We start from the raw sequence: 143,507 nt of genomic DNA, 5'->3' as shown, positions 1-143,507 counted from the left end.
GATTCAGAACCCCTGCAGTTCATACTAATTAGAACTCAACAATGCTCCTGAGTCCTGAGCACTACACTGAGCACACGTTTAGCTGGGCTCTGACTTTGTTCAGCATGACTTGTTGTTGCATTTGAGCTCAGAGCTGGAGATGATCTCCATATTCTACCGCACTAACTAGTCCGAAACATAGTACACAGTACACACTTTTTAAGTGAAGTCAGGTTGTTAAAAAATTAAACCAACGCCCTGTCACAGAATCATACCCCGGTCTCCCGCGCAACAAGCGGGGGTACTCAGCACTGTACTAACGAGGAGCGCTTGTCTGCAGCTCAGCGTGAGCTCTGTTTACTGTCAGCAGACATTTCCTCATTTCAAAAGACGTTTTCACCTGCTCTCAGCTTTTTATAGACGGTCATAAACGCTCAAGAAGTAATTCATTTCAGTTTGAAGTCTGTTTCTGTTGTCTCCGCTCTTGATGAAGAAAAGCTGTGCGTGTGAGACTCCCTCTCTGAAGACGTTTGCCGTCACCCTGCAAGAGAGAAGATCCATCAATCACCGAGGCAACCACTGAGACAATTAACATTAAACACGTGAAATGAGAGATGTTTTCTACCTAGGGATTTTATCGTTTCTACTCTAACTTCTTTGTCAGAAGTGGAATTTGAACAAACACCTCAAGGAGAAACTGCAACCTGAATGCAACGCCTTAGACCACCAACCATCCTGCCTGGGGCTTTTATATGGAATTATGTTTTATTTCTTTCTACTTGTTGAAAAGAAAAAAGTGAAATCATGTAATTAGGGAAATGTCTTTTGTTCATAGGGAAAACTAGTACGAGCAAATGTAAAGTTTAGAGCAGCGCTCAATAAAAACGATCAGAAACCGAAAGCGCTTCTTATGCGGATCAATATATTCCGATACCGCTGGTTCTGCAGAAGAAATAAGAATAGCCGAACTCCAAGCACTGTGTTGCCATTACGGCTACTCTGGCTGCAGCTGCTGTAAGACCTAGTCAGCCGGCACAGAAAGTTGTAGGAGGTCAGACTGGTTGGCACTGTCTAAATAACAGTGTGCGAATTTAAGCTTATGTATTACTATATACAATGTAATACATGCTCTAAAAGCGTTAATCCTGCACTGGCTGCTATTTGAAACGCCTTCATCAAAGACACGAATTAGAGATTTATGCAGCTGGCTTTTATGCTTCACAATACATTGCAATCAGGAAAATAAACCAATTAGAATAATGCAAAACAATGTCTGTTCTTAAAAATGATAGCTGTTTTACACTGACGTTGCTCTTTATGAGATAATCCAGATTGTGAAGACAACTGCACCCTAGCAGATCAAAATATTACACAAAGGCTGTAAAGCACACTCTGAATCGATCCGAAAATTTGATTTCCGCGAACCGTTTAGGCTCCAACAGGGAACTTGGCGCTTCTCCTGCAAAGCATTTACTTTACTGGTGCTTTTAACAGACCGTTTTATTTAGCTCGTCAGGATGGCTGAGTGGTCTAAGGTGCCAAATTTAAGAACTTTTGTCTTTCCTTGCTTGGGTGTCCCGGTCCTCTGAATAGACGGGTGGGTTCATATCCCACTCCTTACAGCTACTATCTTGCATGTTTTCCGACTGTTGTGCTCGCTAACACGGAAAAAATGGAGAAACCAGTTTGCGGGCACATGATAGGCAGGGAAATGCTTCGTGAACTCTTCAACGTGATCAGCAGAAAGTCAAATAGGCTTCGAATTCTGCCTTAAGAACTGTTTGGGCTGCCTGTAATCTGGAAAGATTTACTGCAAGGTATGCATTCAAATGTGAGAGACCATAATAAAAAAAAAAACAGAAGAAGATTTATTAAAACATTGTTTTCCTTGCAGTTTCTCCTGTATTTCACTAAATGTGGCATTGTGAAATCAACCTGTAGCCCTACGGAATGCAGTCACTCTCCCAGTGACAGCGGCAAGAGCCGAGATGATAACAGTATATCAGAGCTCGAACAGAGTAGAACATTTATATTAAACTTTCCTATGTGCCTGGCCTTACTGAAGTATTTGTAGCTGTATTTCAGCTTCTGTCTATTTCTATATTTTACAGTAGATAGTGTTTAGCCAGAGAAGAGAGATACAAGCGCTATACCCCCACAGTAACCCTCGATTCCAATAACCTTAACTAAAGCAGGAAGATCAGTTTCTGCTCGACACAGCTGTTTTCTGAACTGCAAATCTCCAACACTGACTGGAGGGGCTGTGTGTCCAGGCTGAGCGGTTATACAGTGCCTTGCGAAAGTATTCGACCCCCTTGAACTTTTCAACCTTTTGCCACATTTCAGGCTTCAAACAAAAAGATATACATTTTTTATTTTATGTGAAGAATCACCAACAAGTGGGACACAATTGTGAAGTGGAACGAAATCTATGGGATTTTTGAAACTTTTTTAACTAATAAAAAAATGAAAAGTGGGGCGTGCAAAATTATTCGGCCCCCTTGCGTTAATACTTTGTAGAGCCACCTTTTGCTGCGATTACAGCTGCAAGTCGCTTGGGGTATGTCTCTATCAGTTTTGCACATCGAGAGACTGAAATTCTTGCCCATTCTTCCTTGCAAAACAGCTCGAGCTCAGTGAGGTTGGATGGAGAGCGTTTGTGAACAGCAGTTTTCAGCTCTTTCCACAGATTCTCGATTGGATTCAGGTCTGGACTTTGACTTGGCCATTCAAACACCTGGATACGTTTATTTGTGAACCATTCCTTTGTAGATTTTGCTGTATGTTTGGGATCATCGTCTTGTTGGAAGATAAATCACCGTCCCAGTTTCAGGTCTTTTGCAGACTCCAACAGGTTTTCATCCAGAATGGTCCTGTATTTGGCTGCATCCATCTTCCCCTCAATTTTAACCATCTTCCCTGTCCCTGCTGAAGAAAAGCAGGCCCAAACCATGATGCTGCCACCACCATGTTTGACAGTGGGGATGGTGTGTTGAGGGTGATGAGCTGTGTTGCTTTTACGCCAAACATATCGTTTTGCATTGTGGCCAAAAAGTTCGATTTTGGTTTCATCTGACCAGAGCACCTTCTTCCACATGTTTGGGGTGTCTCCCAGGTGGCTTGTGGCAAACTTTAGACGAGACTTTTTATGGATATCTTTGAGAAATGGCTTTCTTCTTGCCACTCTTCCATAAAGGCCAGATTTGTGCAGTGTAAGACTGATTGTTGTCCTATGGACAGACTCTCCCACCTCAGCTGTAGTTCTCTGCAGTTCATCCAGAGTGATCATGGGCCTCTTGGCTGCATCTCTGATCAGTCTTCTCCTTGTCTGAGCTGAAAGTTTAGAGGGACGGCCAGGTCTTGGTAGATTTGCAGTGGTCTGATACTCCTTCCATTTCAAGATGATCGCTTGCACAGTGCTCCTTGGGATGTTTGAAGCTTGGGAAATCTTTTTGTATCCAAATCCGGCTTTAAACTTCTCCACAACAGTATTACGGACCTGCCTGGTGTGTTCCTTGGTCTTCATGATGCTCTCTGCGCTTTCAACAGAACCTTGAGACTATCACAGAGCAGGTGCATTTATACAGAGACTTGATTACACACAGGTGGATTCTATTTATCACCATCAGTCATTTAGGACAACATTGGATCATTCAGAGATCCTCGCTGAACTTCTGGAGTGAGTTTGCTGCACTGAAAGTAAAGGGGCCGAATAATTTTGCACGCCCCACTTTCAATTTTTTATTTGTTAAAAAAGTTTCAAAAATCCAATAGATTTCGTTCCACTTCACAATTGTGTCCCACTTGTTGGTGATTCTTCACATAAAATAAAAAATTTATATCTTTATGTTTGAAGCCTGAAATGTGGCAAAAGGTTGAAAAGTTCAAGGGGGCCGAATACTTTCGCAAGGCACTGTATGAGAAAAGACTCAGCGAGCTGCAGGTGCGGCTCATTACTCTGCGCTCCCCATGCGGAATGCGCGCATCCTCCCTCCTTTATTACCTTCATACACTCCTCTCAAACCACAGCAAACTCGGTGAACATTTACTGGGTCTTTCTTTCCGAGATCACAGGCAGAAACAATAAACACGCGAAAAACAGGAAGGTATTCCTGATCGTAGGCGAAGATGCGCAAAAAAAAAATAGTTATGGCAATGTTGTTACAAAAAAGAGACAAATGAACTTTTTTATTTCATTCGAGCTGTAAATTTGAAAATGTTTTATTTTCAATTATCTAAATAATACAAAACACAATCACTCATCGTAAGCGTCTGACCATTGATATTCCGGAATTATAAGCCCGTACACAGGCATTGCGAAATCAAACGCTCACAAGCAATTCAACGAATATGATGCCTTTCAGGGGCCGAATACGAGTCATCGTGCGGAGCTTTTTCCTCCTCTACCGCAGTATTTGCTTCGGACCGCCCCTTTGCCGCATGTGCGCTTTATTTTCGATTTTCGAATATCTTGAAGAAGTCTGGCAAGCGAGGACTGCTGGATTATTGACGTGTAAACATTGGTTCAAAATCAACATCCTCTGCTATTGCCGTTGCTTCTTTGATAGTATCTTCAAATTCCTCATCTGACTTTCAATATCGAGGGATATTGTGCATAATACCATACTATCTGTAGCTTTCTTTTGATCACCTGTTTTATTAAAATGCCAGCCTCTTTTACAGTTATTTTAGATGTTTGGCAAGGTGTAATATCCTCCCTCGCATCCTCAGCTAAAATATTTTAAAAGTACAACAAGATTACATTATATTGAACAGCACTAGGTTAACATTTAGAATTCAAATTAAGGTAAATATACGAAAATATTAAAATATAACTCCGGCGATCTGTCGTTTTTGCTTGTCAAGTTCTCAGATAATTTTGCATTGTATTTTTAATTATTTTAGCTGAGGATGCAACAGGAGTATAAGTGAATTTTCCCGCCACACATTGGGACATAAATTTCCATGGGTAAATACTATCTGCTTGAAAGTTTCCCTTGTCGGTAATTATTGGAAATTCCCGGTAATGTTGACTCTACCGCAGTCTTTACCTCTGACCAACCCTCAATTGTTTACTACTGCAAATATCAAAATAGTTAAGGTTTTGCGGACAAATTAAATATCTGTGGTGATGATGTTCACTATGGGAGGAAGTGCGTCCCTGGGTGGGCTCAAAACACCCAACGTTGGGTAAGAGCCGAACACGCCAAACAAATGCTTACCTGCCGCTTTTTGCCATTTACATACTTTTGGTGAACACAAAATTCGCTCACATTTCATCTTTCGTAAGATATAAAATTTTAAAAAGTTCCACAAAGGAAATGAATACATGCATTAAACCAAATCAAGCCCTCTGTGAGTGTCCCAAATGATCTGTTCTGTAAAACAAGACAGGAAGAAAGGTTTCGCTAGAATTTGAACGCACGATATCCTCTTTATTAAACAGGTGCTTTTACCAGCTAAACCACAGCTCCTGCAGAGCACTATTCTTACAGCCATGTGGACAGACAGTATGAGGTCCTGAGTTCAGTCCCCGGCATCTCCACGTGCTTTATATTACTCTGCTCATATCACAATCTTCTGTTGAGTGAGAACTCTTTGCTCGTGTTCATGGAGAGCCAGGTTTACACAATCAATTAAATTAAGACACATTCGAAGTGCTACAGTGTTTCTCTGCTTTTTCAATTATACCTCCAAAACATTTAGTTCTGTTAAATACTAAATGATTTGAACTAATTTAACGTCATATTCGGGAAATCCAGAGAACGTCTTCATACTTGTCGTGGCTGCTGCAGAAAACACCTGTTGAATCTCACTCGGGATTTCTTGAGAGATCATTCAGCGAGCGAGTCGTAATTAGGAGATAATTTGGTAGAACTCAGGATTTTTTTCCTTGGTGGCAATGCGCTTCCGCAATAAATCATAGACTCTGCTTTCAACATAGCTGCACCAGGCACTCGGACACAGATAAACACAGGGATTTAAAATTCAGGAATATGAATGGTCAGCTGCTTCCATTTGGGGTTTTTACATTTCGTATTTAGTGATTTTTGTATCAATCTTTTAAAAATGCATTAAAATGCTAATAATATGTAAAATAAAAACAACAGCACCGACAAATGCTGGGGAGACGGGTAGTTTTTTTTGTAATCAGATTCCAATGTCGAATACTGTGTGTGAGAGCTTACTGAACGTAACTTTCCTTTTCTTATATTTTCTGACGACTATTCCAAAGGCACCCTGTCAACTCCTAATACTCCTACACTGACCAGACTAATTGAAATGGTCTGATTCAGAGCCTCTGCAGTTCGTGCTAATTAGTACAATGCCAGTACCGTACTGACTACTACGCACAAGTTCAGCTGTTCTCCATCTTTGTAACGCGCAGTATTTGCATTGCTATGGAGCTCAAAGCAGGAGGTGATCTCCAGACAGTAGTGTTAAATTGTCTGCAGCCTCATGCAAATTTCGACAATTTATCCAACGCGTTTTCTATAGCTTCAGGGGCAGTTCATTTATATAAAGGAAGATAAACCGTTATAACGCAATCTGAACCAGGCAGGAGTTGAACCTACAATCTCTTGGTGAAAAGGTTTTACATCACTGGCCCTGGTCTTATTACTCCATTGTGAGCTCAGCGACACTATTAGTAATACATTGCCCCCAGTCCAAAATTTCTAAGTAAAAAAAAACATGTTTTCTACACTTTTGTCTGTTTAAAAATATGAAGACAAAGGGTTTGTGTGTGGGGCTAAAATTCTGCTTCATTTTGAATGCAAATAAAAACAATTTTCTTCCAATAAATCATACATTTTGTTCCATCCTTCTTACTATACTTCTCTCTTGTAGTAGTAAAACATTTTGATTGAAACCGAACAATACATTAAAGTTTTCATCTATATACTTATGCTGCTACACGTCCGGACCCCCGCTGAACGATCACCAATCAATAACATTTGAACTCTGCGATATAGGCTCCTGCGCTCCGGATCATGTGTGAGAGAAGACACTGAAATAGTCGTGTTGAAGTGGATTTTGCACCTGCGCCAATGCTGTAGTGGTATCATACAGACGCCCATACAAATCCACCACATGTTGGAAGCTCTGGAAGGCAACGTAAAATATTGTTCTGCCCGTTGGTTGATGAGGTATGCACGCTATATTTCAATTTAAATATACATTGAACCTATCAAAAAATCGATTTTGAGTCAATGTAAAAACTGATAAAGGTAATGCTTTTTTCAGGGCTATAGCTACTGTTTTTAAGAAGTCTATCGCGATTATGAAAATTAGATAAGGTGTACCAGCGGGTCTTCATATCGCCAGCTTCAGTCTTGCCTGTAGCTTGCCTGTAGCTGCGAGAAGGTTAGAAGCGCACGTGTGAGCTGTCTTTCGTCAAAATAATTGCTGGAGCAGCAGGACGTAGAGCACCATCCAGCAGCTGTAGACGGTGCTCGTGGAAGAGCTAATTCCGTTTTCAGCACAGGGAGTGAGAATGAGCTCAGTTCGGCTCCCAGCAGAATCCGTTCTGGTTTGGTCACTGTCAGACTGTTTGGATCGCAATGTGAAAAAACAATCGTTCTCATCGTGTGACTTCAACTAGAGGAAGGGAAGATCTCATGTTTAAAAAAAATCAGGACTGAAGATAACGGGAACTGAATCCGGGGCTTCACACTTATCAAATTATAAAATAATAATTATTAAAATATCAGGTTGTTTTATGCGGCATTTTGTGCAAAGTACGTCGTATTTATCTAACAAAAGAACAACAGCCTACCTCAAGGAGGGCTTTACACACAGTCTGGGGTATTTTCCCCTTTTACATTTTTGCGATTTTATATCGAACCTGTTATACTCCCAAAAGTGCACAGTAGCTTGTACTGTGTGTCCTGTTTGCCTTTGCAAGCATTTGTTTAAAAAATAAGTTCACAATACGATAAAAATAGAGAAAGCACAAACTTAATAATATAACGATTCAAAATCAAAACCAAATCATAAAGTCAATTAAGTACCTAACTTTTGAAAACACTTTTTATCTACAAAAAACTTGACATTTGCATCTATTTTTGAATTACAAAGCAGACAGAGCAGTCCCTGAATTCAAAGAACAGATTTGTTAAAATCCTTTGTACCACTTTAGATTGATCTCAGTCAGAACAAGACCATCAGACGTGAGGGGAATTCGGAACAGGAGCCTCTGCTTCGTCGTTTATTGAGCTTCTGATCAACGTCTGAGTGAACATTATTTATTGTCTTTGATTAAAGTACACAAAAGGCACCTTCCTACAAGCCGGAGTCAAACCAGCAACCTAAGGATTCAACACTGTTTCCACAACAGTTCTCCGCTCTATCAACTGAGCTATCGAAGGGATGACAGGAGTTGTTTCCTCACACATACTGCCCAATGTAGTGTTATGTTCCGGGTGATTTAAATCCCACTTTAACATCAAGTTTCCAACTTGTTTCCTTAGTCTTGTTTACCTTGAATTTAAGACACGAACCAGGATTCTACTGTATAAACGTCCAGGAATATTACACAATGTTTGATGGGGCATCAATCACTCCAGCCGGAAATTGACTTATTTTTTTCAAAAGGGATCATATTAAACCTTTCATTTGGATCGAGAAGAGGATCACCATGAGACACAAAACATACCTGTCTTTTTTCAAAATCGAAGAATTCTTGAATTTAAGACTACAACGAACTCAGCCCGCAGCTCCTTAATTAACCTGTTCTTAACTTCAAGGAACCCAATCCTGCGCCCTCTAGAGGTTACTGAAATAGAGGACTGACTGAAATGAAGAAATTCAGAAGCAAACTAAGCAGAACACTGGATCAAATTCGAATATTACCCTTTATAGTGGGAATAAAACTGTCATGACATAATTAATTTACGCATCAGTTGCTTGGAATATCATTGTAATATTTAATATTGTAATATTTTCCTGTCACACCACTTTTATTAATTATGAAGTTTATCAATACACATTTATTTAAAACAATGTCATTTATTATTAATACAGTTTCATTCCGTCTTTATTAGAAGCTGTATCACAGATAATGTACGTAAAGCCTTCAGTATGCGATTGTGAGTTCAGTTATCCCAGGGAGTGAAGAGAACTGAAATTAAGTAAAATGACATTTAAATAGAGTGTAAATCTTCAAAGTTATCTCTCACTTCAAAATACTTACAAGACCCGATCAGGAGTGGGGCTTGAACCCACGTGAAGATTTGTCCATTGGATCTTGTCCAACGCCTTAACTACTCGGCCATCCTGGTCAGCACCTTTGTCTCCGTTGTTTAACATTTCAATATGATTCAACTATTCTAAAAAATAAACCAGGGCCCTGTAACAAAAACGTACCCCGTTCTGCCGCACAACAAACAGGGGTACTTAGCACTGTTCTAAAGAGGAGCTGTGTTTAATGTCAGCAGACATTTCCTCATTTCGAAAGACATTTTGCCTTCTCTCAGCATTTTAAAGATGCTCATAAATGATCAAGAAGTAATTAATTTCAGTTTGAAGTCTTTTTCTTTTGTCTCCGCTTTTGATGAAGAAAAGCTGTGCGTGGGAGACTCCCTCTCTGAAGAAGATTGCCTTGCTGGTCACATTCCTAGGCTCATGACAGCATTTACAAACACTCACCACTGTGTTGGCAGGGAAATGAACCCGGGTCAACTGCTTGGAAGGAAGCTATACTCACCACTATACCACCCACCGTCACCCTGCAAGAGAGAAGATCCATCATTCACCGAGGCAACCACTGAGGCAATTAACAGTAATTAACGTGAAATGCAAGATGCTTTCTACCTAGGGATTTTATCATTTCTACTTTGTCAGAAGTGGGATTTAAACAAAGGTCTCCAGGAAAAGCTGCAACCTAAACGCAACGCCTTAGACCACCAACCATCCATCCTGTGTTTCTTATATGGAATTATATTTTATTTCTTTCTACTTGTTGAAAAGAAAAAAAAGTGAAATCATGTAACGAGGGAAATGTCTTTTTTCATGGGAAAAACTAGTACGAGCAAATGTAAAGTTTAGAGCAGCGCTCAATAAAAACGATCAGAAACCGAAAGCGCTTCTTATGCGGATCAGTATATTCCGATACCAGTGGTTCTGCAGAAGAAATAAGAATAGCTGGACTTCAAGCACTGTGTTGCCATTACGGCTACTCTGGCTGCAGCTGTTTTAAGATTTACTCAGCGGGCACAGAAAGTTGTAGGAGGTCAGACTGGTTGCGCTCTCTGAATAACAGTATGCGAATTTAAGCTTATTTAAATAAGAGTATTAACAATATAGTACATGCTCCAAAACCGTTAATCCTACAACGGTGGAATTTGTCAGGATGGCCGAGTGGTCTAAGGCACCACATGCAAAGACTCATACTCCCTGTTGCTTGGGTGTTCTGGTCTCTGAATAGAGGTGTGTTTTCAAATCCCACTCCTGACAGCTAATAGCTTTTCTCTGTCTTTCATTTTCCCGTCTTGTTGTGCTCGCTGACAATGACAGGAGAGGAAAACGGATAAACCGGTTTGCTGGCACATGATGGGCAGGGAAATGCTTCGTGAACACTTCAATGTGATTAGCAGAAAGTCAAATAGGCTTTGATTCTGCCTTAAGTTTGGGTTGCCTGTAATCGAGGAAAGATTTACTGCAAAGTATGTATTCAAATGTGAAAGACCGAAATATAAAACCAGAAGAAGATTTATTAAAACATATCTGTTGTCCCTGCGGTTTCTCCTTTATTTAATTAAACGTGGCATTGTGAAATCAACCTGTAGCTCTACAGAATGCAGTCACTCTCCCAGTGACAGCGGCAGGAGCAGAGAGATTATATCAGAGCTCGAACAGAGAGTTCGGAAATCGAGGGAAATTGATTTACAGAACATTTTATAAACTTTCCCATCTGCTAGGCCTTCCTGAAGTATTTTAGCTTTTTTGTCTATTTCTATACTTTACAGTAGAAAACTTAAACTTCTCTGTTTAGCCAGAGAAGAGAGATATAAGCGCTAAACCCCACAGTAACCTTTGATTCCAATAACCTTAACTGAAGCAGGGAGATCAGTTTCTGCTCGAGACAGCCGTTTTCTGAACTGTTAATCTCCAGCAAAGGCTGGGGACGCTGTATGTCCGAGTTCAGCGGTTATACAATTCGCGTGTCCTCCCTCCTTTATTACCTTCATACACTCCTCTTAAACCACAGCAAACTCCAGGAATATTTCGGTGAACAGGTAGTGGGTCTTTCTTTCCGAGATCACAGGCAGAAAAAATAAACACGCTGAAATAAATTTCCTAAAATCCAAAGAAGTCAAGCCACATTCAGGTACGATTCTGATGTATCTCAATTAGATTAGTAATGTTATCTTTATCTAGCACTAAATGTAGCTCTAAATAAATGCAAATGTTAAAATACAATTAAAAATAAATGCTATTCCATATATTGTAACTTTGTGGTATTTAGAATTTTTATCTGAGGATGCAGGGGAAAATATTATACAACTGTGAAAGAGGCTCAAATTTTAATACAATTTCGATCAAAAGAAAACCAAAATCAGTAAGATTTTACCGTTAATATCCCTCGATATCGACGTTCAGTTGAAAGATTTGAAGAAACTCTCAAAGAAGCAACTGCAGTATCAGAGAGTCTTGATTTGAACCGTGTATATGTATATTTATTGTCTTAACTGTGCACGTTTAAGTATTGAATATTCATATCTAATTTTACCACTGAAGGGAAATCTTAACATAAACATACAGTATATGGCTGGTCTCGGTACTTTAAAGAAAAAAATACACACCGGTATTCCATTTCTCCCTAAACATTTTAAGCTTCGAAGTCTTTAACTAACGTGATACCGGAGTCAACAAGCATACTTTTAGAATTTGATTAAAAGGGAATATAATATGGAATCGCGTATCTCAAGAAATTAATAACGATATAATTATATTCATGTTGCAAAAGAACTGCAACGGACATAAAAACTCCCTTGCATGGTTTCATTACGACCAGAATCGGTCTTCAGATATTTTTAACTTGATTTACAGTATTTGAGAGGTATGTCTTAACACCGATACTACAGTGCTTAAGTACTGCTCACGTATATGTTTCTAGGTTTATATTATGCATTTCATACGGTCAAATTACTTTTGAGCAACTAATAAGAAGCGCGAAACGGTATGCGTTTTAGTTTCGTTTTGTGCTGGGACCCGTGGATTGATTAGAGATATCAAGTACATACAAGTCATTTTTTAAATGTTGTAGTTCGTCTTGAAAAAATGTTACGAGTACATCATCTATCAACAATTACACAGGTTCTGTTTCCATATTGCGGATTTTGGTTAGGAAATATTATTTTCTAGATTTCACGTTGTGAATATGATGGGATGTCTGATGGGATGTTTCTAAAAATCCATCCTCTGTAAAACGTCTTCTCTAGTTGTCCTGCATATGTATTCGCTAATGAAGCTGTGTGTTCTGAGCCTGGATCTCTACATTTCTGTATGAACCAGCTTAGAGGGCTAAAGACAGCTTGTGTTTAAATTGAGTGTAAGGCAATTTATGCTTCTAAAGTCATGGTCAGCATTTATTTTTGTACTGTGCTGTAAACTTGTTCTGTGCCAAGTCACATTATTTTATAGCGTTTTTATAGCGTTATCAAATACGGTGTTACTGTAGTTTACTGAGTCCCATGTCACATGGTCTATGATTGAAACCTGTAAAACCGGTTTAATTCGTCACAGCCAGCACTCAGGTGTGAGGGTCTTCTGCTCAGAATGAAACGCTAAAATGTTTGTGTATATTCTAATGGTAGTGGGGGCAGGGTGTGTGGGAACAGGTTTGGTTGAAATTGCATTGGAGATCTATGTTCTTCACACCTGAAACATTTTCTCTGAAAGCATTTTCTTCGCAGTTTAACCGATCTTGTTACAGCATGTTACGGTTTACTATTATTAACCATATTAATTTTAAATGCTTAATGTAAAATCTTGTAAAAATATATTTTCATTGTTCAAATATACATTAAGTCTGACTATCATATAATAAGTTAAATACAAAACTAAAGAAAAAATAGGGTTAAATATAATTCAAAATATTTTGCTAACAATGTTAACTGTTTATGAATAATAAAATGTATTAACTAAGGAGTAGGATGGCACAGTTGTTAGTATGTTTTTTGTTTTGTTTCTTTTTCATAAATACAACAGTAGTACCTGATGTCTCAGTGGCTTTCAAAATTAAATTATGCATGCAAACCTGTGAACTAGAAAGATAACTAAGATATCCATCCATTATATTCCATAATATCCATGAAATATATGGCGCTGAAATACAGTATGTGTGACGCATAAAAGACACCAAGGGATTGGGTGAGCTCCCATCACAAAAAAAAAAACTGCGAACCTGCACTACAGCGACCATAGTACAGTATGGAGACCAAGGCGTTTTACGGAAGAGACGGGGTGCTTCTGCCGCCCCAGCTTCCAAAGAGCGAAGGGTAAGCAAATACAGCAGACTTCATCTGAAATACGTGATTACAGCGCATATTACAAGGTATTATTGCCGTTTTGAATTTTAAATTCAATTATAATTATTTCTTCGTAGCCTGTTCTTCAAGAAAACACCGCACCGGCGAAACGATCTACCACCAGGACAGTAAAAAAGAAAGCGGTAAGATGGAAAAAAAGAAAAGTTTATTTTGACTTCTGTTCCGCGACTGATGAATACTACTGTGTGACTTTATTTCTTACATGAATTATGTTATTTTGCCACAGGCCGTGGGTCTCTGCTCTCGGCCACTGGCCAGGGTGCCAACCTGTAGAAGCAGCACCTGTATGGAGACATTTCGGCAGCAGCGGGAGCATTATGATGCATTACTGGGGAGAATTGGGAGGCTAGAGTTCCAGCAGTCAAACAGTTGAGCAGCTGTCTCCCGAAAAGTGCCTCTCCCCACCGCGCAGGCTGCAATGCCTGGCGGAAGCTCTGCCCCCCGCAGAGCACACACCGCCTCAGGACACTCCATCCCGGCCTCTCAGTTCACCACCGCGCAGGAATCTGTTGATGCTGTCCCCGCCGGCTATCTCCCCCCAGGAAGCACAGCGGAATTCACAGATGCCAGTGGGACGAATAATTCTCCCAGATGTCCAACTGCTACCCATCACCCCGGAGATGGAGGGGGGGTTGTACTTGCAGTGCATCGGCATAGACGGGAAAGCAAGAGCCGACCGCTACGCCGCCCTCGTGTTTCGAAATCTTGTGACTTTTGAAATTTACTGGGGGTGGACCACGTCTGTAAATTTCGATGGGTCCAGAGGCAAAAGAGCCTTGCCTTGCAATCTCCGGGAAACCATTAGTACGATGGTGAATCGGAGATTCTCAACCCTTGCTGCGTACGACTGGAAAAGAATTCGTGATCGGATCAACGAAATGCTTCGTAGGAGGAGGCGGTCTTTTCCTCTTGTCTAACAGTCTGTCCACAAACAAAACATTCCTGTTAGACAAGAGGAATTGAAAAAAAACAATTTTGTCAATGAAAACCGGTGTGTGTGTCTCTCCCTGCTGGATGTCCCTCTCACAAACTGCTGAATGAATAAAATAATTTTATTGAAAACGAGTTTGCGATTGTCTGGTCTTTAAATTCTTGAGATACGTGATTCCATATTATATTCCCTTTTAATCAAATTCTAAAAGTATGCTTGTTGACTCCGGTATCGCGTTAGTTAAAGACTTCGATGCTTAAAATGTTTAGGGAGAAATGGAATACTGGTGTGTATGTGTGTAAGTACCGAGACCAGCCATATACTGTATGTTTAAGTTCCAAAATTAATATCGTTTATGGGCTTCACACGCGTTGCAGTATGCTCAGGCACTAAGTAAAAGGAGATGCTTCGTATTGCTTGACTAATTTTAAAAACTAAGTTATAAATGCAGACGCTCCCTCGATGCGCTGCTCTGGTGCGTCGGCTCCTACACAGTGCCTGTCTGCCGTAAGCGTTACAATATACTAAATACTAAAGCCAATACTGGCTCAATGGGCTTTTACGTGCTAATGCGTTGGTTTAACAGTCCGGGTGTGGCAGGCTTCCAATGTCAACTCGACTCGATTGGAAGACAATGAACGTATTTTAGCCCTAAATGAATTAACAACAAACATGGTTTACATAAAATACATTTTTCCAAGAAAGTTTATAATAATACGATCTATAGTTGAAATCTGAGCCTACTTTAAAAATAAAGGAAAAGCATTTTCAGAGAGCAATCACACTGTGTTTATGTAGAAAAAGTGATTAGGTTTATGAGCAATCTAATTACCTATTCGCTTAAAACGCTATATAAAATAAAGTTTATTTAGAGATGAATGATCAGTGTCGCAGTTTAAATAATGTGAGTCAGGAAACTAACACAGCGCCACCGGATTTAATAACGCAATAAAAACGCTATAAAATAATGTGACACAGTACAGCACAGTACAACAATACTGACCATGACTTTAGAAGCATAAATTACCTTACACTCAATTTAAACACAAGCTGTCTTTCTGTATGAACCTCTAAGCTGGTTCATACAGAAAATGTAGAAATGCATTAGCCTGATCATGATTAAAAAACACATAATTAAACACGCGTTTGCGATTTAAATCAGAACACGATTTAAATCAATATAACTGTTTATATTGTAACGCATACTGTCCAGCCTCCATTTCTCTATAAAAATTTACTGTTGCACACACACACACAATAGAAGCAGGAACCGCTGTCAGGAGGGAAGATATGTTCAAAATATCGCAAATATCGATCATGTTGCGATATTTTGAAATATAAAAGTCAATTGATTGTCCATAATATCGCTTACCTATTTTTTCGAAGAAATGTTTGTTAAAATAAAAGTCCAGCACCAGCTGGATTCAAACACACAACCTGCCAGTTGGTAGTCACACACCTAGACCAGTAGGCTACAAGACAGCTCGCATGATCAGGCAGGCGAAACAGCCCTACACAGCCCTGCCGCAGTACACGGATATAATCATACCGTTATTAAATTCTTTAGATACGCGATTCCATATTATATTCCCTTTTAATCAAATTCTAAAAGTATGCTTGTTGACTCCGGTATCACGTTAGTTAAAGACTTCGAAGCTTACAATGTTTAGGGAGAAATGGAATACTGGTGTGTATTTTTTTCTTTAAAGTACCAAGACCAGCTATATACTGTATGTTTACGTTCCAAAATTAATATCGTTTACGGCCTTCACATGCGTTACAGTATGCTCCTATTCTTTTTATGCTCAGCTACTAAGATTTCCCTTCAGTGGTAAAATTCAATATCTACAACGGGCACAGTAAAGACGTTTACAGTAAGTCTTTCTACGACAGACCAACGGACCACGAGTGCCCCTGTCGGTCAACCAATCACGCACCGCGGTACCCCGTGTCATCATACCTGCGGTACGTTTCTGTACCGCTCACTTTGAATGGCTGCATCTGTAATTACAGTGACATAACCTTGTTGCTAGATCATATTGTTCCTAAAGGTTTACAACATCCTCTAAAAAGGAGGAGGCAGATTGGCGGATACATGACCCAAATGATGAAGAAGTGTCCATCTAAATTAAACCACACGGACATGGAGAGGAAAAGATAGGCGGCCGCTTCTAAAAAGAGGTAAGGACTCCTCTTTTCTAAAAAGTCCCTTGTCCTCTCCATGTTGCTGTGGTGGGTTCAGGGTTTTCCTGAAGCTGAAGCAAATACAACAGAAAAATGAGTTAATGGTGTATGTGTTTTTAGATGCCTCTTTTGTGAAGGTGGGGTAGAAAAAGAGGGATTGCTAAAGGAATAGCGTCTCGCCCTGCCCGTGCGAAAAAATCCAGGTGTTGCATCCTGGTACACGACTGCAGTACGGCTGAAGGTAGTAACTAGAACTGTACCCGCAGAAGAGCCGAAAATGGTAACTCAATTCAACTGTGTGTTTAAAGCCAGGATTTGGAACCTGGTCCGTGTTCCCGTATTGTGATAGTTCGTCAGTTTGTCTCGACTGGGGGATTCCGCGGGGCGCGTGGGAGACGTGAAAATGGTTTGGTGTGAAGAAAAAAAGTTTGATTAATCCAAAGTGAAACTTAAAAGAAATATTGACTGTCAGACGGAATTTAGGCTGAACAGGAATGTAGAAAAGTGTATGAATATTTGGATAAAAATAAACAATAGTTAGAGGAATATTTGAGAATTCAACAGAATATCATAGATGAGACGCAAAAATCCCTGATGGAAAAGCTAAAAGCAATGGCTGAACGAAACGAAGTTATATATGCAGAAAAAGAAACAGCAAAAGAAGAAATAGAACGCCTTAAGAGAGAATCTGGGAGAAGGGTGGGAATAAGTGTGGAGATTTTTGAAAGAGCATTACCCACCGAAAACTGATTAGAGAAAAGTAACAGCATGTCAGCAGAAGGAAGTGAGGATGTTTTCAGATTTTACAGAAAGGTTTATAGCTTTATGGATAGTATACTCGGGGTTAGCCGATGAAAAGGAAGTGAATGAAGATACTTCCACAGTAATAAACCAAATTTACTTGAGTGTGTTAAAACCTGATGTTGCCAAGAATGTACAACTATGCTTTCCTGATATTACGGACAGCGGAGACAGATTTGATTTAATAACTCGCGAAGCATGCATGCAGAAGTGCGAGCGCTGCAAATGGGAGGTAAAAAGACTCCCAAGGAGGAGAAAAGGGAGCCGCCAGTTTGTCGAAACTATTGTGCGACTTTCATGTTATACCGAGATATAAAACCCCAAAGACAAAACTACTAATAAGCTGGTGTGCAGATACTAAAAAAAAATGTGTTTTTTGGAGAATCTGGAAGAAAGATGCTTGATTTCACAATTAAAGAACATGTCAGAAGCTGAAACGAGAGCCGTGCGTGAACTAACAGCTTTAATCTAGTAAACCCCTCTTTAGCCTTCCTAAATTTATCTCAGGAATGAAATAAAAGTGAAATAATCTTACAGTGTGCAGTAACTGGGGGACACAGGAGCACAGCTGTTCTGTTTTTAGACTAAAACAGCATAAAAATGTGATATAAAGTTTTCTAATAGGTAACAGGAGGCTACAGGAGAAGGAGTGCAAGGGTTGTGTTTAAAGCAAATATAAGCTTTAAACCCAAGAGTCTGCTTGGGTAAAGATGCACAGTTTCAACTACTGATGTGGGTGGGGGACACCCCAGACCTATTTTAGGCCCAGACTGTAGCATTTTATAAGGAATTACTGCATGAAATAGCATTTATGTAAACCTAACTCAATAGAGTTATGTGATATTGTGATTGTTTTACCTAATGAGGGAATCCATAAGGCCGGGCTACTCCAAGTACTGGATCTTGAAAAAAAAAGGAGTATAAAACCAACTACATGATAAAGCCAGGGTGAATGCCTTCTCAGAACGAGCTTGTCCAGTGACGTATTGGTTTAAGGGGGGTAGTGCAGTCTAAAGACAAAATTGCCTTGACCCCTGCAGCAGAAACCGGTTTTGATGTTTTGAGACAAGCTTTTTTGCAGGCACTGGCCCTGGACTGGATTCCCTCAGACGTATCATCTGTATGTAATCTGTCTGTAAGTGAAAGAAATGGGTTGTGAGCCATTGTGCTGGTGCAGGAGCATGGAGATAGGCATCGTCTGGTGGGTTATTATTATTCAGGACCCCTTGATGCGGTGGCCAAGGGGCTGTGTTTATGTGTTGTGCAGGCTACCTGCCTGGCTGTATAAACTATGAATAATCTGGTGTAGAACTAGCAGACCGAATGAAAATATTTAATTGAAACTTGTAAATATGCTAAATGGAAAATTGTAGCAATTTATATAGACTGTATATATACATTTGGTGTATGCTACAATTTTGGATGGCAGTGAAGGAATAGGGATTTCCCCAACATGGAAGGGACTCCAGTCAAGAATGCTGGGTTTGTCTCTGAACTGTTAGAAGCTTTGCAGCTACTGGCTGAAGTAGCTGTGGTAAAGTATAAATCACATAATAAAGAAATGTTTCCAGTAACTCGAGGGAACAACTTTGCAGATGTAGCTGTCAGGTGCACAGTCCAGGTAGAACAGGAGTCTGAGACCCCTGTGAGACCTCTGTTGGTGAAAAGGGGACAGCTACAGGATATTCAGGCTGAGGCCTCTAAAGCAGAGAAAAGGACATGGTTAGAAAAGAGTGTGGTGCTGCCAGCACACTGGACGCTCTGCATGCCCTCACAGCCTAATGCCCTTTGTAGCTCGACAAATGCACTCTGTCGGACACCTGGGTGGGGACCGTGTTTGAAGCAGTAGCCACTTATGTGGTAACTCAATGTGATGCTTATCAAAGGAACTCAACTACAGTTCAGGTGCAGGTGCTACAGCTCAAAAGGCCTGCTCCTGAGAAACCTTTCACGCAGTAGCAAATGTTTACAATTTACAATTGTAAAGGGAAACCTTGGCTCTTATCATCTGTTTTCCCAGTGGGTTGCTGTCACTGCCTCTGTGTCTACCAAACACTTGATGATGGAGATAAGCCCTCGGTGGGCACTGACCTACCGCTTGTATTATGATCAAGGGACAGGCTGTGGCTGCATTATTCGGGGTGAGATGGACTGAGATCACCCTTAGTCTGCTGGAACAGTGGAATGAAGGAACAGAACTCTAAAAGATCGACTAGACATCAGACTGAAGGAACGCCATGGAATGCGGGCTGGATCAAACAGAACTGTGTAATAGAGCCTGTTTGATGTCATCACAAGCCAATCAACAAAACTTCCTGGAGGGATGAATTTGGCTAATGGATTGTTGAATTTGCTAATTCTCTATTGTAGTATTGTAGGTTGTTAATTGAAGTGGTGCACGGGGCTGGTGAAAAGGTGCTGGACGCTTGGAGACCTCCAGTAGAGGGAAGACACGACCTGATACCTGGCGAGTGGGGTGTAGGTGAGGAAGATATACCCTGCCAGATGTTGCAACCCTGCTGGGAAGGACCATATCAAGTGCAACTGACTACCGACTCTGCCATCTGAGTGACAGGATGAGATCGCTGGATCTACGCATTGCGCCGACACCGAACCACTGCACCAGAGACTGAGTGAACATTAATTATTATATTGTAACTGTTTCTGTGTTTGTTGAGCTTCCTGAGGGGGGATGACAGTGTACCTGTTAAGTGTAATGAGTTTTACTTTTATAAATGGGGATATGGAATCAATACTTTATCAGTCAGCCACAAATAATAATCGGAGCTCATGTTGGGATTGTATTGCTATAAAAGATGCTCATGGGAGTAATCCCCTTTGATAGAGGTGATTATTTAGGTTTACTGGCATGGGTAAATAGCCCTGCTTTTAGTCTGAGTGTAACTCAGATGTATTAGAATGGAAATAACTGTATGCTCCTCGCTATAATCACAGTTTTAGGCCATTCTCTATTAGGGTGATAGACAGCTGTTTAGGTGAGCAAAGACTAAACAGTACTTGTATTCTAGACAATTATTAGCAAATGAATGACTTAGCAAAGCACATCTATGATGAAGAAAAATATATATCATAATTATAATCCAGATAATTGGGGCATTGGTGCATGGCTACAGTCTGTGCTAGGAACCTGGAGAGGGTCTCTGGTTCAATACATATTTGTGTGTCTGGTATTATTCGTTATGATCATACTGTTAATATCCTGCTTGAAAAACATGTGGACTAAAGCTGCTGCTTCTGTGCTTATTGTACGCCCTGAAGGGATCATGAAGGTCAAAAAATGATTTCATGGGAAAGGTTCTCTTATCTAGTGGCAGAACCTGATGGGTAGAACAATATAGTTTTAAGGGGGGGTTACCCTTGGGAGTGATTCCTCTAGATGCACATTATTATTATGATTTGTTTGTTCATAATAAGATGTTTTGCAGGAACGGGCCAATGAGAAATTTTACAACTTCAGCTAGAATTGTTCTGCAAAATGGCACAGCTGAGGCAGTGGAACAATGTGTAGATTTTTCTAAGAGTTATTACTCTTCTGGTGAAAGACTTCAGGAAAAAGAAGTGGTGTTCACTCAGGTGGAGGGGGCCGTAGCAAGGCTGCTGACCACTGCGACTGCTGTGAAAGTCACGGAAAGGGTGCCCTGAATTCATGCTTCCCACTGTAAAAAGGTCACAAACGAACTGAGCAACGCGCAGGAGTGATGTCTCCACAGGGATAGATGGGGATCACATGCTTGGGACTGATGTGCCCAGCCTTTTTCCTTTTTATGTGGAAGCCTGTCACCACCCAGAAAGAGGAAGAATCTAAATGCGAAGCCTCTTTGTATACAGACTGGCTGAATGAAACTGATAATGAGGGGGATATGAGTATAAACTTATAAATCATACTGTAAAGTTAAAGAAATTTAATGCATCTTGTTATGTATGTGCTTTAATGCCTCATTCTACAGCCTCACCCATTTCTCTCCTGGTTAGAATCACTGTTTGGGCCAGGGGGAATGTTTTTCTTTAAGTTACTAACACCGATTATAGTAGCTGTGATACTTGTCTTCCTGTTTTTGTGTTGCTGTACGACATATATTATTCCAATGCTTTGAAATATGGTAATGAATATGTTTGCGCATCAGTATGTTCTGATAAGAACGCAAGAATCCGAAGTATGGGAGCCTCCTGGGAGTCCATATTGTAACGCCCTCGCCTGGTGGTGAGGAGGAATCGCCCCTAGGCGCTCGTAGTACCGCTGGGCATGCTGGGAGTGGTAGCCGGGGAGAGTCTGAGGGTCAGCACGATGACCAGCGGCTGACCCTACCTGTGTAAATAATGTCCTAGTAATTCTAGTGCCCTGTGTAGTCCTGTAAAAGTATAGTGTATTGTTAGGTAATTACCATCCTAAATGTGTGTACGTGTTCCGTCAGTCTCCTCATGTGTGTGTAAATCTTGTGTTTGGTTTTGTGTTGTTGTAAGCGAATAAAGCTAATGCTTGTTTGTTAATTGCTTCTCCACTTGTCCTTTGTTCTGAAAAGAACTTGTAAGTGCTTCAATAATTTTTACTCAGCAGCTTATTAAAAACAGCTCCCGTGATGTTCAAACCGATTTTTTACACAGAACACTGACACAGCTTTGCGTTCTGAATCTCTTTTTCTCGTGCGTTAAATTTAATGTGGCACAATGCACTGGGATAGGGGTATTCTGTTCACAAACCAATAGCATTTAAACCACAGCACCCACAATGCTGCAAGTAAGTGTTTTGCACACTAAGCAGAGAGCGATGTCTTTCTCGTTAGTATAGTGGCGAGTATCCCCACCTGTCACGCGGGAGACCGGGGTACATCAGGACGGCCACAACGTAAAGTACTGACCCCTATACGATCACGGCGAGTTTCTGATACACACGTGGCAGGGCGGAAAAGGCTGTGCTCTCTTCGTGTGACATAATTCGGGAAAGTCCTGACGTTGCATTTCAACTGAGCCCCAGTATACATCGACCCTTCGACACTGAGTGACAACTCTCTTGCGTGTTTTCTCATATTTATGTAGTTTGCTTGCATGATGTCCGGTTGCTTGCTCCGGTCTAGCGGTTAAGATTAAAGGTTTTCACCCAGGCGGCCCGGGTTCGATTCCCGGTATGGGGACGTGTCAGTTTTGCCTCCTGCTTTTCAAAAGATCAGCACCGTGTACGAAGGAGCCGCATTAAACTACTCGAACGTGCAAAACGTGCGAGAAGAGGGGGCGCTTGTTTCCAGCTGAAACTTCTCGCGTGTGAGACGAGCTGATCATCGCTGCAGGAGATGGGAGGGTTATTCTGGTAGACAGGGCTGACCTTTGGCAATAGGATTTATATTCTCCAAGATAATATTTGCACTTTCTGGAGAGGCGATTTTCTCCACTTCAGTAGCCCGATTTCGTCGATTGCGTAGAGAGGGCTGTAGAATGTGGCGCCGCCTTTCCTGCTCCGTCCATGACAGGCGTGCTGGTCTCTGGAGAGAGAGCACGGTCCATCAGCGCACTCCAATAAAGGCACTGGAAGCAGCTGAATCACGCTGGGCCGCTGGACACCTTCTTACCACCTTTCCGTAGTGTAGTGGTTTTCACGTGCACCTCACACGTGAAAGGTTCCCGGTTTGAAACCAGGCGGGAACAGACTTCTTTTGTCGCCACGCACAAAAGGGGATTGGGGATTCGCCTAGCGCTGTGATCGAACAGACCCACTGGACCCACCTCTTAGTGTGGCGGGATCTGCACAGTGCATGTCACAGCGCATCCTGCTTTCACTTCAAGGCGCGTCCTGATGCACCCCAGTCTCCCGCGTGACAGGTGGGGACAGGTGACAGGTCCTATACTAACGAGGAAGACATCGCTCTCTCCGACCCCCGGCATCGTGTCCCGACCCACCGTGCTGGAAGCCGACGCGTGCTGTGATTCCTTTACGGAGCAGAAATGACAACCGAGGAGCCGAGAGATCATTTCAGCATTTCGCGTCTGAACGGAAAACACAAACGACCAACTCGGAATGACTTGCCTTTGACGCTTCTCAAAGCGTTCTTTGTGCATCGAACAGACCCACTCACCTCTTAGTGTGGCGGGATCTGCACAGTGCATGTCGCAGCGCTTCCTGCTTTCACTTCAATGTGCTTCCTGATGTCGAGTCGTGTGCCGTGCGGAGGCTCTGAAAGCAAGAGCAATGAAAAGGTGCACGACGCTGTGAAAGAAAACAGAGAAGTGAAAGGCAGTCATTTCTCTAAGGATGTGAAAGAAAAGCTACTGCCCGTCGGGGAATCGAACCCTGGTCTCCCGCGTGACAGGCGGGGATACTTGCCACTATACTAACGAGGAAGACATCGCTCTCTCCAACCCCCAGCATCGTGTCCCGACCCAGCATGCTGGAAGCCGACGCGTGCTGTGATTCCTTTACGGAGCAGAAATGACAACCGAGGAGCCGAGAGATCATGTCAGCATTTCGCGTCTGAACGGAAAACACAAACGACCAACTCGGAATGACTTGCCTTTGACGCTTTTCAAAGTGTTCTTTGTGCACGACGACTGCGCCGCCTAGCAGATACAAAGGGGTTGTACAACTTTGAACTAGCAAATGGAAGAGGGCTAAGCCCCCTCTCTTTTAGCCCAGGTTCGATCTGTCTCCCAGAATCACCAGGGCGCACACACACACACACCTGTGCCGTTGAAGTGCTCTGCTTCATTTCTAAGGGCAACTCAACATTCACTCCTACCCCGAGTGCAGAAAAGACAGCATCCACAGCAACAACAGCTCAGGTCTCTGCACAGGAGCTAAGCTGCCCTCATCTCCTCTGCTCTGCGGCTCCTGCGGAGTGGAGTCCTGCCTGGAGTCGTGTTTGCAGGCGGCAGCTCCCCGCGCCCTGTCTGGGCGTCGTGTCCAAGAGCTCCTGGGAGGAAGAGCGAGCCCTCCCACTCGGGGGCTTTTCCACGGTCTGTGTGAGGAGGGGCGGGTGTGTCCAGTAGCTTATCGAGCGGAAGCCTGGGGCGGCGGAGAGCTGTGATCGTGCAGACCTTGAGGTGTCACCTCTTTGTCTGCTTTCCCGCCCCCCCTCCGCCCAAGCTCTGCTCCAAAGTAGCCCGGCAACCCCTCACACCTGCACGTGTCACAACCTAAGGTGCGGTCATGAGACACCCATGGGGTGCCGTTCTGTTCTTGCTAATTGTTTCCTGCCCGTCGCAGGCAGGAGTCCATGCGAGGAAGATGCGCTGGACAGAGCTCAGAGGGCGCAGCTGGGTGGCTTTCCTTCTGAGTGACGTTCCTGCAACACTCTCCCGCTACTCTTGGTGCGCTCATGCCACAACACAGGAAGGCTGGAGCAGGTGGCTGTGGGCTTTGCGCACTGCCGAAATAGCTCAGTTGGGAGAGCGTTAGACTGAAGATCTAAAGATCCCGGGTTTCGGCATTTTGTTTCATCGCGCCCTTTGTTCCTCTCTCCAGCGCCACCTACCTAAAGTGACGCGTCCCTTTCTCAGCCCGAAACGCAAGCGAGACACCAGCAGCAGTCCCTACAGGTTTCCGTAGTGTAGCGGCTATCACGTTCGCCTAACACACGAAAGGTCCCCGGTTCGAGACCGGGCGGAAACAGCCTCGTTTTGCACGCTCCTGTACTTCACAGAGGTCTTGAGCGACCGGTCATTTGTTCCCAATGTATTTCCGGTGCCTTCGTGCACTCTTGTACCAAACGCACGTTCCTTCTGTACGCGGAGCCGATCATTTGCAATTGGGCTGTGCCGATAGACCAGGACGAGCTCTGTCGGCTCAAAAGCAGCGCAGGACCTGCAAGAACAACAGAAAGATTAGCATCCAGCGGGGGCCTCTTAGTGAGCCCAAGAGCTCATCAAGAATCGGCTCCAGCAACAGGGCTGGGCGCATTGTTCCATTCTCCGCCCACTCTCGGTGTAAACAAGTCCCTCCTGGTCTCTGCTTGAAATGCACTTTCCTGCGTTTGCTTTGGTGTAACTGGCTTCCCCTGCATGGGCGAATGTGAAGAAGATCCTTAGTAAGTCATTGAAGAAAACCGAGAAGAGGTCGGAGTGGCCTCTGTCGTTCATCAACGATCCAGTCAGGCAGTACTCCTCTGTAAAGCGCCGTTCGTTCACGTCGATTGGCTTTTTTTTGCCTTCATTCGTGCGAGTCGTAAAAGCAGACGCCCCTATTCTGCCATGACCCGGATTCGAACCGGGGTTGTTGCGGCCACAACGCAAAGTACTGACCACTATACGATCACAGCGAGTTACCGAGACACACGCGGCAGGGCGGAAAGGGCTGTGCTCTCTTCGTGTGACATAATTCGTCCTGACGTTGCATTTCAACTGATCCCCAGTATACATCGACCCTTCGACACTCTGAGTGACAACTCTCTTGCGTGTTTTCTCATATTTATGTAGTTTGCTTGGTGGCGCAGTCGTCGTGCACAAAGAAGGCTTTGAAAAGCGTCAAAAGCAAGTCATTCCAAGTTGGTCGTTTGTGTTTTCCGTTCAGACGCGAAATGCTGAAATAATCTCTCGGCTCCTCGGTTGTCATTTCTGCTACATAGAGGAATCACAGCACGCGTGTTCAAAGAAGACTGTGATATTCGGTGCGTCTTGGATTAGACGAGATTAAAGAGTGAGTAGTTTTGTTTTTCTGTGATGTAATGGGACCAATGAAGAATGTGGCATTCAGACTAATGTGGAGTATTTGTTTCCTTAGGGAAATTGCCACTACCATATACTGGGGCATTAGGACCCATATGGACCGCAGGGTGAGCGCCCAGCGACAGAAACCAGACGGTACAGTGTGTCGGGCTCGGCCGCGAGCAGGACAATGACTTCACTGAAATGTTTAACTGATAAAACCCAAATGAACCAAACCTGTATAAATTAGTGGTGGAAAGGAGTCTTTTTATATAGCAAAAGGTCCCTGATCCTTTGGTAAGAACGATGGGTATATAACCCATTGTCCTCAATATTAGAAATGAATCCTTGAGCACTGCTGTTGTACCAACGGTCCATAAAAGCCTAACATTACCCTTTCTTGCATAAATTGTAGAACATGCCGTCACATTTCAGTTGCACCTCAGTAGCAGTTTGATCTATTATCACCCTACTCCCCACCTCATAACCTTCACTCTTCTAATTCTGGTCTCCTAATTGTCCCCAAAGCCCGTCTACACTGTATGAGTGACAAGGCCTTCGCCTGTTATGCCCCCAAGCTCTGGAACTCCCTCCCCAGGGATAGCAGAGTCACCTTCCCTAAACTCCTTCAAATTCAGACTCAACACCTTCTTCTGTAGAAGAGCCTTTACTGAACTGGTTCCATTCTTTACCCCTCTGCTTCTACTTTCCTTAGTACCACCATCCATGGTCTCCTCTGTCTATTGGAATTGTGTTATCCTGTGTATTCTTATTGTAATTATTTCAAGTGCTTTGCGAAGCCACCTTTGGAACCATTATATAAAATAGTTTATCCTAAATCCTTGAAGCTTTAATAGGGCAGTGCAGTAGGGCTAAAAATTGACAGCCTTTGTGGGCCAGCAGGATTTGTGCAAGTTATAGGTAGTCACAAAGGTAGACTAGGATTCACTTGAAATTCATGACATGGGACACTGAAACAGTGGAGAGGCTTTGTGTAGTAAGCGTTCAGTCTCAATCTACACAGTCTGTGCTGCTGATAGAGGTGGTTGTGAACACCTGTCTTGCCAGTCAAGTACTGGGATCTCCTGTCTCAATCCTAATACTTCCCATAACTGTCCAATACTGTGAAATCAACACCCATAAGACAAGACCTCCAAGATTCTAACTGTACCATTATTCACTGATGTTTGCGCACCAGTATTGTTCCTCTGCTAAGGAAGGGAAGGCCTACTTTACACCAAGCCCCTGTTGACAATTCCTTCCTTGTGTTTCTTTTAGTCAGTCTGTGCAGCCTAGAATGGGACACCAGATCTCACTCTTACTGGGCACAACAGTAGCAACTCACACTCCATAAGCACTACCCCTCTCAGAAACGGGAGGATTTCCAGTAAATTGAACACCTCTGTCTCTCCCCCAGTAAAAAAAAGGCACACTGCCCTGCCCAAGGAATAGTGCGGCCATCTTCCCCCAGTACAACGCTTTATTACTCCAGCCATTTTCAGTCCTCATTGGCAGCAATACGGGAAGCATTCTTGAAAGGGGAACCCCCACAAATACTTCCCTTGAATTCCTCCACCCCATTCAAACCTATAAACCATAAAGAAACAAGGGCAGGCAGAAGGGTCTTTCACAGCTTTATTGAGATGTTGCCATTACAAGGCAAGTGGAGGCAGGAGAGTCACAAGGGCCAGGCTGGAGCCTTCATTCAGGCACCTGGGGAGGAAGAAGGAGAACAATCCAGCTGAACTGCAGGACACGCACCCCTACAGGAGCTCCTCCTGCCAGACCCTACCTGTCCACTGGCCAACATCTCCAAAGTCATCTGCTCCCACCACATCCTCACTGGTGCTCTCAGCATCCTCACTGGAGCTCTGAGGGTCTCCCTCCACATCCTCACTGGTGCTCTGAGGGTCTCCCTCCACATCCTCACTGGTGCTCTGAGGGTCTCCCTCCACATCTTCAGTCCAGTCAGCTCCCACATCCAGAGGAGCTTCTACTGGTGCCACAGCCACCCGGCTGCTGGTCACCAGGCTCCTGGTACCTGTGGACAAGCAACACCCAGGAGTGAGGGATCTGCTATACCCAGAGTCCCACAGTGATGCTACTCATCTAAACAGTCCCTTTGTCCAGCATGGGATCATTCCTCAGTTGTCCAAGCATGGTTGTCTCTTGGGCAGAGATGCATCCACAAGGGATAGAGAACCAGACCCACCTTCATTCCAACTGCCAGCACACCTGGACTCACAGCAGGCACAGACCTCATGGTCACCATACAGCTCCTCCCACCTGGAGGAGAGGAGGACAGGTGAGGCCTCCACCTGGCATGTCCCAGAGCACCCTCAGCTGGCTCCTTGCAGAAGTACCTCTTAGCCTCCCTGTTGTAGGTGCAGGACTTGGTCCTTGGTGTTGCTTTAGCAGGAGCCACAGCCATGACACAGTGCATGTACAGCTCAGTCACTTCATGCTGCAAGAGGGAAGGTCACAGCATTAAGGGATCAAGGCCAATAGAGGACAGAGAAGGACCTTCTGCCATCAGTGAAGGCAAGCTGGCAGCTCTAGGCACTACAGCTGCCACAGTCTGGTTCACATCTAGATCATGGTTGTGAAAGCAGACCATGGATCAGTAGAGCAAGAAGGCTGAGCAGCCTTTGAGAGCAGTACCTTCCTGGACAGCTTCTTCTGGAAGAGGAAGGCATCAATCGTGAAGCGGAGCACATCCTTCTGCTTGGAGGGGACAAACCTGGACAGGCAGCCATCTGCCTTGCTGTCCACCATGCACCTGGGGACAAGGACAGGGATGAACCCCTGCAGGCTCTCGGGGCTCCTGCCCACCTCTTCTCCCAGAAGGGGCCGTACCCCAAGTTGTCGATCACAGGGAAACGGGGCTGGGAGTGCTGGTCTGGTTTCTCCGTTACGTAACACGAGTGGATGTACAGCCTCTGCTCTGCTGTGGCAAAATAGGCAGTGGCCTGGAAGTACATGGGCTGACCCAGGAAGTACTCATCCTTAGGAGAGAGCCGGACCCAGCGGGCTGGAGAGAGAGAGGCAGCATTACACCTGCACACAACACCCCCTGCAGGCAGGAGGAGCCACTCACTCAAGGAGCTTACAGTTGGTGGTGAGCAGCACAAAGCTGTGTTTGTTCTTCAGGTCCTTGAAGAAGGTCCTTCTCCTGGCCCACGTGGGGACATAGCCAACCTTGTAGGAGTAGTGGAACCTGCAGGACAGAGGGGATGAGGGGCATCTGGACACTTTCCTAGCGGCTTCTCAGCAGCAGAGCCCTGCCTACCTGTTGTAGGAGCACTTGACAGGCACAGAGAAGGGAATGAAGCGATGCACAGGTGCACTGGAGGAGGGCGGGGCATAGCGGAGAGTGTTGGAGTACACCAGGCGGCCCTGGACAACCTGCAGGGTCACAGAGGAAGGGATATTCCCAGGAAAGGCAACCCCGACACTGGTCCTACAGCTCACATTGATACACTGCCTGTAGATGAAGACCTGCTTACCGATCGCTCGGTGCCGCACTCGTGAAGCCCGTAGATGAAGTAGAAGTAACTGCGTGTGGTTCGGCTGACGCTGCAGTTGCCCAAGGTCACCTCCGATGGCCGACAGCTGAAGCCGAACAGGAGCCGACTGACCCTCACGTACATCCTGCTGGAGTCACACCACACAGCCACTCCTCGGGTGCCCCCGATGGCCGGGCGAGCCGGCTGCCGCCCTCGCTGGGGAGGAAACAGGACGCTCTTGATGTAGGCGGGTAAGGGGCGGCTGCCGGCTTCGGGCTTCATCTTCTCCTTGTCGAAGTAGGGCGAGTACGCGTCTCTGGACACGGGAAGGCGGCGAAAGTCGGGAGCCAAGGACTGCGAGTCGTTCTCGCTTGCAGACAGGTCTTCGGAGGGCGCATCTGCCAGGTTCAAGTCCTCCAACTGGGCTGCGTCTTCAGGAGCCGGGAGGTCGGCCTGGAGCGCCAATTCCCGAGAGTCCCAGCCAGCCGGCCCGGCGGAAACCAGTGCGGGGAGCCCGGCCCCTGTGCACAGGCACAGCATAAAGAGAAACGAGCGCATCACCAAATTAACGTCCCGCTCAATTGCTACAGGAGTAAAATAAGTAAACCACAAAACTGTTGAAGCAAGAAAGCATAAAGTGTGAACGCGGTGACTAGGTTTTTATACTGGCAGGACCTGCTACCGCACACCTGGTCACACTACCGCTCAATCAACACAATCAATTACATACAGAGATCCGGATTGTTCTCAGCGTCTAATTAGAACCTGATTTCAGTCTGAGGCGGGACTCCGTGAAGCCGCCTGAACATTTTCCCGTGTGTATCTGACCTCAGCGGAGGAGTTCCACGCAATTTCGACAGAATTAAATCACCCACACGTGTAAAATTTGCTCAGATTAATTTATTGTTCAATTAGTTTCTAATTTCCGAGGAAAGTGTGTTAAACTCGCTGTCAGACAGAGTACGGAACATGCGACACGTCCGTCCACACTTTCTTTTATCGAGGGGGCTGTTCTATCAACACGTACCGCAATGAAAATAATTTTACTATTTTTCATGTGTAATTGCATGTCATATTAAAATGTGTAATACAAGAATTTCTTTGCTTCCCAGTAAAGAAATACTGATCAGCTTTTGACATGATCTGATAATAATTTGTCTGATTTTCCAGAGATTGCTTTTGCTTCGCAGCACTGAGAACCTATGGAAACCCGTTTCCGCCAGGGAGTAAAAAAAACGCACTATGGTATCTCAGAATTGTGACTTAGAATCATAGAATTGCGACCTAAAAACTCAGAATTTTGACTATCTCTCACATTTGCGACTTCGAAAAGCCCATATTTCATTGTCTGACCTTTTGTTATTGTAACGAATTCGGGTTCTAGGGCTTGTGCCCTCTCCGCTCCCACCCTACTTCGTGCCTCACTCTATTGGCTCAAACCCAGGTCTTGCTAGCTAGAACCCGAATCCGTTACAATAACAAAAGGACAGACAATGAAATATGGGCTATTTCGAAGTTGCAAATGTGAGATATAAAGTCGGAGTTGTGAGTTACTAAGTCGCAATTCTGAGTTACTTAGTCGGAATTCTGCGATACCATAGCGCGTTGTTTTGTAACTCCCTGGCGGAAACGGGCTTTCATACATTTCAATTAGTCTGATCAGTGCAGGACAAGTTAATGTAGAATCATTACTATGTCTGTCTCTTGTTTGTATATAAATGAATGTCTTTGACAACTTAATGTTAGTTTTTAATTTAGTTTTACGATGTAGGTCATGTGTTAACATATGCACGAGCATACGAAATGTCTCCCTCCTGATTCAGCTCATGCTCCATAGGAGAGAAGAGATTCCTCCTGCTTCTCGTACAATCATATCAGAACAGAAGCCCGTGTCGCCCAGCTCTGATTCAAGAGCGACTCGCATCTTCAGCCCTTTTTTTATTCGTGATCCTAATTTTCTTTAGTTATGATCAATATTGAACTTTTTCTAAATAAAACGACAATAATCAAACATGCAGGCAGACTTTTAAAAAGTATTAGGAGCTGACAGGGTGCCCCTTTGGAATAGTTGTCAGAAAATGTGAGAAAAGGAAAGGTACGTAAGCTCTCACACACAGCATTAGAGTTTGGCATCTGATGGAAAAAAAAAAAACTACCTGTCTCCCCAGCATTTAACGGTGCTGTTGTTTTGATTTTACATATTGTTAGCATTTTAATGAATTGTTAAAAGATTGATACACAAATCGCTAAATAAGAAAACGTAAAAACCCTAGCTGTAAGCAATTGGCCATTCATATTCCTGAATTTTAAATCCCTGTGTTTTTCTGTATCCGAATGCCTGGTGCAGCTAATTTGAAAGCAGAGTCTACCATTTACAGAAGCGTATTGTTGCCACCAAGGAAAAAAAATCCTGAGTTTACAGGAGTAAAGAGGAAACAAATGCAAACACCGTTTAGAAAAAACACACACGTCTCAGGCCTTAACCATGACAAGGATAGGATTTGAACCTAGACGAGCAGAGCACAATGAATTAGCAATCCAAAAAGTGACTCCTGTTTAACTTTCTTTTCGCTTGCTCGATTTGTAGTACGCTCCTAAATCCTTACAACCGATAAACAAAACGGCTTCATGTGCCACAGCATTCTGCTGCAGGTACGGTTTGCACCGTGTATTAGGCGAACCCGAATTAAATATTTCAAATATGTGAAGAATTTCATGAAACCTGAAAAAAGATCACAGCCAATGTCAGCAATTCAGACCCTGTAGGCACCTTCAACAGAACAAAACGATCTGAAGCCGCAATAATTTCATAGAGTGTATTATGACACTCTAACCACGTTGTTGCTATTACTGCTACTTCTGCTGCCGTTGCTTTAAACTCTACTCAGCGGGCAAGTAAAGTTGTACAAGGAATAGACTACTTTGAGCCGTCCAAATTCCATTATGTGAATTTAAGCTTTTTTTTTATTAATAACAGCATTAGTAATACAATGCGTGCTCAGAAACCTTACTTATTAGCTTATGAAGCAATAGTGTTTCGACAATTTGCTGTCTTCAAAAAGTAAACGCTGAAGTTTTTATACTTCCTTGTGAGCAGATCACCTTTGATTTAGAAAAGGAAAACTTACTCCTCTGTTGCTTTCATTGCAATATCTGAATCGAGACCCAAGCGCTAAGAAAGCTGAAAAACGCAGAAGTCATAAACCCGATTTTAATTTAGACACACATTTTCTAATGCAGCCTTCATTACAAGACAGTCTATTTCTCGAAAGCGTGTTATGTAAAAAAGAGAAAAACGAAAATATATGGATGACAATATTTAAAAGCTTAAGATTTTACTTTTGAGAAACTGTCATTTTATGTATCTAGACGCTTTTCAACCACTGCTTTTTGAACTTTGCTGTGCTTCCTGAATCATTTTCAGCGTTATAAACTGGGTGTGGAAGTAGCGATCACTTTGTAGAGCAGTTGATAGACTGGAGCTGTTCAGACTACTCTTGTTATTTCTTAAATGCTTCCATCATTTTTCTTTCAGGCTAGGACGCGAGTGTGTACATGTGTTTGGTTTTCGTTTCACTGATTCCCATTGAAGATTTGTGAATTAACAAGGAAAGAATCAGTTGCCTCGGAAAGCAGAAGGTTTGGTTCTCAACGATCTTGAAGACACGCCCATGTAGAGCAGCGTGTGATGATTCGTACTATAAAAGACCAAGTGCTCAAAGTGACGTCTGTGTTTGCCGTTGAAACTTTTCATCTCGGGCGCACTTTTAGAAAGCAAAGATAGAGCAGTTGTGTTGAATCACACTACGACAGCTGTCAGCAGAGTGGCGCAGCAGAAGCGTGCTGGGCCCATAACCCAGAGGTCGATGTATCGGAACCATCCATTGCTATACACACCGTCAGTCTAATGAAGTGAATTTAAGCTGATCTTTTTCTTTCGTGTATGTGCAAGCTTCACACTTACTGTATTCGTTAATCTTTACCAATAGCAGATGCCCAAATGTATCTTTGGTTGTTCTGCGATCCTTCATAGTTTCCTCAATTCCTTCAAATGAACATCCATATCAAAGCAATTATATATATATTACAATTAAGGTACATATTAAAAATATCAACGCACATTTCTATAATGCTCATTTAATAATGATTGTCAAGGATTGTCAAGTTCTCCAACAAATCTGTGTTCTAATTTTAAAATATTTTTGCTAAGGATACAACGGGTGTATAAATGAATTCTCCCAACAGCCAGTTAAAGAAAAATTCCACACCTGAGGATGGTTTTCTTGGACATTGACTTAGGTACTGAATTGTTTACTTGTTTTAGTTGCACACGAGTAAAACACGAAGATTTCCTGCAACATTCAAGAGGGTTTGCGAAGAAACCCCTTCAATTTTTAGCGGAGATTATGTTAACATCATCACAATCTGAAGCACGTCCCTGAGTGCGTTTGACCCACCAGCCCTTTGTTTAACAGCTGCAGAGGGACACATTCCCGTTGCTTTTCACAAATCACTGGCATTTTTTTGCAGCATTTCTTCTGTCCTGAGAAGCAAGATTTGTATTTTATCTTTCAGAAGTTGTATGAATTTCTTGAAGTTCAAAAACAACTTGTTCCTGAAAAGAAATGAACACTTGCTTCAAAGTAAATCAAGACGTATGTGTCTCTTGCTGTGTGTGCTCTTATCTGTCCATCTCTCTCTCCTCTTCTCTCTGGCAGTCTGTGTAGAGTATCTGAAGGGGATGTAACACCACTTGGAAAAGAAGAAAAATTCTCAGGAAAAATTCTCAGGAAAATTCTCAGGCAGAATAAAAAATCATTATTCTTTTCTCAGTCAGATTCATTGCTCAGACTCACACTCAGACAGGATCTCAACTCCGTACTGCTCTCTATCCTCACAATCCAGAACCAGAAGATATTCAGACAATCAGTGCTGCTACATGAACAATATCAGACAGAACAGCCTGGACTCATGTCACATTTCCCCCTTTTATCCTTCCTCCCAGCCCTCTTAGAGACATAGAAAAGCCCCTGGTTCTCCTCTCTGTGAACTGGGCTCAGGGGTCACTGATCTGGCAGTTGTGGGCTCTGTTCCAGGTCGAAAGCAAGAAGGTTCTATTAACGCTTTCCAGGACTTCCAGCCCTTCAGTATTACTTTCTTTACTGTATGTCAGCCTCCCAAAATGTTTATAAATGTTTTATAACACACATGAGTGTGGAATTATCTTATTATTTATATATAGTATTTATGTAATAAACACCAGTAGTGACAATATGATCAGTATATTGATTATTTGTAGCCGATTGTCCGATGGTCGTGTCTACAATAGTGACCATTTGACCAGTCTGTAGCTCTGGGCAGTGGGATTCAGATCACACAGAAGACCTGTCTGTGTGTGATTCCACACCAGCCCTGGGATTCAGCTACTCTCACAAATGTCTCACAGACTGTCTTATAAATTTACAATTAGATGAAGTCATGTAACAGTTTTACAGATAATTTAAATAATCAGACAGCAGTTTTGGCAGTGGATACATCTCCACATGGGGGAAAGGGACAGTAAAATAGTAAGGAAAATACAAAAGAAGAAACTGAAATATATGCGCTCACTGTAAAGTACGAAGAGGTGGTCAGACAAGCAAAACAGCTTTGCGGATAATGTGAAGTGACATTGTTTTGTGTCAATCAGCTCATGGATTCAGCTTCATGTGCCTTAAGCTGTGCATGCCTTCATGAAGACTCTCTTTAAGATGATTGCACCTTTCATTGTCAAATCGCCTTCTTTGGATACAAAAGTTGCACCAATACTAAGAGAAAGAATGAGGAATGGCTTTTATCAAGCGATTGCAGTGTTTGTTTGACTGAGGATCCTTGTGTGCTGAACTGGCCTCTGGAGAAGTGTAGTGCAGTAAAACAGAAGGTTTGTGTCACTCAAGATTGTTACAGAACAGAACAATACAATTACAATACTTTTGTGAGAGTAAATATTACTGGTGCATCACAGTTCTTATAATGGTGAAAACAGGAGCACCTTCTCTACATTTTTGACTGAAGTATTTAAACGGAAAGAAATACTATCACTATGCAATTCATAAATGCAATTGAGCTCCTCTAAATGTTCTAGTCTGATGAAACAATGTATAGAATTAGGTGACAATATCGGAATTCATTCAAATGCATAAGATTAATTTTCAGCAACAAAAAAAGTGCTTGGAAATATTTTACAAGAATGAAACCTTACATTCACCTAAATAAACATTCACCCTCTACATTAGCAGAGAACAGTAGGACAGAAGGTTAGTGTCACTGGACACTGCGTCAGAGAGGCTGATCTCTTCTCCCTCATTATGCAGGCTTACCCACTCATGATGAACTGTCCTCCAGCGATACTCAGCTGCCATCATCGACTCAGACATGACGTTCATGTACATATTATACCTTAATATGGCACTGCGTTACAATGATTTGATCAAAACAACTGGTGAATAAATAATAATCAAATATTTTTTTCCTTTCTTTTAGTAGCTAAAGACCAAAAAAGAAGCATTTATTCTTTTCCTCTCCTACCAGCCCTTACAAGTCACCCAGTTTTTAGTTTAGAGCTGGATTAAAGCTCCAGTCTCTTTGAGGGTTGAGTTGGAATCCCACAGCTGCCAAATATCTCCAACTATCTCAGTGTTAAGAAGCAAAAAAACTCACATTTGCTGCAGAAGGAACAGGAGAATTCGTGCCATTCAGCCTTATAGCGTGATGTCATTTTCTCATTCTCGTTTTTAGATGCTTGTGATCGAATCTATGATCCTTATGAGTATGGTCACCCTCCATAAAGGTAGCACAGATACAACGTGCCACGTTTTCAGAGAATCGCATTAATTACAGGTCAGAAGAAGGCGACAAAGTGTCCGCTAGGCAGTTCAGCGATTTCAATGGTGTTCTCTGTTGTTTAGGTCTAGAATGACACCCGTTACAACCAGGAAACACATAGTGTCAGGCATCAAAAAGACTTCCCAAAACCCTGATCCTCTCCTTGATCCGGTGATGGCATCCAGACATTTCCTGCAACACAGCCAGGATACGGTCTTCAACAACACGAGTGAAAAGCTAATTCCCAACCTTTGCAATCCTTTGCAAAGAAGGACCACATGTGCTCAGTGTTAAATGCACTGTTCATTATTAATAATAATAATAATAATAATCTTTACATTATATAGCGCCTTTAAAGGTGGCTTTTCAAAGCACTTTACAGAATGACAACAATAAAGTTAAAAAATACACAAGATAAGCAGGATGAGAATACACAGTTAGAGTAGACAATAGATGGTGGTATTAAATACAGTAGGAACAGAGGGGTAAAGAATAGTTCATTAAAGGCTCTTCTAAAGAAGAGGGTTTTGAGTCTGGATTTGAAGGAGTTTAGAGAAGGTGACTCTCTGATATCCTTGGGGATAAAGATCCAGAGCTTTGGGGAAAACAGGAGAAGGCCCTGTCACCCATAGAGTGTAGATGGACTGGGGGACAGATAGGAAAACACAATTAGAAGAGCGGAGGTTGTGAGGTGGGGAGTAGGGCGATAACCCAGACAGGTACTGAGGTGCTAAGCCATGGAGAGCCTTATAGGTGAGCTTGAGGATTTTGAAGTTGACAGGAAGCCAGTGCAAGGACTCCAGGACAGGAGTGATGTGATCACAGTCCAGTGCTTATTTCTTTCTTGTGGCTGCTGGTTCATTTTCAACTGTGGACTCTTAAGAAGTCCTGTATTTGACTTGATCAACACCAATCCCTAGAGGATTTCGAAAGGTTCAATAAAAATGACACATGACTCTGGGGGGACTCAAACCCACAACCTTTGAATTACTTCATTCTATCAAGGCCTAGAAGTCCAACGCGCTCTCCATTGCGCCACAGAGCCAGCTGTGTGAAAAAGTGTTTGCCCCCTTCCTGATTTCTTATTTTTTTGCATGTTTGTCACACTGAAAGTTTCAGATCTTCAAACAAATTGAAATATTAGACAAAGATAACACAAGTAAACACAAAATGCAGTTTTTAAATGAAGGTTGTTATTATTAAGGGAAAAAAAAATCCAAACCTACATGGCCCTGTGTGAAAAAGTGATTGAGATTTATCAGTCTGGAAAAGTTTATAAAGCCATTTCTAAAGACCAAAATTACCCCAAGAGCACAGTGACGACTCATCCAAGAGGTCACAAAAAACCCCACAACAACATCCAAAGAACTGCAGGCTTCACTTGCCTCAGTTAAGATCAGTGTTCATGACTCCACCATAAGAAAGAGACTGGGCAAAAATGGCCTGCATGGCAGAATTCCAAGACGAAAACCACTGATGAGCCAGAAAACATCTTGATGACCCCCAAGACTTTTGGGAAAATACTCTGTGGACTGACGAGACAAAAGTTGAACTTTTTGGAAGGTGTGTCCCATTACATCTGGCGTAAAAGTAACACAGCATTTCAGAAAAGGAACATCATACCAACAGTAAAATATGGTGGTGGTAGTGTGATGGTCTGGGGCTGTTTTGCTGCTTCAGGACCTGGAAGACTTGCTGTGGTAAATGGAACCATGAATTCTGCTGTCTACCAAGAAATCCTGAAGGAGAATGTCCAGCCATCTGTTCGTGACCTCAAGCTGAAGTGCACTTGGGTTCTGCAGCAGGACAATGATCCAAAGTGGGCAAATTCTATGCCCGCTTTGATGCTCTGAACACGGGCAATGCTGAGAAGACCCCAAGTGTGCAGGGCGAGTTTGTTCTGAAACTCTCAGAGCAGGACGTGCAGAAGACTCTGAGCAGGGTGAAAATCCGTAAGGCTGCAGGGCCTGATGGGATACCACCTCACGTCCTGAGGACATGTGCAGCCCAGCTGACCACAGTGTTTACGGACATCTTTAACTCCTCCCTGTCACAGTCCATGGTCCCCATCTGCTTTAAAAATAACACTATTGTTCCAACCCCCAAAAAGACAAAAGTGACATGCCTGAATGATTACTGCCCAGTAGCATTAACATCTGTGGTGATGAAATGCCTGGAGAAGCTGGTGTTGTCACACATCAACTCCTCCATCACAGAGTCCCTGGACCCCTTGCAGTTCGCCTACCAGAACAACAGATCAGTGGATGATGCTGTCTCCCTGGCTCTGCATACAACCTTGGAACAACTGGATACTAAGAACTCGTATGTGAGAATGCTGTTTGTGGACTACAGTTTAGCATTCAATTCCATCATACCCAGTCAACTGGTGACAAAGCTCAGGGGATTAGGTCTGTGCAACTCTGTCTGCAACTGGCTGCTGGACTTTCTTATCGAGAGACCACAGGTGGTGCAGATAGGCAATAAAACATCAACACCACTCACCCTGAGCACTGGAACCCCACAAGGCTGCTGTCTGAGTCCAAGGTTGTACTCCCTATTTACTCACGACTGCACAGCAAGACACAGCAACAAGAAAGAATTAAGTTTGCCGATGACACCACTATAATAGGACTGATCAGTGATGATGACAAGTCCACTTACAGGGATGAAGTTGTACAGCTGCTTAGGTGGTGTCATAGCAATAACCTGGACTTGAACATAAAGAAAACGAAAGAGCTAATAGTGGACTTTCGGAGACACAGGCCATACACTCACAGCCCACTCAGTATTGATGGAACGGAAGTGGAAACAGTCACCAGCTTTAGGTTTTTGGGAATTCACATCTCTGAAGATCTAACCTGGACTGTGAACACTGACTCTATCATGAAGAAGGCTCAGCAGCGCCTTTATTTCTTGAGGTGCCTCAAGTGATGGGGGATGCCAATACATGTGTTGGTGAACTTCTATTGCTGCACCATCGAGAGCATCCTCACCAACGGGATCACTGTGTGGTACGGTAACACCTCTTCGCGAGAAAGAAAGGCACTACAGAGAATGGTCAATATGGCCCAGAAGATCATCGGCTGCGGTCTCAACGAGATTAAACAGCTCTATGAGGACCGCTGCCGTGGTAGAATTCTGGCCATCACAGAGGACAGTCACCACCCCGGGCATGAGCTCTTCACCCCACTGCCCTCAGGCAAGAGATATAAGAGCATACGGACACTTAACACTAGATTCTTCAATAGCTTCTATCCACAAGCAGTGAGACTGGCGAACAAATTTAGCCATCCCCCTCGGACCACACCTACACCATCACCATCTACCTCTTTATGATTTCTTATCTATTGCACATCTCCAGTCATTGTTTACACGTCTGTATTGTTTACATTCAAACTGTCTACATGTTTACTTGCACATTGTCTGTTGTTTGTTTGTACATTGTCTTGATGCACTGTTTGCACTTTGTCTTGTTTTTTACACTTGTTTTACAATCGAGAGACTTTCTGTAAGTAAGAATTCCATTGTACCAGTACCGGTTACATATGGCAATAAAGTTCAAGTTCAAGTTCAAAACACACCAGCAAGTCCACCTCTGAATGGCTTAAGAAAAACAAAATGAAGACTTTGGAGTGGCCTAGTCAAAGTCCTGACCTGAATCCGATTGAGATGTTGTGGCATGACCTTAAAAAAGCGGTTAAGGCTCGAAAACCCTCCATAGTGGCTGAATTACAACAATTCTGCAAAGATGAGTGGGCCAAATTTCCTCCACAGCATTGTAAAAGACTCATTGCCAGTTATCGCAAACGCTTGATTGCAGTTGTTGCTTCTAAGGGTGGCCCAACCAGTTATTAGGTTTAACTAAATGTTATCCACAACTTCAAACACCTGTGAGAAATGGGCAACTGCAGTGTTACGCCTGCTGGCTCCACAGATAATCCTTTTTTGAAGTTTAAGGAGAGGATTTCTTTGTCAATTCAATTAAACGTTTCAGAAATGCTGAACTATTGATGTGTTTCACACGCAGCACGGGCTCTCCTTTGCTTACAAATATTTTTTTTACACCAATTTACTCAACTACGATTTTGCTGAGCATTTTGTTTGCTTGCTTCCTATTGTATACTGCTCTGATTTCTGTATTGTTCAATTTCCCTGTTGATTTTAATTTCTTGTTTTCTAAGACAATCAGACCAGCTGTTCTGACCTTACCCTGCACTGGAGCCACTCTTTTCTTTCCAAAGGCGTGGAGAGAGATACTACTGCAGGTAACACCCCATGAGAAACATCATGAGTTTCTGGAAAAGCTCTCTACCTGCCCGCTCCCCACACCGACGTGTGTGAGCAGGGATTTAAAGGGACATTCTGAAGTGTAGAAACATTTTATCGTTACATACTTTTTCTGTGCAATTAGTTCTCCTTCAACTCCGCCCGACAACAGAGGTCGTTTTTAATACAGGAGTAAAAGCACACTGCACATCTGCAAAACATCACGTTAAGGTTTAGGGAGTGCGACATCAGTGATTGGAAGGTACAGATGCAGCCATTCAAAGTGCGCAGTACAGACACATACCGGAGGTAATTGGCTACGGCGTCGCGCATTGTGACGCGCGATGACGCAAAATACCGCGGTATGTGATTGGTTGACCAACAGGGGCACTCGTAGTCCGTTGGTCAGTCGTAGAAAGATTTACAGTAAATGTCTTTACTGTGCCCATTTTAGCATTGAATATTCATATGTAATTTTACCACTGAAGGGAAATCTTAGTACCTGAGCATAAAAAGAATAGGAGCATACTGTAACGCGTGTGAAGGCCATAAACGATATTAATTTTGGAACATAAACATACAGTATATGGCTGGTCTCTGTACTTTAAATAAAAAATACACACCAGTATTCCATTACTCCCTAAACATTTTAAGCTTCGAAGTCTTTAACTAATGTGATACGGGAGTCAACAAGCATACTTTTAGAATTTGATTAAAAGGGAATATAATATGGAATCGCGTATCTAAAGAAATTAATAACGATATAATTATATTCATGTACCGCAACACAAGAATAGTACACGCTGTACATTGTCTGTTGATAATGTTTCTGTAGTGCTTTTTCAGCACTCTGCATGTGACCTTGCTGGTGGCACTGTGGGTTAGGTTCCTGACTCCTACCTCACATGCTGTGTGTTTGAATCCCACTGGAGTCATAACTCTTTTTTCAACAAACATTTCTTTAAAAAAATAAAACATTTCCCTGGGTCAGAGATTAAATAAAACCTCACTCGCACCAAACAAATTTATATTTCTAAATATCACAACATGATCAAATTTAAGTCATTTTAATAACAATGAATAGTCACCTATGCGTTACAATATAAACATTTATAATGATTTAAATCGCGTTTTGATTTAAATCGCAAATGCGGGTTTAAATATTTGTGTTTTTTGATTCACAATCAGACAAATGCAACATAAATTGATATCTTTGTCTTCTAAGTATCTTAATAAACTTTCAGCATAGCTTTCTCCCCGTTTAGATGTATTTTACTTGGGATCTTGGGATCAAACATGGAAAGATTTGAGCTCTGGTTGAATGATAAGTGTCGCAGTTTAAATCATTTTCGTAGTTAGAAATTATGAAACGCCCTGTTAAAAGCAAGGGAGTTTTTATGTCCGTTGCAGTAAAAGAGAATGCCTGACAAAGTAGGGCTTGGACAGATTCCAAGTGCATTTTTGCAATTTACGTTGCATTGTGCTGCTGTAATACAGTTTAAAATAATTAAAAGTCTAAACAGTATCAGCTTTATTTATGGGTTGCAATTTAAAAAAAGTCAAAAACCGCACTCAAAATGCAATTTAGAGCTTTCTGGCAAGAGGAGACACCCAAATTAATAATGTAACATGCCACTGCATGAACAAGGTTATACTGCTATTTCCTGAGTCTGAGTTCTTGTGTCCGTCCTATCCGAGCCCAAAAGTATTACAATATGTATCTTTATAGCAAGGTGGTGTACAGCTTTTTAGTATAGATTACACTTTTCTAAAATGGATTTAAAAAATAAAAACGATTACAATCTAATCTTTCCACGTTTGATCCCAAGATCCCAAGAAAAATAAATCTAAACAGGGAGAAAGCTATGCTGAAAGTTTATTAAGATACCTAGAAGATAAATATATCAATTTATGTTGCATTTGTCTGATTGTGAATCAAAAAACACATATATTTAAACACGCATTTGCGATTTAAATCAAAACGCGATTTAAATCAATATAAATGTTTATATTGTAACGCATAGGTGACTGTTCATTGTTATCAAAATGACTTAAATTCGATCATGTTGTGATATTTAGAAATATAAAAGTAAATTAATTGTCCATAATATTGCTATTCTGTTTTTTCAAAGAAATCGCAGTACACGAATATAATCATATCGTTATTAATTTCTTTAGATACGCGATTCCATATTATATTAGCAGAAAAGCTTAAAACTACCACTTTTTAACACGCTATTTCACATGTTAGTTAAAGACTTCGATGCTGAAAATATTAAGGGAGAAATGGAATACCGGTGTGTATTTTTTCTTTAAAGTACCGATTCCTGGAATCTGGCTGGCTGACATCCTACTGAAGTGGTTCCATAATATCTGGTATACAGAAAAGAAAGCGTTGATAAAAAAGCCTGGATTCTCATGTATCTGATACAAGTATCTTTTAATACAGTCTTTGCTGTGCTCTTGAGGATCCTTGTGATATTTTGAGCTCTGGTTGAATGATAAGTGTCGCAGTTTAAATAATTTTCGTAGTTAGAAATTATGAAACGCTCTGTTAAAAGCAAGGGAGTTTTTATGTCCATTGCAGTAAAAGAGAATGCCTGACAAAGTAGGGCTTGGACAGATTCCAAGTGCTTGTACAAATGTGCTAAAGAAATTATACTTTGAGTTTACAGCTTGTCCAAAGTCATTCATTATTAATACTATTAGTCTTATTAATCTTCGGTAAAGGCTTTAATGCATAAATATTTCTGATAAAGGTAGGTTGTGTACTTTTGTCCAACTGAGCAATCTTGCTTTCATAAAATATACCAGCTTTTTAATGACTGATGATTAACATGCTGTAATACACAGTTTAAATTTAAAAGCTCAAAATTTATACCACGAAATACCCCACCCATTTTGAATGGCTGAATCTGTAGGAAGTTTCGGGTCACTTTTTTTGTTATAGATTCAAGCAACCCTAAATACCTTTTCAAGAAACATTTCAGAATCCATGTCACATCCAGTACGATTGCTACACAGGTCTACAGAATACAATCAGAATACTGTTATTCTGAATACAATCAGAATACTATATAAAACACACCACCCAAACATTTCTAAAACAGGAATTACATGTTTAGGAATGCGCCCTCCTTTATACATTAAATAAAAGGTCTGAAGCCTGCTCCAAAGAAGAACTATATTCAGAGCTGACAAAGAAGTGATAGGAAACATCTCGGAAAACGAAGGTGCTGTCGTTTTTCAAGCGTCGGACACCAAGAGCTGAACCTGGCGTTCTCTGATAAAAGTAAGGTGTTGGGAGTGTGGCTGGGTGGTCTAAGGTGCTGGGTTTGTGCTCCAATTTCTTCGCAGGGGTAGGTTTGAATTTCACTGCTGCTAAGTGTTTGTGGGTTAAGACCATCCTTCTATTGCAAGTTCAATGAGTAAAAAACTTTGCTTGACAGTCTGTTGAGAGACTGAATTAGGTGTTTCAAGATAGTCTTTGTTAGCTTAACATCAAGGCAGAAAAAAGCCTCATTTTGTCTTCCCAACAGCAAAGCTCTTTGGTCCCTTCAGCGTTATGCAGGGAACAACATCTGCCGTGATCACTTTTCAGAGTCAGTGCGAATCGTAGTGTGCCGTAGTTGTTTTTAAAATTGGTTTTGTTGGCATGCTGCATTTGTTTGTGAAACTTTAATGCTGTGTTTTTTCATGCCGAATCGTTGGCAGGAGCAAAGCTTATTCAACCTTTGCACTCAGCGCTCAATCAGAAATACAGTATGTATTACTATTAGTGGCACTGAGGTCACTATGGTGCAATTGAGCGATGTAAGACCAATGGCATAATGGATAACGCATCTGACTTCAGATCAGGAAATTGTATGTTTGGCCCTTCCTGGCTTTTGTTGCGTTAAAACGATTTACCTTCCTTTATATAAATTAACTGCACCTGAAAGCTATAGAAAACACTTTGGGTAAATTGTCGAAATTTGCATGAGGCTGCAGACAACTTAACACTACTGTCTGGAGATCAGCTCCTTCTCTGAGCTCCATTGGAATGAAATCCCGTGGGTAGCAAAGTTGGAGAGCAGCTCAACTTGTGCTCAGTAGGGTGCTGAGGGTTCAGTACTGGTGTCGTTCTAATTAGCACGAACTGCACAGGCTCTGAATCAGACCATTTCAATTAGTTTGGTCAGTGTAGGACACTTAATGGAGAATTATTACTTTGCCTGTCTCTTGTTTGTATATAATTTAATGTCTCTGATAACTTAATGTTAGTTTTTAATTTAGTTTCAGTTTTACGATGTAGATTAATGCATTGACATATGCATGAACACGCGAAATGTCTCACTCCTGATTCAGCTCATGCTCCATAGGAGAGAAGCGATTCCTCTTGATTCTCGTACAACCATATCAGAACAGAAGCCTGTGTCACCCAGCTCTAATTCAAGAGCGACTTGCATCTTCAGCCCTTTTTTTTGTTCGTGATCATTAATTTCTTTAGTTATGATCAATATTGAACTTTTTTGAAATAAAAATAATCAAACATGCAGGCAGGTTTTTGAAAAGTATTAGGAGTTGACAGGGTGCCCCTTTGGAATAGTTGTCAGAAAATGTGAGAAAAGGAAAGGTACGTAAGCTCTCACACACAGCATTAGAGATTGGCATCTGATGGAAAAAAAAAAAAACTACCTGTCTCCCCAGCATTTAACGGTGCTGTTGTTTTGATTTTACATATTGTTAGCATTTTAATGTACAGCATTAGAGATTGGAATCTGATTGTGAAAACGCTACCTGTCTCCCCGTCGGTAATCAAACCCCAGTTTCCCGCATGACAGGCAGGGATACACACCATGACACTAACTAGGAGCGCTTGCTAGCTGTTAGGAGGCATTTATTCTTATGGCTACTACTGTTTCGGGTTTCGACTTTTATTTTCATTCCTTCCAGAGGAGCGCATGAAAACGAGTTTCCATCTGCACCATCCTCACTCCTGCTCTGCTATTGTCACAGCTCCTCCTTGTGCACGACCAACACCCATGGAGTCGGTTCTTTCAGCTTTACTAATTAGGTTTTCAAAGGCTGGAAGTAGGGCACAAGACACATGAACACTAAAAGCATCCTTATCTGCTTTCAGCTGCGAAATGTCATTCGTGGACACTGAAGAATTTGTTTCCAAGGCAGCGGTTTCAAGCAATTTAGCGTTTTAAAAGTAGAGCAGTGCGTTTCCATTTTTATGCAGGCACACAATGACATAAGGAGATTGTCGTAGTCGGCAGGACTTGAACCTGCGCAGGGAGACCCCGATGGACTTCAAGTCCATCGCCTTAACCACAAAAACACAGCAGAACTCTTCAAACCAATTAAAGTCCGATTAAACCGCTCCACCAACCTGTCGTTCTGGGGATGCAGTGGGATGGTCCATGTCTTAGAGATCCCCAGGCGCTGGCACACTCTGGCGAAGACCTCGGATTCGAAGTTACGCCCCTGGTCACTCTGTAACTCCTCCGGCACCCCTAGCCTGGCAAACATCCTGCAGGATCTCTATCCATCGCACAATCTGCCCCTCTGGCTCCTTACAGTGGAGCAGCCAGGTGAGGGACGCATGGTCGGTCCTCAACCGGAACCGGGTCCTGAACAGGTACGGCCTGAAGTGGTGGACCGCCGCCATCACCACCAGCAGCTCGTGACGGGTCACGCAGTAGTTCTGTTCAGCCCTAGTCAAAGCCCGACTGTAGTAGGCAACTACCCGCTCCCCATCTGGCCCCTCCTGCGCCAACACCGCGCCCACCCCCGAGTCACTCGCGTCGGTATCCAGGATATACGGTAACCACGGATCGGGGTAGGCTAGCACGGGGGCCCCCACCAGAGCTTCAGGTAACCGGCTGAAAGCCGTCTCGCAGCCCGAGTCCAAGTCAAAACGGCGGCCCTTGTCGGTGAGGCGGTGCAACGGGGGAGCGATGCTGGCAAAGTCCCGGACAAACCTCTGGTAATACGAAGCCAACCCCAGAAAGCTGCGCAGCTCCGCAACAGTGCGGGGGGTCGACCAACCCCTCATTGAGGCGACCTTAACTGGGTCTGTAGCCACCCCTCACAGTCCAACAACATGTCCCAGGAAGGTCACCTCCTGCCTCAGGAGCACGCACTTGCGGGGATTGAGCCTCAGGCCAGCACGGCGGATGCAGGCCAGCACCGCCTGGAGGTTCGTCAAGGCCCTGGACATGAACCAGCAGATCGTCCAGATACAGCACACACTGGTTCCACGGGACCAATGCCAGCACCCTCTCCATCAGCCTCTTGAAAATCGCCGGGGCATTGCACAGACCAAAGGCAGTAAACTGCCAGAGGCTTCGAGCGAGTGGTACCTGCCAGTAGCCACAGCGGAGGTCAAGGGAGCTGAACCAGGTCGACCCGGTGATGTAGTCCTTGGCATCGTCTATCCTCGTCAGGGCGTAGGAATCCTTCCAGGTGACCTCGTTCAGCTTGCGGTAGTTTACGCAGAACCTCCACGACCAGTACAGCTGGCGCCGAGGGCCCGCGGAGGGCTCAATCACTCCCATCTCCCGGATCTTTTCCTTGGCGGCGGTCCGCTTGGCGTGAGCCATGTGTCCAGGTGGGATGCGATTGGCAGAGCGTCACCAGTCTCGATGTCATGTTGGTAGAGGTCCTCAACGGTGCGCCTCGCTTCCACACAACCACCGCCGCCTTGTCTGGCCTCCCGGCCGACTCGGGGGCAGGATCCGGCACGCTCGCTCCCCGGCTCACAGGCCCGGTCTGCCGCCGCCGCCACAGCCTCTCTTTCCCCCAGCTCCGGCAAGCCCGCGTCCCTCGGCCTTCGCCGGGCCTGCCCTCCACCAGCGTGCGGGGCTGTTCCGCAGGGGTCGCTGCACGGGCTGTCTCCATTTCCCCCTCGCTGGACTCCTCCGTTGCTGCCTCGGTCAGCTGGCAGAGGGCCCTGGTCTGCTGGCGCTTCCAGCCACCCTGAACATGGCCTCAGCCCGTGTAGCAAGGGCCAAGGCCTGCTCCAGCAATGCCGGCGCGGCCAGCTGCACGTGGCGCCGCAGCTCCTCGGGTGAGAGGGCCTTGAGAAAGACCTGGAGAGCCATCTCCTGCTGCGCCTCCCGGGGAAAAGTTGGGTATCCTCGGCGGGCGAGGAACGTGACATCAGCGGCAACCGGGTCCAGTCGCTCTCCTGGTCGGCGCCGCCGCAGGGCCAGCCTCTCCCGCATCAAGTCCGGCGCCTCATCCACACCGAAGCGCAGCTGGAGAGCTGCTGCCAGTGCCGTGTATTCGCCTCGGTCCTCCTCCGGGACATCCAGGAGCACCTGGCAGGCCGCTCCTTCCAGCGCCGCCGCCAGGTGGCCGGCCATCTCCACCTGTCATCAGCCATTCGTCTGGGCCGCAAGCTTGAACTGCTCCTCGTTAATTTCCCAAGGCGCTTCCCCGTCGTAGCGACCGGGTTGCACCCGCGCTGATGGGTGTGGGAATCGCTGATCGGCTCCGGCAGGGAGGGTATCTTCTCTTTGGGGCATCCACTGGGTGGGAGTAGAGGGCAGTCGCCATAATTCTACCAGCAGGACCACTACTGGATAGCCCTGGTAAGGGCTGTGGCCACCTGTCGCACCCAGGAGTTGCTCAGGCTCTCTATGTGCGCTGCCGATGGGTTCTGTCTCTTTTAGAGTCAGCCAGCACTTGACAGATTTGGCTAATGTCTGCCAAGATTTGTCCATCCTTCCTGCTTCTGACACCAATGTAGTGTTTACAGGTTCTTCTCAGAACAAAGGACCAGTGGAGACGCGATTAACAAACCAAGCAACAGCTTTATTCTTTAACAACCAAAAAACCAAACACAGGATATACACGCACATGAGGAGACTGACAGAACACGTACACATCTTTAGGGTGGTAATTACTTAACAACACGCTATACACTTATAAGACTACACAGGGCACTAGAACTACTAGGACATTATTTACACAGGTAGGGTCAGCCGCTGGAAAGCAGGGATAATAAGGAAATGGGTGGCACCCAAGCACATGTTAAAGAAAAAAACTTGGCTTCTTAAAAGTGATTATGATAGCCACAGGACAGAAGAGACAGTGCACTGTGGTCCAATAATGACTGTGTTGAAACAGCCAGAGAGTGCTGCATGCCATGGAGATGGAAAAGGTAGCTCATCCCAGTCAATCGCAAGGTTGTGTAGGACTGCACATGACCTGATGATGATGGTGCTGGCTCTTGATGGACTGGTATACAAACCAAATGACAGCCAAGCAAAGCGTTAGTTGTTTTACAATTCCGAAAGATTGTTCAAAGTGGCTTCTTGCATTTTTATGACTCCTGTTATAGTGCTTCTCTTGTAATGTTGTAGGATTGTGCACAGGTGTCAGAAGATATAGTCATAAAGAATAACCACAGGCAAAACAACATGCCAGCTTGCTCTTCCCTACTTTGAAAGGAAGATATTTGAACTGATTAAAGAACTTAATTTGAAATGTAAGCTCCTACTGACACAGGAGAGAGAGTTCTGAAAAGTAAGCACAAGGCACACCATGGATAAATAAATGTATTAATTTAAAAAAAGAAATAATGAGAAGGTCAGAGGAACAATAATTGTTGTATTTATTTGCTCAGGTAGTTTTATAAGTTTAACTTTCAGTAAAGTTCTGTTAAAAATAAAACTGGTCATTAGTTGGCGTCTTTTGTAACGATTTAGCAATAGTGACATGTCGGCTTGTTCGACTGGAGTGTTAAACAAAATTAATACAGTAGCGTCCTGTCTCAAGAGTACAGCTGCAGTTCTCGTTTGTTTCGTGACTAATTGCAATTGCATTAGTCTGTGTAAAAAAAGACTTCTGCAGCTCCAGTGGTGCGATCGAACTCATGCTGAGATAGAGTTCAAGCCTCACCTGGAGCAGTGTGGCCTATATCTTCAACTATTTAAACTAACTGACCAGTTTAGGTCCTGTTAAGTATTTGCTGGAGATCAGGTCTAAATTAACATCAAAGGAACAAGTTAAGGTTTGTTCCTTGTCAGACCTGAAGAAGGCTCCAAAGCTCAAACGTTGTTTGCTTCTCTTTTCAGCATGGAATAAAATTTTACTTGTTCCTACTGTATGTAGTCCACACATGCTGACACAGCTCCCTACTTAAGTTACCATCAGCAATGGACCTCCAGCAGACCTATACACAAATATATGAGAGAGGTCTACTGAAATGAGAGGAGCACGATGGAGTACCAAAGACTTGAAAAAGCACTCACTTTTTTGTTGTTACCCAGATTTGTTTTTAATGTTCTTTTTCTCTTTGTTTTGAAGTTGTTCTGTTTTTTTTTTCTTTTTTGTAGTTGTTAGACTACTACAGGGATTTACCTAGGTTCTATTAAGACTTCTTTTATCAAAACATATTTTATTAATAAAAGTGTGATTTCTTAATAATCAACTTTAATGTTATCTTTATTAGTAACTGTTACACAGGTAATGCATGCACAGCCTTTATTATGCTATAGTGAATTTTCAGGTATCCCATGGAGGGAAGAGAACTGAAATTAAGGAAATACTTATTTAAAGGGGTATAAGTCTTAAAAGTGTTCTGTCACATCTGGGTGTTAATTGAATAGATTTGTTGTATTATTTCATATGATTTGACTCTACACTTGTGTTTCTCAGGAGACAGCAGTAATATTGGGGATTTGCGGGTACAGATAATAAATTATACTATACAAGTGTAGAGGTTTGATGGGTTTACTGAGACAATTATTAATTGTAGCAGTAATCACGAGGTTGTTCGTTGTGGCTTTTAGAAAATCAATCGTCAGAACAACTAACAACGCACACACACAGGTTCAATACACAAGATACATTTATTAACATAAATTGTGCACCTAACATATACTAGTCTGCCTGGATACGAGCAGCAGACCTTACTGTGAGGGTTATCAATATACAAGGTATATAATCTCGAAGAGATGCAAACACAAAGAGATACACAACAGAGAATATATGTCAATATATATCGTTCGGTTACCAAATCGCTAATCAGTGTTATTACCCACTGTTACTCTAAACTCGGAAGTAAATACATTACATTAAATTGATAACAACTTTTTTTGAGGTACAACTGAATTCTCGAGACGGAATGTAGAACATGGGGTTTACTTATCCACTGTGTATGGATTTGGAATTTCCCAGGACGAACACCAAACCAGCTGACAGGCTCTGTTGCAGCCTCGGTTCCAGCGGTTGTCCAATGGGCGTTGTCCCGGCGTCCTCTGGCTACCAGTCTGAATCCATCAAGAAGACAGGAATTTTAATATCACACTGCCGTCTTGTGTACAAAATATTTGTTCAGCTCTAACGTCTGTGTGTGTTGACAAGGCATCTCAAAAGGACGTATTAAATAAGAAAATGATCCTTTCTGTTACCATTCCTGTGGTTGGAGCGTTGTTTCACCCTTTTACGTTCTACAATATTTACAGACAAGGTTTTATCACTGGAGTTGTACAGAACAAGTGTGCATCAGTCCATGAAAATCATCAGTACTGCTGTTTTTCTATGCATAGTTTAATCAAGAGCACTTAAAAGATGCAAAAGATGGATTGTGGTCTGTGAGCACCTGCACATCTCTAAGTCACTTCCACAGCCTCTCGTGTTGGGGATGTAGCTCAGTGGTAGAGTGCATGCTTTGCATGTATGAGGTCCTGGGTTCAATCCCTGGCATCTCCAAGTACTTTATGTTACTGTGCTCATGTTGCAGTCTTCTGTTGAGTGAGAACTCTTTGGTCGTGTTCATACAGAGCCAGGTTTACACAATTAAACTCGAAGTGCTACAGTGTTCTCTGCAGTTTTAGATGTACTTCCAAAGCATTTAGTTCTGTTAACTACCAAAGAATGTGAACTAATTTAAAGTCACATTCAGGAAATCCAGAGAACGTCTTCACACTTGTCGTGGCTGTTGCAGAAAAACCTCACCCGGGATTTCCTGAGAGATCATTCAGCGAGCGAGTCCTCCCTCTGGATTCCGCACTGAGCTGAAAGCTGCGCGAATTCCTCACTGCGTGTCCTGTACTGTGTAGCACAGTGACAAGAACGCCTTGAGTTTTTTTCCGTATGTGAAGGAAAATGCAAAAGAGCATGAAAAGTATTGATGGTATAAAATATCCATGGTACAACTCGAGAAAGAACTGACAGACAAAACAATGATATTTGATGATTACAAAAGAAACAGAACCGTCCGAACATGGGCTTGGATCCTGAACGCTTGTGTTAAAAGACAAAGCAAAGGATATAACCTGTAAATGTCTTCATGTCTTACAGTTTATGAAATAACACAATTTCTTCCTTTCTTAATAACTTCTTACTATTGATAGATGCTTTTTTGAATTTTAACAGAATCACAATTACAGACATTTGGGGTTAAACTGTTATTCACATATTCTAACGAAGAGAAACGTTAGTGTCTTCCGCTATGTGAGCCCATTTCTCAAATAAGAAAAGAATAAGTTATATAAATTGAATTATTCTATTTTGTAGGCTTGCATAGTCTTATTCATATTTCAGTTAAACCTTTTCTTCTGTAGTAATTTCACTTGATATTATATTAGTCCTGATTTACAATTTTTGGACATGGTTCATCTTAAATAATTTGTAATTAGTTTCAGTTTTGGAAAATCGCACCCAGAAGCTATTAAACTGGTAATGTTTGCATAATGTGTAATGCAATAGTAGCATTTTGGGTGGGAAAACTAAAGGTATTTCTTGGTATGAATCCCAACACTTCATAAGCGGTGTTCGAGGATTTCTGGCTTCAGATAAAGCTGTCAATACATCACAGATTTTTACTCAATCAATATCAGCAGTGTTATCGCTACCGAACGCTAAATATAGATCCTGGCAATACTTCGTGAGATCTTCGTAAGAAAATCCAAAATACTACAGAAGCAATCAAATGTATACGTTTCGTTTGGATCGAGAAGAGGATAATAATGAGACTCAAAATATGCCTGTCTTTTCTTTTTTCGAGGACAAATGGATTATTGAGGTGTAAAGATGGGTTCAAAACCAAAATCATCTGCTGTTTCTTTGATAGTTTCTTCAAATCCTTCAACTGATCATCGATATCACGGAAAAATATTATACAAATTGTGGTTTTCTGTGAATTGCCAATTTTATTGTAATTACATCTTCGTTTACAGATGTCTTGCATGTATCACAAGGTATAATAGTCGCCGTGTGTCCTCAGCTAAAATGTTTTAAAAAGTACGACAAAAGTACAATATGCTTAACAACATTTATGGTTATATCTATATTAAAATGAAGGTAAATATATCAAGATATTAAAAAACAATTGTACAGTCCTAATCTCATAATGCTTGTGAAGTTTTCCAATAAATCCGAACTGTAATTTTGAAATATTATTGCTGAGAATGCGAAGAGAATACAAAGATCAAAATCAATGAGCGAAAATACAAAAGTAGTTCATTAAACTGAGTTTCTTCCCTGAAATGATTTGATTTGCTTGCAAAGTACTAAGCAGCTTTGAACGGATCGCGGGAATCAAATATACAGATGGGTTCAGAGTGTGCTTTCCAACTTTTGTGTAACATTTTCCTTTGATAGGGCAGAGTTGTCTTCACAATCTGGGTTACATAAAAAGGAGTGACGTCAGTACAAAACAGCTTTCCTTCTTGGGGAACAACGGTTGTGTTCCATATTTCTAACTATTTTGGTTTCAAGATCTCAATTTAGTGTGAAACATAAAACCACCCTTTTGGTTAACAACCGAGCCACAAAGACTCATGTACATCTTAACACTCCTCGGTCTCAGTGAAAGTAATACACTCCGTAAAATTTCCAGAGATTCATTTATTTTTAAAGGAAAATCACCAACAGCGGCCGAGATCTACTGGAGTTTTTCATTCTATACTGCGATTTCTGAAGGGTACCCTGTGAAAATATGAGTTTTGACGAGAAGGGATGGACATATAAGGTCATAAGGCTTGGGGAATTAAACTTTAAGGTGAAGATTGCGGGTTCAGCAGCAGCAGAACCTGATCAGTATCACTTGACTCCGATATACTTTGAAAATTAACTTCGGGATTTAGAGTCAGACGTGCTACCGTTGCACCATGGGGTACTTAATTAAAAAAAATAGAAAAACAGTCAGTGTTCCTGGATCTGTTATCAAGAACAACACCTGCACAAGAGCTGCGCAGGAAGAATAAAATATGGTCTGAGATGAAGAGACTCTCTTCGGAAGAGCGGTGCTCTTCACAGGAGAATTTTTTGTGAAGCTGATTTGTCTCCTTTGGGGAATTCAAAACAGCTGAGAGCTGTGACCTTGTGGCACAAAGGTAGCATGTCTGACTCCACATCAGAAGGCTGTGTGTTCAAATTATGTCGAGGTCTGCTTTTAGTTTTTCAGGTTCTGCTCGTCCTGAACACGGAATTCACACCATGTAGTTGAGTTCTATCTGTACACCACATAGATAATCTAAACAAAATAGAGCCCTACTGGACATACAGTTAGGATCTCACACAGCGAATACCCTTGAACACAAGAGAGAAGGCACAGTTCACATCTGCGAAACATCACATCCGTCTTTAGAGACAGCTACATCAGAGAATGGAATCCCGGAAGTTTCAAATAATTTATTTTAATACAGGTTCAAGCAAACCTGAAAGTTAGGGAGTTTCTGGACACTTTTGTTTTATTAAAAAGTTTCTGAAGCCTGAAAATGTAATTTGAAAAAAAAAAAACGCTATTGGACATTAGCAGGTACTTTTTGTAACGATTTGCTATTTCATGCTGGAAAACAAAGGAAACAGACCCAATGTTTGCTTTCAGGTGCGGTTCATTACATAATAGACATCTGTTACTGAGGAGCTTGAATAAAATTTACATGAGCCAGGCAGAAGTCGAACCTAAAATCTTATGATCCAACATCAGATCCGTTATTTATTAAACTGCTGGTTTTTCACATAACCTGAATTCCCCAATAGTGTGCTCAGCGTTGCTACTAGTAATATACCGCCCCGTCTAAAATTTCAAAGTGAGAAACATGTTTTCTGATTTTTTATGAGTTTTAAAATATAATCTCTTTAAATCAGACAAAGGCTTTATGTTCCGCACTGAAATTCCAATTGATTGAGAATTCAAAGAAAGACTGTTTTCTTCCACAACACCATATAATTATCACATCCACCAGACTCTCCAACTTCTCCAGACCTTGCTGGGTGAGCATTCGCTCCGATAAATTAGGTCACGTATCATGTTAAATCACTTCTTCTCAACACAACATTTCCTGGTGCACGTTTTCTCTATGAAAAAAATACATTTTTCCCTTGCATGATTTCTCGTTTTTTATCAAAGTGTACAGAAAGAAAAAAGAAGAAGAAATAGTGTTGCAAAAGAACTCTGTCGCCCTTGGGAAATGTCAAACGCATTGGACATGAAAAATGCCCAATAAAAGCCATTTCTCTTCGTTTCTTAGTGTCGGGGCTGCTACTGTATGTAAAAGAGGCAATTTGCTCTGAGAGCAGGTTCAACGCTTTCTGAGCGTAGATGTCTCAGAGCAGTGTGTCCAAGTAGCTGTAAAAGGTGAAAGTTATCCCGTCACCATAGCTTAGTTGGTTAAAGTGCTTTTCAATTAATCAAAAGAACCTATGCTCAAATCCCAGCTGTGTATTTCTTCCTATCTTGTAGTACAGAACGTACCATTTTGGGCAATCACAAAGGGCTTGACTTCATTAAATGCATGTGTTCATTTCCTTTCTGGAAAACTTGTTTTTGATTAAATTCACACAGCTTGCGAAACATGAAATTCAGTTTTTGGTTATCAGTGCAGAAGAAATATTACCGGCTGGCAAAAAGAACGGTAAGAGATTTTTTTTTTGATTCTAGAAAATACTCCACCAGTCAGTCTCTGTGGTGCAATTGATTAGTGTGTTCAGCTGTTATCCAAAAGGTTGGTGGTTCAAGTCCACCCAGGGTCAGGTTTCTTTTGCGATGTAAACATTGTTTTCACATAGGTCGATTGGATTTCTCAGCTAAACCACAGCCATTTTAATATTTGTAGGAAATGCGATTGTTCAACACGTGTCAAAAATGTCCAATAATGCCCAACATCGCAACTCCCCAGAAAACCATATTCACCCAAGAAAAATGATCGTCGAATCGTCATTTATACTCCCGTCACATCCTCTGCTGAAATATTTTAAAAATAAAATGCAGATTTGTTTGAGAACTTGACAAGCATTGTTTTATTAGCACTGTGCAGTTGGATTTTGATATTTTGACATATTTACCTTAATTTTAAACTGTAAATACTGTACAATCTATTGTAATTGTGTTGTAATATTAAAATATGTTAGCTGAGGATGCAAAGGGGTGAAAGGGAAAGGTCAGAGGGTACAGTAACAACAAGGTTAGGATTGGTGGAGGTGGTAGGGGTGTTGATGTTTTTTCTCTGTAGAGGATGATTGAGTTTTTATCGTTCTCTGAAGTGAGAAACTGGAAGAGTTGGGAGTTGAGAGATCTGATGAGGTTACTTCTAAAAGGAAGTTGATGTGGAGCTGTTAGCTGTAAGAATTCCTTAGTGTCTTTGATGTTGTCATCAAAGATAAACTGCAGTAAGCATAGATAAAAAGAAAATTATCTTTGCATACTGCCCTGTCTTTCTAACAACTGAACCTTTTACTTGTTCCTTTGCAGCCTACGCATGCCGACTCAGCTACTCACCTGATATTTAACATTCCTATAATCACAAATATGAATGTCCACTGTGGGTATTTTTTCCATGATTATTTATTCTGTCATTGAAGCATATTTTATGTCATACCGAAGTGTCATAATCACTGAATTTTTTTTTTCATTTAGAAAGTAAGAAAATGATAAATCACTATGAATTGCATTTAGCCTGTTCTGATCTAGATTTTCTATATACTTTAACATGCCATGTCCACAATGTCACAACTGAAATGCAACAGTGAAGTGTTGTAATGCACATAGTGTCAGAACATTGAGATGTTTTGGTAATGAGGAAGGAGGGACATGCCATGTTCACAGGGTCATATTTTAAAAAAATGGCACAGTAAAATTTCCTAAAGTTCAGGATTTTGATAGTCTGTTCCATTGTCTCTCACACCTCAGTGTCAGAATTTTTAGATGTTTTTATAACCAGGGGGTAGGTTTATAGCAAGAAGCAGAAAGTGCCATCACCCGTTGCTCATCCTCGGTTAACCATATATTCTCATATGCCATGTTCTAAATGTCCCATTTATATTAAAAAGTTCTTGTAAAATGCAAGATTTTAAGACTTTTGATGATCAGAAGGTAAGGTTGTGGTAAATATGCAGAAAGTGCCTGTGAACTTATGTTTTGCCTTTGTCTTATTTACTTATTGTGTTTGTGTTATTGTGAGTTTTGAAAATTGGTTTACAATTTTCTGAAATGTGTTTCACACAAAAATTATATGTGGATAGTCACTACTTACATATTCCCATTTACTGAGGATAAATACAGTAATCCATCCCGATTAGTACTTTTAAAAATTACTGTAAAGAGCCATCTACAGGTGAAAGGCAGCATAACATCACAGCAGCAGCATTTAGGGCAGAAGAAGAAGCTGGCGAATAAGAAGCCAGATTCAGCCTCGTTAATGCAATACCATTGGGTGAGGTGGAAAAATATTTCTTGCTCTGAATCCTAACATTTTTATAGGAGGTGTTCTAGTACTTCTTCCCTCAGATAAAACTACCAATACACTTAATTTCTACTCCATCAATATCAGCAGCGTTATCGGTACTGAGTCCTAAATGTACGTCCTGTCATCATATAAAATGTCAAAAGTTTCGACTGCATTCAACTGATCAAATTTCTCTTCGATGACTGTTATAATTTTATCCAAAATACATCCGAAACAAATTTGCACTGTTTTTTTTTTATCCAGAAGAGCATCATCATGAGACTCAAAACATACCTGTTTTTTCTTCTTTCCAGGAGGAAGGATTGTTCAGATGCAAACATTGGTCCAAAATCAATGTACTCTCCTATCGCTGTTGCTTCTTTAAATCCTTCATTTGAACGTCGATATTGAGGGTTGATATCGTACAAATTGTGGTTTTCTTTTAAAGCAAATTATATTAAAATATGAGCCTCTGTTATAGTTGTCTTGGAAGTTTCGGAAGGTATAATAGACCCCCTTGTGCCCTCAGCTAAAATATGATAAAATACAACAAAATGTATTTACATAGAACAGCATTTATGGTTACATGTATATTACAATTAAGATAAATATTCAAAAGTATTAAAATACAAATGTACAGTCCTAGCATAATCATGCTGTCCAACTGTCTTTTTTGCTTGTCAAGTTCTCCAACAAATCTGTGTCGTAATTTTAAATATTCTAACTAAGGATGCATCGAGAGAATTCTTCTGCTAGCCGTTCGAAGATCAAAGTCCTTGGCTGAATATGATGTCCTTGAATGTTGGTCATTATTGGCCATTCCCAGTGATATTGACTTACATACTTAATTGTTTAACAAAAACATTCACATTTCTTGCAAATATCAAGTGGGTTAAGGTTTTGCTAAGAAATCCGAATAAGTAGAGATGAGGTTTACATTGCAATAATGAGAAGTGCATTTCTGGGTGGGCTCAAACCACTAACCTTTAAATTAACAGAGACTCACGTGTGTCCCTTTTCTCCATTTGCAAGCTTAAAAAAAAGAAAATAATGCTTTTTTCTTACCAGCCTGCGATATACAAGGCAAGATTTGTATTTCATCTTTAACAAGCTGTATGAATTTCATGAAAAGCAAGGTGTTCCAGAACGAAAATGAAAACTTGCGTTAAACAAAATCAAGCTGTACGTAATCATCCATAGTGATACATTTTGTAAGACAAGACGGGAAGAAAAGCACTGCTGGGATTTAAGCATCTCCTGTTTAAGAGGAAAGCATGTTAACCAAATCAGCCAAAGTGCCCTCAGTGTATCAACACCATGTCTGAGTCAGTGATTGCAGCAGACTGTCACTGGAGGACAGTTCATCGTGAACAAGTCAGCCTGCATAATGAGGGGGAAGAGACTGACTTCTGTGATGCAGTATCGACAGATACTAACCTTCTGTCCAACTGTTCTCTGCTGCATTCTGGATTAGCAGGTAAATATTGGTTTCCATGCGTGTGTAGGGGTTTTGTGTATTTACTGGAACAATTATTAATTGTAGCAGTAAGTCACAAAATGATTCTTTGATGGCTATTAGAAAACCGACTTTGCGGGTTAACTCATTAACGCACACACACAGATACGAATACACTTATTAATACATAAAATGTGCATATAAACATAACATATCTTAAGAGTGTGGGTTAGCAGAATACAAAAGGTATATATTAAATCACGAAGAGTTCCAAACCAAGAGGGACATACATTCAGTATACCATTCATTTGACTGTTTCGTAAATGAAGTGGGATTACAACTTCTACACTAGATACTCAAAAGCAAGTACATCACTCATAGGTATTAGATTGATATCAATTGTGGTTGAGGTAACAATTGAATTCTCGAGCTGTAATGCAGAATGTTGAATACTCATCCGATCTGTGTGGATTCAGATCTCCCGCGGACATAAAGAAGCAGTGACAGGCTGTTGTTGTGTGCAATCGGCACTCTCTGGCTCGGTGCCAGGCAGTGGCCGGTGCGGCTGGTGAGAAGGAGAGGAGGGAGAGATTCCTGTTGCGATGCGCTGCTGATGCTCTTTGAAGAACGGCTAGTTAGTGTTGGCTGAAACTAGCAGAGCTTGTGCACATGGAAAGTGACTACGGGTCCAAGCCAGTCACACTCTTTAGATGGGAAGAAGACTAGTTTGTTCCCGATGTAGCGCTAGTCCTGAATCCTGAGATTCAGCTGTCGACAGTTCCAACCGTAGTTCACTCGTTGATCAGGCGAGCTTTGAAGGTGGAGTTCACGGGGCTTGCTGCTGGGCTAACCTCGGGCGGATCCTTTGGTTATGCGTGGGCAACCTCCGTTCTCGACTCTTAAAACAAAGTTAAGTCCTGGCACTCGGACACACTGGCCGTCACGTGATTGTCCGAGCTGAGTCTGAGAACGTCCTGGAGGGGCACCTTCTGGGCATTGTGCTGCCTGTTTTATCTGGAGGAACTACGGTAGTTCAGTGGCTTAAAGTTCCGCCGGGCATTCGAGACCCACGTGGGGTTACCCTGCCCTACCAGTTCCTGATTGGCTGATTGAGGTGGAGGATGAGTAACAGTGACCTCTGACCTTAGGGTTGTAAACCTTGGGATGAACCTCTCCCATGGAATCTCCCAGACAGTAAAGCGCCAGAGATGACCACTTATTAGGGTGGCTGGTGAATCTCAGCCTTGGGAGCTGTTCCTTATCAGGAAACTCTATCAGCTAGAAAAACACCTTAAATGTGAACCAGATGGAATGGCCTCTCTGTATCCAGCTGCACTGAGATGAGGGAGAGAGGGACTGGCAAGGGAGCAGCAAACTTAATTCCTTTATTTTAAATACGCCTTGCCGCTACAGAAGTGTCCTTAGAAGAAAAACATCTTCTATGATAGTGGTACAGTCCATCACACCCCTCCTATAGCCTTTCAAAGAGAAAAAAAACTGACAACAAAGTATGTCTATGTGTGGTAATCAACCAGGTCTTACAAACATTCTTAAACCCTTCCACCTCCTTTCATTGCAAATGATTTGTACATGTTAGAAGGTTAATTTTGGCTTCTGATATTATGGTGGATTAAGAGTCCTGAAATCTTTGTAGAAGTACAAAGATGAAAGAAAGGGCAGTGTAATCATGGCCAAGAGAAGGCAAATGTTGGACTATCTGCTTGGATTGAATGGAGCAAAACGTAGGCAACTCCTTGAGCAGAACCTGCTTCATCCTTCAGACTGGGGTTTCTGAAGATCTGTACATTTGAACTTTCAAAGTGACTAAAGTAAAGGAGTTTTCCCTTTTTACCACATAATTCCCACAGATCAACACTAACAGAGAGCCTAATTCCAGACAGGATTCAATCACTGTCTCTCAGGCATCCCAGCAGTGGATTTCATGACTTCAGAAAGCCATCTTCACCAGTGGAGAACTCAATGCTCTGAGGTTTACTGGCAGAGTCTCACACTGGGTAATGTTAGATGTTGATAAATAATGTCCTATGGAATTCTACTATTGATAAATTCTACTATGGAACTGCGATGTGTCTTGAAAAAAATCTTCTATGATAGTGGTACAGTCCAGTACAGCCTTTAAAAGAGAAAAAAAACAAGGTAAGTCTGTGGTGTAATCAACTAGGTCTTGCAAACATACTTAACCTCTTCCAGCTACCAACATTACAAATGCTGTTTACACATTAGATGGTTATTTTTGGCTTCTGATATTATGGTGGATAAAGAGCCCTGGAATCTTTGTAGAAGGACAAAAGAAGGAAAGAAAGGGCAGTGTAACCATGGCCAAGAGAAGGGAAATGTTGGGGAGAGCTTTTTTCACTTTTTATCATTGTTTTTCCAGCCCAACAAAGATCAACATATATGAGCAGGCGTCCTGTGCCAAATCCAATCTGCCTTCCTTCCAATCATACAGGAATGTGAGTGAATTAAATATTGACATATGAAAATACACAAAAATATGCAATCACACTGTAGTGTGCTTTCTGAAGGAACCAGTTCTGTAGGGTTTGGGCATTTACTGGGACAATTATTAATTGTAGCAGTAAATCACAAAATTGATTCTTTTGATGGCTTTAGAATCCAACCATGCGACATAACTCAAACAACGCACACACACAGGTACTAATACACGAGGATACATTTATTAATACATAGAATATGCATATAAACCTAACAGATCTTATCGAGAGGGTTATCAGAATACAAAAGGTATATATTCAATCAGTTACAAAGTGTTACACATATCAAAAGGACATACGTTCAATATATCATTCATTTAGACCGTTTCGTAAATGAGCTTGGTTATAACTTCTACATTAGATACTCAAAACAAGTACATAACTCTTAGGAATTAAATTGATATCAACTGGTTGGGATAACAATTGAATTCTCGAGCAGTAATGCAGTGAAGTTGAATACTCATCCAATCTCTGGGGATATCCTGCGGACTCAAAGAAACAGTTGCAGGCTGTTGCTGTCCAATCCGCGCTCTCTGGCTCGGTGCCAGGCTGTGCTGTGCGGCTTGCGACGGTGCGCTGCTGATGCTCACTGACCGGCTAGTTAGTGTTGGCTTTAACTAGCAAAGTTTGCGCACAGGAGAAAAGATGACTGTGGGTCCCAGCAAGTCAGGAAGAAGACCAGTTCGTTCCTGATGAAGCGCTAGTTCTGAATAGTGATTCAGCTGTCCACAGTTCCGACCTGTTCACGAGGCCTGCTACTGGTGCTAACCTCGGGTGGATCCTCTGGTTACTCTCTGGCAACCTCCGCTCTAGACTCTTAGAACAAAGGAAAGTTCTGGCACTCGGACACACTGGCCGTTCCGTGGTTGTCTGGGCTGAGTCTCAGGATGGTCAGGAGGCGCTCTGCGAGAATGTCCTGCCCTTGGGAGCCTTCTGCTCCTGGGCCGTCCTGCCCTGGAATTCTCCTTTGAATTCCCTTTAGAAAAGTCCACAGAATTCTCCTGAATCTTACTACAGGCTCTCTGTGTTTCTTGTTTTTACCTGGAGGAACTTCAGCTCGTTGATTGGTGAAAGTTCCATGGGCATCAGAGTCCCACGTGGGTTACTTGGCCCTACCAGTCCCTGATTGGTTGATCAAGGTGAGATATGAGTCATTTACTCCTGACACCTAGGAATGCAGTCCAGATGTCCATCTGGCACTCCCTAGACAGATAGGTGCCAATGGATGACCATTGATCATGATAGCCAGGCTTAGCTAAGTGCATCCCCCTTTGGGAGCTGTCCCTTATCAAAGGAAACCTTAAATCAGCCTGCATGAATAGTTTCTCTGTGGCTGCACCACAGAGATGAACAGAGATGGGGCCTCATTTGGGAAGGCTCAGAACACTTAATTCTTTCTTATTAATAAGCCTCGCTGCTACAACACATATGCAGTTTGAGCAAACATAAGACAATAACCAAGTACCACAAACTACCAGGCATCTAGTATCATTAGCAGTTCAGGTGGGGAGCTGCATCACCATGTGTAGGCTGCAAAGGAACAATTAATAGGTCTATTCCATGCTTAAAAGAAAAGAAAGAAAACACAACATTTCAGCCGTGGAGCCCTCACACCTGAAGAAGGCTCCACAGCTGAAACGTTGTGTTTTCTTTCTTCTCTTTTCATCTAGTGTCATTAGCCTTTTAACAGTTCCTGTCAAAATAAAATAGAAATGGATAACATTCTAGAGAGAGTTTGAAATACCAAGGTACAATTTAAAACATATCTCTTCCACTACAACCACAATATTTTGGAGAGATCGTTGAACCTCACTGTTCTGACATGTCCGTTAGCCTCCGTCCTGCTTCAGCAATGAATGTGGCGGGGCACATTCTGAGGGAGATGAGGTCAATCATGTGGCAGGAAAACCACGCTATGCTTTTTTTTGAGATCCTGAAAAGGACAGAAGGGCCATGTATATGTGTGCAGCTGGATATGTAATTACAGGTGGCGTAGCAGATTCTGCTGAAGCCCCACTACCTGGTGTGGACGGTAGCTGTGTATATTGCAGCAGAATTGTGCATGTGAGATCAAGGGGGCATGTCATGTGTTTCAGCACTTCACTCCCTTCAGTAGCACATGATTCCCTGAGTTCGTTGGATGACCTGTGGACCGATCTTTCACGATGAAGAATTCCTTAAGAAGAATAGATCTCGGCCCACCATCCCAATGCCTCCGTCTCAAAACAGCAACCTCCCACTGCCCTTAGTCTGCAAGGCAGTCCTTTCAAATGCGATGACAACGCCTAGACCTTCGTTGCCTTTTGTACGAGCTGAACTCTTGTGCTCATCAATTCAACGCTCTTTCCATCAACTCATCTTGTCTTTTGACGCTTCGTGTTTTGCGCTCCTTTGACTATCGGCATATCGGGTGACTGCAAACACTGAAGTTCTTGCTTACGGAGTGTGGAACATTGTTTTCAAGTGATCGCTGTTCTGTCATGTTGACGCAGAGTGAATCTTTCTTTGGCAACATGGGCAGGCTGACAGCAGTGCGAGCGAAAGTAATGGCAAATTTCTTGACTTATTTCTGAATGTGAATGTTCTTTAGAAAAGGGATGCGGCGTTGCATCTCGCCCGTGTAAAGGTCACGCTTTCCAGACGTGGTTATGAGCGAACAGTTGCCGCAAGTGTTTGAAAAGAGCAAGAGAGGAAGCAGCCCTGCCCCGTGTGAGGATCAAACTCAGGCCCTTCAGATGACGAGACTGACGCACTACCAATTACGCCAACAAACCCAGCTGCAGGACACACACCGGAAAGTTTGCCTCACATGGATTTCAGTCGCCCGTTCCCTAATCTTTAGACGCCCTCTGCTGAATGTTGCATTTGCCTTTTGATCTCACCCATACAGTTTTGGTCTGTTTCTGTTGTGAGTCCGTCTTTCAGATCTCACCTAGCACAAGTCTCTCTGGCTGAAGTGGCCTCTCTGCTTCAGCATCGTGCCCTCACTCAGCCATTAAAAATGTCACTCGGACTTCTGACAAGCTGACATGAAATGTCAAGAGAGAGTGGCGGAGACGCTTAAGCCAGAGAGAAGATGAAAAGGGGGCGTGGCTGCGAAACGCTTGACAGCTGCACGATGCTCTCCCTGCAAGGCGTGACCACAGGCTAAAGGACACCTTTTGGCACATCAAGCTCTAAGCACACACCTGGAGGATGCGGGAATTGATCCTGCTACCTCCCACATGCAATGCAAGCACTGTACCATACAAACCAACCCCCCTCGCTGGGGCTTATGCCTCGGCGTCACCTAGTGCCGCTTGTTCCCCTCTTACCGGGCACAGTTCACTGCCCTTCGTCTACAAGGCAGTCGTGTAATTGCGGCTTTCTTGACTTATTGATGAAGGTCTGACTGGACGAGCGAATGACGCCTCTCCCCCATCCTGAAGCTCGCTGACAGATTGAAATGGAAAGTGCTGCTGTGGCTCGTTGGTCTAGTGGTATGATTCTCGCTTAGGGTGCGAGAGGTCCCGGGTTCATCTCCCGGACGAGCCCTTGTGTGCTCTTTTCCTCCTCTTCCACAAGACTGGGAACTGATATCCACATCACTTCGCAGCGTCTGCTTATGGCAAACGATGGAATGTGACTAATGACTGAACGAGCCTGGTGAATTCTCATCACGTGGCACAATGAGAGCGTGCAGTCAGCTGTCCGAGGCGGCAACCTCATTGCTCGTTCAAAAGAACACGTACTGAAAACTCATCACCACTATGTCGTAGATGAGCACCGCGATCGCTTGTTGTCATGCGTCCTTACTTGGGAAATGCAGAAGCAAAAACTGCCCTCTCTCAGCCACCGAAACGTGTGCGGCTCGCCTTGCGCTCTCTGCGCCTCGCATATTTGTGGAGCTGTCTGCTCTTCTTTCTGTTGAAGTAATCAAGTTACGGGGCGTCCTGCAGCCTATGATGTTCTCACTGAGAGCTTTCAAGATTTGAAGGAAAACTACGAGCTTGATTGCTCAAGTCGAACGAATGTGATTGTTAAGCAATCGATAATCAAAAGCACTTCTTCTAACAATTCCTGAGAGTATTATCAGCACTGTTTTCACTCGGATATACTTTTCACTTGCTAAGCTGACAAATTGGACGAGAAAATGCCGGAGACGCACTCAGTGCAGACTGAGGTTGGGAAGGAGGTGTGGCCCTTCAACGCTTGACAATTGAAGGACATTCTCTCCGCAACGGAGGAGCACCTGTCAGAAGTCACAGAGGCTAAATGAGAGCACCAGGCTCCTGGAGCTCTAAACTCAGACCTGGAGGATGCGGGCATCAATCCCGCTACCTCTGGCATGCTAAGCGAGCGTTCTACCATTTGAGCTCATCCTCCTCGCTTCATGCTTCTCGGCATCATGTCTTACCGCCTCTGCCCCTCTTACCGGGCACCGCCCACTGCCCTTGGTCTGCAAGGCAGTCCTTTCAAGTGCGATGACGACGCTGGGACCTTCGTTGCCTATTGTACGAGCTGAACTTTTGTGCTCATCAATTCAACGCTCTTTCCATCAACTCATCTTGTCTTTTGACGCTTCGTGTTTTGCGCTCCTTTGACTATCGGCATATCGGGTGACTGCAAACACTGAAGTTCTTGCTTACGGAGTGTGGAACATTGTTTTCAAGTGATCGCTGTTCTGTCATGTTGACGCCGAGTGAATCTTTCTTTGGCAACATGGGCAGGCTGACAGCAGTGCGAGCGAAAGTAATGGCAAATTTCTTGACTTATTTCTGAATGTGAATGTTCTTTAGAAAAGGGATGCGGCGTTGCATCTCGCCCGTGTAAAGGTCACGCTTTCCAGACGTGGTTATGAGCGAACAGTTGCCGCAAGTGTTTGAAAAGAGCAAGAGAGGAAGCAGCCCTGCCCCGTGTGAGGATCAAACTCAGGCCCTTCAGATGACGAGACTGACGCACTACCAATTACGCCAACAAACCCAGCTGCAGGACACACACCGGAAAGTTTGCCTCACATGGATTTCAGTCGCCCGTTCCCTAATCTTTAGACGCCCTCTGCTGAATGTTGCATTTGCCTTTTGATCTCACCCATACATTTTTGGTCTGTTTCTGTTGTGAGTCCGTCTTTCAGATCTCACCTAGCAAAAGTCTCTCTGGCTGAAGTGGCCTCTCTGCTTCAGCATCGTGCCCTCACTCAGCCATTAAAAATGTCACTCGGACTTCTGACAAGCTGACATGAAATGTCAAGAGAGAGTGGAGGAGACGCTTAAGCCAGAGAGAAGATGAAAAGGGGGCGTGGCTGCGAAACGCTTGACAGCTGCACGATGCTCTCCCTGCAAGGCGTGACCACAGGCTAAAGGACACCTTTTGGCACATCAAGCTCTAAGCACACACCTGGAGGATGCGGGAATTGATCCTGCTACCTCCCACATGCAAAGCAAGCGCTGTACCATACAAACCAACCCCCCTCGCTGGGGCTTATGCCTCGGCGTAACCTAGTGCCGCTTGTTCCCCTCTTACCGGGCACAGTTCACTGCCCTTCGTCTACAAGGCAGTCGTGTAATTGCGGCTTTCTTGACTTATTGATGAAGGTCTGACTGGACGAGCGAATGACGCCTCTCCCCCATCCTCAAGCTCGCTGACAGATTGAAATGGAGAGTGCTGCTGTGGCTCGTTGGTCTAGTGGTATGATTCTCGCTTAGGGTGCGAGAGGTCCCGGGTTCAACTCCCGGACGAGCCCTTGTGTGCTCTTTTCCTCCTCTTCCACAAGACTGGGAACTGATATCCACATCACTTCGCAGCGTCTGCTTATGGCAAACGATGGAATGTGACTAATGACTGAACGAGCCTGGTGAATTCTCATCACGTGGCACAATGAGAGCGTGCAGTCAGCTGTCCGAGGCGGCAACCTCATTGCTCGTTCAAAAGAACACGTACTGAAAACTCATCACCACTATGTCGTAGATGAGCACCGCGATCGCTTGTTGTCATGCGTCCTTACTTGGGAAATGCAGAAGCAAAAACTGCCCTCTCTCAGCCACCGAAACGTGTGCGGCTCGCCTTGCGCTCTCTGCGCCTCGCATATTTGTGGAGCTGTCTGCTCTTCTTTCTGTTGAAGTAATCAAGTTACGGGGCGTCCTGCAGCCTATGATGTTCTCACTGAGAGCTTTCAAGATTTGAAGGAAAACTACGAGCTTGATTGCTCAAGTCGAACGAATGTGATTGTTAAGCAATCGATAATCAAAAGCACTTCTTCTAACAATTCCTGAGAGTATTATCAGCACTGTTTTCACTCGGATATACTTTTCACTTGCTAAGCTGACAAATTGGACGAGAAAATGCCGGAGACGCACTCAGTGCAGACTGAGGTTGGGAAGGAGGTGTGGCCCTTCAACGCTTGACAATTGAAGGACATTCTCTCCGCAACGGAGGAGCACCTGTCAGAAGTCACAGAGGCTAAATGAGAACACCAGGCTCCTGGAGCTCTAAACTCAGACCTGGAGGATGCGGGCATCAATCCCGCTACCTCTGGCATGCTAAGCGAGCGCTCTACCATTTGAGCTCATCCTCCTCGCTTCATGCTTCTCGGCATCATGTCTTACCGCCTCTGCCCCTCTTACCGGGCACCGCCCACTGCCCTTGGTCTGCAAGGCAGTCCTTTCAAGTGCGATGACGACGCTGGGACCTTCGTTGCCTATTGTACGAGCTGAACTTTTGTGCTCATCAATTCAACGCTCTTTCCATCAACTCATCTTGTCTTTTGACGCTTCGTGTTTTGCGCTCCTTTGACTATCGGCATATCGGGTGACTGCAAACACTGAAGTTCTTGCTTACGGAGTGTGGAACATTGTTTTCAAGTGATCGCTGTTCTGTCATGTTGACGCCGAGTGAATCTTTCTTTGGCAACATGGGCAGGCTGACAGCAGTGCGAGCGAAAGTAATGGCAAATTTCTTGACTTATTTCTGAATGTGAATGTTCTTTAGAAAAGGGATGCGGCGTTGCTTCTCGCCCGTGTAAAGGTCACGCATTCCAGACGTGGTTATGAGCGAACAGTTGCCGCAAGTGTTTGAAAAGAGCAAGAGAGGAAGCAGCCCTGCCCCGTGTGAGGATCAAACTCAGGCCCTTCAGATGACGAGACTGACACACTACCAATTACGCCAACAAACCCAGCTGCAGGACACACACCGGAAAGTTTGCCTCACATGGATTTCAGTCGCCCGTTCCCTAATCTTTAGACGCCCTCTGCTGAATGTTGCATTTGCCTTTTGATCTCACCCATACATTTTTGGTCTGTTTCTGTTGTGAGTCCGTCTTTCAGATCTCACCTAGCACAAGTCTCTCTGGCTGAAGTGGCCTCTCTGCTTCAGCATCGTGCCCTCACTCAGCCATTAAAAATGTCACTCGGACTTCTGACAAGCTGACATGAAATGTCAAGAGAGAGTGGCGGAGACGCTTAAGCCAGAGAGAAGATGAAAAGGGGGCGTGGCTGCGAAACGCTTGACAGCTGCATGATGCTCTCCCTGCAAGGCGTGACCACAGGCTAAAGGACACCTTTTGGCACATCAAGCTCTAAGCACACACCTGGAGGATGCGGGAATTGTTCCTGCTACCTCCCACATGCAAAGCAAGCACTGTACCATACAAACCAACCCCCCTCGCTGGGGCTTATGCCTCGGCGTCACCTAGTGCCGCTTGTTCCCCTCTTACCGGGCACAGTTCACTGCCCTTCGTCTACAAGGCAGTCGTGTAATTGCGGCTTTCTTGACTTATTGATGAAGGTCTGACTGGACGAGCGAATGACGCCTCTCCCCCATCCTCAAGCTCGCTGACAGATTGAAATGGAAAGTGCTGCTGTGGCTCGTTGGTCTAGTGGTATGATTCTCGCTTAGGGTGCGAGAGGTCCCGGGTTCAACTCCCGGACGAGCCCTTGTGTGCTCCTTTCCTCCTCTTCCACAAGACTGGGAACTGATATCCACATCACTTCGCAGCGTCTGCTTATGGCAAACGATGGAATGTGACTAATGACTGAACGAGCCTGGTGAATTCTCATCACGTGGCACAATGAGAGCGTGCAGTCAGCTGTCCGAGACGGCAACCTCATTGCTCGTTCAAAAGAACACGTACTGAATTCATCACCACTATGTCGTAGATGAGCACCGCGATCGCTTGTTGTCATGCGTCCTTACTTGGGAAATGCAGAAGCAAAAACTGCCCTCTCTCAGCCACCGAAACGTGTGCGGCTCGCCTTGCGCTCTCTGCGCCTCGCATATTTGTGGAGCTGTCTGCTCTTCTTTCTGTTGAAGTAATCAAGTTACGGGGCGTCCTGCAGCCTATGATGTTCTCACTGAGAGCTTTCAAGATTTGAAGGAAAACTACGAGCTTGATTGCTCAAGTCGAACGAATGTGATTGTTAAGCAATCGATAATCAAAAGCACTTCTTCTAACAATTCCTGAGAGTATTATCAGCACTGTTTTCACTCGGATATACTTTTCACTTGCTAAGCTGACAAATTGGACGAGAAAATGCCGGAGACGCACTCAGTGCAGACTGAGGTTGGGAAGGAGGTGTGGCCCTTCAACGCTTGACAATTGAAGGACATTCTCTCCGCAACGGAGGAGCACCTGTCAGAAGTCACAGAGGCTAAATGAGAGCACCAGGCTCCTGGAGCTCTAAACTCAGACCTGGAGGATGCGGGCATCAATCCCGCTACCTCTGGCATGCTAAGCGAGCGCTCTACCATTTGAGCTCATCCTCCTCGCTTCATGCTTCTCGGCATCATGTCTTACCGCCTCTGCCCCTCTTACCGGGCACCGCCCACTGCCCTTGGTCTGCAAGGCAGTCCTTTCAAGTGCGATGACGACGCTGGGACCTTCGTTGCCTATTGTACGAGCTGTACTTTTGTGCTCATCAATTCAACGCTCTTTCCATCAACTCATCTTGTCTTTTGACGCTTCGTGTTTTGCGCTCCTTTGACTATCGGCATATCGGGTGACTGCAAACACTGAAGTTCTTGCTTACGGAGTGTGGAACATTGTTTTCAAGTGATCGCTGTTCTGTCATGTTGACGCCGAGTGAATCTTTCTTTGGCAACATGGGCAGGCTGACAGCAGTGCGAGCGAAAGTAATGGCAAATTTCTTGACTTATTTCTGAATGTGAATGTTCTTTAGAAAAGGGATGCGGCGTTGCTTCTCGCCCGTGTAAAGGTCACGCATTCCAGACGTGGTTATGAGCGAACAGTTGCCGCAAGTGTTTGAAAAGAGCAAGAGAGGAAGCAGCCCTGCCCCGTGTGAGGATCAAACTCAGGCCCTTCAGATGACGAGACTGACACACTACCAATTATGCCAACAAACCCAGCTGCAGGACACACACCGGAAAGTTTGCCTCACATGGATTTCAGTCGCCCGTTCCCTAATCTTTAGACGCCCTCTGCTGAATGTTGCATTTGCCTTTTGATCTCACCCATACATTTTTGGTCTGTTTCTGTTGTGAGTCCGTCTTTCAGATCTCACCTAGCACAAGTCTCTCTGGCTAAAGTGGCCTCTCTGCTTCAGCATCGTGCCCTCACTCAGCCATTAAAAATGTCACTCGGACTTCTGACAAGCTGACATGAAATGTCAAGAGAGAGTGGCGGAGACGCTTAAGCCAGAGAGAAGATGAAAAGGGGGCGTGGCTGCGAAACGCTTTACAGCTGCACGATGCTCTCCATGCAAGGCGTGACCACAGGCTAAAGGACACCTTTTGGCACATCAAGCTCTAAGCACATACCTGGAGGATGCGGGAATTGATCCTGCTACCTCCCACATGCAAAGCAAGCGCTTTACCATACAAATCAACCCCCCTCGCTGGGGCTTATGCCTCGGCGTCACCTAGTGCCGCTTGTTCCCCTCTTACCGGGCACAGTTCACTGCCCTTCGTCTACAAGGCAGTCGTGTAATTGCGGCTTTCTTGACGTATTGATGAAGGTCTGACTGGACGAGCGAATGACGCCTCTCCCCCATCCTCAAGCTCGCTGACAGATTGAAATGGAAAGTGCTGCTGTGGCTCGTTGGTCTAGTGGTATGATTCTCGCTTAGGGTGCGAGAGGTCCCGGGTTCAACTCCCGGACGAGCCCTTGTGTGCTCTTTTCCTCCTCTTCCACAAGACTGGGAACTTATATCCACATCACTTCGCAGCGTCTGCTTATGGTAAACGATGGAATGTGACTAATGACTGAACGAGCCTGGTGAATTCTCATCACTTGGCACAATGAGAGCGTGCAGTCAGCTGTCCGAGGCGGCAACCTCATTGCTCGTTCAAAAGAACACGTACTGAAAACTCATCACCACTATGTCGTAGATGAGCACCGCGATCGCTTGTTGTCATGCGTCCTTACTTGGGAAATGCAGAAGCAAGAACTGCCCTCTCTCAGCCACCGAAACGTGTGCGGCTCGCCTTGCGCTCTCTGCGCCTCGCATATTTGTGGAGCTGTCTGCTCTTCTTTCTGTTGAAGTAATCAAGTTACGGGGCGTCCTGCAGCCTATGATGTTCTCACTGAGAGCTTTCAAGATTTGAAGGAAAACTACAAGCTTGATTGCTCAAGTCGAACGAATGTGATTGTTAAGCAATCGATGATCAAAAGCACGTCTTCTAACAATTCTTCAGAGTATTATCAGCACTGTTTTCACTCGGATATACTTTTCACTTGCTAAGCTGACAAATTGGACGAGAAAATGCCGGAGACGCACTCAGTGCAGACTGAGGTTGGGAAGGAGGTGTGGCCCTTCAACGCTTGACAATTGAAGGACATTCTCTCCGCAACGGAGGAGCACCTGTCAGGAGTCACAGAGGCTAAATGAGAGCACCAGGCTCCTGGAGCTCTAAACTCAGACCTGGAGGATGCGGGCATCAATCCCGCTACTTCTCGCATGCTAAGCGAGCGCTCTACCATTTGAGCTCATCCCCCTTGGTTCATGCTTCTCGGCATCATGTCTTACCGCCTCTGCCCCTCTTACCGGGCACTGCCCACTGCCCTTGGTCTGCAAGGCAGTCCTTTCAAGTGCGATGACGACGCTGGGACCTTCGTTGCCTATTGTACGAGCTGAACTTTTGTGCTCTTTCCATCAACTCATCTTGTCATCTTACAGTCTGGGTAATTGGAGACTGCACAGTTCTGCTTCCTAAGGTAATATACGGGTTTTTCGCATGAAGCCATATTGAACAGTATTTCTTGCATTGTGAACATGTGCACACAGCGGTCCCCCGGGTTCCAGTTAGTGCGTAATTATGCATCAATGAAAAACGAAATTAGCTCACTGAAAGTTTGATGTAGAGAATGTGGAAATTTCCAGAAGTTGTGGTCTTTTAAATGCATTTGGTTTGAAGACGTTCTGTGCTTCCATTGTGAAGATATGGACAAAACAATATTTGAGCGTGGTAAAAAAAAGTCATAAAAATGACAAAGTGAAGGCTGAGAAAGCATTCACAATGCATTTTATACACAAAGCAAGTGTTTTTGTAACTCTAAGAGATTTCGCGAAAGCACTACAGGCGTGCCAAAATCGTTTTCGAACTTCAAGCTAACTTTACCCCGGTCTTAGAGAAAGGACTGCCTTTCACTTCTCTGTGTTTTCTTTCACAGCACTGTGCACCTTTTCATTGCTCTCGCTTTCAGAGCCTCTGCACAGCACACGACTCGACATCAGGAAGCACATTGAAGTGAAAGCAGAAAGCGCTGCGACATGCACTGTGCAGATCCCGCCACACTAAGAGGTGAGTGGGTCTGTTCGATCACAGCGCATAGGCGAATCCCCAAACAGTGTGCGTGGCAACAAAAAAAGCTGCTCTGTTTTGAACTGGGGACATTGCACGTGTGAGGCACTCTGAAGCGTTTCGCCATCATCAGCCTGTAGAACATGCTGGTGGTGCACCCCAGGAGGTCCACCCCACGGTCCCCCCACTTCACCCTCAGCTCCGGCCAGCCCGGGCCTGCTGCCCCGTCTTGTAGATGGAGCTTCTCCAGCCAACTGTCCGGGAGACCGAGTTTGAGCTGCTCGTAATCCTGACGGATCTTACTGACAGGCAGCTCGTCGTCGACCTCTCGCACAGCGTCGACAATAGCCTGGGTGGGCAGAAATCCGTCCTTTACTTCATTAAGAAGATCCTTGACCTTGGATATGCCAGCCCCGTAGAGCTGCCTGTTCCATCGAGACACCAGCAGGGGGTTGAGGAACAGAGGCTGTTCCAGAAGCTGGGCCCGGGTCTCCGACGTGTAGGAGACATGCTGGGACATGAACTACCCCCTCGCCAGCAGGACCTCCCTGTAAAAGGAGGGCAGATGTTTTATCAACCCCGGAGTGAGCCTCACCAGGAGGGTCTCCTGCCCCAAGCCCCCGCAAGTCTCGAGGTAGCTTCCCATACCAATCTTCCAAATGCTGACATTATCCAGGTCAAGGAACTTCTTCACTACTTTCAGCCTAAAGCTTTTCAGCTTCAGGCCTACATCACACAGCTTCAGCCCACCCCTGGAGATTTCCCCAATGAGGGTGTCATGAGTGACCCGCGGAGGCTTCCCCTCCCACACGAATCCCACCACCAGTTGCCTAATCTCATTCTCTACCCGTTCAGGAAGAGGCATCACAGACAGTGGGTACCACAAGAGGGACAGGCACAGTGTGTTAACGAGCAGGACCCTTCCCTTTAGAGTCAGGGACCTGTGTCTCCACCGATTTAATTTGCCCTCATCTTAATGAGCTTCTCCTTCCACAGGAGAAGCCCAGTGGCCTGCTCATCAGCGTTAATGTAGATGCCAAGGACCTTCAGGTGACCCGTCTCAACCCTGAAAGGGTAACCGAAGAGCGGGGCAAGGTCTGCCCTCCCCACCGGCATGGCCTCAGACTTCTCCAAGTTTACCTTGGCGCCCGAGGCAGCGCAGTAGGCCTGCACCACCTCTGAAATGGCCGAGATCTCCGCCACCTCTGCCAACGTCAGTCTGGTGTCGTCAGCATATTGGTAGATCAACGAGGTGGCGGTGCCCCCAGGCAAGGTCACTGGAAAGAAGCTCGTGAGGGAACCATTCACCTTGACACAGCTCACGATCCCCTTGTACACGAGCCTCACCCAGGAGATGAAGGCCTCGCCGAAGCCAAAGCTCTTCAAGACCTCAAACAGGAAGGAATGCTCCACCCTGTCGAAGGCCTTCTCCTGGTCCAGTTTCAGGACGTATCCACCCCTCGGCTGCTCCCGCATAAGGTCCACAACATCTCTGATGGAGCACACCGTGTCCGCGATGTCTCTCCACTTGACGCAGTAGGTCTGCGAAGGCGACAGGATCCTGGGCAGAACCTTCCCGAGCCTGAGGGAGAGAACACGAGTTAGTATCTTATAGTCTGTGTTCAACAGACTGATCGGGCGAAAGTTTTTCAAAAGGGAGGGATCCCCCTGCTTTTTGTAGACAAGAGAGATCACCCCCCTTCTCATAGATGGGGTCAGAGCGCCGGTCCTGGCAATCTCCTGGAACACCTCCAGAAGGAGGGGCCCCAGGGACTGCTGAAAGTGTCTGTAGAGCTTGGAGGAGAGCCCGTCCCACCCAGGGCTCTTGTTAGGAGACGAGCCCCGAAGTGCTTCAAGCACTTCCTCCAAGCTCAGCGCACTGTCACAGAGCTCACGATCGCTCTGTGACAGGCGGGTACTCACCCAAGCCAGCATGGCCCGGGTCTGCTGCTCATCCACCACTTCGGCCAGAACAAGGCGCTATAAAAAGAAAACACCTCATTCCTAACGGCCTCGGGGGCAGAGAGCCGCACACCGTCCTCTCCCACCAGCTCCTCGATGAAGGAGCTGCGCTGCCTCTCCTGCTCCAGGCCGAAAAAGAACCTCGTGCTCTTCTCGCCCTTGGCAAGATACTGGGCTCTGCTGCGCACCCTGGCTCCTCTCCACTTCTCCTCCTCCAGGGCTTGCAGCTCACCCCTCAGCTCCAGCAAGAGCTCGCAGCCCCCGCCGTGATCTGCCAGGAGCCCGAGCTCTGAGGTGATCCGAGCCCGAAGCTGTCTCTCCCGCCTGGCCTTCTCCCGCCCCCGGGACAGGCCATACTAGATACTGAACTCTTTGATGGCGTACTTGAGATTATCCCACCAGACCAGCTTTTCTGACCTATACAGGGGACACTGCAGCTGCTGCCGGATAAGGTCTTCTATGCCCTGACAGAATGAAGCCTCCCCAGGAGCGCCTTATTAAAGCACCAGAGGCCGGGGCACCGGTCCTCCTGTGCCCCTGCTAGAGAAAAGTGAAGCACAGCATGGTCGCTCAGGGTCATGAACACATAGCGCATCTGGCTCAGGCACGGGAAGAGACTCATGTGCCCCTGCAACAGGTCGATCCGGCTCTGTCTCAAGACACCTTCGACGACCTGCCGCCGAGAAAAGTCCCTCCGCGCACACTAAGCCTGACGCCACGCATCCACGAACCAGTGAGCTTCCGCACTGCGCTCCAGGAAGCTGCGAGCAGCACTGCTCTTAAAGGTCATCCCAACCGCGACATCGAGCGCACTCAGTGCACAGTTAAAATCTCCGACGACCAGCCCTGGCTGCTGAAAGCAGCTCGCCTCCAGCTGCTTGAAGAAGGCGAGCCGCTCAGCTTCCCCATTGGGGGCGTAGATGTTGCTCAGCAGCACGGACTGTCCAGGAAACCCAAGACAGACCTGCAGGAGCTGGCCCTACGTGTCGCGGTGCAGGAGCCTTACGCTCTCGTACACTCCCCTCCTCACCAGCACAGCCACCCCCCTCCTGCACAGGCTGGAGGTGTTGCTGTAAAACAGCTCCCCGTCCCACTGTGCTCGCACCTTCCGGACACACTCCTCGTCCCAGAAGGTCTCCTGGAGGCAGACAACATCCGTCCGCCCCAGCAGAGCTAACACTGCCCCCAGCTTTGCTCAGTCCCTCAGCCCGTTGGCGTTTAAAGAGGCGAAAGTTGCCATCACGCATATGGCCATAAGAGTGAAATTAATTATCCGGCCCGCGCGACAGTTCCCCCGCCCTTTCTGCCACATTCTCATTGCCAACACTTGCCGCTTCCTCCCCACCTCCTGTCTCCGCCACCGCAGAGACATCAGGGATGGGTCTGCGGACAACTCTTGAACTGGGCTTCAGGTTGGGCTGAGGCCTGACGTGGTGCCACTGGATTCCAGCCTTCGAGGGCCCAGGCGGTTGTACCCCGGCTTGCCCACAGCTGGGGAACCGCTGACGGTGATGGTGGTGGTGGTGCTGGTGCCGTCGCCTCCTCCCTCTGCCTCTCTCCCTGCACAGGCTTTGGTGTCAAAAGCCCACTGGTACGCTGAGGGGCAGCCTCTGGTGGTGGTGGTGCCCGTAGGATCTCAGCTGCACCACCCTGCACCGCCGCATGTTGTGGAGCAACCTCCCTCTGCTTCTCTTGCGGCACAGAGTGGGATGCAGCAGGATTGTTAGGGCAACGGGGCGCCTCTGCTGGTGGAGATGCTGGCTGGTCCCCGGCTCCTTTCTGCTGCGCTGTACCCAGGATTGGAGGGGCCTCCTCTGCCTCTCTCCCATCACCGGCTGGGGCGTTGCTGGCTCACTGGGGTCCTGGGGCGCCGCTGCTAGCAACTCTCCATGCTCAGCTGCAGTGGCCACTCGTAGTCCATCTTCAACCCCCTCAGCGTTGCGGGCAGCTGCTCCTGCGGCGGCTGGATCTTCCGGCTCTGGCTCGCAGTTGCAGCTCATGAGCGCATGGAGGCAGTCCGGGCACTTGGCAGCGGTGCATTTCCTGGCGCGATGGCCGGGCTGTCTGCACTCATAGAAGAGGAACTCAGGGCAGTCCTTGGCGATGTGCCCCAAGTCCAGGCAGACATGACACACCCTTTGTTGCTGGTCGTGGAGGACCCTGAAGTACTGCCCCCCCTCTGCCGTGGCGAAGCGGGTGCTGTATGGCAACGAGGCTACATGATCGGGAAAGCGAATCCGAACAAACCTCGTGCCATCAGCAATGGTGGTCCCGGGGTAGTGGCGCATCCTGATGTCCGAAATGACTCTCACCCCCCAGCTACTCAGCTTCTCCTTGATAGTCTAATCTGAGATATATGCCAGGAGGTGGAGGAAGGACACCACTACCTCCTTCCGCTCCAGCCAGCGGCAGTAGCAGGGTGTGCCCTGCACATCCAGCCCCACAGCCACCGCGTCCGCATGTTCTTTTGAGTACAGAGTCAGTTCAAACTCTTTTGGCGTCTGGGGGCGGCAGGCAAAAAGAGAGCCCTCCCCACAGACGCCGTACACAGCTGCGATAATAGCACCCGCAGATGGTTTCTCCACGCCGCTCACATCCACCACAACAGTATGCGCCCTTGCAAAAACCCGCCAGGGGGGTCGGTCCAAATTCCTCATCCTTCTCTTACCTACACCACTGTCCTCCTCCACTACAATAACATTCTCTGCCTCCATGTTTTTTCCTTCCATTAAAACACAAACAGGACTCAGAAAGCAACAAAAAAGCAACAAAAAAACCCCAAAAGTCTCTCCCCTCCCCAAACAGAGCTAGGCTGAAGGGGAGGGCTTCAAAAATCAACCAAAAACACCAAAAAAACACAAAAAAACAAAGTCTAACTTAAGACAAACAAATCCTCTGTTCCTCTTCTTCTTCTCCTTCTTATAGAGAGAACAGCTCCGTCACCTCTTTTACGACGCTTTTTTTCCCTTGCGTTTTTCTCTTCTTCCCACGTTCTCTCTCTTCACTGCCTTCGTCCCCGCTCTATTTCACTTCAGCCTTTCACTCTTGCTTCCTTCCAATGAGGACGGAGCTGAAAGGGCGCTATAGAGGATCGCTGTGGAGAGCTGCTGCTGTGCTTTGACATCTGAGCTCTGTGGAAAACGATCTCAATACAATTCTGAAAAACGCGACTCCCCGAACGCCAGCCGAACAAGTCTCCACAGCGGAAGCGCTGTGTCTCTTTTCAGCTGGCGATAAACCTTTCCTCGATCCTTTGCGGACTTGTAAAACTGTTCATGATCAGTTTTACAAGCTCCTGCGCTTAAAAGCTTACAGCACCTGGTATTCCCAGGCAGTCTCCCATCCAAGTACTAACCAGGCCCATCTCTGTTTATCTTCCGAGATCAGGCGTGCTCAAGGGGGTGTGGCCGTAAGCAAAGTGCAAGGGTCGCTGGCACCCTTCTTATAGAGAGGACAGCTCCATCACCTCTTTTACAACGCTGCTTTTTTCCCTTGCGTTTTTCTCTTCTTCCCACATTCTCTCTCTTCACTGCCTTCGTCCCCGCTCTATTTCACTTCAACCTTTCACTCTTGCTTCCTTCCAATGAGGACGGAGCTGTGGGAGAAAGGGCGCTATAGAGGATCGCTGTGGAGAGCTGCTGCGGTGCTTTGACATCTGAGCTCTGTGGAAAACGATCTCAATACAATTCTGAAAAACGCGACTCCCCGAACGCCAGCCGAGCAAGTCTCCACAGCCGAAGCGCTGTGTCTCTTTTCAGCTGGCGATAAACCTTTCCTCGATCCTTTGCGGACTTGTAAAACTGTTCATGATCAGAATAAAAAAAACGCTCACGCTAATACACAAGCACCCGTGTCTCGCCAGAGCTGACAAATAAACAGACGGACAAGCCGCACTGCACTTGTGAACAGGGGAATGAGCGAGCGAGCGGGGATAGGGCGCCTCCTGCGCTTAAAAGCACCTGGTATTCCCAGGCTGTCTCCCATCCAAGTACTAACCAGGCCCATCCCTGTTTAGTTTCCAAGATCAGGCATGCTCAAGGGGGTGTGGCCGTAAGCTAGAGCAAAGCTCGCTGGCACCCCACTTATAGAGAGGACAGCTCTGTCACCTCTTTTACGACGCTGCATTTTTTCCCCTGCGTTTTTCTCTTCTTCCCACGTTCTCTCTCTTCACTGCCTTCGTCCCCGCTCAATTTCACTTCAGCCTTTCACTCTTGCTTCCTTCCAATGAGGACGGAGCTGCGGGAGAAAGGGCGCTATAGAGGATCGCTGTGGAGAGCTGCTGCTGTGCTTTGACATCTGAGCTCTGTGGGAAACGATTTCAATACAATTCTGATAAACGCGACTCCCAGAACGCCAGCCGAACAAGTCTTGAAGTGGAAATCTAATAAGTAAATTGATTCTTAAAATGTAGAGAGCTTTGCAAGAAATATATTGGTGCTTTAAGATGTAGCGGTGAGGCTTAAATAATAAGGCAGAATTAAGTGTTTCTGAGCTTCCCAAATGAGGCCCCATTTCTCTGTTCATCTCTGTGGTGCAGCCACAGAGAAACTATTCATGCAAGATGTTTTCTTTTGATAAGGACAGCTCCCACAGGGGGGTGCACTTAGCTAAGCCTGGCTATCATGATCAATGGTCATCCATTGGCGCCTATCTGTTTAGGGAGTGCCAGTTGGACATCTGGACTGCATTACTAAGTGTCAGGACTAAGTGACTCATATTTCACCTTGATCAACCAATCAGGGACTGGTAGGGCCGAGTAACCCACGTGGGACTCTGATGCCCATGGAACTTTCAGCCAATCAATGAGCTGAAGTTCCTCCAGGTAAAACAGGCAACACAGAGAGCCTGGGAGATTGAGATTCAGATTCAGATTCAGACAAGATTCAGATTCAGATTCAACAATTCAAAGGAGAATCCCAAGGGTAGGACATTCTCACAGCGCGCCTCCTGACCATCCTGAGACTCAGCCCGGACAACCACGGAACGGCCAGTGTGTCCGAGTGCCAGAACTTTCCTTTGTTCTAAGAGTCTAGAGTGGAGGTTGCCAGAGAGTAACCAGCAGCAGGCCTCGTGAACAGGTCGGAACTGTGGACAGCTGAATCACTATTCAGAACTAGCTCTTCATCAGGAACGAACCAGTCCTCTTCCTGACTTGCTGGGACCCACAGTCATCTTTTCTCCTGTGCACAAACTTTGCTAGTTAAGCCAACAGTGAGCATCAGCAGCGCACCGTCGCAAGCCGCACAGCACAGCCTGGCACGGAGCCAGAGAGCGCGGATTGGACAGCAACAGCCTGCAACTGTTTCTTTGTGCCCGCAGGAGATCTGAATCCCCAAAGATTGGATGAGTATTCAACTTCAATGCATTACAGCTCGAGAATTCAATTGTTATCCAAATCAGTTGATATCAATTTAATTCCTAAGAGTTATGTACTTGTTTGAGTATCTAATGTAGAAGTTGTAACCAAGTTCACTTTACGAAACGGTCTTAATGAATGATATACTGAATGTATGTCCTCTTGATATGTGTAACACTTTGTAACTGATTGAATATATACCTTTTGTATTCTGATAACCCTCTCGATAAGATCTGTTAGGTTTACATGCATATTCTATGTATTAATAAATGTATCCTCGTGTGTTAGTACCTGTGTGTGTTGCGTTGTTTGATTATGTCGCATGGTTGGATTCTAAAGCCATCAAAAGAATCAACTTTGTGATTTACTGCTACAATTAATAATTGTCTCAGTAAATGCCCAAACCCTACAGAACTGGTGCCTTCAGAGAGCCACTATGATTACATATTTGGCGTCCCTGGACCGGTTTTCCCTACATTATTTGGCGTCCCTGGGTCAGCTTAATCTACAAAGATAATATATTTCAAGGATGTAAATGCTGTGCTACAGTACGTGCAGAATTTTAGAAAACAGTGTATCAACAAAGTACACTGTTTAGGTTACTTTAGAAGACAATGTACCAAAACAATATATGCTTTCTGGGTCGTTAGAATTAGCTGAAAGTAACTGATTAGCTTTGAATAACAAATCTAGTGCTTCTTCTCTCGCTTTTTGATGTAATCTGTTTTCTCTTAGGGAAAGGGGAACTTTTAGAAAGGACAAAGCGCTGAGCTTTTTTACAGCGCAACATCTTTTAAAAACCCTGTACTTCTTGTAACATATTGAGTCTCTGGTTGCACTTTGCGAAGTGGCAGCAGGGCTTGCAATATTGAAATAAAGACCTTACTCAGGTGAGAACTCTCTCTTGTGGCTTCCTTGATAGTTCCATAACAATTTGGGGGCTCGTCCGGGATCAGAAACCTGAACGCGAACGGCTGCTGAAACTCCATCCGGACCCTGACAATTTTAGCAAAATTGGACGAACCTCGGAGGATAAATTGTTTATCCTTCCAGAGACGCGTCTGGAGAATTGGCAGCTGTCTGACGCCAGTAAGTGATCCATAAAAATTAATAGTTTGAGAAGCGAGCCACAGGGGTGTTCTCACGTGGGTTTGATGAGTCTGGGACTCATATAAAGAACTTATCTTAACACAGACGTGTGGTTTTTGCTCTGCGGAGTAGTTGATGTGATAAGGTTCTAAGTAAGGCACCGATCGGTAAAAATGGGAAATTAAAATTCAAAGATGAAAATGGGACCGAGCAGTCCAGCAAAAGTACATGTACGACAAATTCAGAGAAACAATTATAGCCTGGGTTAGAGTAAAAAAAATGTTTTATGTTCATGAACTGTAAAGCTAGGGTAATAGGTGTAAGGGAACTTGCACATAATTTATATATGATAATTAGGGGCCCATAACTATGAAGGATCTTTGTAAGTGAATCAGAATGGACAGAGGAAAGTTGAATTAGGAAAAAGAAGTTTCCTGAAGAAGGGGAAACTTAGAAGAGAAGGAGAAGAAAGGAAAGAAAGTGAATTGGAAAACTTATGTAATGGAAAGAGGAATCACAGAAATAATGGGAAGCTTCAAAAAAGACTAGTCTTGAAACTAAAGAACAGCAAGCTGCAGCTAAAGTCATGGCCATGCCTTCTAAAAAGAAAAAGTCTCCACAGAAACTAGAAAGCGGTCCGGAGCCAAAGCCTTTTCACTTGTTCGTGAAATGCTAATGTGCACTTTTACAGGTCCAGAAGGAACTCCAGCATATGTACATTGACATTGGTCTCCTAGTGAATTATTTGCATTAGTTAAGTCTTTTCCTAAATTGCCTGATGACCGTAAAGAATTTCGAAGAAAGGCAAGCCTTGTTCTTGATTGTCTTAAGCCTAATTACAGTGACATAACCTTGTTGCTAGATCATATTGTTCCTAAAGGTTTACAACGTCCTCTAAAAAGGAGGAGGCAGATTGGCGGATACGTGACCCAAATGATGAAGAAGTATCCATCTAAATTAAACCACACGGACATGGAGAGGAAAAGTTAGGCGGCCGCTTCTAAAAAGAGGTAAGGACTCCTCTTTTCTAAAAAGTCCCTTGTCCTCTCCATGTTGCTGTGGTGCTGAAGCAAGTACAACAGAAAAATGAGTTAATGGTGTATGTGTTTTTAGATGTCTGTTTTGTGAAGGTGGGGTAGAAAAAAAGGGATAGCTGAAGGAATAGCGTCTCGCCCTGCCCGTGGGAAACAATCCAGGTGTTGCATCCTGGTACACGACTGCAGTACGGCTGAAGGTAGTAACTAGAACTGTACTCGCAGAAGAGCCGAAAATGGTAACTCGATTCAACTGTGTGTTTAAAGCCAGGATTTGGAACCTGGTCCGTGTTCCCGAATTGTGATAGTTCGTCAGTTTGTCTCGACTGGGGGGTTCCGCGGGGCGCGTGGGAGACATGTAAATGGTTTGGTGTGAAGAAAAAAAAAAGTTTGATTAATCCAAAGTGAAACTTAAAAGAAATATATCAGACGGAATATAGGCTGAACAGGAATGTAGAAAAGTGTATGAACATTTGGATAAAAATAAACAATATTTAGAGGAATATTTGAGAATTCAACAGAATATCATAGATGAGACGCAAAAATCTCTGATGGAAAAGCTAAAAGCAATGGCTGAACGAAACGAAGTTGTATATGTAGAAAAAGAAAAAGCAAAAGAAGAAATAGAACGCCTTAAGAGAGAATCTAGGAGAAGGGTGGGAATTAGTGATGATGTTGCCAAGAATGTACAACTATGCTTTTCTGATATTACGGACAGCGGAGACAGATTTGATTTAATAACTCGCGAAGCATGCATGCAGAAGTGCGAGCGCTGCAAATGGGAGGTAAAAAGACTCCCAAAGAGGAGAAAAGGGTGCCGCCAGTTTGTCCAAATTATTGTGCGACTTTAATGTTATACCGAGATATAAAACCCCAAAGACAAAACTACTAATAAGCTGGTGTGCAGTTACTAAAAAAAAGGTGTTTTTGGTAGAAATTGAAAGAAAGAGGCTTGATTTCACAATTAAAGAACATGTCAGAAGCTGAAACAAGAGCCGTGCGTGAACTAACAGTTTTAATCTAGTAAACCCCTCTGTAGCCTTCCTGAATTTATCTCAGGATTTAAATAAAAGTGAAATAATCTTACAGTGTGCAGTAACTGGGGGACACAGGAGCACAGCTGTCCTGTTTTTAGACTAAAACAGCATAAAGATGTGATATAAAGTTTTCTAATGGGTAACAGGAGGCTACAGGAGAAGGGGTGCAAGGGTTGTGTTTAAAGCAAATATAAGCTGTCACAGTCTGCTTGGGAAAAGATGTACAGTTTCAACTACTGATGTGGGTGGGGGACACCCCAGACCTATTTTAGGCCCAGACTGCAGCATTTTATAAGGAATTACTGCATGAAATAGCATTTATGTAAACTAACTCAATAGAGTTATGTGATATTGTGATTGTTTTACCTAATGAGGGAATCCATAAGGCCAGGCTACTCCAAGTATTGGATCTAAAGAGGAAAAAAAGGAGTATAAAACCAACTACATGATAAAGCCAGGGTGAATGCCTTCTCAGAACGAGCTTGTCTAGTGACGTATTGGTTTAAGGGGGGTAGTGCAGTCTAAAGACAAAATTGCCTTGACCCCTGCAGCAGAAACCGTTTTTGATGTTTTGAGACAAGCTTTCTTGCAGGCACTGGTCCTGGACTGGATTCCCTCAGACTGATCATCTGTATGTAATTTGTCTGTAAGTGAAAGAAATGGGTTGTGAGCTGTTGTGCTGGTGCAGGAGCATGGAGATAGGCATCGTCTGGTGGGTTATTATTATTCAGGACCCCTTGATGCAGTGGCCAAGGGGCCGTGTTTATGTGTTGTGCAGGCTACCTGCCTGGCTGTATAAACTGTGAATAATCTGGTGTAGAACTAGCAGACCGAATGAAAATATTTAATTGAAACTTGTAAATATGTTAAATGGAAAATTGTAGCAATTTATATAGACTATATATATACATTTGGTGTATGCCACAATTTTGGATGGCAGTGAAGGAATAGGGATTTCCCCAACATGGGAGATGGCTCTCCAGGCTTTTCTCAAGGCCCTCTCACCCGAGGAGCTGCGGCGCCACGTGCAGCTGGCCGCGCCTACATCGCTGGAGCAGGCCTTGGCCCTTGCTACACGGGCTGAGGCCGTGTTCGAGGTGACTGGAAGTGCCAGCAGACGCAGTGCGCCCTGCCGGCTGACCGAGACGGCGACGGAGGGATCCAGCGAGGGGGAAGAGGAGCCAGCCCGGGCAGCGACCCCCGCGGAACAGCCCCGCACGCTGATTTGCAACCGCTGCGGGAAGAGGGGACACCGAGCCCGGTTCTGCCGGGCACCCGAACCTCGCACTCCTCGATCGGCGTCGGGAAACGGGAACGGGGCGGCTCAGCGTGGGGAAGGCCGCCCCTCGAACACCTCAACCCCCGCTCCGGAGAGTGATGTTAAGACCGGTGCCCCTCACGCCACCGTGGGGCGAGTCGGCTGTAGCCGGGGCCTGTACCTCCACTGCAAAATCGAGGACCAACCCTGCCTGGCCCTACTCGACACCGGTTCATCGGTAACCCTACTCCGTCCGGGCGTCCTCCCCGACACCGAGGGCACCAACCCCCCAGGATGGGAGGCCTCCAGCCTGCGGCTAAGGACCGTGACGGGACAGCTCGCTGCAGTCAGGGGGAAACAGGTGCTTGCCTTCCGTCTAGGTGCAGCGACGGTGCGCCACCCCTGCTACCTCGCACCCATCCAGGAGGACTGCATTCTGGGGCTGGACGTACTGCAGCGAGTGGGGGCCAGTTTGGACTTGAGCCGGCAGGAGTTGGTGTGGCAGGGGGAGCGACTGCACCTGGTGGAGGGCAGGCCCGGCGAAGGCCGAGGGACGCGGGCTTGCCGGAGCCGGGAGAAAAAGAGGCAGTGGCGGCGGCGGCATCGGCAGTCGCCGGGGCAGACCAGGCCTGTGAGCCGGGGAGAGAGCATGCCAGATCCTGCTCCCGAGTCAGCCGGGGGGCCAGACAAAGCGGCGGCGGCGGGGGCCGAAGGTTGCGTGGAAGCGAGGCGCGCCGTTGAGGATCTCTACCAGCGGAGCTGCGAGGGCCTCGATCAAGAGCAGCTGCAGCGGCTCCAGGAGCTACTCACCCAGAACAAGGATCTCTTTGGGGCGAGAGATGGGGACTGCACCCGCACTGCCCTGGTCCAACATAAGATCAACACCGGCGACGCTCGGCCCATCCGCATCCCACCGGGACGCATGGTTCACGCCAAGCGGACCGCCGCCGAGGAAAAGATCCGGGAGATGGCCGCAGCGGGGGTGATTGAGCCCTCCGCGAGCCCGTGGTCGGCGCCAGCTGTACTGGTAAAAAAAAAAGACGGCTGGTGGAGGTTCTGCGTCAACTACCGCAAGCTGAACGAGGTCACCCGGAAAGATTCCTACCCCCTGCCGAGGTAGATGACGCCCTAGACTACATCACTGGGTCGACCTGGTTCAGCTCCCTGGACCTCCGCTGCGGCTACTGGCAGGTACCGCTTGCTCCCGATGCTCGCCCGAAGACGGCCTTTTCTATCGGCCAGGGCCTCTGGCAGTTTACTGTCATGCCTTTTGGCCTGTGCAATGCCCCGGCGACGTTCGAGAGGCTGATGGAGAGGGTGCTGGCATCTGTCCCGCGGAAACAGTGTGTGCTGTATCTGGACGATCCGATACTTCATGCCCGGGGCTTAGACCAGGCCTTGACGAACCTCCAGGCGGTGCTGGCCTGCATCCGCCACGCTGGCCTGAGGCTCAACCCCCGCAAATTCGAGCTCCTGTGGTGGGAGGTGAGCTTCCTGGGACATGTTGTTTTACCGCGAGGGGTGGCTACGGACCCAGGTAAGGTCGCCGCAGTGAGGGACTGGCCGACTCCACGCACCGTCACGGAGCTCCGCAGCTTTCTGGGGTTGGCCTCGTACTCGTACTGGGGTTCGTCCGGGACTTTGCCAGCATCGCTGCCCCGCTGCACCGCCTAACCGACAAGGGCCGCCGTTTCGACTGGGACTCGGGCTGTGAGACTGCCTTAGGCCGGTTGCGTGAAGCTCTGGTGGGGGCCCCCGTGCTGGCCTACCCGGCCCGCGGTTGCCGTATGTTCTCGACACCGACGCGAGTGACTCGGGGGTGGGTGCGGTGTTGGCGCAGGAGGGGCCGGATGGGGAGAGCGTAGTGGCCTACTATAGTCGGGCTTTGACTAGGGCTGAACGGAACTACTGCGTGACCCGTCGCGAGCTGCTGGCGGTGATGGCGGCGGTCCACCACTTCAGGCCGTACCTGTTCGGGACCCGGTTCCGGCTGAGGTCCGACCATGTTTCCCTCACCTGGCTGCTCCATTTTAAGGAGCCGAAGGGGCAGATGGCGCGATGGATAGAGATCCTGCAGGAGTACGACTTCACTGTCGTGCACCGTGCGGGGTCTCGCTCTCTCGCGGCGCCCCTGCGAGGCCGCGGTGCACGGCCAGCCGGGCGTGGGGCACTTCGGCGGTAAAAAAACCCTGCAGCGTCTCCGAGGCCATTGCCACAGAGACGTGCAGCGGTACTGCCGAACGTGTGCGGTGTGCGTGGCGCAGAAGGGTCCCCCCGAGCGCTCTCGGGCCCCCCTCCAACAACACCAGGTGGGGGCTCCTATGGAGCGGGTGGGGGTGGAAGTTTTGGGCCCGTTTCGGCGCACCGAGGCCGGGAACCGCTACGTCTTGGTGGCCATGGATTATTTTACGAAGTGGCCGGAGGCCTACGCCCTCCCGGACCAGAGTGCCCCCACGGTGGCCGATGCACTGCTGGAGGGGATGTTTGCCAGGCTGGGGGTGTCGGAGGAGTTACACAGTGACCAGGGGCGTAACTTCAAGTCCTAGGTCTTCGCCAGAGTGTGCCAGCGCCTGGGGATCACACCGCTGCATCCCCAGAGCGACGGGTTGGTGGAGCGGTTTAATCGGACGCTCGCCACCCAGCTGGCCACCCTGGTGTCCCTACACCAACGGGACTGGGACCGCCACCTCCCCCTTGCGCTCTGGGCGTACAGGACCGCGGTCCAGGAATCCACCGGGTGCACCCCGGCCTCGCTCATGCTGGGCCGGGAAATGCGAACCCCGGTGGACCTGGTCTTCGGCCCGCCGCCCGGAGACGGGTCGGCACCACCGGCTGGACCGGACTACGAGTGGGACCTGCGGCAGCGGATGCAGCGGGTGCACAGCTTTGCACGGACCCACCTGACACAGGAGGGGGTCCGGTAGAAGCGGTACTACGACCTGCGCTGCAGGGGGCCTGCCTTCCAGCCCGGGGACTCGGTTTGAGTGTACAACCCGCGCCGCCGCAAAGGCCTCAGCCCTAAGATGGCGCCGTCGTGGGAGGGGCCCGCTGAGGTACTCGGGGTGGTGGGCGAGGTCTGTTACCGTGTCCGGTTGCAAGCACGGGGGAGAGTGGTGGTCCTGCACTGAGACCGCCTGGCCCCCTACCGGGCCCGGGAGGAGGAGCCGTGTGGGGAGCCTCTAGAGGAGCAGCCGGGGCTTGAGCCGGCCGATAGTGGGGCGTCCATGGGTCGCCAGCCATCACCGCGGCGCAGCGGCCGCTCACGCAGGGTTCCGCAGCAGTTAGCCGAGTACGAGTACAGCCTGAGGGGGGTGTTCGACATCGGCGAGACGCCAGACGCTTCAGGTGGGGGCAGTGTAACACCCTCGCCTGGTGGTGAGGAGGAAGCGCCCCTAGGCCCTCGTAGTACCGCTGGGCATGCTGGGAGTGGTAGCCGGGGAGAGTCTGAGGGTCAGCACGATGAAAAGCGGCTGACCCTACCTGTGTAAATAATGTCCTAGTATTTCTAGCGCCCTGTGTAGTCTTATAAGAGTATAGCATGTTGTTAAGTAATTACCACCATAAAGATGTGTACGTGTTCCGTCTCCTCATGTGCGTGTATATTCTGTGTTTGGTTTTGTGTGGTTGTTAACAAATAAAGCTAGCGCTTGGTTTGTTAATCGCGTCTCTACTGGTCTTTTGTTCTGAAAAGAACCTATAAATGCTACAATATATTCATTTATTACTGGTTTCATTCATTGAGCACGGATACAATAGAGGTACAGCCATTCACTATTTGACATGTCTGCACTGGTACAGAACCTAGCAATCAGAAAACAGGTGAAACTGTCTTTAGAATTAGCACACAGTACTGAGGCCCCCATGACCAAATAAAGGCTAACCTCGATAATCAGCCTAAATAATGCAGACCACAGCAAAACGACTGACTTTGAAAAGGGAATGAATGTCCGGAAGGAGAAGTGTAACCAGCTTGAGATGCTTCTCCGGACCTCTAACTAAAAGAAACCGGGAACCAGCAGTGGCATCGACTCCTTTCGAACTAGGATCCTATCGCAGCTCGTGGTGTCGTAACTCTTCCGTATCTGATATTGGACCAAGCACATCAGGGGAGAGCGTGAACACAGTCCCCCACTACCAGAAATTATGCAGTCGAGATTCCCACATTTGGGGAATTCGCAGGGGTCAGCACAGCTGGAGTGCAATGGCCGAGCCTTGCTCTGGGTGAACCGATTTCGATTTCGATTTTTAAGAACTTTTATTTCCTTTTCACAATCAAATACAGGGCATCACAAATGCTTTACATTAATATACATACTTAAAACAGTATATATGATCACATCTCATTACATTTTGACACGGTACCAGTTACATAGCAACAATTTCTTTTTTTCTGGTGTAAATCACATTCTTTACTTAAACATGATAATGTTTTTCACAGTTTCTTGAGATATTGACCTATGCTTTCTATTTCCCACAGATTTTCTGCTTCCTCCCTCCTTTCTCTCCACAGATCTCTGAGGTAATAGTTCTCTCGGGTGATGAACAGGGCCAGGCTACCTGCTGCCTTGACTGGGACCTCGATGCCTTTGAACAGCCCCATGTTCCTCACTCTCCACAGGGCGTCTTTCCCACTGTTCACCACGGCCCAGATCCTGTCAAACACGTCGGGAGGAAGTTTGACAGGAGAGATGCTGTATATGACGAAAGCAGCGGTCAGGGTAAATTGGGGCGAGAGAGCTTGCAACCAATCTTCAAACTGTGCCCAGAAGGCCTTAGCAAAAAAGCAGGACCACAGGAGATGGGTCACAGTCTCCTCCTCGCCGCAGCCCACCCTAACGCAGCGAGGGCTGGGGGTGAGGCCTAAGAACTAAGAAAGTTCGTACCGGTAAGCACTGGTGGACGACACTCCAGGCTAAATCTCTGTGAATGTTGCACAGAAACTTAGAGGATGTGTGTTTCCACACCTTCCTTGTTTGGGTTGATGTTAAAATGCCCACAGGGGTCTGCCTATTGTTCTGGGGTGCAACGAAATCTTCCAGTTTTTGGACGCTGACATCTCGGAGGGGAATATGGCGAATTGGGTGAGATCTTAGAAAACTTTTAACTGTCCCATAAATTGCAGGGCATGTGTCAGAGAGTGGGACATCCAGCTTGGGTCTGACACCCCACACTCTGAACACCTCCCTACCTACCCAGAGCCTGGCACAATAAGTCCAGGTACGTGCTGCAGGTGCTGTTGCAAAGCCTCTCAGCACAGAGGCCAGGAAAATGCACAGCAGCTTCGTAGCAATATCTGGGACAGACTTCCCCCCTGAGGGTAGCGGCCTGTACATTATTTCCCTTCTGAGTCTTTCCTGCTTCCCACCCCATAGAAATTGAAACATCAATCTCCTCAGCACCGCCGCAACACGGTGTCGGATTGGGAAGGTAGAAGCCAGAAAATTCAAGACAGGCAAGAGCTCGGCTTTGATGACCAGCACCTTACCTGTCATGGTGAGGTCTCGGTCCTTCCATTGCATCAGTTTTTTGTTTAAGATTGGCAATTTGTTCTGCCAATTTACTGTTCCCATCTCTTCTCCAAAATACACCCCCAGGACCTTAATTCTCTTCTCTTGCAGCCTGAGGTCATGTCCTTCTTTTGGCTCCCTCCAGTTCTGATAAAAAATCTCACTCTTAGATGTGTTAATTTTTGCGGAGGAAGCCAAAGAGAACCGATCACAGCACTGCAGAGCTCTGCTAATTGAGGCATTGTCAGAGAGGAGCAGGGTGACGTCATCCATGTATAGAGATGTCTTTACCTCTCCTCCCCCACTTCCAGGCACTGGTATCCCATTAATGGCCTGATCCTGGCGCAAGGCACAGGCTAAGGGCTCCATAGCCAAAACGAATAACAAGGGGGATAATGGGCAGCCCTGCCTCACCCCTGAACAGACTTCAAAGGGGCGTGATCTATTGCCATTAACCATTACTCTGCTGTTGCTACCTGTGTACAGCAGGTTAATCCACTTTCTCATGATGGGGCCAAACTTCATGTGCTCAAGTACCGATGTTAAGTAATGCCGGTTTAGGCAGTCAAAGGCCTTTTCTAGGTCTACACCTAAAATGCACAGAGGGAGGGAGCGATCCTCTGAGTACAGACAGACATCCCTCAACAAGGCCAGGTTGTCGCTCATCAGGCGTCCTGCTATCCCACAAGTCTGTTCTTTCCCTACCAGTGAGGCCACTACATTTTGTAGGAGCAGGAAAAGGGCTTTGGACAGAATCTTAGTGTCCATGCCTAACAGGTTGAAGGGTCTCCAGTTCTTTATGTCATTCTTTGCTCCTTTCTTAAACAAGAGAGAGATAGTGCCTTCTCTAAAGGAGTCAGGCAGCAATTCTGTCTTATAGCTTTCCTCGAATAGGAGCAGTAGCGGATCCTGAAGCAGATCCCAAAAGGTGCAGTAAAATTCTTTAGGGAGCCCGTCAGCACCCGGATTTTTCCCCTTTTGTAAGCTCTCCATAGCCTGTCTCAGCATTTCTACTGTCAAATTCCTCTCAAGTACTTCCCTATCTTCTTCACTCAAAACGTTTTCTAGCTTTGAGGTAAAAAAATGAATTTCTTCATCCTTTACCTCTGTAGAGCTGTACAGTCTTGAGTAGAAGGCCTCGGTGCAGGAGAGGATAGCACTCGGCTCTGTTCTCTCTCTTCCCTCCTCATCAACTACACTTTCCATGACAGACTTGGAGCCTACCACTTTCCTGAAAAAGAAGCGAGTACACTTCTCATTTTCTTCCAAGAACTGCACTCAGCTTCTTAACAGCACTCCTCGACTACTTTCTTTCGCTATGCTCCGGATGTCCTTTTTTAAGAGGGTGATATCCTCGAGCACATCGAAGCCACTGTGCAGCATCGTGTAGAGACGCTGCAGCTGCCTCTGTTTCCTGGCTAGCACTCCTCTCCGTCTGGCAGCAGCCTTCCTTCCCTCAGCCATGAAAAAGGCCTTTGTCCTCACCTTCACCTCCTCCCACCACTCTCCTACTGACCCATACAGACACTGCAAGGACAGCCACTGTGATAGTTTCTCCTTGTAGCGGGATACTAATCCCCTCATTCTCTAGCAGCTTTGTGTTGAGTTTCCAGAGGCCTGGGCCAAAGACAGTCCCGCCCTTGAGTTCCACTCTACACCCTAAAGCCTGATGATCTGAGAAGAAGACAGGCTGAAGAGTGACCCCAACAACTTTCATTTTCTCTGACACAAAGCAATAGTCAATTCTGGAGCTGCTATTCCTCCCTGACCATGTATATCCTGCTGTTGTGGGATATATACATCTATATGTGTCTGAGAGTTTAAAGTCTTGAACTAAGTTTTGTAGGGCCAGTGAGCTGGAATCCAATTTTATCAGCCTTTTGGCTAAGATCAAGTTCAAGTGGCATGCCCGCAGTTCTTGTCTTTCCAAAGTTCTAGAAGGCGATCGAAGATCCTGAAGAGCGCTTGAGCTGGTATCACCCTAGGTTGAGCCTAGGGGGTTAAGGCCAAGCAGCAGCTGAGCTGGGTGGGATCCGGCAGCAACGTTCTCTCTCTCTGCTCTCTCCTCTCCCCTCTCCCTTTCTCTCTCTCTGCCTCCTTGGCCTCTTGGCTGGGAGTAGGTACTCGTGGCCTGCCCGCGGTGCTTACTTTCTTCCTCGAGACACGGAAGCACTATCCGCTCCCTCCCTCTCTCTCCTCCTGCGCCTGCACCTAGCTGGGCTTTGCCCACAAGGACAAAGGCCAGGGCTCCCTCGCTGCTCCTTTAGCAGCTAAACCCTCCTCTCCACAGGACCTTGCTCTCTCTCTTTCTCTCCTTTTTTCTTTTTTCTCCTTTCCAGATGGCAGACAAGAAGACACTGATCCGGTTCCACTGGACCAAGAAAACAGAGACGATGCCAACTGCGAAATCCTTTTTCATTACCTTCCTGAGAGGGATCCTGCAGTTGGTGGCCGGAGATCTCTACTGCCTGCAAGACAACAAGGCAGAGAGATACATGGAGGCCTACATGGCCACGGACGCCTCATATGAAAAGGCCACGAAAATTATCAGAGAAAAAGAGGGGCACCTGGCAAAAACCTGCCGGGCAGCCAAAAAGTGCGATGGATGCGGCGTCGAGGGACACCTCCTTCACTAATGCAAGGTAAGCAAACCTTCGTTTGCGCAGGTGGTGGAAGCCGACCGGCAGAAACCGGTCTCAAGACAAAGGGAGATAGGTGAGAACAAAGAACCCGCACCTCCCCTGCAGAGAACCGAAACTGCCGAGGCCACACCCCAGCCGCACCAGTGCCTCAAGATGGCCGCCAGGACGACGGACAAAATGGCTGACCGGAGGAAGGGTCCTGGATAACTCCCAGCAAGAAGGGAAAGAGGATCCACCTTCCGAAGGACAAAAGAAAAGAGTGGTAAGGGAGAACCGTTTCCTCGTCCTAGAGGAAACGGAACTTTCTTCCCCCGAGGCCCAGGAACCAACGGAGGAGGCAGCCCAGGAAATGGAAACCCTCCCCCCCGACGCCCAAAGATGACAGGAAGTGACAGCCCAGGAAACGGAACCCCCCTCCCCCGAGTCCCACGGACAACAGGAGGAGGCAGCCCAGGAAGTCGGAACCCCCTCCCCTGAGGCCCAGGAACAACAGGAAGAGGCAGCCCAGGAAGTGGAGCCCCCCTCCCCCAAGGCCCAGGAGCAACTGGAGGTCCCCGAAACTCCTGGAGAAAGGGAAGAGAAAAGCCTTCCCGAAGCAGTGGCGGAGAGTATCCTCGAGAAAGACTAGGATTACTTTGAAGCCGCCCTGGAGCCTGGACTGATGGTAGGGCTGGACCTGTCCAGCATGTTTACCTTTCAGTCCCCAGCGATACCTGGAGGGAGCCCAGCATATTCCCCCCAGGACCCGAACGAGAGGAGTTACATCTAGGCTAAACAGTGCCCAGATGTAGACTCCCAAGTTTTCCACTGTAAGCACAAAGAGAGGAGGTTCAACTTTCACTTGTTTAATCATGACTGTGAAACTTATCTTTCTAACAACTAACGTGAGAGGGCTAAGAGACCCGGTGAAAAGACGGGGAGTCTTTCATGATCTGGCCTCAAAGTCTTTCTCAGTTTGTTTCTTACAGGAGGTCCACCTGAAGGATGAAAGCGACAAGCTGACATTCAGCAGGGAATGGACGAAGGGAGAATCATGCTGGAGCGTAGGAGGGGTCCACTCTTCCGGAGTGGGAATCCTCCTCGGAAACCCAGAGATGACGCTGGTTTCCTCCTTCTCGGTGGTGCAGGGCCGGATCCTGGTCGTAGACATCGACTGGAGGGGGCAGAAGTTGAGAGCAATTAACGTCTATGCTCCAACAGAACCCTCTATCCTGAAGGAAGTGTTTGCTGACCTGGCCAGCTGCTGCACCACCAACAGACAGGTGGTGCTTGGCGGGGACTTCAACGTCGACCGGGAGAAGCGGAGCGATGCTAGCTCGGCAGAGCTGGAGTCGCTACTCAAGCAGTTCTCACCGGTAGACGGTTTCAGACGGTGCTGCCCTAACGACACCGGAACGACATGGAAAAACTCCCGGGGAGTGTGCAGCCGCCTGGACTACATCTTTCTGCACACGACCTGCTCCCTGGAGTCGGCGACGGTGTCCCCGGAGGGGTATTCCGACCACGAGCGATTGATGGTGGTGGCTAACACCAACCTGTCGCCATTCGGTCGTGGGTACTGGAAGCTGAACCGGGAGATACTGGAGAAAGATGAATTCAAGGCACTGTTCCGTAAAGACTACGCGAGCTGGGTCGATCTGAGAGACGGCTACAGCTCCATGGTGGAATGGTGGGAGTCGGTGAAAGACAGGACCCGAACCCTGGCGCAGACGTACTGCAGACGGAAGGTGGCCAGGGAGAGGAAGGAAGCTGCACGACTCCAGGGCCAACTAGAGGAGGAGTACAGCTCGGCTAACGGGGGAGGAGCCTTCAATTCAGCCCGGGCACGGGACCTGAAGGAGAGGCTCCACAAACTCAATCAGGTCAGAAGAGCCCAGAAAAAGAGTGTGATCCACGGCCTGAGACGGGGAAATGGAGAGGAACTGCTGGCCGAGAGCGACAAGGTAGAAGCGGCCACCGCTTTCTACACGGAGCTCTTTTCAGAAAAGCAGACGGAGGTGGTGAGGGAGGACTTGGAGGGTCCGATTGCGGCCGAGGAGCTGAAGGCGGTGCTCTTGTCCATGGAGAATGGCAAGGTGCCAGGGCCGGACGGACTCCCCAAGGAATTCTACACCTGCTTCTGGGACACCCTGGCGGAAGACCTGGTGGAAGTGGCGCAGGAGATCTTCCGCCGGGGGAAACTCGGAGACACCATGAGGGAGGGCTCCCTGCTCTTCAAGAGCCCTTAGCAGAGACGGTGAGACGGGACCCTGTCATCGACGGCCTGGAGATACCGGGAGGCGTGGGGGAAACCCTGAAGATCTCCCAGTACGCCGACGACACGACGCTGTTCCTGAGGTCGGACAGGGGGTTGAGGAGGGCCCTGCAGGTCATGGAGCAATACTCCAGAGTCTCGGGGTCGAAACTCAACCGCCGAAAGAGCAAACTGAAGTTCTTCGGGCCCTGGAAGCACAGGACGACGGCGCCGGAGGGTCTCGAGCTCTGCACGGAGCCCCTCAAAATACTGGGAGTTTCCTTCCAGAGCCAGGACAACGAGACCAACAACTGGACCAAGAGGATCGCCAAGGTGAACGCGAAGCTGGGTCTGTGGAAAACGCGGTCGCTGTCCTACACAGGGAAAGTGATCCTGCCGGCTTTGGTTTACCTGGCGGTGGTGTACCCGCTGCCGGCCAGACTCAGACGAGCGCTGCAAGGGATGATCTTCGGCTTCGTCTGGGGCGGGAAGTATGAGTACATCACGAGAAACCGGATGTGTCAGCCGGTCGAGGAAGGGGATCGAGATGTCCCACATTTCTCCCTGAAACTCGACTGCATCTTCTACTGCAACCTCTGTCGGGCGCTGCGGGAGCCCATCGGACCTCAGGAGGAGGACGAAGTGCCTAGTCGCCAAATGGGGTTTCCCCACGGCGAGGGAGCGCTGGAAAGGACTTTGGGCCCTATACAGGGATTAAAGGACAATAGCGAGTGGTAGGTTTGGAGGGACTCTCTTATTTCCGCAAATCCGCCCCCACTTGCAAAGATTGCTAACGGACAATCAATCTCCGTTACGCCGTTGTTATTTATTACATGGAGTGTTAATATGTGTGAGATGTTTCTTTTGAGATGTTTATTTTGCGGAATAAAGTATATTTTGTAGAACAAAAAAAATCTTATGACAAGGTTTACAAGTTATCTGTTGAACTACATTCTAATAGGTGTGGTCACATTCCAGGTCATTTGTTTACGTTTTTGTTTCTGGAGTACCTGTTAGATGAAATGTGCTAATATGTAACCTAACTCCAGTGTGAATAACTAGAAGACGGGAGCAGCTCCATTCCAGACCAAGGGAGCTTTGAGATTGGCTGGGCCAGATCTCTCATTTGCATATCTGATTTGGAAATACAACACTAAACCCCCTTCTTGCATGGATTTAACTTGCACCCAAGAGACCCCTACTGTGTATTGCTACTTATTTTTTATGATAAGTGGTGATTACCAGTTGACAGGTTTCATTTGTTGAATTATAAATGGTTCTGTATTATCACCCTGAATGGCCTGTACTCAAGGTTTGGTAGGGTATGTGTTTTCATTTCATTTACCAACTGGAATTTTTGCTCTTTTAGTATTTGTCTAGAAGGCTTTCTAAAGTCAGGAAGCCCATTTATTTGGTGAAAAAAGATTCTGTATTAATATTAATATTTCTCATACAACATAAATAGGGTCTTTTATGAATAAAAAGATCTTGCACTTGGAAATCTTGATAAAGCTGTGTGCTTCCATACACTCTAGCAGTTTTGATTCCTAATATTTGACCTTAGGTGTGGGAACGGGTCTTTTTTGCAATTTGATTTCCAATTGATCAGCACAGTATAGAAAATAGACCCATAAAGCAACCTCAGCAGTGACAAATGTCACTGGGTCACTTGGGTTTATACGTCGGGGTCCAGTAGTGAAGCTCCGCTCCTGTTTAGCTTCCGAAGCCATACAGGGTGCGGACCTGGCGCTTCAGCACGTACACCACGTCCATGGCGGTGACGGTCTTCCTCTTGGCATGCTCGGTGTAGGTGACGGCGTCGCGGATGACGTTCTCCAGGAACACCTTCAGCACCCCGCGGGTCTCCTCGTAGATCAGCCCGGAGATCCGCTTCACTCCCCCACGGCGAGCCAGGCGGCGGATGGCGGGCTTGGTGATTCCCTGAATGTTGTCACGGAGAACCTTATGGTGACGCTTAGCGCCTCCTTTCCCAAGTCCCTTTCCGCCTTTGGCTCTTCCAGACATCTTTGTAACGTACAGTTCTTTCCATACCCTATGCGGACGACACAATCCGACGAAGTGGGGAAACACTGGGGAAACGTCATGCAGGAATACGGGGCTGAAGACAGGAGGGCGTGTCCAAGGTGCGCTGGTGCACAGCGGAGGTGTGGCCGAGGCGAACAATCCAAAAGAGAAGTCCTAAGGGAATATCCAAAACACATGAGAAAGTCCAAAACCAGAAGATCCATCAGAACAAGTTAAAAACCGCGAAGACCGGTGGACAGGGAACAGGAACGGGAACCGAGATTAAAACCTTAACGGGACCAGGCGCTTCCATGTCCCAGACTCGCACGATACGGAAATCAGATGCAGAGCCCGGATGAGCGTCAGCGCCTGGCTTTTAAGGTGGGCTGGGAATGGGAAACATGTGCAGAGAATGAAGTCTTAAGTGAAAGGGCTGGAGCACCCTTAAGGAGGGGGAACTAATATCGTGACAATCTTCTAGTTATCAGCTGTGAACACGACACACACTGCTCATCTTTGATGTACAGATGCAGCCATTCAAAGTGCGCGGTACAGACACGTACCGGAGGTAATTGGCTACGGCGTCGTGCATCCTGACGCGCGATGACGCAAAATACCGCGGTATTTTTGCCGAGACAAGTTGCCTTTCTTATACGCGGAGGGATCTACTCGTGAGATGTCCGCTCGGTCCATTTCTGAGCTCAGTATAAGGTGTAGAAAGCATGACTGTCATCATAACCCGCCTCTCACCCTGGCCCGAGCCTGAAGCATGCCCCCTAGTGCAGGGTTAGAGGTGTGGAATAATGTTGTGACTATTGCTTCATCAATAACATGCTGATTGCATGTTTCTAGATGGGTATAACAGAGATCTCAACTACTGAGGGGCCTTACTCATAATTGCTTACACTTATATACAGATGCAGCCATTCAAAGTGAGCGGTACAGACACGTACCGCAGGTAAGATGACACGGGGTACCGCGGTGCGTGATTGGTTGACCGACAGGGGCACTCGTGGTCCGTTGGTCTGTCGTAGAAAGACTTACTGTAAACGTCTTTACTGTGCCCGTTGTAGCTATTGAATTTTACCACTGAAGGGAAATCTTAGTAGCTGAGCATAAAAAGAATAGGAGCATACTGTAACGCGTGTGAAGGCCATAAACGATATTAATTTTGGAACATAAACATACAGTATATAGCTGGTCTTGGTACTTTAAAGAAAAAAATACACACCAGTATTCCATTTCTCCCTAAACATTGTAAGCTTCGAAGTCTTTAACGTGATACCGGAGTCAACAAGCATCCTTTTAGAATTTGATTAAAAGGGAATATAATATGGAATTGCGTATCTCAAGAATTTAAAAATGGTATGATTACATCCGTGTGCTGCGACAGGGCTGTGTAGGGCTGTTTCGCCTGCCTGTTCATGCGAGCTGTCTTGTAGCCTACCTGGTCTAGGTGCGTGGCTACCAACTGACAGGTTGTGTGTTCGAATCCAGCTGGTGCTGGACTTTTCATTTTTATTTATTTTTTAATCGCGTAACATAAACATATTACTGTATGCAAACTTTACTGTATACAGTATGTATATGTATATTTAATGTCTTAACTGTGCCCATTTAATTGAATTTAAAAAAATTATTTGACACGAACATTAAGCTGTTTACATCTTCCGCCTGAGAACAGTCACCCGTTGCTACCCAACGCAGAAACACAGCCACTAACTAGCAAAGAGAGGACATTAGCTACCCAATATGATAAAGAAATAAATGATTGTTTTGTTTATTTCTTTTGCACATTTATATCGATTGTACAAGCACTTGGAAACTGTCCAATCCCTACTTCATCAGGCATTTTACCGGTCTGGCGCCGGTCTGTGTCTTCCAGGATATAATGCCAGGGAACTCTTGTTTTTATGTCCACTATAACAGACAATCTCCTTTGCTTTTAACCGAGCGTTTAATAATTTCCTAAAATGAAAATGATTTACTTTATTTCCCTCACGGGATCAATAAAATTATCTATCATCTGTCTAAACTATGGGACAGAATTTTGGGGTCTCCCCATACCAGAGATTATGGTAGGGCTTCAGAATGGTGATTAGCTGACACCATCTGACACCCCTCTGATTGGAGAAAAAAGACGTGCTGGTTTGCTATACATACTATACCAGGAAGAGGATTTCTTTCTATTCAAAACGTGTATTTTAAAAGTTTAAGAAGTAAAAACCTTACAGCGTACACAGATTTCTAAACTGATCAGGATCGTTATCTTTGCCTTATGCATAATAATGTTCACCGCTCTGTCCAGCAAATTAATAATAAACTTTATTTTATATAGCGTTTTAAACGAATAAGTAATTAGATTGCTCATAAACCTAATCACTTGCTTTTTCTTTTTATTTAGGCTCAGATTTCAACTATAGATCGTATTATTAATAACCATAATAACAACCAACCAACAAAAACAACCATATAAACATAATACCAACCAAAAACATAGATAACAAACACAATACAAAATCAAATATATCAAACCATTTTACTCTCGCAAATTCCACCAATTATCATAATCCCGCCCCTTATGCAAAACCAAACCCTCCTCCCATCCCAGTTTATCCTCTTTATCATAAACAAAATCCACCTCAATTTTCAACATAAAGCATTACACAAAATCAATACCTCAACACTCCATACTCAACAACGATAATTCACAAACAGCCAGAACATGTAACTACACATTCCCAAACAGACCTAATTTCAATAGCCCCGCCCCTTATGCAAAACCAACATCCCTCCCCTGTTCTCTCTCTCCCCTGGCGGTTGTAATTGTTTTTATTTTCAAATAAATTTTAGCAAAGTCATGTATTTTAAAAATCTTAAGATGTCTTTATTTAGTGGTTTCATTAGTGACAAAGGCTAAACTTTCTTGGAAAAATGTATTTTATGTAAATCATGTTTACTATTAATTCATTCAGGGCTAAAATATGTTCATTGTCTTCTAATGAAAGAAGGGTTCCTTTCGCCGTAGTTGGGAGCCTAGCCTTTAACTAGTAAGTACTGTACTTACTGGGTTTTTGAGGGGGGGGGAGGTGTCTTTCGCTGGAAATCTCGCCTCCTACTTTGAAAATACCCGTGAAACCGGTTCAATTCGTCACAGCCAGCACTCCTGCAGAGAGGGGGGTTGTACTTGCAGTGTATACAGTACACGCGTTATGCTCTTCGTTAATGTCTAAGCCGGAACATATCATTATATCTCATTTTGTATTTCTTAAAAAAAAATCGTTTTCCCAGCCTAACAGTATTGTTTTTAACCTGTAGTAGTTCAGGTGGGTAGCTGCGTCAGCATGCGTAGGCTGCAAAGGAACAAGTAATAGGTTTATTCCATGCTGAAAAAAAGAAAGAGAGGCATTCTGATGTATGAGTTCGGAAAACCGTCTTTGAGAACACAGACGGAGAGATTAGAGTGGTCGTGGCCGTCAGAGGTCAGGGCTGTGAAGATTAAAGATCTCTCCAAGCCCATTGTTTCTCATTTCACCTCTGACGGCCACGACCACTCTAATCTCTCCGTCTGTGTTCTCAAAGACGGTTTTCCGAACTCATACATCAGAAAGACCACCGAAACTAAAATTATTCTGCAGCTAGGATCACACATTCTCCCTTCCCTTAACGACAGATTACTGTTCTTTTAAATTTTCTCCATTCATTGGAAGTTTCATTTCACACCTCTCTGCACCCATTCTGACTTCACACCTCTTGATTGGCCTCTCTTTCTGTCCCCTGCTCCCGCCTCTCACTCCTCCTCCCTCTCAACCTTTGTTCTCCCGCTACTTTACCTTTGCCTACTGCCCTGTCTCTCTCACACCTGAAGAAGGCTCCACGGCCGAAACGTTGTGTTCTCTTTCTTCTTTTTTTCAGCATGGAATAAACCTATTACTTGTTTTTAACCTGTAAAGCGCTTTGAGGAGCCACCTTTAAAGGCACCATATACAATAAAGTTAATTATTATTACTATTGTAAATTTGATGGACAGAGAGGTGAACATTATTACACAGAAGACAAAGATAGCGATTTACATTGCATTGTGTATCGTGCTGCTTTAATACAGTTTTAAATACTTAAAAGTCTAAACAGTATCAGCTTTATTTATGGGTTTTAAATAAAGGTGATTTAAATGCGATTTAAATCAATATAAATGTTTATATTGTAACGCATAGGTGACTATTCATTGTTATTTAAATGACTTAAATTCGATCATGTTGTGATATTTAGAAATATACATTTGTTTGGTGCGAGTGAAGTTTTATTTAATCTCTGAGCCATACTGATTCTTCTGGAAGCCAGTTTCCGCCAGGGAGTAAAAAAAAAAACACACTATGGTATTCTCTCCAATGCAGTGCAGTTAAAAACATACCTCTGATGCTGCTCCTAAATGAATATCGTTTATGACCATCAGAAGCTTTATGCTCCTTTTCTTTTTTCCAGTGGATTGAACAGGGAGAGGCATTTCATGATGTACTTTTCACTGATGAAACAACAGTGGCTCTGGAACAGTTTTCAACCAAGTCGTTTTATAAAAAGGGGAGATATGTACACATTACTGAAGCTAAAGGTTTAGCCTTTGTCACTAATGTAACCACTAAATAAAGACATATAGAAATCCCTACGTTACAGACTGTATATGGCTGGTATTGGTAATTTAAAGAAAATATACACACCAGTATTCCACTTTCTCCCTAAACATTTTAAGCATTAGAGTCTTACATATGGTTATTTGGGAAACGTTTGTACGTGCTCCTTCTGACCATGTTACTGTTTACTGTTACTGACCATATTAAGTTTAAGTGCCTGTGGGCACTTTTCCTGTCCGTGGGGGGTGGACCGTCTTTCATTAGAAGGTTAGTCTGTTCTACTCTGAGAATGTAGAGGGGGTGGAAAGTGCCCGCGGTCATTTAATTAGTATTAAAATTCACACTGATTCCCTTGCGAAGATACGGACATAGGAATATTCGTGCGTGGTCAAAAAATGGCATAAAAACGACAAAGTGAAGGCTGTGAAAACATTCACAATGTACTTTATACACAAAGCAAATATACCCCCCCCCCTCTCAATTCAATTCAAGCTGCTTTATTAGCATGACAGATGGGTACAATCAGTGTTGGGTATTTACTTTGCTTTGAGATGCCACTTTTAAAGGTGATATATAAAATCAAAGCTTTAACTTGCTTTAACTCCGCAAGTCTGAGTTCTTGTGTCTGTCCTATCCGAACCCGAAAGTATTACAATATGTATCTTTATAGCAGGTGGTGTACAGCTTTTTAGTATAGATTACACTTTTCTAAAATGTATTTAAAAAATAAAAACGATTACAATCTAATCTTTCCACGTTTGATCCCAAAATAAATCTAAACAGGGAGAAAGCTATGCTGAAAGTTTATTAAGATACTTAGAAGACAAAGATATCAATTTATGTTGCATTTGTCTGATTGTGAATCAAAAAACACATATATTTAAACCCGCATTTGCGATTTAAATCAAAACGTTATTTAAATCAATATAAATGTTTATATTGTAACGCCTAGGTGACTATTCATTGTTATTAAAGTGACTTAAATTCGATCATGTTGTGATATTTAGAAATATAAATTTGTTTGGTGCGAGTGAGGTTTTATTTAATCTCTGACTCAGTGATGGCCTGGCATGGTGAGGTGCGCTGGCAGCTATGTGGTGTTACGCAGTGGTGGCCTGACACGGTGAGGTGCCCTGGCAGCTGTATGATGCAGTGGTGGCCTGGCACGGTGAGGTGCGCTGGCAGCTGTGTGATGCAGTGGTGGTCGGGTATGTAGAGGTGCACTGGCAGCTGTGTGTTGTGACGCAGTGGTGGCCTGGCACGGTGAGGTGCGCTGGCAGCTGTGTGATGCAGTGGTGGCCTGGTACGGTGAGGTGCGCTGACAGCTGTGTGGTGTGGCGCAGTTGTGGCCTGGCACGGTGAGGTGCGCTGGCAGCTGTGTGATGCAGTGGTGGCCTGGCACGGTGAGGTGCGCTGGCAGCTGTGTGATGCAGTGGTGGCCTGGTACGGTGAGGTGCGCTGGCAGCTGTGTGGTGTGACGCTGTGGTGGCCTGGCACGGTGAGGTGCACTGGCAGCTGTGTGATGCAGTGGTGGCCTGGCATGGTGAGGTGCGCTGGCAGCTGTGTGGTGTGACGCAGTGGTGGCCGGGCACGCTGAGGTGCGCTGGCAGCTGTGTGATGCAGTGGTGGCCTGGCACGGTGAGGTGCGCTGGCAGCTGGGTGATGCAGTGGTGGCCTGGCACGGTGAGGTGCGCTGGCAGCTGTGTGGTGTGACGCAGTGGTGGCCGGGCACGCTGAGGTGCGCTGGCAGCTGTGTGACGCAGTGGTGGCCTGGCACGGTGAGGTGCGCTGGCAGCTGTGTGGTGTGACGCAGTGGTGGCCTGGCACGCTGAGGTGCGCTGGCAGCTGTGTGATGCAGTGGTGGCCTGGCACGGTGAGGTGCGCTGGCAGCTGTGTGGTGTGACGCAGTGGTGGCCGGGCACGCTGAGGTGCGCTGGCAGCTGTGTGACGCAGTGGTGGCCTGGCACGGTGAGGTGCACTGGCAGCTGTGTGATGCAGTGGTGGCCTGGCACGGTGAGGTGCGCTGGCAGCTGTGTGATGCAGTGGTGGTGTGGTATGTAGAGGTGCACTGGGAGCTGTGTGTTGTGACGCAGTGGTGGCCTGCCACGGTGAAGTGCGCTGGCAGCTGGGTGATGCAGTGGTGGCCTGGCACGGTGAGGTGCGCTGGCAGCTGTGTGGTGTGATGCAGTGGTGGCCGGGCACGCTGAGGTGCGCTGGCAGCTGTGTGACGCAGTGGTGGCCTGGCACGGTGAGGTGCGCTGGCAGCTGTGTGGTGTGACGCAGTGGTGGCCGGGCACGCTGAGGTGCGCTGGCAGCTGTGTGATGCAGTGGTGGCCTGGCACGGTGAGGTGCGCTGGCAGCTGTGTGGTTTGACGCAGTGGTGTCCTGGCACGGTGAGGTGCGCTGGCATATAATGAATATATTCATGTGCATCCAACACACAGTTCAGCTAGCAACTACACAAAATCTAAAATATGAGCTCTACTTGCCACTTACAATACCAACAGTACCAGCTAACTTCAGTAGTGACATTTTCATGGATCTTTTTAACAATAAAATTTACAACATCAGACTTCAGACACAATTAAACAGGCCTCAAAAAGTCTGGTACAAACATTTTCAGCATGGTGAAACATGGTGAACATTTCCACCACTGCGTCACACCACGCAGCTGCCAGCGCACCTCACCGTGCCAGGCCACCACTGCATCACCCAGCTGCCAGCGCACCTCACCGTGCCAGGCCACCACTGCGTCACACCACACAGCTGCCAGCGCACCTCACCGTGCCAGGCCACCACTGCGTCACAACACACAGCTGCCAGCGCACCTCACCGTGCCAGGCCACCACTGCATCACCCAGCTGCCAGCGCACCTCACCGTGCCAGGCCACCACTGCGTCACACCACACAGCTGCCAGCGCACCTCACCGTGCCAGGCCACCACAGCGTCACACCACACAGCTGCCAGTGCACCTCTACATACCCGACCACCACTGCATCACACAGCTGCCAGCGCACCTCACCGTGCCAGGCCACCACTGCATCACCCAGCTGCCAGCGCACCTCACCATGCCAGGCCACCAGCTGCGTCAAACCACACAGCTGCCAGCGCAACTCACCGTGCCCGGCCACCACTGCATCACACAGCTGCCAGCGCACCTCACCGTGCCAGGCCACCACAGTGTCACACCACACAGCTGCCAGCGCACCTCACCGTACCAGGCCACCACTGCGTCACACCACACAGCTGCCAGCGCACTTCACCGTGCCAGGCCACCACTGCGTCACACCACACAGCTGCCAGCGCACCTCACTGTGCCAGGCCACCACTGCATCACACAGCTGCCAGCGCACCTCACAGTGCCAGGCCACCACTGCATCACAACACACAGCTGCCAGTGCACCTCTACATACCCGACCACCACTGCATCACACAGCTGCCAGCGCACCTCACCGTGCCAGGCCACCACTGCATCACACAGCTGCCAGCGCACCTCACAGTGCCAGGCCACCACTGCGTCACAACACACAGCTGCCAGTGCACCTCTACATACCCAGCCACCACTGCATTACACAGCTGCCAGCGCACCTCACCGTGCCAGGCCACCACTGCGTCACATAGCTGCAAGCGCACCTCACCGTGCCAGGCCACCACTGCATCATACAGCTGCCAGCGCACCTCACCGTGTCAGGCCACCACTGCGTCACACATATTTCAGCGCCATATATTTCATGGAAATTATGGAATATAATGGATGGATATCTTAGTTATCTTTCTAGTTCACAGGTTTGCATGCATAATTTAATTTTGAAAGCCACTTAAACATCAGGTACTACTGTTGTATTTATGAAAAAGAAACAAAACAAAAAACATACAAACAACTGTGCCATCCTACTCCTTAGTTAATACATTTTATTATTCAAAAACAGTTAACATTGTTAGCAAAATATTTTGAATTATATTTAACCATATTTTTTCTTTAGTTTTGTATTTAACTTATTATATGATAGTCAGACTTAATGTATATTTGAACAATGAAAATATATTTTTACAAGATTTTACATTAAGCACTAAAAATTAATATGGTTAATAATAGTAAACTGAAATATGCTGTAACGAGATCGGTTAAACTGCGAAGAAAATGCTTTCAGAGAAAATGTTTCAGGTGTGAAGAACATAGATCTCCAATGCAATTTCAACCAAACCTGTTCCCACACACCCTGCCCCCACTACCATTAGAATATACACAAACATTTTAGCGTTTCATTCTGAGCAGAAGACCCTCACACCTGAAGAGTGCTGGCTGTGACGAATTAAACCGGTTTTACAGGTTTCAATCACAGACCATGTGACATGGGACTCAGTAAACTACAGTAACACCGTATTTGATAAAGCTATAAAAACGCTATAAAATAATGTGACTTAGCACAGAACAAGTTTACAGCACAGTACAAAAATAAATGCTGACCATGACTTTAGAAGCATAAATTGCCTTACACTCAATTTAAACACAAGCTGTCTTTAGCCCTCTAAGCTGGTTCATACAGAAATGTAGAGATCCAGGCTCAGAACACACAGCTTCATTAGCGAATACATATGCAGGACAACTAGAGAAGACGTTTTACAGAGGATGGATTTTTAGAAACATCCCATCAGACATCCCATCATATTCACAACGTGAAATCTAGAAAATAATATTATTTAACCAAAATCCGCAATATGGAAACATAACCTGTGTAATTGTTGATAGATGATGTACTCGTAACATTTTTTCAAGACGAACTACAACATTTAAAAAATGACTTGTATGTACTTGATATCTCTAATCAATCCACGGGTCCCAGCACAAAACGAAACTAAAACGCATACCGTTTCGCGGTTCTTATTAGTTGCTCAAAAGTAATTTGACCGTATGAAATGCATAATATAAACCTAGAAACATATACGTGAGCAGTACTTAAGCACTGTAGTATCGGTGTTAAGACATACCTCTCAAATACTGTAAATCAAGTTAAAAATATCTCAAGACCGATTCTGCTCATAATGAAACCATGTTTCGTGTATGTTTTCTTTAAAGTACCGAGACCAGCCATATACTGTATGTTTATGTTCCAAAATTAATACCGTTTATGGCCTTCACACGCGTTACAGTATGCTCCTATTTTTTTATGCTCAGCTACTAAGATTTCCCTTCAGTGGTAAAATTAGATATGAATATTCAATACTTAAACGGGCACAGTTAAGACATTAAATATACATATACATACTGTATACAGTACAGTTTGCATACGGTAATATGTTTATGTTATGCGATTAAAAAATAAATAAATAAAAATGAAAAGTCCAGCACCAGCTGGATTCAAACACACAACCTGCCAGTTGGTAGTCACGCACATAGACCAGTAGGCTACAAGACAGCTCGCATGAACAGGCAGGGGAAACAGCCCTACACAGCCCTGCCGCAGTACACGGATATAATCATACCGTTATTAAATTCTTGAGATACGCGATTCCATATTATATTCCCTTTTAATCAAATTCTAAAAGTATGCTTGTTGACTCCGGTATCACGTTAGTTAAAGACTTCAAAGCTTACAATGTTTAGGGAGAAATGGATTACTGGTGTGTATTTTTTTCTTTAAAGTGCCGATTCCTGGAACACCCCTCTGAAGTGGTTCCATAAGAAAAGAAAGCGTTGATAAATACAAGTGTCTTTTAATACACTCTTTGCTGTGCTCTTGAGGATCCTTGTGATATTTTAAGCTCTAGTTGAATGATAGGTGTCGCATTTTAAATCATTTTCGTAGTTAGAAATTATGAAACGCCCTGTTAAAAGCAAGGAAGGTTTTATGCCCTTTGAAGTAAAACAAAATGCCTGACAAAGTATGGCTTGGACAGATTCCAAGTGCTTGTACAAATGTGCTAAAGAAAGTATACTTTGAATATACAGCTTGTCCAAAGTCATCCATTATTAATACTATTAGTAATATCTTCAGTAAAGGCTTTGATGCATAAATATTTCTGATAAAGGTAGGTTGTGTACTTTTGTCCAACTGAGCAATCTAGCTTTCATAAAATATACCAACATTTTAATGACTGATGATTAACATGCTGTAATACACAGTTCAAAATTAAAGGCTCAAATGCTGTACATGAGAGGTTAAGCTCCCCCTGGCGGTTTTACAAGGCGACGCCGGATAGTAAGTCACGTGACACACGTGAACCGCGTGATACCCCGGTGGGCGTGTCGCGGTATGCCGCGAAATACCTCACCCATTTTGAATGGCTGCATCTGTACACCGATACCTAGTGTTCTCGGTGCACTCCCAGTGTTCAGAGGATACCCAGTGTTCCCAGTGCACACCCAGTGTTCAGAGGATACCCAGTGTTCCCAGTGCACACCCAGTGTTCCCAGTGCACACCCAGTGTTCAGAGGATACCCAGTGTTCCCAGTGCACACCTAGTGTTCAGAGGATACCCAGTGTTCCCAGTGCACACCCAGTGTTCAGAGGATACCCAGTGTTCCCAGTGCACACCTAGTGTTCAGAGGATACCCAGTGTTCCCAGTGCACACCCAGTGTTCCCAGTGCACACCCAGTGTTCAGAGGATACCCAGTGTTCCCAGTGCACACCTAGTGTTCAGAGGATACCCAGTGTTCACAGTGCACACCCAGTGTTCAGAGGATACCCAGTGTTCCCAGTGCACACCCAGTGTTCAGAGGATACCCAGTGTTCCCAGTGCACGCCTAGTGTTCAGTGGATACCCAGTGTTCCCAGTGCACACCTAGTGTTCAGAGGATACCCAGTGTTCCCAGTGCACGCCTAGTGTTCAGAGGATACCCAGTGTTCCCAGTGCACGCCCAGTGTTCAGAGGATACCCAGTGTTCCCAGTGCACGCCTAGTGTTCAGAGGATACCCAGTGTTCCCAGTGCACACCCAGTGTTCAGAGGATACCCAGTGTTCCCAGTGCACGCCTAGTGTTCAGTGGATACCCAGTGTTCCCAGTGCACACCTAGTGTTCAGAGGATACCCAGTGTTCCCAGTGCACGCCCAGTGTTCAGAGGATGCCTAGTGTTCCCAGTGCACGCCTAGTGTTCAGAGGATACCCAGTGTTCCCAGTGCACGCCTAGTGTTCAGAGGATACCCAGTGTTCCCAGTGCACGCCCAGTGTTCAGAGGATACCCAGTGTTCCCAGTGTTTGAGTTCTGCTTCTCCGGTGTTTCCTCTAAAGCAGCTTTCCTCCCCCGGAAATGCAGTCGGCCTTTCTTACCCAGAGGGGAAAGCATTCCTTCTCTGATCTAGGGTGTTTTTTTTTTGTCTGTCTTCTATATCTGTTACCTTGTTTAACAATCGCTAGCTACCATCATTAGCCATTTTTAATAAAGGTCGTACTTTCGGGTCATTGCAGTTTGCACAGGCCTGCTTCCTGTCGAAGAGGACATCTTGAGCAAGAGTTTGACCTGCCCAGTGTAGACTTCAGAAACCCTTAAAAGGTCTCCACCAACATATCCTGCGTTTTTCTGAAGGAAATACAAATGTAATGTAATATGAGCGTTATGTAACACAAGCATGATGTAGTATTGTGAGTATCACTTAGGGATAATTGTGTCTGGGCTCTGCCCATGACATCAGGGAACAACAAAGGCATCCTTTCTGTCCCCTTTAACCAATGTGCAAACAACATATCTTTTATTCCTCATTTATGTAGAGGCTGGAGACCCTTAATGAAGTTATATACTTTTTCACCTGAACAATCAGTGCAACATGCATCATAATCTGAAAGAGAAACAGAGTTTATTTTTAATTCATATAGAGGTCGGAGACCCTTAATGAAGTTATATACTTTCTCACCTGAACAATTAGCGCTGCTTTTATTAAAGTCTGAAAGAGAAACAGAGTTTGATTAGGTACAGCAAAGCCATCCTGGCCCAGTGTTCCCTAGTGCCTAGTGTTCAGTGGATACCCAGTGTTCCCAGTGCACGCCCAGTGTTCAGAGGATACCCAGTGTTCCCAGTGCACACCCTTGAAGTGGTGTTCCAGCCATACTCACTGTGACTTGTGGGAGCAGGAGTGGTGGTGCTGGATGTTGTTAAGTCTGGGAATGAATGAAAGACGTTAGTTCAGCACCAGCTCCAGAAACCAGTGGGAGAGCTGACTTTGGTTTTGCAGGGAGAGCTTTTAAAAAATCATTTGACAGCCCAGACTGATTAATTGATCATTGACTAACTCAACTAACTTGTTCATTAACTAACTCGATTTTTGACTGATCTAATTGCTTGCTGGGTTGTCAGAGGGTTGGCTGATCTGACAGATCGATTCACTGATTTATCCCAGGCAGTTCCTGGTCCAGTCAGTCCGGGGGTCTGTGACTCTGATCCAGTCAGTCCACGGGGTCTGTGACTCTGATCCAGTCAGTCCACGGGGTCTGTGTCCCCGGTCCAGTCAGTCCATGGGGTCTGTGTCCCCGGTCAAGTCAGTCCAGAGGTCTGTGTCCCCGGTCCAGTCAGTCCAGAGGTCTGTGTCCCCGGTCCAGTCAGTCCATGGGGTCTGTGTCCCCGGTCCAGTTCTGGACACTCCACTCAGAGCTCTTCCCAGGTCAGGGGGATCCCCTCCAGACCCCCCAGTGTGCAGCCCCACCTGGATGATGCTCCAGTCCGCTCAGCACACAGCAGCTCTCAGTGGGGAGGAGAGCAGAGGGATGGAGCCAGTTCAGAGAGGGGGGGTGATTAGGAGGCCATCATGGGACAAGACCAGGGGGGGAATCAGGCCAGGACACTGGGGTAACACCCCTACTCTTCTCCAGAAACACCCCGGGATTGTTAATGAGCACAGAGAGTCAGGACCTCGGTTTGACGTCTCATCCGAAGGATGGCGCCTGTTTACAGTCCAGTGTCCCCCGTCACTATACTGGGGCATCAGGACCCACACAGACCCCAGGGTGAGAGCTGCTGGCCCCACTCACACCTCTCCCAGCAGCAACCTTAGTTTTTCCCAGGAGTCTCCCCTCCAGGTACTGACTAAGCTCCCACCTGCTGGGCTCCAGTGGGGAGGGGGCTGCCAGCTGGGAGCTGCAGGGTGAGATGGCTGCTGGGCAAACGATGGCTAAAGAGCTTCCTAGGACACCCTGGACTTCGTGGTCGACTTCCTGCTCTTCAGACAGAGGTGGCTTGAAATCTGTCTCGTTACAAGGAGTATTGGACACGATGCCCCCCCTGCTATATCCCCGCCAACTGGTGGCACGCCAGTTGGCTCTCGGCCTCAATCCGTCAACCACAAACTCTCCGGGATGAAAGAGAAGGACAGACTCTGTTCGTTCGTTTCGGGGGGGGGAAACAAAAGCTAAACAGATTTTAAAAAAAAAAAATTTATTGATGCTTAACAAAAACAAAAATTACGATACAGATTAATGTCAAGGGTTTATTTAGTGACCCCCCCCCATCTTACGATCATCACAGGACCTTAAAATAATACTTAATAATACAAGGTCATGCAGACGGTCTGAGGACTCAGGTGGAGATAATGTGAAAGTTTTCCACAGTCCAGTCTGGGGTCCCTCAGCATCAGTCCAGACTGGGGTCTGGGGTCCCTCAGTTTCAGTCCAGTCCAGACTGGGGTCCCTCAGCTCCAGTGCAGCCCAGTCTAGGGTCCCTCAGCTTCGGTCCAGCACAGTCTGGGGTCCCTCAGCTCCAGTCCAGTCTAGTCCAGTCCAGATCTTAGCTGGACTGTCCAGTCCAGTCGTCTGGTGTCCCTCAGCTCCGAACCAGTCCAATCCAGTCCAGATCTTAGCAGGCACAGAACCAGGAAAGGAACCTGGAAAGAATATTGTTATTGCAGGTGTGAGGGACACAGACTCAGACATCACCATGACATCAAACAGCAAGAGGAGACTCCTCCTTGAGTCACAGACACGACAGGGCGGCGCCTCCCTGTCTGCTCACCTGCACCTCCTCTTCTTCTTCTTGTCCTTCCCGGCAGCCTGGTCCTCCTCTCCCTCGCTCTTCCTCTCCTGACCCACGGTCTCCACCGCCTCCATCGGCTCATCCTGATCATCTGTCTCCACCGACACGCAGCTCAGGGAGTTTAAAAAGACCCACCAGCGCTTCTGAAGCAGAGACAGGAGAGTCACGTTAAGAGTCGGACTGGACACTCCAGTACATGAACACTGCACTGAGAGAGAGAGAGGGGTTCATACACACACACTGACTGGACACTCCAGTACATGAACACTGCACTGAGAGAGAGAGGGGTTCATACAGACACACTAACTGGACACTCCAGTACATGAACACTGCACTGAGAGAGAGAGGGGGGTTCATACAGACACACTGACTGGACACTCCAGTACATGAACACTGCACTGAGAGAGAGGGGTACATACAAACACACTGACTGGACACTGGACAGGAGTAAAAAGAGGATCAGAGCATTACCCACCTTCTTTTTCTTCTGTCTCACAGGAGGTGGTGATTGGACCTCCTCCAGCTGGAGTCCGAGGAGGGAGAGAGGGGGCAGGAGAGGGACAGCACAGGGAGAGAAAGAGACAGACAGGTGAGTCAAGTGTCCCAAGAGTACAGAGACTCTGCTGAGATCACACTCGCAGTGAGTGACCTGGGTGTAGCCCACTAATACTGACCCACTGGACACCACAGGACAGAGAGGAGGAGGAGAGAGACACACTGCCTGGACACCACAGGACAGAGAGGAGGAGGAGAGAGACACACTGACTGGACACCACAGGACAGAGAGGAGGAAGAGAGAGACACACTGACTGGACACCACAGGACAGAGAGAGACAGAAAGGAAGGAGAGAGAGAGACAAAGATGATGGCACAGAAAGACAGCAGGCAAAGAGAAAGATTGAGTTTGAGGGACAAACAAACCAAGAGAGAGAGAGAGGAAAGAGAGAGAGAGAGAGAGACAGACTGACAGACGGGGCTGAAAGAGAGAGACAGAGAGGCAGGGACAGACAGACAGCAGGCCGAGTGAGAGACACTGAGATCAAAGGGACAGACAGGGCTGAAAGAGAGAGAGACAGAGAGGCAGGGACAGGCAGACAGCAGGCCGAGAGAGAGAGACTGAGATCGAGGGACAGACAGACTGACAGACGGGGCTGAAAGAGAGAGAGACACTGAGACCCAGGGACAGACAGGACAGGAGGCAGGGTGGGACCAGCACTGACCTCCTTCCTCTCTCCTGCCGGAGGAGCTGTCTCCACCTCCTCTTCCTCCTGCAAGTCAAGAGACAGGCTGAGAGAGAGACGGGCTAGCGGGACATCGGGGAACAGAGCTGAAGGCAGAGAGCAGAGGAGACAGGCCCAGCTGGGACAATGCAGGACAGACAAAGAAACAGACAGGGAGACACACGGAGAGACACAGGGAGAGAGACCCAGCTGGGACAACGCAGGACAGACAGAGAGCAGGGAGACATGGAAAGACACAGGGAGAGAGACAGGGAGAGAGGGACAGACACAGAGAAAAAGAGAGACTCAGACAGAAGGACAGAAAGACAGAAAGAGAGAAGTACAGACGGACAAAAAGACAGAGAAAAGGACAGATGGACTGATGGACAGAAAAGGACAGAAAGACAGATGGACAGAAGGACAGAGAAAAGAACAGAAGGACAGAAAAACAGAAGGACAGATGGACAGAAGGACAGGACAGAGAAAAAAAAAGAAAGACAGAAGGACAGAGGGACAGAGAAAAGGACAGATGGACAGAGAAAAGGACAGAAGGATAGATGGATAGAAGGACAGACGGACAGACTCTGCCCCACTGGCCTTGTCAGACATCTCCGCCTCTCTCCTTGCCCTCCGCACCGGGGAGCCCCAGGCGGGGCCTGGCGGGGCCGGGCGGGCGATGGAGGGCAGGACGGGTGGGGGCAGGGGCAGGGGCACCGCCCCCGGGCATCGGGGGGGCTCGAGGGGCATGGCGGGGATGAAGGGGGGGCGGCGAGGCGGGGTGGTCAGGGGCCGGAGGGGGGGGGCGGGGGCGGGGAGCGGAGGGGGCTCTCGGGCGCGGAGGGGGGGGACACTGAGCAGAACGAGCCGGGCGAGCCCGAGCGGGACGAGCCAGGCGACCCCGGGAGCTCCGGCTGCAGCTCGGCCGCGCTCTCCAGCTTCTGGACGAGCTCGGGGAGACAGGAAGACACCACAGGATTCTGTCCAGCGGGGAGAGGGGGAGACACAACGCAGGGGGGATGAGGAGCAGAGACTACGCCTGGACAGGTGAGTTTGTCCAGTAAGAGTCCGGACAGGTGAGTCTCTACAGTGTGTCCAGTGAGAGTGCGGACAGGTGTGTGTGTACAGTGTGTCCAGTGAGAGTGTGGACAGGTGAGTGTGTACAGTGTGTCCAGTAAGAGTCTGGACAGGCGAGTGTGTACAGTGTGTCCAGTAAGAGTCCGGACAGGCGAGTGTGTCCAGTAAGAGTGTGGACAGGTGTGTCCAACAGTAAGAAGCTGTCTAACCCTTTAACCCAGCTCAGGAAAGTTAGTGGGTGCTCTGTCTCCTCCCAATATCTCACCTTCAGGTCTGGTGAAGTGACAGACCACAAGGAGACGCTGGAAACGAGGACACAAGACAGAGGTCAGGTCCACAGAGCTCACTCAATCACTACAGCAAGCAGAGACCTCTCGGCCATCAGGACTGTGTGGTTTAGTGTAGGGAGCTGTAGGGTATCGGGAGTTTAGGGGTCAGTGTGGGGAGCTGTAGGGTATCGGGAGTTTAGGGGTCAGTGTGGGGAGCTGTAGGGTATCGGGAGTTTAGGGGTCAGTGTATGGAGCTGTAGGGTATCGGGAGTTTAGGGGTCAGAGTGTGGAGCTTTATTATTATTATTATAATACAGCGAGCGCTGCTGGGGGTGGAGAGGCCAGTCGGAGGAGGGCTGGACGCTGGACGCTGGACGGCGGGCGGGAGGGGTGGACTTACGACGCCTCGCCGGGCCCGGGTCCTGCTGCGACCGCGCACGGCCGTGCGGCATCTCTGTTGGTGCATCGTCCTGCCGAGACAAGCAGAGTCACAGTGGGGAGGGGAGGGGGCGCAGCCACACAGCTGGGCGGCTTGTTCCCCACCCCCGCCCCCCTCTGTGTACAGTAGAGCCTCCTGTCCTGACTGGAGGACCTCACCCAGCTGTGTCTGGAGAGAAGCCGGGGTATCGGCTTCAACCACAGGGCTGGGCAGCTTGTTCCCCACCCCCACCACCCTCTGTGTACAGTAGAGCCTCCTGTCCTGACTGGAGGAGCTCACCCAGCTGTGTCTGGAGAGAAGCCAGGGTATCGGCTTTGTTCCACACCCCCACCCCCCTCTGTGTACAGTAGAGCCTCCTGTCCTGACTGGAGGAGCTCACCCAGCTGTGTCTGGAGAGAAGCCAGGGTATCGGCTTTGTTCCACACCCCCGCCACTCTCTGTGTAGAGGTGCACCTCCTCTCAATATCTTTTTACAGCACGATCACACCAATAAGAGTGGAGTAATGTTAAAAAAAACAACTTGTTTCTCAACTTATTTTGTTATTTCTCGCCTGCGACGCTTTTGAGCGACTTACCGATTTCACGGGGATACTTCAGAGCGAATCTGAAGCTGAAACTGTGATTTGATCGAAGTCGAAGTAACCCGCGAATCTTTTTTTGAAGAAACACGTGTTTATTAAGCGCTATATAGTCCTTTCCTCCTCCTCTCTCTTCACTCCTCTGAGCTCACGGGGCTCCGGCACCGCCCCCCGCTAGAATCCGCCGCTCTGTGACGTCAGGCTGCTCACTGTGATGCCCCCGTGACGTCGCCCCCGACGCGCTCACGGCTCGGCCGCGAAACAAAAATGGCCGCCGGGTCCACATTTTTTTTTGGGTGGAAATGTTATTTATCCAACTCTCAGCGGCCAGCCGGGTGTCCCTGTACGACCCCAGTAGTCGCCACCTCGCACAGGCAGGGGAAACGGGTCCAGCTGTTTCCTGCCCAAGGGTTACAAAAGCTGCACTTGAATTTAAAGACAAAATCACGTCGAGGGCGCATTCAGCAACCCCACGTCTCATCCGAAGGACGGCGCCTGTTTACAGTCCAGTGTCCCCGTCACTATACTGGGGCATCAGGATCCACACAGACCGCAGGGTGAAAGTGCCCCCTGCCGGCCCCACTAACACCTCTCCCAGCAGCAACCTTAGTTTTTCCCAGGAGTCTCCCCTCCATGTACTGACCAGGCTCCCACCTGCTGGGCTCCAGTGGGGAAGGGGCTGCCAGCTGGGAGCTGCAGGGTGAGATGGCTGCTGGGCAAACGATGGCTTAAGAGCTTCCTAGGACACCCTGGACTTCGTGGTCGACTTCCTTCTCTTCAGATGGAGGAGGTTTGAAATCTGTCTCGTTTCAAGGAGTATTGGACACGATGCCCCCCCCGCTATATCCCCGCCAACTGGTGGCACGCCGATGACGAGGGCTCTCGGCCTCAATCCGTCAACCACAAAAGAGAAAGAGAGAGACAGGTGAGTCAAGTGTCCCTAGAGCACAGAGACTCTGCTGAGATCACACTCGCAGGGAGTGAGCCTGTGTGTAGCCCACTAATACTGACGCACTGGACACCACAGGACAGAGAGGAGGAGGAGGAGAGAGACACACTGCCTGGACACCACAGGACAGAGAGGAGGAGGAGAGAGACACACTGAGGACAGAGAGGAGGAGGAGAGAGACACACTGAGGACGGAGAGGAGGAGGAGAGAGACACTGACAGACAGGGCTGAAAGAGAGAGAGACAGAGAGGCAGGGACAGGCAGACAGCAGGCTGAAAGAGACACTGACAGACAGGGCTGAAAGAGAGAGAGACACTGAGACCCAGGGACAGACAAGACGGCGAAACTCCACCACAGACAGGACAGGAGGCAGGGTGGGACCAGCACTGACCTTCTTCCTCTCTCCTGCCGGAGGAGCTGTCTCCACCTCCTCTTCCTCCTGCAAGTCAAGAGACAGGCTGAGAGAGAGACGGGCTGGCGGGAAATCGGCGAACAGAGCTGAAGGCAGAGAGCCGGGGAGACAGGCCCAGCTGGGACAACGCAGGACAGACAGAGAAACAGACAGGGAGACACACGGAGAGACACAGGAAGAGAGACCCAGCTGTGACAACACAGGACAGACAGAGAGCAGGGAGACACACGGAGAGACACAGGGAGAGAGACCCAGCTGGGACAATGCAGGACAGACAGAGAGCAGGGAGACACATGGAAAGACACAGGGAGAGAGACAGGGAGAGAGGGACAGACACAGAGAAAAAGAGAGACTCAGACAGAAGGACAGAAAGACAGAAAGAGAGAAGTACAGACGGACAAAAAGACAGAGAAAATTACAGATGGACTGATGTACAGAAAGACAGAGAAAAGGACAGAAAGACAGATGGAGAGAAGGACAGATAGACAGAGAAAAGAACAGAAAGTCAGAAGGACAGAAAAAAGGACAGAAAGACAGACAGAAGGACAGAGATAAGGACAGACGGACAGACGGACAGATAGACAGATGGACAGATGGACTCTGCCCCACTTGCCTCGTGAGACATCTCCGCCTCTCTCCTTGCCCTCCGCACCGGGGAGCCCCAGGCGGGGCCTGGCGGGGCCGGGCGGGCGATGGGGGGCAGGACGGGCGGGGGCAGGGGCAGGGGCACCACCCCAGGCAGCAGGGGGGGCTCGAGGGGCATGGCGGGGATGAAGGGGGGGCGGCGGGGCGGGGCGGACAGGTGAGTGTGTACAGTGCATCCAGTAAGAGTGTGGACAGGTGAGTGTGTATAGTGTGTCCAGTAAGAGTGTGGACAGGCGAGTGTGTCCAGTCTGTCCAGTAAGAGTGTGGACAGGTGTGTCCAACAGTAAGAAGCTGTCTTACCCTGTAACCCAGCTCAGGGGTGTTAGGGGGTGCTCTGTCTCCTCCCCAGATCTCACCTTCAGGTCTGGTGAAGTGACAGACCACAAGGAGACGCTGGAAACGAGGACACAAGACAGAGGTCAGGTCCACAGAGCTCACTCAATCACTACAGCAAGCAGAGACCTCTCGGCCATCAGGACTGTGGGGGTCAGAGTGGGGAGCTGTAGGGTATCGGGAGTTTAGGGGTCAGTGGGGGGAGCTGTAGGGTAGATGTGGGGCACCGGGCCCACCACAGGGCGGCCGGTCCAGTCTCGCGGAAGGCGACCGGGTCAGACTTACGGAAAAGCACCGGGACTTGGGCCGGGATCTCTCCCGCTGCCAGTCCGGGTTCGGCCTGACCGGTGTGACCTGTGAAGAAGCCAAACTGCTCATCTCCGAGACAGCTCTGACCAAATAGCCCAGCACAGTCGTGTCGAGACTAGGGGCCTTGGGCAGACTCTACAGTGTGTCCAGTGAGAGTGTGGACAGGTGAGTGTGTACAGTGTGTCCAGTGAGAGTGTGGACAGGTGAGTGTGTACAGTGTGTCCAGTGAGAGTGTGGACAGTGTGTCCAGTGAAAGTCTGGACAGGTGAGTTTGACCAGCATGTCCAGTGAGAGTCTTGACAGGTGAGTGTGTACAGTGTGTCCAGTAAGAGTCTGGACAGGTGAGTCTGACCAGTGTGTCCAGTGAGAGTCTGGACAGGTGAGTCTGACCAGTGTGTCCAGTGAGAGTCTGGACAGGTGAGTGTGTACAGTGTGTCCAGCAAGAGTCCGGACAGGTGAGTGTGTACAGTGTGTCCAGTAAGAGTCTGGACAGGTGAGTCTGACAAGTGTGTCCAGTAAGAGTCCGGACAGGTGAGTGTGTACAATGTGTCCAGTAAGAGTCTGGACAGGTGAGTGTGTACAGTGTGTCCAGTAAGAGTCTGGACAGGTGAGTCTGTACAGTGTGTCCAGGAAGAGTCTGGGACGTCCAGAGGCAATCTGTGCTCTCAAAAGGCCATAATGGACCCGCGACCCTGTCTCTTGAGCCGAGGCGTGTCCTCAGTCAAGATCACCACTGGAAGTGTCTCTCCTCGTCTGGAGGTGTTACCGTGAGACCTGGTCTGTCAAGCGCTTTGCGCTGCTATGTGTGTGAAAGGTGCTCTATCAGTGAAGTTTATTATTATTATTATTATAATACAGCGAGCGCTGCTGGGGGCGGAGAGGTCAGTCGGAGGAGGGCTGGACACTGGACGCTGGACGGCGGGCGGGAGGGGTGGACTTACTACGCCTCGCCGGGCCCGGGTCCTGCTGCGACCGCGCACGGCCGTGCGGCATCTCTGTTGGTGCATCGTCCTGCCAAGACAAGCAGAGTCACAGAGGGGAGGGGAGGGGGCGGAGCCACACAGCTGGGCGGCTTGTTCCCCACCCCCACCCCCCTCTGTGTACAGTAGAGCCTCCTGTCCTGACTGGAGGAACTCAACCAGCTGTGTCCTGAGAGAAGCCAGGGTATCGGCTTCAACCACACGGGCTGGGCGGCTTGTTCCCCACCCCCACCCCCCTCTGTGTACAGTAGAGCCTCCTGTCCTGACTGGAGGAGCTCAACCAGCTGTGTCCTGAGAGAAGCCAGGGTATCAGCTTCACCCACAGGGCTAGGCGGCTTGTTCCACACCCCTGCCACCCTCTGTGTAGAGGTGCACCTCCTCTCAATATCTTTTTACAGCACGATCACACCAATAAGAGTGGAGTAACAGTAAAAAAAAAAAACTTTTTCTCAACTTATTTTGTTATTTCTCACCAGCGGCGCTTTTGAGCGACTTACCGATTTCACGGGGATACTGAAGAGCGATTCTGAAGCTGAAACTAACGATCGAAGTCGAAGTAACTTTATTGGAAGAAACACTTGTTTAGAAAGGACTCTATAGTCCTTTCCTCCTCCTCTCTCTTCACTCCTCTGAGCTCATGGGGCTCCGGCGCCGCCCCCCGCTAGAATCCGCCGCTCTGTGACGTCAGGCGGCTCATTGTGACGCCCCCGTGACGTCGCACCCAGCCGGGTGTCCCTGTACGACCCCGGTAGTCGCCACCTCGGACAGGCAGGGGAAACGGGTCCAGGTGTTTCCGGCCCAAGGGTTACAAAAGCTGCACTTGAATTTAAAGACAAAATCACGTCGAAGGCGCATTCAGCACCCCCACGTATAACACGGGTTTCCGTGGGGTGGGGATCAGTAAAATAGACACCCCCCCGAACTCCAAATCAAAGAAAGACCGACCTCCGACCCCCTCTAGCGGCCAAGGGCGGAAATTTCGGGCCACGCCACGTCCAAAAAACACGAGTCCCCCCCAACGTCCTGCGGGGAAAAGAGACGCCATTTTCTTTTCCGAGCGGTGCGTGGGACCTCACGACCCCCCCAAAAAAATGGGTTTCGCAGACGAGGAAAAGCAGGTACATCGACCTCTCTACAACACCACCCGGCTGTTTTTGTTTCAGACCGTGGGAAAAAAATAAATAAAATTTTGCCCCTCACGGGACTTGAACATAGCCCCCCCCCGTGGGGACACAGCGCCCCCGTGTGGCCAAGAGGACCACCACCCGCAGGGCTGAGCTTTTACTGCCGTGTCCCGCTTTCACTCTGGCGATGAAGGAGGGAATCAAGGAGGAGAATTAATATTGTGATCCACCAGTCCATCACAGGACACACACACACCCTGGACAGGACAGCAGTCCATCACAGGACACACACACTCACACACCCTGGACAGGACACCAGTCCATCATAGGACACACACACTCATACACCCTGGACAGGACACCAGTCCATCACAGGACACACACACTCACACACCCTGGACAGGACAGCAGTCCATCACAGGACACACACACACTCACACCCTGGACAGTACACCAGTCCATCACAGGATGTTCAGTGCCTCTCTCTAATAAAGTAGAAATGCGACATTAAACTCTGTTCGAAACGGGAGAAATCACCAGGACACGATACACCTTGCTCCGGACGATGGGAGAAGACCTGTACCTTCATGAGTCCGGGTTGTGAGAACTTCTTCTGGCAGTTCAAAACGTTTCGAAGAGACTACAGCGCTACCCTGTGTTCCATTTCTATCATGTATTATTATACAGTCATAAGTATCTGTACTGATCACAGAGTCCCCCTCTCACTGCCAGGACTGAAGCCCAGTGCAGCACGAATAATAATAATAATAATAATAATAATAATAATAATAATTATTATTATTATTAATAAGTCTGGACTCTCCAGTCATGGCTCTTCCCAGGTTAGGGGGATCCCCTCCAGCCCCCCCAGTGTGCAGCCCCCACCTGGATGATGCTCCAGTCCGCTCAGCACACAGCAGCTCTCAGTGGGGAGGAGAGCAGAGGGATGGAGCCAGTTCAGAGAGGGGGGTGATTAGGAGGCCATGATGGGTCAAGACCAGGGGGGGAATCAGGCCAGGACACTGGGGTAACACCCCTACTCTTCTCCAGAGACACCCCGGGATTGTAAATGAGCACAGAGAGTCAGGACCTCGGTTTGACGTCTCATCCGAAGGACGGCGCCTGTTTACAGTCCAGTGTCCTCCGTCACTATACTGGGGCATCAGGACCCACACAGACCGCAGGGTGAGAGAACCCCCTGCTGGCCCCACTAACACCTCTCCCAGCAGCAACCTTAGTTCTTATTGTCAAGAAGGAAAGAATATTAGGAACATGAAAAGGCTGAATGTCTTAAATGCATTTTTTTATACTGAAACAGAGGAGCACACACACGTCATTACAAACGCACACCCGCACAGAGACGTTCTCAAGCGCACTGTGTCTCTGATCCTGTCTCTGTCTGTGGCTCTTCTCTCACTGTATCTGATCTCTTCCATGAGGGCTCCTTCACTGTCCTGACTCTCCGCTGTGTCTCTGATCCTGTCTCTGTCTGTGGCTCTTCTCTCAGTGTATCTGATCTCCTCCATGAGGACTCCTTCACTGTCCTGACTCTCCGCTGTGTCTCTGATCCTGTCTCTGTCTGTGGCTCTTCTCTCAGTGTATCTGATCTCCTCCATGAGGACGCCTTCACTGTCCTGACTCTCCACTGTGTCTCTGATCCTGTCTCTGTCTGTGGCTCTTCTCTCAGTGTATCTGATCTCCTCGATGAGGACGCCTTCACTGTCCTGACTCTCTCCTGTGTCTCTGATCCTGTCTCTGTCTCTGTGGCTCTTCTGTGAGTTTGACCTTGAGAGATCTGTAATGCTGAGTTCTCACTGGAGCAGTCCGATTTGATGGTCAATAAAAGGTCCAGCAAAGTCAAAGCTGGTCGCTCCCAGAACAGGACAACGCAAGCTCAAGTATCAATTCATGACGCCTGTGGTGCGCGGGCTTGCTAGGTCAGTGCGAGGTGAAGTCGGGGCAGAGCCCCTGGACCACAGCCCCACCACCGGGAGCTCTGCTAAGTGGTGGGTTGGGCAATCAGTACTGGATACGAGTGTCAAGTGTCAACACGAGTGTGAGCAGCGTCGATTCGAGTGTGAACGGTGTCGACACGAGTCCTGTTGGTCAATACAGTGTCAATGCGAGTGTGAACAGTGAGTCCGGTTCTGTACAGTGTTAACTCATTGAATTTCCTCTTGCTCTGCACAGTGTTAACGGGTGAGAACACGTGTTTTATTCTTTGCAGAATTAACACAGACAGATACTGCTGTTGAATACTCCACAGTCAACAAACCCCGAGCCGCACAAAGTGAGGATCTTATACTTCTATCTATTAAACTAGCAGAAATAAAACATCATGATAACTGTTGTTCAGTATGGTGTTAATGTAAGTCTTATCCTGTATAGTATAAGTTAACATAAGTATTGACCCGTATCCTGTTCTCTACAGACATCACACTACCCAACAGTGATGTGGAGTACGCCACCGTCAACAAACCGAGAGCAGCACAAAGTGAGGACTTTTTTAACTCTTTACCACAGTATAGAACCCACAGGAGTAATGAGAAGGACACTAAAAACAACAACACTGATAGTGAACAAGAGATTTTGAACAATACACATTCTAGTCAGTTTAAATACCCACAGACCTGACCGTTGGAAGTTGTAAAAAAATGCAAATTATTTTTTTTCTGCGTGCAGGTTTTCTAAGAACTGAAGAAAGGTTAAAAACGAGAGAACGCCATTCGGTTTTTCAAGCCTGTCTGGTAGTTAGTGATTAATTGGACCCATGATTTAATCCACCTGTATCTGGAGAGAAGCCAGGGTACAGGCATCACCAACAAGGCTGGGCAGCTTGTTCCCCACCCGCCTCTGTGTAAAGACGCGTCACCCATTCTTGGTTTTATTTTCACCTTTCACTATACGTGAAGAATTCCAAAAGGTGCACAAATGCTCTGGAGCTATTCTGTGGTTCGGCGATGTCTCTGGAGCCTTTTGTCACAGTGTGCGACTTCCCTGTGTGTCTCCCCGAACACAGGGTCTGACTGAAGGGGCACTGACCTGCAGGAATGGGAGGAGACCGAGCTGGGACGGTTCTGCCATGTCAGCGAAACTCTGGACCCCGACTTCATCTGCCAAAGAAACAGCAGCGTCAATTAACTCAGCTAGTGAGTTCAACTGTCGCCTCCCTTCTCTCCATCTCTGTGTGTCCCATCTCTTCATAACCCGTCTCCTATCAATCCTACTGTGTTTCATTTACTCTTCCTCACTCTGTCTCCTGTCCGGTTGTCTGCACTTAAAACTGAGGGATTCTCTGTGATCTCCTCTCTCTCGCTGTGTCTCCTGTCCTGTGTGTTAGTATGTTTGTTGCTGAGGTATTTCCTGTGATCTCCTCTGTCTCACTGGGTCTCCTGTTCTTCAGTGTTTTAATTATTTTTAAATTAAAAATAATTTAGCTCATTGCTCTCTCACTCACTGCGACTTCTATCCATTCTGTGTTCAGTTCCTCTGACTTGCCTCTTGCATCAGCACTAGCAATATCATGCATCTATTTAATTTAAAATTATTGATCTGTCACCTTGATAGTTCGATCTCGGCTACAGTTAGCATAGATGGCACAATTAAAAGGACGATGAGCTCAACATCTGTGCGTGTCTAATTAACTGAACCGTACAGAACATCCTGCCTCAGCTAGTCTTTAGCTGGCGGGGTCGCCCATCGGCGAGACCACGTCTCCAGGAAATTCTGCGGACTGGAAACTGCGGGAGGGTGGGGCTGTGTTTCCGCACGAATGCCGGAAATCACTCAGGATCTCCAGAGAGACTCCTGTAGCCTTACAGCATCACAGTCACAGGCCTCAGCATTGCAACTGTATAATATCAAACGCCCAGACACCCTGAGGTGAGGCCGACCAGTCTGAAGTATTACCTGTAAACACCAGGCACACTGGAACCTGACTTCATCGTCCACTTAGCGCAGAGGTGGGGCGGACAGTCAGTTTTCTGGGGAGAAAAAAAACAACACCAGGAATTTAGCATACTGAAAGGATCATGGAGTGATGATCTGGCTGAACCCGCTTGGCTGAGGGCTCCTGGCCAGAGGACGAGGAGGCTGGGACCCCCCCTGCACAGCGAGGAGGAGTGACCAGGGGGGGCAGCTACACAGGTGGAGACGGGGTGGGAGAGGGACGCTAGGGTGAGAGGGGGATCACGTGCAGTATTGACAGTGTTTCAGGAGAGGAGTCAGGAGTGATTGCTAAAATATCGACACCCGAGTCTGACCGAACTAGGGTGTGGCCATCCCACATGAACTTTCATCACAAACTCCTGTCTTCCTGCGGTGTCTCTGAGGAAGCTACCATTTTTCATTGGCTAATAAGAGGTGGAAGAGGTGTTAGTGGGACAGCAGGGGGGCGCTCACCCTGCGGTCTGATACCCCAGTATAGTGACGGGGGACACTATACTGTAAACAGGCGCCGTCCTTCGGATGAGACGTAAAACCGAGGTCCTGACTCTCTGTGGTCATTAAAAATCCCAGGGCGTCTCTCGAAAAGAGTAGGGGTGTAACCCAGGCGTCCTGGCCAAATTTCCCATTGGCCCTTACCAATCATGGCCTCCTAATAACCACCCACTCTGAACTGGCTTCATCCCTCTGCTCTCCTCCCCACTGAGAGCTGCTGTGTGGGGAGCGTTCTGGCGCACTATGGCTGCCGTCGCATCATCCAGGTGGGGGCTGTACATTGATGGCGGTAGTGGGATTCCCCATTCCCTGTGCAGCGCTTTGAGTGGAGTGTCCAGAAAAGTGCTATATAAGTGTAAGCAATTATTAATAAAGCCCCTCTGTTATACCCATCTAGAAACATGCAATCAGCATGTTATTGATGAAGCAATAGTCACAACATTATTCCACACCTCTAACCCTGCACTAGGGGGCATGCTTCAGGCTCGGGCCAGGGTGAGAGGCGGGTTATGATGACAGTCATGCTTTCTACACCTTATACTGAGCTCAGAAATGGACCGAGCGGAAATCTCACGAGCAGATCCCTCCGCGTATAAGAAAGGCAACTTGTCTCAGGAAAAATACCACGGATTCACATCCGAAATATGATAAAAAGGCAAAAACCCCACACATGTAATGCAAACGTACCCTAAAAAGGAAACACAGTTTTAAAACCAACTTGATTTTCCCCTGGAGAAACCGTTTTATGGACACATCGCATCTATTACACATGTATAACTAAATATAAAGATAAAACTTAATATAAGAAGTCATGACATATCACACATGACGAAGTCTGATCCAGAATAAACAGTTTACACTGACCCACCTTTATTTACCCTGGTCACTCACTTCTATTAACTGTTTTAATAAGGGTAACAAATGAATATTTGTTTCAATTTGGGATCTACATCTGGGAGCCCTGAAATGTTGGCCAGAGGGGAGAAGCTGATATTCAGACGTGAAAATATATTATGATGTTGTTTTTCACCTGTCTAATCAAAGCTTGTTCAAAAATTATCTGATTATAGGACACACGAGTTTATAATCATACTCATTCCACTTTTTAACCCCGTATATATGCACAATATGAAACGTATATACACTAAATCTCACGTGTGACTCCCATAATATACATTTCTTTACGAAAATTAGGAACACTTATTACAATTATCAACCCCCCATGACGAGGCAATATTTCATACCTTTGTTTCTTTGTGGGTTCAAAGTTCTGTCCTGTCGTTTCACACGTAATGTTTTGGTAGTTATCTCAATTTTCCTTTGCAATTATCTCCAAGATCATCATCAACGTTTTGTAAAACGCTATGCACAACTGATATTCAAAGAAAGTCCTGTACCAAAACGTCTTCGTAGGGAAAGACAACTTTTTTTTCCTTACGTCAGTCGCTACACGGTTACTCTTAAAATCCATTCATCGCCTTTAAAAAAAAGTTTCGTTTTTTATTGTGGTTCACTGACATTCCTGTCACAATTCTGAGGGACCCCAAATAAAATTCACTTGCCGGTATAAAGACGCCGGCGAGGTTAAGACAGGTATCGAGCCACCTGCGTATCTAACGGACGTTTAAAATAAAAAAATGGCGTGTAATGTTGCGAAGGGCTACTGTTTTTTATAGTTTGTCGATTGTAAGGGACGTGGGCCGCGAAAGAAATACTGGTCGGGGTGGGAAAAGGTTATTTGATGGTTTATTGTACCGCAACGGTCACAATTGACTCACCAGCAAAGATGGCGCCGAGGCCACATCGACTCCCTCCCGCCCTGCCTCGCACCGAAGCTCGAGCTGCGGAGCTCGACGACGAACCGTCGGTCCGCGGGCGCGGGCGCCGGACATAGACGTCATAACCCCTTCCGAGGAATTATAGATCACTGTAGTTTCTTCAAGTCCCGGGTTAGGGACAGTGTGCCCTCAGTGAGAGTCTTCTGAGGAAGCCAGTGTGTCATGGGTGTCCAGGCTGGGTACCATCTGTCCATCACAGGACACACAGACACACACACTCACACACCCTGGACAGGACACCAGTACATCACAGGACACAGAGACACACACACTCACACACCCTGGACAGGACAGCAGTCCATCACATGACACACACACACCCTGGACAGGACAGCAGTCCATCACAGGACATACACACACTCACACACCCTGGACAGAACAGCAGTCCATCACAGGACACACACACACTCACTCACACACCCTGGACAGGACAGCAGTCCATCACAGGACACACACACACCCTGGACAGGACAGCAGTCCATCACAGGACATACACACACTCACTCACACACCCTGGACAGAACAGCAGTCCATCACAGGACACACACACACTCACTCACACACCCTGGACAGGACAGCAGTCCATCACAGGACACACACACACCAGGTCCAGTTTTCCCAGAAGCCAATTAGCCCAAAAGCCTGTCTTTGGACCCGGAGAACACAGGAAGACCATGCAGACTCCACACAGACAGTCCCCCCCTGGGGACCAGACCCGAGCCCAGAGCCCCCCCGCGCTGAACCCCTCCGTACAGACGGCCGCACACAGCTCCGTTGTTCCCGATTCCCGAGGTGATCTGTTAAAAGAAGCCGGTGTGTTGTCTCCAGGTGAGGCCCGCGGCCCGACGCCGGTGGTGGCGGTGGTGGCGGCGGCAGAGAACGCGGCGCCGGTGCCGACGACGAGCGGGGCGCCCCCCCCCCGAGAGCCCCTCGACGTCGGGGCCGCGGCCCGCCCCGACGACAGCGCCCCCCGATCCGGCAGGCGGCCAGTCTCCCGCAGGGAGAAGACGATGAAGCAGCTGGGGAAAGTGTCTTCCGTCCGAGGTAGGAGCAGCAGGGCTGGGCGTTTTGTTGGAGCGAAGTCCCCCTCCAGATAACCCATGAACCCCGTCTCTACTGTCACTCCAGTCAGGACAGGAGGCTCTTCTGTACACAGAAGGGGGTGGGGGTGGGGAACAAGCTGCCCAGCCCTGTGGTTGAAGCCGATACCCTGGCTTCTCTCCAGACACAGCTGGGTGAGCTCCTCCAGTCAGGACAGGAGGCTCTACTGTACACAGAGGGTGGTGGAAGTGGGGAACAAGCCGCCCAGCCCTGTGGTTGAAGCCGATACCCTGGCTTCTCTCCAGACACAGCTGGCTGAGCTCCTCCAGTCAGGACAGGAGGCTCTACTGTACACAGAGGGTGGTGGAGGTGGGGAACAAGCCCAAGCCGCCCAGCCCTGTGGTTGAAGCCGATCCCCCGGCTTCTCTCCAGACACAGCTGGGTGAGCTCCTCCAGTCAGGACAGGGGGCTCTACTGTACACAGAGGGTGGCGGGGGTGTGGAACAACTCCTTTGTTCGGGGCCTTGGGGCATTCTTGTTGTGAAAGGCGCTATATAAAAAAAAACTTGCAGGTTTGGGTTTTTCGGAGATCTTTTCAGAGATCTTGTCTGACGTGCCCGTTTCAAAAACGTAACGACACTCCTCACGCCCGAGCGCCGCCGGTCTGTGACGTAACGTATCCTTACACAACCATGACGGTTTCATCATGGACACCACGAAAGCCCGAAAAGTGGTTGACGTTTTAATTTGGCAACGCCACGATGGATCCCAGTTTTTTTTTTTATTTTGGAGGCCAAAGAGGACAAAAAAGGAAACGTCCGGAGTGGATCGATGGTCATCTCTGCGGTTGTTCTGATGTTCTGGAAAAAAACAAACAAAAAAAAACGGCTCGCTTGCCCGGTCGTGTAGTGTTTCCACACCCCACGCAAATCAGCTTCTCTTCGCCCCCGGGGGCTCGTCGCCCGCCGCACCCCTCTCACGTGATAGGGGCTTCCCCCGGCTGTGACGTACTTACCCTACCCCCTTTGGCCAACGTCATACCGAAGGTCGGCGATGTTGACGGACTGTCTTGTAGCTGATAAGGGTTTAAATTTCGACTTAAGGAGTTGGCCATCGTTATATTTCGCGAGGTATAATACGGGGGGAAAAATAACATTTATATTTATCAACCTACTAGTAATACCGGGTGGATGTCACGTTCCCCAAAGTTCAGTGCCTCTCTCTAATAAAGTAGAAACGCGACATTAAACTCCGTTCGAAACGGGAGAAATCACCAGGACACGATACAACTGACGTCCGGAAAAGAAAGAAAAAAAGAACTCCTATTCCCATTTGGATTAAGGGAGCCTGTACCTTCACGAGTCCGGGTTGTGAAAACTTCTTATATTAATAATTAATAAGTCTGGACTCTCCACTCAGAGCTCCTCCCAGGTCAGGGGGATCCCCTCCAGCCCCCCCTGGATGATGCTCCAGTCCGCTCAGCACACAGCAGCTCTCAGTGGGGAGGAGAGCAGAGGGATGGAGCCAGTTCAGAGAGGGGGGGTGATAAGGAGGCCATGATGGGTCAAGACCAGGGGGGGAATCAGGCCAGGACACTGGGGTAACACCCCTACTCTTCTCCAGAGACACCCCGGGATTGTTAACGAGCACAGAGAGTTGGTTTGACGTCTCATCCGAAGGACAGCGCCTGTTTACAGTCCAGTGTCCCCCGTCACTATACTGGGGCATCAGGACCCCCACAGACCGCAGGGTGAGAGCGCCCCCTGCTGGCCCCACTCACACCTCTCCCAGCAGCAGCCTTGGGGGGGGGGAGGGAAAAAACCAAAAGCTAAACAGATTTTTTTTAATTTTTTTTTTATTGATCCTTAACAAAAGAATAAAAATTACAAGCTTCAGTCCAGTCCAGTCTGGTGTCTCTCAGCTCCAGTCCAGTCTGGTGTCCCTCAGCTCCAGTGCAGTCCAGACTGGGGTCCCTCAGCTTCGGTCCAGACTGGGGTCCCTCAGCTTCGGTCCAGCACAGTCTGGGGCCCCTCAGCTCCAGTCCAGTCCAGTCTGGGGCCCCTCAGCTCCAGTCCAGTCCAGTCTGGTGTCCCTCAGCTCCGGTCCAGTCCAGTCTGGGGTCCCTCAGCTTCGGTCCAGCACAGACTGGGGTCCCTCAGCTTCGGTCCAGCACAGTCTGGTGTCCCTCAGCTTCGGTCCAGACTGGGGTCCCTCAGCTTCGGTCCAGCACAGTCTGGGGTCCCTCAGCTTCGGTCCAGCACAGACTGGGGTCCCTCAGCTTCGGTCCAGCACAGTCTGGTGTCCCTCAGCTTCAGTCCAGACTGGGGTCCCTCAGCTTCGGTCCAGCACAGTCTGGGGTCCCTCAGCTCCAGTCCAGTCCAGTCTGGTGTCTCTCAGCTCCGGTCCAGTCCAGTCTGGTGTCCCTCAGCTCCAGTCCAGTCCAGTCCAGTCCAGTCCAGTCCAGATCTTAGCCGGCACAGAACCAGGAAAGGAACCTGGAAAGAATATTGTTATTGCAGGTGTGAGGGACACAGACACAGACGTCACCATGACATCAAACAGCAAGAGGAGACTCCTCCTTGAATCACAGACACGACCAGGCGGCGCCCCCGTCTGCTCACCTGCACCTCCTCTTCCTCCTCTTGTCCTTCCCGGCAGCCAGCTCCTCCTCTCCCTCGCTCTTCCTCTCCTGAGCTACGGTCGCCACCTCCATCGGCTCGTCCTGGTCTTCTGTCTCCACCGACACGCAGCTCAGGGAGTTAAGAAGGGCGCACCAGCTCTTCTGAAGCAGAGACAGGAGAGTCACGTTAAGAGTCGGACTGGACACTCCAGTACATGAACACTGCACTGAGAGAGAGAGGGGTTCATACAGACACACTGACTGGACACTCCAGGACATGAACACTGCACTGAGAGAGAGAGGGGTTCATACAGACACACTGACTGGACACTCCAGTACATTAACACTGCACAGAGAGAGAGAGAGGGGTTCACACAGACACACTGACTGGACACTCCAGTACATGAACACTGCACTGAGAGAGAGAGAGGGGTTCATACAGACACACTGACTGGACACTCCAGGACATGAACACTGCACTGAGAGAGAGAGAGGGGTTCATACAGACACACTGACTGGACACTCCAGGACATGAACACTGCACTGAGAGAGAGAGAGAGGGGTTCATACAGACACACTGACTGGACACTCCAGTACATGAACACTGCACTGAGAGAGAGAGGGGTTCATACAGACACACTGACTGGACACTCCAGTACATGAACACTGCACTGAGAGAGAGGGGTTCACACAGACACACTGACTGACTGGACACTCCAGTACATGAACACTGCACTGAGAGAGAGAGGGGTTCATACAGACACACTGACTGGACACTCCAGTACATGAACACTGCACTGAGAGAGAGAGGGGTTCATACACACACACTGACTGGACACTCCAGTACATGAACACTGCACTGAGAGAGAGAGAGAGAGAGGGGTTCACACAGACACACTGACTGGACACTCCAGGACATGAACACTGCACTGAGAGAGAGAGGGGTTCACACAGACACACTGACTGGACACTCCACTACATGAACACTGCACTGAGAGAGAGAGAGAGGGGTTCACACAGACACACTGACTGGACACTCCAGTACATGAACACTGCACTGAGAGAAAGAGGGGTTCATACACACACACTGACTGGACACTCCAGGACATGAACACTGCACTGAGAGAGAGAGGGGTTCATACAGACACACTGACTGGACACTCCAGTACATGAACACTGCACTGAGAGAGAGAGAGAGGGGTTCATACAGACACACTGACTGGACACTCCAGGACATGAACACTGCACTGAGAGAGAGAGGGGTTCATACAGACACACTGACTGGACACTCCAGGACATGAACACTGCACTGAGAGAGAGAGGGGTTCATACAGACACACTGACTGGACACTCCAGGACATGAACACTGCACTGAGAGAGAGAGGGGTTCATACAGACACACCGACTGGACACTCCAGGACATGAACACTGCACTGAGAGAGAGAGAAGGGTTCATACAGACACTGGACACTGGACAGGAGTAAAGAGAGGATCAGAGCATCACACACCTTCTTTTTCTTCTGTCTCACAGGAGGTGGTGATTGGACCTCCTCCAGCTGGAGTCCGAGGAGGGAGAGAGGGGGCAGGAGAGGGACAGCACACGGAGAGAAAGACAGAGACAGGTGAGTCAAGTGTCCCAAGAGTACAGAGACTCTGCTGAGATCACACTCGCAGGGAGTGAGCCTGGGTGTAGCCCACTAATACCGACCCACTGGACACCACAGGACAGAGAGGAGGAGGAGGAGAGAGACACACTGCCTGGACACCACAGGACAGAGAGGAGGAGGAGGAGAGAGACACACTGCCTGGACACCACAGGACAGAGAGGAGGAGGAGGAGAGAGACACTGACAGACAGGGCTGAAAGAGAGAGAGACAGAGAGGCAGGGACAGGCAGACAGCAGGCCGAGAGAGACACTGACAGACAGGGCTGAAAGAGAGAGAGACAGAGAGGCAGGGACAGACAGACAGCAGGCCGAGAGAGAGACACTGACAGACAGGGCTGAAAGAGAGAGAGACACTGAGACCCAGGGACAGACAAGACGGCGAAACTCCACCACAGACAGGACAGGGGGCAGGGTGGGACCAGCACTGACCTCCTTCCTCTCTCCTGCCGGAGGAGCTGTCTCCACCTCCTCTTCCTCCTGCAAGTCAAGAGACAGGCTGAGAGAGAGACGGGCTGGCGGGACATCGGCGAACAGAGCTGAAGGCAGAGAGCCGTGGAGACAGGCCCAGCTGGGACAACGCAGGACAGACAGAGAGCAGGGAGACACAGGGAGGGAGACCCAGCTGGGACAACGCAGGACAGACAGAGAGCAGGGAGACACACGGAGAGACACAGGGAGAGAGACAGGGAGAGAGGGACAAACACAGAGACTCAGACAGAAGGACAGAAAGACAGAAAGAGAGAAGTACAGACGGACAAAAAGACAGAGAAAAGGAAGAATGGACTGATGGACAGAAAGAGAGAAAAGGACAGAAAGACAGATGGACTGAAGGACAGATGGACAGAGAAAAGAACAGAAAGTCAGAAGGACAGATGGACAGAGAAAAGAACAGAAAGACAGAAGGACAGTGAAAGGGACAGATGGACAGAAGGAAAGATGGACAGAGAAAAGGACAGAAGGACAGAGGGACAGATGGACAGACAGACAGATGGACGGACAGACAGATGGACAGAGAAAAGAACAGAAAGTCAGAAGGACAGATGGAAAGAGAAAAGAACAGAAAGACAGAAGGACAGTGAAAGGGACAGATGGACAGAAGGAAAGATGGACAGAGAAAAGGACAGAAGGACAGATGGATAGAAAGATAGAAGGATAGAAGGACAGACAGACAGAAAGACAGACGGACAGATGGACAGAGAAAAGAACAGAAAGTCAGAAGGACAGATGGACAGAGAAAAGAACAGAAAGACAGAAGGACAGTGAAAGGGACAGATGGACAGAAGGAAAGATGGACAGACAGACAGACAGACGGACAGACGGACAGACAGACAGACAGATGGACAGACAGACAGACAGACAGACGGACAGACAGACAGACAGACAGATGGACGGACAGACAGACGGACAGAAGGACAGACGGACAGACTCTGCCCCACTTGCCTCGTCAGACATCTCCGCCTCTCTCCTTGCCCTCCGCACCGGGGAGCCCCAGGCGGGGCCTGGCGGGGCCGGGCGGGCGATGGGGGGCAGGACGGGTGGGGGCAGGGGCAGGGGCACCGCCCCGGGCAGCAGGGGGGGCTCGAGGGGCATGGCGGCGAGGAAGGGGGGGCGGCGGGGCGGGGCGGTCAGGGGCCGGAGGGGGGGGCCGGGGGCGGGGGGCGGAGGGGGCTCTCGGGCGAGGACGGGGGGGACACCGAGCGGAACGAGCCGGGCGAGCCCGAGCGGGACGAGCCGGGCGACTCTGGGAGCTCCAGATGCAGCTCGGCCGCCCTCTCCAGCTTCTGGACGAGCTCGGGGAGACACGAAGACACCTCGGGATTCTGTCCAGCGGGGAGAGGGGGAGACACAACGCAGGGGGGATGAGACTACGCCTGGACAGGTGAGTGTGGACAGTGAGAGTGTGGACAGGTGAGTGTGGACAGTGTGTCCAGTGAGAGTGTGGACAGGTGAGTGTGGACAGTGTGTCCAGTGAGAGTCTGGACAGGTGAGTGTGGACAGTGTGTCCAGTGAGAGTCTGGACAGGTGAGTGTGTCCAGTGTGTCCAGTGAGAGTCTGGACAGGTGAGTGTGTACAGTGTGTCCAGTAAGAGTCTGGACAGGTGGGTGTGTCTCTACAGTGTGTCCAGTAAGAGTCTGGACAGGCGAGTGTGTCCAGTGTGTCCATTAAGAGTCTGGACAGGCGAGTGTGTCCAGTAAGAGTGTGGACAGGTGTGTCCAACAGTAAGAAGCTGTCTTACCCTGTAACCCAGCTCAGGGGTGTTAGGGGGTGCTCTGTCTCCTCCCCAGATCTCACCTTCAGGCCTGCTGAAATGCCGGACCACTAGGAGACGCTGGAAACGAGGACACAAGACAGAGGTCAGGTCCACAGAGCTCACTCAATCACTACAGCAAGCAGAGACCTCTCGGCCATCAGGACTGTGGGGGTCAGTGTGGGGAGCTGTAGGGTATCGGGAGTTTAGGGGTCAGTGTGGAGCTGTAGGGTATCGGGAGTTTAGGGGTCAGTGTGGGGAGCTGTAGGGTATCGGGAGTTTAGGGGTCAGAGTGGGGAGCTGTAGGGTATCGGGAGTTTAGGGGTCAGTGTGGGGAGCTGTAGGGTATCGGGAGTTTAGGGGTCAGAGTGGGGAGCTGTAGGGTATCGGGAGTTTAGGGGTCAGTGTGGGGAGCTGTAGGGTATCGGGAGTTTAGGGGTCAGTGTGGGGAGCTGTGGGGTATCGGGAGTTTAGGGGTCAGTGTGGGGAGCTGTAGGGTAGATGTGGGGCACCGGGCCCACCACAGGGCGGCCGGTCCAGTCTCGCGGAAGGCGACCGGGTCAGACTTACGGAAAGCACCGGGACTTGGGACGGGACCTCTCCCGCTGCCAGTCCGGGTTCGGCCTGACCGGTGTGACCTGTGAAGACGCCAGACAGCCCATCTCTGAGACAGCTCTAACCACACAGCCCAGCCCAGTCGTGTCGAGACTAGGGGCCTTGGGCAGTCTCTACAGTGTGTCCAGTGAGAGTGTGGACAGGTGAGTGTGTACAGTGTGTCCAGTGAGAGTCTGGACAGATGAGTGTGTCTCTACAGTGTGTCCAGTAAGAGTCTGGACAGGTGAGTGTGTACAGTGTGTCCAGTGAGAGTCTGGACAGGTGAGTCTCTACAGTGTGTCCAGTGAGAGTCTGGACAGGTGAGTGTGTCCAGTGTGTCCAGTGAGAGTCTGGACAGGCGAGTGTGTCCAGTGTGTCCAGTAAGAGTCTGGACAGGCGAGTCTCTACAGTGTGTCCAGTGAGAGTCTGGACAGGTGAGTGTGTCCAGTGTGTCCAGTGAGAGTCTGGACAGGCGAGTGTGTACAGTGTGTCCAGTAAGAGTCTGGACAGGCGAGTGTGTCCAGTGTGTCCAGTGAGAGTCTGGACAGGTGAGTGTGTCCAGTGTGTCCAGTGAGAGTCTGGACAGGTGAGTGTGTACAGTGTGTCCAGTAAGAGTCTGGACAGGCGAGTGTGTCCAGTGTGTCCAGTGAAAGTCTGGACAGGTGAGTCTCTACAGTGTGTCCAGGAAGAGTCTGGACAGGTGAGTGTGTCCAGTGTGTCCAGGAAGAGTCTGGGACGTCCAGAGGCAATCTGTGCTCTCAGAAGGCCATAATGGACCTGCAGCTTGGTGTTCCTCGGACCCGCGACCCTGTCTCTTGAGCCGAGGCGTGTCCTAAGTCAAGATCACCACTGGAAGTGTCTCTCCTCGTCTGGAGGTGGTACCGTGAGACCTGGTCTGTCAAGCGCTTTGCGCTGCTATGTGTGTGAAAGGAGCTCTATCAGTGAAGTTTATTATTATTATTATAATACAGCGAGCGCTGCTGGGGGCGGAGAGGCCAGTCGGAGGAGGGCTGGACGCTGGACGCTGGACGGCGGGCGGGAGGGGTGGACTTACGACGCCTCGCCGGGCCCGGGTCCTGCTGCGACCGCGCACGGCCGTGCGGCATCTCTGTCGGTCCATCGTCCTGCCGAGACAAGCAGAGTCACAGAGGGGAGGGGAGGGGGCGGAGCCACACCGCTGGGCGGCTTGTTCCCCACCCCCGCCCCCCTCTGTGTACAGAAGAGCCCCCTGTCCTGACTGGAGGAGCTCACCCAGCTGTGTCTGGAGAGAAGCCAGGGTATCGGCTTCAATCACACGGACTGGGCGGCCTGTTCCCCACCCCCACCACCCTCTGTGTAGAGGTGCAGCTCCTCTCAATATCTTTTTACAGCACGATCACACCCATAAGAGTGGAGTAACGGTAAAAAAAAAACAACTTATTTCTCCACTTATTTTGTTATTTCTTGCCAGCGGCGCTTTTGACTGACTTACCGATTTCACGGGGATACTGAAGAGCGATTCTGTTTATTAAGCGCTATATAGTGCTTTCCTCCTCCTCTCTCTTCACTCCTCTGAGCTCACGGGGCTCCGGCGCCGCCCCCCGCTAGAATCCGCCGCTCTGTGACGTCAGGCGGCTCATTGTGACGCCCCCGTGACGTCGCCCCCGACGCGCTCACGGCTCGGCCGCGAAACAAAAATGGCCGCCATTTTTCGCAGTTGTTTTTTTTTGGGGGGGGCGGACATTTTATTTTTCCAACTCTCAGCGGCCAGCCGGGTGTCCCTGTACGACCCCGGTAGTCGCCACCTCGGACAGGCAGGGGAAACGGGTCCAGCTGTTTCCGGCCCAAGGGTGACAAAAGCTGCACTTGAATTTAAAGACAAAATCACGTCGAGGGCGCATTCAGCACCCCCACGTCCAACACGGGTTTCCGTGGGGTGGGGTTCAGTGAAAGTAGCACCCCCCCCGACCCCCAAGTCAAAGAAAGACCAACCTCCACCCCCCTCTAGCGCCCAAGGGCGGACATTTCGGGCCACGCCACGTCCAAAAAACACGGGTCCCCCCCGTCCTGCGGGGAAAAGAGACGCCATTTTCTTTTCCGAGCGCTGCGTGGGACCTCACGACCCCCCCCCCCCAAAAAAACGGGCTTCGCAGACGAGGAAACCCAGGCACGTCGACCTCTCTACAACACCACCCGGCCGTTTCTGTTTCAGACCGTGGGAAAAAAATAAATAAATACAATTTCGCCCCTCACCGACCGCCGCGCAAAAAAACACAACTTCACGCTACAGAAACGGGCTGTGTGTGTGGGGGGACACGGGAAAAAAATAAAACCTGCGTGTTTTCGGCAGAGTAAGCTCAGCGGGGAAACTCCCTGAATCTCGGGGTTGCTTCTTGAACCCCGAAAACGACCTTTTTTCTCTCTCTCTCTCGTTTTCTTGGTGTCTGGGACGTTCACGAACTCCGCCGCGTCGGTGCGATTCCCAGCGGGACTTGAACATAACCCCCCCCCGTGGAGCCAGAGCGCCCCCGTGTGGCCGAGAGGACCACCACCCGCAGGGCTGAGCTTTTACTGCCGTGTCCCGCTTTCACTCTGGCGATGAAGGAGGGAATCAAGGAGGAGAATTAATATTGTGATCCACCAGTCCATCACAGGACACACACACACCCTGGACAGGACACCAGTCCATCACAGGACACACACACCCTGGACAGAACACCAGTCCATCAAAGGACACACATACAAACCCTGGACAGGACAGCAGTCCATCACAGGACACACACACACTCACACACCCTGGACAGGACACCAGTCCATCACAGGACACACACACACTCACACATCCTGGACAGGACACCAGTCCATCACAGGACACACACACCCTGGATAGAACACCAGTCCATCACAGGAAACCAGTCCATCACAGGACACACACACCCTGGACAGGACACCAGTACTTCACAGGACACACACACCCTGGATAGAACACCAGTCCATCACAGGACACCAGTCCATCACAGGACACACATACAAACCCTGGACAGGACAGCAGTCCATCACAGGACACACACACACTCACCCACCCTGGACAGGACACCAGTCCATCACAGGACACACACACACACTCACACACCCTGGACAGGGCAGCAGTCCATCACAGGACACACACACACACTCACCCACCCTGGACAGGACACCAGTCCATCACAGGACACACACACACACTCACACACCCTGGACAGGACACCAGTCCATCACAGGACACACACACACTCACACACCCTGGACAGGCCACCAGTCCATCACAGGACACACACACACTCACACAACCTGGACAGGACACCAGTCCATCACAGGATGTTCAGTGCCTCTCTCTAATAAAGTAGAAACGCGACATTAAACTCCGTTCGTAACGGGAGAAATCACCAGGACACGATACACCTTGCTCCGGACGATGGGAGAAGACCTGTACCTTCACGAGTCCGGGTTGTGAAAACGTCTTCTGGCAGTTCAAAACGTTTCGAAGAGACTACAGCGCTACCCTGTTTTCCATTTCTATCGTGTGTTATTATACAGTCATAAGTATCTGTCCTGATCACAGAGTCCCCCTCTCACTGCCAGGACTGAAGCCCAGTGCAGCATGAATAATAATAATAATTAATAAGTCTGGACCCTCCCCTCAGAGCTCTTCCCAGGTCAGGGGGATCCCCTCCAGCCCCCCCAGTGTGCAGCCCCCACCTGGATGATGCTCCAGTCCGCTCAGCACACAGCAGCTCTCAGTGGGGAGGAGAGCAGAGGGATGGAGCCAGTTCAGAGAGGGGGGGGTGATTAGGAGGCCATGATGGGTCAAGACCAGGGGGGGAATCAGGCCAGGACACTGGGGTAACACCCCTACTCTTCTCCAGAAACACCCCGGGATTGTTAATGAGCACAGAGAGTCAGGACCTCGGTTTGACGGCGCCTGTTTACAGTCCAGTGTCCCCCGTCACTATACTGGGGCATCAGGACCCACACAGACCGCAGGGTGAGAGCGCCCCCTGCTGGCCCCACTCACACCTCTCCCAGCAGCAGCCTTGGGGGGGGGGGGGGAGGGAAAAAACCAAAAGCTAAACAGATTTTTTTTTATTTTTTTTTTATTGATCCCTAACAAAAGAATAAAAATTACAAGCTTCAGTCCAGTCCAGTCTGGTGTCTCTCAGCTCCAGTCCAGTCCAGACTGGGGTCCCTCAGCTCCACTGCAGTCCAGACTGGGGTCCCTCAGCTTCGGTCCAGTCCAGTCTGGTGTCCCTAGGCTCCTGTCCAGTTCCGTCTGGTGTCCCTCAGCTCCAGTCCAGTCCAGTCCAGTCCAGTCCAGTCGAGTCCAGTCCAGATCTTAGCCGGCACAGAACCAGGAAAGGAACCTGGAAAGAATATTGTTATTGCAGGTGTGAGGGACACAGACACAGACGTCACCATGACATCAAACAGCAAGAGGAGACTCCTCCTTGAATCACAGACACGACCAGGTGGCGCCCCCCTGTCTGCTCACCTGCACCTCCTCTTCCTCCTCTTGTCCTTCCCGGCAGCCAGCTCCTCCTCTCCCTCGCTCTTCCTCTCCTGAGCTACGGTCTCCATCGGCTCGTCCTGGTCTTCTGGCTCCACCGACACGCAGCTCAGGGACATCAAAAAGACGCATCGGCGCTTCTGAAGCAGAGACAGGAGAGTCACGTTAAGAGTCGGACTGGACACTCCAGTACATGAACACTGCACTGAGAGAGAGAGGGGTTCACACAGACACACTGACTGGACACTCCAGTACATGAACACTGCACTGAGAGAGAGAGGGGTTCACACAGACACACTGACTGGACACTCCAGTACATGAACACTGCACTGAGAGAGAGAGGGGTTCATACAGACACACTGACTGGACACTCCAGGACATGAACACTGCACTGAGAGAGAGAGAGAGGGGTTCATACAGACACACTGACTGGACACTCCAGGACATGAACACTGCACTGAGAGAGAGAGGGGTTCATACAGACACACTGACTGGACACTCCAGGACATGAACACTGCACTGAGAGAGAGAGGGGTTCATACAGACACACTGACTGGACACTCCAGGACATGAACACTGCACTGAGAGAGAGAGGGGTTCATACACACACACTGATTGGACACTGGACAGGAGTAAAGAGAGGATCAGAGCATCACCCACCTTCTTTTTCTTCTGTCTCACAGGAGGTGGTGATTGGACCTCCTCCAGCTGGAGTCCGAGGAGGGAGAGAGGGGGCAGGAGAGGGACAGCACAGGGAGAGAAAGAGAGAGACAGGTGAGTCAAGTGTCCCAAGAGCACAGAGACTCTGCTGAGATCACACTCGCAGGGAGTGAGCCTGGGTGTAGCCCACTAATACTGACCCACTGGACACCACAGGACAGAGAGGAGGAGGAGGAGAGAGACACACTGCCTGGACACCACAGGACAGAGAGGAGGAGGAGGAGAGAGACACACTGCCTGGACACCACAGGACAGAGAGGAGGAGGAGAGAGACACACTGAGGACAGAGAGGAGGAGGAGAGAGACACTGACAGACAGGGCTGAAAGAGAGAGAGACACTGAGACCCAGGGACAGGGAGACAGCAGGCCGAGAGAGAGACACTGACAGACAGGGCTGAAAGAGAGAGAGACAGAGAGGCAGGGACAGACAGACAGCAGGCCGAGAGAGAGACACTGACAGACAGGGCTGAAAGAGAGAGAGACACTGAGACCCAGGGACAGACAAGACGGCGAAACTCCACCACAGACAGGACAGGGGGCAGGGTGGGACCAGCACTGACCTCCTTCCTCTCTCCTGCCGGAAGAGCTGTCTCCACCTCCTCTTCCTCCTGCAAGTCAAGAGACAGGCTGAGAGAGAGACGGGCTGGCGGGACATCGGCGAACAGAGCTGAAGGCAGAGAGCCGGGGAGACAGGCCCAGCTGGGACAACGCAGGACAGACAGAGAGCAGGGAGACACAGGGAGAGAGACCCAGCTGGGACAACGCAGGACAGACAGAGAGCAGGGAGACACAGGGAGAGAGACAGGGAGAGAGGGACAAACACAGAGACTCAGACAGAAGGACAGAAAGACAGAAAGAGCGAAGTACAGACGGACAAAAAGACAGAGAAAAGGACAGATGGACTGATGGACAGAAAGAGAGAAAAGGACAGAAAGACAGATGGACTGAAGGACAGATGGACAGAGAAAAGAACAGAAAGTCAGAAGGACAGATGGACAGAGAAAAGAACAGAAAGACAGAAGGACAGTGAAAGGGACAGATGGACAGAAGGAAAGATGGACAGAGAAAAGGACAGAAGGACAGACGGACAGAAAGACAGACGGACAGAAAGAGATGGACAGAAGGACAGATGGACAGAGAAAAGAACAGAAAGTCAGAAGGACAGATGGACAGAGAAAAGAACAGAAAGACAGAAGGACAGTGAAAGGGACAGATGGACAGAAGGAAAGATGGACAGAGAAAAGGACAGAAGGACAGACAGACAGATGGACAGACAGACAGATGGACGGACAGACAGATGGACAGAGAAAAGAACAGAAAGTCAGAAGGACAGATGGAAAGAGAAAAGAACAGAAAGACAGAAGGACAGTGAAAGGGACAGATGGACAGAAGGAAAGATAGACAGAGAAAAGGACAGCAGGACAGATGGACAGACAGACAGACAGACAGACAGACGGACAGACGGACAGACGGACAGATGGACAGACGGACAGATGGACAGATGGACGGACAGACAGACAGACAGACGGACAGACGGACAGACGGACAGACGGACAGACGGACAGACAGACAGACAGACGGACAGATGGACAGATGGACAGACAGACAAACAGACAGACAGACGGATGGACGGACAGACGGACAGACGGACAGAAGGACAGATGGACAGACAGACAGACGGACGGACAGAAGGACAGAAGGACAGACGGATGGACAGACAGACAGACAGACAGACAGACAGACGGACAGACGGACAGACGGACAGACGGACAGACGGACAGACAGACAGATGGACGGACAGACAGACAGACAGGCGGACAGACGGACAGACTCTGCCCCACTTGCCTCGTCAGACATCTCCGCCTCTCTCCTTGCCCTCCGCACCGGGGAGCCCCAGGCGGGGCCTGGCGGGGCCGGGCGGGCGATGGGGGGCAGGACGGGCGGGGGCAGGGGCAGGTGCACCGCCCCGGGCAGCAGGGGGGGCTCGAGGGGCATGGCGGCGAGGAAGGGGGGGCGGCGGGGCGGGGCGGTCAGGGGCCTGAGGGGGCCGGAGGGGGGGGCCGGGGGCGGGGAGCGGAGGGGGCTCTCGGGCGAGGACGGGGGGGACACCGAACGGAACGAGCCGGGCGAGCCCGAGCGGGACGAGCCAGGCGACCCCGGGAGCTCCAGATGCAGCTCGGCCGCCCTCTCCAGCTTCTGGACGAGCTCGGGGAGACACGAAGACACCTCGGGATTCTGTCCAGCGGGGAGAGGGGGAGACACAACGCAGGGGGGATGAGACTACGCCTGGACAGGTGAGTGTGGACAGTGAGAGTGTGGACAGGTGAGTGTAGACAGTGTGTCCAGTGAGAGTGTGGACAGGTGAGTGTGTACAGTGTGTCCAGTAAGAGTCTGGACAGGTGAGTGTGTCCAGTGTGTCCAGTGAGAGTGTGGACAGGTGAGTGTGTCCAGTAAGAGTCTGGACAGGTGAGTGTGTCCAGTGTGTCCAGTGAGAGTCTGGACAGGTGAGAGTGTACAGTGTGTCCAGTGAGAGTGTGGACAGGTGAGTCTCTACAGTGTGTCCAGTGAGAGTCTGGACAGGTGAGTGTGTCCAGTGTGTCCAGTGAGAGTCTGGACAGGTGAGTGTGTACACTGTGTCCAGAAAGAGTCTGGACAGGTGAGTGTGTACAGTGTGTCCAGTGAGAGTCTGGACAGGTGAGTGTGTCCAGTGTGTCCAGTGAGAGTCTGGACAGGTGAGTGTGTACAGTGTGTCCAGTGAGAGTGTGGACAGGCGAGTCTGTACAGTGTGTCCAGTGAGAGTGTGGACAGGTGAGTGTGGACAGTAAGAGTCTGGACAGGTGAGTGTGTACAGTGTGTCCAGCAAGAGTCTGGACAGGTGAGTGTGTCCAGTGTGTCCAGTAAGAGTCCGGACAGGCGAGTGTGGACAGTGTGTCCAGTAAGAGTGTGGACAGGTGTGTCCAACAGTAAGAAGCTGTCTTACCCTGTAACCCAGCTCAGGGGTGTTAGGGGGTGCTCTGTCTCCTCCCCAGATCTCACCTTCAGGTCTTGAGAAATGACGGACCACTAGGAGACGCTGGAAACGAGGACACAAGACAGAGGTCAGGCCCACAGAGCTCACTCAATCACTACAGCAAGCAGAGACCTCTCGGCCATCAGGACTGTGGGGGTCAGAGTGGGGAGCTGTAGGGTATCGGGAGTTTAGGGGTCAGTGTGGGTAGCTGTAGGGTATCGGGAGTTTAGGGGTCAGTGTGGGGAGCTGTAGGGTATCGGGAGTTTAGGGGTCAGTGTGGGGAGCTGTAGGGTATCGGGAGTTTAGGGGTCAGTGTGGGGAGCTGTAGGGTATCGGGAGTTTAGGGGTCAGAGTGGGGAGCTGTAGGGTATCGGGAGTTTAGGGGTCAGTGTGGGGAGCTGTAGGGTATCGGGAGTTTAGGGGTCAGTGTGGGGAGCTGTAGGGTAGATGTGGGGCACCGGGCCCACCACAGGGCGGCCGGTCCAGTCTCGCGGAAGGCGACCGGGTCAGACTTACGGAAAAGCACCGGGATTTGGGCCGGGACCTCTCCCGCTGCCAGTCCGGGTTCGGCCTGACCGGTGTGACCTGTGAAGACGCCAAAAAGCCCATCTCCGAGACAGCTCTGACCACATAGCCC

The 143,507-nt window shown here is 47.7% G+C and overlaps 2 protein-coding genes, 1 long non-coding RNA gene, 8 other non-coding genes and 2 pseudogenes across 13 annotated transcripts; 7 read left to right on the top strand and 6 right to left on the bottom strand.

Annotated features, from left to right (window-relative positions):
* Positions 1–24,993: 24,993 nt before the first annotated feature.
* trnav-aac (transfer RNA valine (anticodon AAC)) lies at positions 24,994–25,066 on the top strand. The gene has a single exon. It is a non-coding gene; the product is annotated as a tRNA-Val (tRNA).
* A 2,652-nt stretch (positions 25,067–27,718) lies between these two features.
* On the bottom strand, positions 27,719–30,245 carry LOC138243057 (zona pellucida sperm-binding protein 3-like). The gene is made up of 9 exons (XM_069198550.1): positions 29,604–30,245; positions 29,387–29,502; positions 29,208–29,314; positions 28,954–29,128; positions 28,759–28,876; positions 28,461–28,561; positions 28,310–28,383; positions 27,890–28,138; positions 27,719–27,810 (listed from the first exon to the last, which is right to left on the bottom strand). The coding sequence occupies exons 1-9, from the start codon at positions 30,159–30,161 to the stop codon at positions 27,803–27,805; spliced, it is 1,506 nt and encodes a 501-aa protein (XP_069054651.1). The 5' UTR covers positions 30,162–30,245; the 3' UTR covers positions 27,719–27,802.
* Positions 30,246–37,419: 7,174 nt separating this feature from the next.
* On the bottom strand, positions 37,420–37,512 carry trnar-ucu (transfer RNA arginine (anticodon UCU)). The gene is made up of 2 exons: positions 37,476–37,512; positions 37,420–37,455 (listed from the first exon to the last, which is right to left on the bottom strand). It is a non-coding gene; the product is annotated as a tRNA-Arg (tRNA).
* A 13,859-nt stretch (positions 37,513–51,371) lies between these two features.
* trnaa-ugc (transfer RNA alanine (anticodon UGC)) lies at positions 51,372–51,443 on the top strand. Its single transcript has one exon. It is a non-coding gene; the product is annotated as a tRNA-Ala (tRNA).
* A 13,394-nt stretch (positions 51,444–64,837) lies between these two features.
* Positions 64,838–64,909, top strand: trnap-agg (transfer RNA proline (anticodon AGG)). Its single transcript has one exon. It is a non-coding gene; the product is annotated as a tRNA-Pro (tRNA).
* A 2,116-nt stretch (positions 64,910–67,025) lies between these two features.
* Positions 67,026–67,097, top strand: trnap-agg (transfer RNA proline (anticodon AGG)). The gene has a single exon. It is a non-coding gene; the product is annotated as a tRNA-Pro (tRNA).
* A 2,116-nt stretch (positions 67,098–69,213) lies between these two features.
* On the top strand, positions 69,214–69,285 carry trnap-agg (transfer RNA proline (anticodon AGG)). The gene has a single exon. It is a non-coding gene; the product is annotated as a tRNA-Pro (tRNA).
* Positions 69,286–71,399: 2,114 nt separating this feature from the next.
* Positions 71,400–71,471, top strand: trnap-agg (transfer RNA proline (anticodon AGG)). Its single transcript has one exon. It is a non-coding gene; the product is annotated as a tRNA-Pro (tRNA).
* Positions 71,472–78,376: 6,905 nt separating this feature from the next.
* Positions 78,377–78,485, bottom strand: LOC138219181 (5S ribosomal RNA; annotated as a pseudogene).
* Positions 78,486–88,947: 10,462 nt separating this feature from the next.
* Positions 88,948–89,101, bottom strand: LOC138243709 (U1 spliceosomal RNA; annotated as a pseudogene).
* A 7,474-nt stretch (positions 89,102–96,575) lies between these two features.
* On the top strand, positions 96,576–96,633 carry LOC138243815 (U7 small nuclear RNA). The gene has a single exon (XR_011192433.1). It is a non-coding gene; the product is annotated as a U7 small nuclear RNA (small nuclear RNA).
* Positions 96,634–96,913: 280 nt separating this feature from the next.
* Positions 96,914–111,978, bottom strand: LOC138243205 (histone H4 type VIII). 3 transcript variants are annotated; one of them, XM_069198724.1, is made up of 4 exons: positions 111,819–111,978; positions 109,931–109,975; positions 109,732–109,761; positions 96,914–97,425 (listed from the first exon to the last, which is right to left on the bottom strand). In XM_069198724.1, the coding sequence occupies exon 4, from the start codon at positions 97,249–97,251 to the stop codon at positions 96,940–96,942; it is 312 nt and encodes a 103-aa protein (XP_069054825.1). In that variant the 5' UTR covers positions 97,252–97,425; positions 109,732–109,761; positions 109,931–109,975; positions 111,819–111,978; the 3' UTR covers positions 96,914–96,939. The 3 variants fall into 3 exon arrangements, 2 of the variants coding, with proteins under 2 accessions (XP_069054825.1, XP_069054826.1); XM_069198725.1 differs by lacking the exon at positions 111,819–111,978 and having other exon boundaries at positions 109,931–110,377; XR_011192038.1 differs by lacking the exons at positions 96,914–97,425; positions 109,732–109,761; positions 109,931–109,975 and adding an exon at positions 111,260–111,690.
* A 5,753-nt stretch (positions 111,979–117,731) lies between these two features.
* LOC138242394 (uncharacterized) lies at positions 117,732–123,270 on the bottom strand. The gene is made up of 4 exons (XR_011191549.1): positions 123,214–123,270; positions 119,009–119,078; positions 118,044–118,112; positions 117,732–117,818 (listed from the first exon to the last, which is right to left on the bottom strand). It is a non-coding gene; the product is annotated as an uncharacterized lncRNA (long non-coding RNA).
* Between the last annotated feature and the right edge of the window lie 20,237 nt (positions 123,271–143,507).

Source organism: Lepisosteus oculatus, chromosome 14, assembly GCF_040954835.1.
Source record: "Lepisosteus oculatus isolate fLepOcu1 chromosome 14, fLepOcu1.hap2, whole genome shotgun sequence".
Lineage (NCBI taxonomy): Eukaryota > Metazoa > Chordata > Actinopteri > Semionotiformes > Lepisosteidae > Lepisosteus > Lepisosteus oculatus.
The sequence above is the reverse complement of the archived record's forward strand: the minus strand, read 5'-3'. Positions and strand labels throughout refer to the sequence as shown.

Coding starts and splice junctions, on each gene's coding strand:
- LOC138243057 (XM_069198550.1), bottom strand. CDS start 30,161: ATGCGCTCGTTTCTCTTTATGCTGTGCCTGTGCACAGGGGCCGGGCTC. Junction 29,503..29,603: donor AGTGCGGCACCGAGCGATCG/GTAAGCAGGTCT, acceptor GTGACCCTGCAG/GTTGTCCAGGGCCGCCTGGT. Junction 28,384..28,460: donor TACAACAGGGAGGCTAAGAG/GTACTTCTGCAA, acceptor CCTCTCCTCCAG/GTGGGAGGAGCTGTATGGTG.
- LOC138243205 (XM_069198724.1), bottom strand. CDS start 97,251: ATGTCTGGAAGAGCCAAAGGCGGAAAGGGACTTGGGAAAGGAGGCGCT.